The 144,179-nt window shown below is 49.4% G+C and overlaps 3 long non-coding RNA genes across 3 annotated transcripts; 1 reads left to right on the top strand and 2 right to left on the bottom strand.

The window, feature by feature from the left end:
- Positions 1 to 36,525: 36,525 nt before the first annotated feature.
- On the bottom strand, positions 36,526 to 40,854 carry LOC132244478 (uncharacterized). Its single transcript, XR_009455925.1, has 2 exons — positions 40,783 to 40,854; positions 36,526 to 40,167 (listed from the first exon to the last, which is right to left on the bottom strand). It is a non-coding gene; the product is annotated as an uncharacterized LOC132244478 (long non-coding RNA).
- Positions 38,600 to 52,795, top strand: LOC109280216 (uncharacterized). Its single transcript, XR_002086453.2, has 4 exons — positions 38,600 to 38,803; positions 39,067 to 39,168; positions 43,498 to 46,909; positions 48,034 to 52,795. It is a non-coding gene; the product is annotated as an uncharacterized LOC109280216 (long non-coding RNA).
- An 18,222-nt stretch (positions 52,796 to 71,017) lies between these two features.
- On the bottom strand, positions 71,018 to 137,752 carry LOC109280217 (uncharacterized). The gene is made up of 3 exons (XR_009455926.1): positions 136,689 to 137,752; positions 81,088 to 81,204; positions 71,018 to 73,079 (listed from the first exon to the last, which is right to left on the bottom strand). It is a non-coding gene; the product is annotated as an uncharacterized LOC109280217 (long non-coding RNA).
- Between the last annotated feature and the right edge of the window lie 6,427 nt (positions 137,753 to 144,179).

The raw sequence follows: 144,179 nt of genomic DNA, 5'->3' as shown, positions 1-144,179 counted from the left end.
AGGCATCTTTCTCTGGTGACTCTTGGATAATAGCTCTTGTACCTGGCACTATTTTGTATTTGGTCCAGGTTTGGTTCTGTATTTGAAAGGCCAGCTCCTTACACTATCCTTGTGTGATGTAAGTTAGCATATGATTGACTTGGATGGCTCTAATGAATTCAAGGGAACAAAAGTGACACATTGACTAGAGGTTTGGCTCTCCTGCATTGCTGGGGAGAACGGGAGAGTAGGGGCCATGGAAGCGCTGAAAGGTAAAGGGCGGGAGACAGAAGAGATGCAGAGGAGAGTAAATAAGATGGGAGAGAGAGAAAGAAAGAGAGAAGAAAGAATACAAACTTCTTTGATTTATAAAAGCTCCCTTATTTGATTAATTGTACTTTCTGTTTGATAAATGTTACTCACGAATATAAAATATGCAAAGCACTTAGCAAGTTCACACTGTTTAAAGAACTTAACTAACTAAATTAAAATTCCATGATATTAACCAAGCTGCTAAAGATCAGCTGCTTAATACAATGTTTGGGGAACCAACCCAAGCAAATGATTGTGACAGGAGCACTCTTGTAGAGTTAAAACAAGCTCCGCGTGTTTTTCCTGCAAATGATTTAGCCAAAAAAAGAGAGAAACCCTGCTCCAGAGGAAGCACATTTGATTCCCAATGCCCTGGGAAGAGCAATGGGGAAAGCAGCCCCTAGGTTTTTACATATGCCATAGGTCTAGTGGCGAGTGCAAGGAACTTGGTAGTAAAGAAATCTCTGCTGAGTGTTATTCAAAGCCCTGTCACTGATTGTGCTGTGTGACCCCGGACTGGATTTTCAAGAGTCCAATTGCATCCATTTGTCTAAACAGGAGCTGAAAGCACGCCCTGTTGGGTGATATTTTTTACCGGACCGACTGTGGAGCTGGGTGAGAGGCAAAGACAAGTTTCCAGGTACAAACTGCCCCTCCTCAGGTCCAGGAGGGAAACGGGAGTGGAGTGCTTCGGAAATGTCTGGGCCCAGCTGTGGGCACTGGGCCTGCCTGAACATTTTTGTGCTTCAGGGTCCCTACCAGAAATCTTGCTCTGCCACACAGCAGGGTGGGGAAGCTTAATTAGCGAAGGTCAGCCAAGCACCTGCAGAGCGCTGCGGCCCGGGGAACAGACCAAAGGGCTATGTTACACTGTTAGCGACATTACCTGCTTCTGAGCACATAAAAACCACCCCTTGCTTTCCAGTCCTTCAGCATTGCCTCACTGCAGGGCCTCATCCTAGGAGATGCTGGATGCTTCCCGCTCAGCACTTGGCAGGATTGGGCCCAGGGCAATTTCTTTCTTTCTTTTCCCTGTGAACCTCCTCCTGCCAGGAGGAACAAAACAGCAGATCAAGGAGTACCCAGGTGAGAAAGATCTCTCCTCCCCCAAGCCGCAGCAGACTGGCTCTGAGGATGGGGTGGGAGGGTGGAGCTGCTGCACCTGGATTTCAGCTCTTTGCTTCACTCAGACTTGCTCAACCTGTTTCATGCCTCTAGGGACAAATACCCAAGAGCGTCTGGAGGGCTGGAGCATGACTCTGCCTTTCCCAGCACAGGCATGCATGTGTGTGCACACACCAGACCAGGGCTTCTCTAGCAGGCTGCAGCTCTGTGTGCAGGGCTCACACGAATGAGGCGTGCGACTTGCCAGCCTGCCCCAACTGGCAAATACAAAAAGACAATGCTAGCCTGCATGTGGGTTTCGGCAGTGTGTCCCTGCCACAGCTTAGCTCTCAGAGTTGGTTGCATGTCTGGATGTGCACGTACACGCTCACATCATCTAACGTGTATTTTCCCCATGGCTTGGTATGTGCCTGCTGCCTGTGCTATCCCATTGTTTGGCGTGCTTGGAGAGTGCCTTGCTCAATGTGTTTTGCCTTTACTTCGGTCTGTGCACACATACACACGTGTGTCCAGCTTCTTTAATGAATTTGCTGGTTACCCTGACTCGCAGCTGTGCCCGGGAAGTGCAGCCCAGGTTAGAAGGGGAGGGGGCAAAGATTACTTTAAGCTACTTTTGTAGCCTGAGGCTTTGGAGACCTATGGAGACAGAGAAGCACAGAGAGGTTTTGATATACATTTCCAAATAGCCTTGCATTTGACGTTCTTTTGGTTTCAAAGCCACATTGCAGACCCATCAGGGTCCCATCTCAGAGGAACCTTGCCCTGCCTTGACTTGAGTGATATCAAACCCCCAATGTCTCCAGCTGGGCACCAAGGAGTTAAATCCTCTGAATTAGCGCTCACATTGGAAGGAGGTGGATGCATGGGGTGGTTCGCTGCACACTACTGCACACTACGCAGCAGGTCACTGGAGCTGCAAGGGGCAGGAAGAAAGGTGTCCTGGCCCCTGGCTGTTGGGCTGAAGGCAAGAGTAGATTTTGCCCCTTATAGACTGACTAAATCAGAGTTGCACAAGCTTTCATGAGCAGCGGTGGAGATGGGACCGTGGGAAGCAGAGCTTCTAAACAGAAAGCAGTGATTACAATGCAACGGGCTGGGAACCAGGAGGAAAAGGGAGGGCGCATTACTGGGAGAGGCAAGGTAGCCCCTTCACAGCAGCTGAGGAAGAGAGCTGCTGCTTACAAAAGCTTCTGCATCTCTGATTCAGTTAGTCTACAAGACAAATCTCCCTTGCCTTCTGCCTGACTCCAGACTCACGTGGCTCGCTACCTCCCCAGTGCTTAGCCACAGTCTCCCGTGACCAGCAGGCGAGCAGTTGCTTTGTGTTCTCCTCCTTTTCTTTAGGAGAATACAACCTGCCCCGTTCCCACTTGCCTGCAAGCCCCGAGCCACCCCGCTCCAGAAAGGGATCCCTGCATCCCCCTCCTCTCCTGGCTGGTCCCCCACACGTGGCTGGCAGGCCTGCAGTGTGTTTGTTAAGCTGTTTCCATGGCTCCCAGCAAGGGGTGGACGCACAACCCATTCCAGACTGGGCACAAAATCCAGCCTGGGATTTCTCTGCCACTGTCCCAGGTGAACAGGGTTTGCTGAAGGAGTCTGCAGTGCACGAATGTCAGACAGGTAGACGGCTCCTTCAGGATTGCATTTTAGAGGAGAAAGAAAGAGGAAAACCTGGCCTGGAATAAATCCTGAAAGCATCCCTGGGACCTCGCACTACTGCCTTCTTCCGTGCTGCAGAGAAAGTGCAGTCTGACCCAGGATGGGAAAGTAGGAAAGGCCATGGGGGTGGTTCAGATGAAGTCTGGATCCTTGAGAGGGCATAACTCCCCACTCCTCTGCTCAGTCGGAGGCTCGGCACCAGGCAGCGTGTTCCAGGTCTACGTGCCGTGCAAAGCAGTCCAGAGTTTACTTGAAACCACCGGTTTATGAAACCATACTGCAGCTCAGATTAACTGCTCCACACTAACACTCTCTCCCTGTTTCTCCCACTCTCCCTCACACTGTCTTATGCTCAGAGTTTTAGAGCTGGCTCCCAGGCCCCCGTGCACGGTGCAGGAATTGCTCTTCATCAAACTCTTTGGAGAGCAGCACCCCTGACTCACAGGGAGGTGATGGGCAGCCGGAGTCGGGTCTAGGATGACAGCAGTAGAAAAGGTGGCAAACTCTTTGAATGCACAGAGGCAAAAGGCTGCATTGGCAGAAGCCCCAGGAAGGCGCTGCTGCAGGCACGGGCCTCCCCAGGTGCTAAGCAGTCCCCGCTCTGGCCAGCCAGCCCAGGCTTTGAGCTGCATTCTGCCTCCATCCCGGCTCTTCTCCTCCCCCCTCCCAGATTCCTTCCTCCAGGGCCACCAAACAGCTCGGTCACTTGAAGTGCATGGGTGACAATCCAAGGAAAATGTGCAGAAAGAAGCAAGTCAGAGACATCCTCCCCCAAAAGACAGGACGGTAAAACAAATATGAGAAAGTGCCAGCCCGCCCTCTGCCTGCCCTGCCACCCCTTTGCCATCTCGGGCAGCTCTCCTTTGGGTGCCTGACTCCATCACTTGCATAACATCCGCCTGTTGGATTGGAGGCCCTTGGAGCAGAGACTTTTGGCCAGACTCGAGCCAGAAGCAGGCTGGCACTGACCCGTGCGAGTGCCGTGGCTCCCAGCCACCTCGCGTGAAAGGGAGGCTGTTTGGATCAGCATCCGGGATAATGCTCTCCTCCATCACCGCGAGACGAAGCGCTCCCAGTGCTTTGCCAGCATTCCCAGAGCCCCGTGGTAAGCGGGGTCCGAGCCTGGACACTCGCTGGAAGGGGTTAAACATGAAGTGCCTGGCACTACTCGGGCAGTGCCCAAGGCTCCTCTTGCACTCGGCGAGCTGTGGGTTTGCACTTGGGGGGGGGAGAGGAGAGACTCAACTTCCCTTGGACCTTAATTCAACACAGGCTTTGCAGGCGCTGCTATTCGCTCCATCTTAAAATGCTGCATGCCTCCATACCTCTATGTGATGCATAAATGAGGGCTCTGCAGTCCTCATGGACAGATACGGTGCCTCCAGCATCAACCCCCCTTAGCCCCCCCCATTAAAAGGCCTGCCAGCCACGCAGGAAAGAGTTAACCTGCGCCTTCTGTCTCCAGCCTGCTTGTTTACTGCTCAGCCTCCGTCATGTGATGCCGGGCTGCGCGGTGCAGGCAATCCAGTCCCCTATAAATATCTATGCCTTTTCCTGAGAGATCTCACAGCTGAGCCCCAGCGATATACCCTGGGCCTCTGAACTCTCTGGCGCCCGGCGTGTCCGTGTCCAGCATATCTCCCTGACACCCAGCAGCGGCGATGCTCTCAGGGGCTGGGGAAGGGGAAAGGGGTGGGAGGGGAGCCCTGTGGTCCCCCCGTTAGGTCATTAGTGGGATTTAAAGAGGTGTCTTCATTTGAGTTTAAATGGGAGGAAAGGAGCTGCTGTTTGTCTCTGCCAGAGGTTGGCTCTGGAGCCCCCGCTGGTGCCAGCCCCGTGGCCGAGTTGCCCAGGGTGGCTGGGGCAGTAGCGCCGACGGGCAAATGGCAGGCGACCCTCCTTGGTCTCCCTAGGCAAGCAGGAGGTGTGTGTGGGGGGGTGCTCCCCAATCCTGCCCCCCTGCGCCCCCAGGCAAGAGGCCAGGCTGCTCCCCGCAGCGACAGGACACAACGTTAGACAGCGCCTGGCAACTTGAACTGAGCTCCAGACAGGCCCTGGCTCTCTCCTAAGCCCTGACTGAGTCAGCGCAAGGAGCCTCCTTTTCTAGGTCAGGAGCAAAGCCTCCTTCCTTGCTCCAGTGTTTCATAATCCGCAGGCATCGCCCAGCCCTGTACGGGCTGCGAGCTTTGTCCTGCTCCGGGCGTGTGGCAGGCTGGTTCCTGCTCTATCCGCAAAGCAGGGGGAGGAGAGGGGTGCATCCCACTTTTCTGGGGGCCTCGGTACCCCTTGGGTCTTTCTTGCACAGGGAAAGAGACCCTGGAGGGTGGATTCACGGAGAGGTGAAGCCTAGGCACTTACGCCAGGGATGAGCCTGTGCTAATAGCAGGCCCCAGGCTTAGTCCTTCCCCTCCCTTCAGCACTGCTATTTACTCTCCAAGGCTGAGTCAGACTGCCGGAGAGCACCAGTGTGGGCAGATGCTGTGGGCTGGAGAGCCCTAGGGAGGGCAGAGCAATTAGGGCACAAGGTGGTAGCTCTGCAAGCTTCTCCTAACCCCGCTCTGTCTGTCCTTCCAGCCGGACACGGAGGGGCAGGGCTGGGGCAGGAGGGCCGCCGTCTCCCAGGCTGATTCCAGCTTTACCATCTCTTTTGAGGGGGCCAATGTGGAGGCCACATAGCACCTTCCACCCCAGGTGTGCAGTGATTCAATGGGAATGCAAGGGAGGGCACTCTTTTGGGCAGAGACCTGCCAAACCCCTTTCACGGTCTGCAGAGGCCACCGTCAGCCTTCGAGAGAGAGGTACTAGCCCAGGGATTGGAGCCGTGAGAAGGCCAGAGGGAGTGGAGCTGGGCAGCTGGAAGTGTGTGGTGTGCGGGCGAGGGTCTGGGTCAACGGGGTGAGCACAGAGGAGAGAGCTGTGTGTGCCATGCTGAGGAAGGACAGGTCCCTCATTTCCCCAGATGCAGATGCCAGCTCTCTTGCCTAGTAGGCATCCAACTGGGCAGAGCTGCCCTTTGCAGAATGCCCTCCGGTTACACACGCCTCCAAACGACAGCAGAATAACCCAGCCTTGCTGCTCCATGCCTCTTGCTATCCCCAGTCTTCTCCCTTTCCCTCCCCTGGCTCGTTTTCCCCATTCCTCTCCTCCCTTGCCTTCCCTTCCTGCTCCACATTTACCCCTCTTCATTTCTGCATTTCATCTTTCTGGTTCTCTTCCTTTTTCTCTTTCCAATCTTGCTGCCCCCTCCTCTCTTCCTGTGCTTGTTGTTCTTCCTTACTAGCCCCCTTCTCGCCTGGGAAATGATAATCGCATTAGCCCCTGCACAGCGAATAGGCTCCAGCGCAGAATCTGGCAGAGGTTAGTGGTGGTGCTGATGGTAAGAGATGCTTGCTTGCCATGGGCTGGCGTCCATGGGGAAGGGGGCAGTCATCCATGCTAGAGGTGGGTTTTATAAACAGAAATCTGGACTATGTTCTCACCAAAAATAGCTGCTCCAGGAAGGAAGGTGCTTGTGATAATTCACGCCCAAGGTCAGATAGGGGAACAAAGGAGATGAGTGTTTTTAGTTCCCTGACTCACCTCAAATGGCAAACTATGTTCTGACAAACCTACAGGGCCGGTTACTTCCTAGCCTCTCGGAAAGGGTCTCTGTGGCTATCGTTGGCACATCAAGGCAATGCGGGGGGGCAAGAAGCTACTTTCTAGCTGTTCTTACTGACATGGTCAAAGTGGTCACAAGATGCCAACTGAGCCAAAATCTGATTCAGGGTGAATGTGAGGAAACATCTCTCTCCTGAGCTTCAGATCCTAAGTCACCTCTGTTAACCTGAGCGCCGGCACCTGCAACTCCAGTTAGCTTCCCAGTCAAATTCAAGACTGCCATTTTTGCTTTGCAGCCCGTCCTTTCTGTCCGTGCTGGCTGCTGTGTCCCTGCACACCGCCTCTACTCCAGCGCTGCGATACCTCCCACTCTTCCAGCAGAACAGGCCAAATCCCATTGTCATTTATACCCATTTCAAAGCCTTGGTACCAATAAAGGTGGCACAGGTATAAATGATTAAGCCTAGTAAATGCATATAATGACTCCTTGTATACACTGCTAATTATACTGGGAATAAGCATGACTGAAACACTCACGAACAATTGCTATTTGTTTTACAGCAGCGCCAGAGACCCCGACCAAGATCAGAATCTCACTGTGTGAGGTGTTGTCCATCTTATGGGCCAGCGTTTGCAATCTAATTATGAATGCCTCTAAAACACCTCTTGGCTAGGCAGGGCAGTGGCAGAGGCAAGAAGAACAGGAGTCTAAACCATCGCCCTAACCGCACACAGTGCTGTACCACCTACGTTGTTTCTACATTTTCCTCACTCATGCCCTGAATGTTCACAGCTCCCTGGCTGATGAAACACTGGTAACCCCCAACTGGTGCTTTGTTCTCCAGTTGCCTCTGAAACATCCACTTCTGGGGACTGAACTTTCCTAGGCTGGGTCTGTGCTGGCAGGTGAATCTGTTTGGAAAAGTACAAGCCAAAAACAATCCAGCCGTACTTGAGAAAGAGGAGACTGAGAACAACAAAATGTTTCCTCTGTGATAAAGAAATGCCTTGTGCGTTTTGTTCATTTGGCTCTGCAGAAGAAAGAGCTGGAGCAGGGAGCTGCAATTACAAATATAATTCAAGGAGATGGTATGCAATTGTGCAAAGACGGGGAAAAGTGCATTGGGGCTGGGGTAGAGGGAAAGTGGTATGGCCAGCTCTGAGCTTCTGGGCCTGTGCGGGTAAACTTAAAATTCACTCAGGGTTTGATTATACTTGAATTTTCAGTCATGTTAACACCTATTCCCTAACACAGCTGTAAGTTCTCCTATAAATTGGACACAAACATTATCTTCTGCAACACACACAGGAGTAGATGTACTAGACGTAACGACCTTATTAATTAGCACCTGTTAAAATGGGCCAGCAAATGAAAAGACCTGATTCTCATTTACGACAAGGCCCTTCTACACCACTCCGGCAGCGTTGAGGGCCAGGTATGAGCAATTTAAACCCTCTTTACTCAGCCAGAGGGATGAAAAGGGGCCTTAGTGAAAACGAGAATCAGCTACCAGGTGAAACCTGCCCCGTTGCAGAAAGTCTAAGCAGAGGGATGCTTTGATCTCGTGCGGGCTCTATGCAGACGGCAGATTTCCCGCTGCACAAAGTTTTTGACTGGGATGATTTTTTGGATGACAATGGCTGAAAGAATTTTTAAAATCTCCTTTGTTTTCCATGGCTTCAACTGTTTCTTGGCTTTTCACTGGGCTGGGAGGTGTCAGTTTTACTTCCCGGTTCTTGTTGATTTAATTTCATACAGTGGAAGCGCACCCAGTGCAGGACTGGACTGTGCTGGCTGCTGGGAGGGAAATGGTTAACGTGTGTGTGTGTGTGTGTGTGTGTGTGTGTGTGTGTGTGTGTGTTGGGGGGGGTCTATGAATCATTTCTATTCATCTTTTGTTTCAAGTAACAACACATTTGAGTAACTATTACAGGGAGGTGTCTCCTTTCCACTCCACACCTCAAAGCTGGATCTACATTATACAGTAATATCTCTTCCTTTGAAGAGGAAACTGCTGCTCAGGGCACCATCTTGGTTATCATGCGCCTGGCTGTTATTGGAGATGGGAGGGAGATGAATGCATAGAAGGGGAGTAAAAGATATTGGAAATTACCGTACCTCAGCTGAGGCCTTTCCCCAGGGGGAGCCCTGTTGTTTTCATTTATTCTTTATGGGCCTGGCTCAAAACCCCTGGAAGTCAACCGGGAACTTCAATGCATTTTGGATCAGGCTCCAGCTCAGGGCAGGAGCAGGCCAAAGCATATCAGCAGCACTGCGGGAATCTCAGCCACCAGCACCATAAGGCAATGACTATTAAAGCACGAGTCCTTTGCCGCTAATCCCACGCCAACCTGAGAGTGCATACTACAGAGGCAAGCATCCTTTAGCTCCTGTTGTGATTTCTTGGGAATTTTGGTCTGTGACCTACACACTTAATGGTAAAGATGGACAGCACCCTACACACCATGGGTTTGCACCTGGAGCAGAGACGGGTCAGTTGTCAAGTCACCTTTACATCCTGTCTCCACCAAAGTTTTAAATGAACCGAAAACGGCATTTTCTTTCTACGCCTTTCCTATCAAGTCTTTAATTCCGGGCCCCCAAAAGATCCCTACGACATAAGGAAAGAAAGTCTTACAGATCTATAATCTAAATCTTATAGATTACACATATCTCTATAGGCTAAATTGGATCCCTCACTCCAGAGAGTGCAAAAGCCCCAATTGCAGTGAGATCTCCTCGAGGGCTGGCCACCCCTCTGACTGTTCATCTCGATGAACCCGACTTCTTGAAGACTCGGAGCCCAGCGCCCGAGAGGCAGCGAGGCAAGCATCGCTCCTTGGCTCCACTCGCAGGTTAGCTAAAATTGTGCTGACTTTGTTCTCCCAGCCTCTGCTGACAAGCCTGCTGCTTATTGTTAGGGGAGGGCACATGCCTCGCGGGCTGTTCTAAACCTTTCCCACTGCAGGCTGGACTCTTCTCTCTCGCTCACTGCTATCCATAATCTCGACAGCCTGCTTTTCCCTGTATTGATTAGCTACCTCGGACAGGAGCCCTGATCTGTAGGCACCACGCTGCAGAGAGGGAGAGGTAGCACTGCCTCTCTGGGTACAGCTGTGAGATATACAGCTGTCTTCATAGAAGCAACTGAGGCCGGGAGGGACGTAGGATTTATTGCAACACGCCTTCCATTTGGGAGATCTCCTCTAAAGCAGAAGCAAGAGCTGCACTGCTCACCTAGAAACCAGCGCTGTCTGCGGAGCTGGCTAAGTAGGTAGGCAGAGATGCTAAAAACAGGAAGGGTTCGTCTGCGCCCCTTCTGTGGCTTCGCTCTTCAGCGTGTCCTGCCCACCGCTCCCACTCCTCATGCCCCGATCCCAGAAACGAGGCAGGAAAGCTGTGCAGAGGGTGCCTGCTGCCGCGTTTGAAATCGCATGCTGCAGCAGCATCCTCAGAGCATCTTTACTGCCTCCTTCCCAGCGTGTGTAGCAGAGAATAGGTGGGCAGGGCACGCTTGAGAGGGCCATGGAAGCACCGTGGGCTCCCAGCTCCCGCTGCACTCGGTGAGCGCTGGTGACCGAGCACGGGCTTTGAGGGTTCAAGTTGGAAACTTTTGTCCACGTGGCTCTTCTGCCTCATCTCCCACAGGAAAATCTCAAAGCACTTCACACATGCATCACCGAGGCTTCCCTGTCTCCAGGATTTGGGCAAGTTCGCAGAGGGTTGAACTGAGCCACTGCGAGGTTAGACGAACTGATCCAAGGTCATGCTACAAACTAAGGGTTGGGCCTAGAAGTGACTCCAGGGGCTCCAGCTCCAAAGACATCTGCTCTTCTGAACCATCCCCTACAATGGAGCTTCACATTCTTGGGTCCCCAGCTCCTATAGGGACCCTTTGGACCCTTTTTTCTGAACAACCCTGGACCCGGTGTACACCCAAAGCTCAAAGATCTTTGGAAAAACTGGCCTCAGCATTGCATGTGGGACTCCTTTGAGGATTTGGCCAGCAGAGTCTGATCCAAAGCAAACTCACTGTAATCAGCTGCGAGGTTCCTACGGACTCTTCCAGACTTGGTGTTGGGACTGGAACAGAAGAACAAAAGTCAGATCTATTAAGCCAGTTCCTTTCTGCCTTCCAGATCCAACGGACTTCTTCCAAAGAAACTCTAAAAGGGGCCTGTGCTCAGTGGCCCAGAAAGCCCCTTCTAGTCCTAGGCTCCTGTTTTGTTTGTTGAAATGTTGTGTGGCTTGACCACAAAACACCAAAAAAGCATCAACACCCCCCGGACACACCATGGGCTGAAAGAACATTCATTACAATGGCAAGGGGGTTATTGAACTAGTTCTTGAACCAGTTATTCAACTAGTTCTCAGCAGCTCCTCTTGCTCCTTAGATGTAAAATTCAGGGGCTGGTTCTGCTCTTCCCTCTTCCAGCTCTGTTGCACAATTTGGGGTGGAGAGAGGAAAGAAAGTGCACCCATTTCTCACCAGATTCATCACAAAATAGCTTGTGAATAGCCAAAGCCTTTTCACTAAATACCTATGAAAAATCTGATCTTATTAACACAGGAGTCGATTGCAAACCTCCCATTGACTTAAATGGTGCTGCATCAAGTCATAAAACACTTAGAACTGCTAAAAACACAACCATTTTGGTGCTGTGACAGAGCACAATCCTGTCTGTGTGCTTTTGAAGGCTGTGGATGCTGAGCAGGGACTGAGGGTGTTACAAAAAGGTGCAACTAGGAAGAAAGAGATGCGATTAAGAAAGGGAAAATTTAGGCTGAATATCAGCAAAAACCTCCTGCCTAAGAGAAACTGCAAAACTGCACAATTCCAAAGTGCTGGTGCTGCCGCTTTTACTTTTCTTTCTTTCTTTCTTTCTTTCTTTAGAAATAGGAAATTAAATGCCAAAACTTTCCTGAAGCTAAAGCTCAGGCCACACGGTTACAGTCAAGGAAGCAAGTCTTCGGGTTGCCAACTCTCATGACTGTCTCACACTTTCGATCCCCAGGGCCTGGAGTCCTGCTACTACTGGAAAAATCTCGGCTTTCTTATTTAAAGCTTCTATCCCTCAGGGCTATGGAGAAAAAACTGGCAATGTGAACCCTAAAGGATTAAAAAATAGGAGGCAAATCTGTAGTAGGGGCTGCCCTGATGGAAGCCCAATTCTTGCTACCCGAGGCCCAGTGGGAACCAAAGGGAAAAGGCAGCAGAGTGGTGGCAGAGGGCATCAGCGCTGGTGGCTCATATCGATGTCCCAAGAGGTGCAAGGATCCAAAGGGATCCCTGGGCTCTTTTGCTGGTGACTGTTTGGAAGTCAGCAACCACATACCTGAAGGAAGAACAAACAGGAAGCTGAGAAACTCAGTAACTCTCCAGCCCTCTCCCCTGCATGCAACACTCACACTCTGTGGCTGGACTGGACTCTGCTTTTGCTCCTGTTTACTCAGTGCTGACAATAGCTAGGTGCTGGGCAAGACAAAAAATAAAGGCAGCCCCAGGAAACTGAATTTCTCCCCACTCCTCCAACCACCACGGTTAGGGTGAAAGCAGCAAAACAACTGTGCTTTTTTAAAAGTCGCCCCACCTGGCCAGAAGCCTCGGGCAGCGTGTGAGGGGCTGCGCGTGCACCCTCTGAAATCAGGAAGCACTGACTCAGGTTTGTAACGCTGGCTGCCAGCCAGCTTGCAACGGGCCACTGAGCATCCACTGCCCCAGCAGAGTGGCTGTGTGAGCGCCTGCCACCGTATGCAAGGCCTGCTGGAAACCTGGGCGAGACCCTGAATGCAGAACTGCGATGGAACCTGCGGTGAGGATGCAATTGCCGATGCATCTCGACTCCTTTGAGTCAGGAGTGAATTTTAATGCTTTTTAGCTCCTTAGAGAAATTATCCAGTTCTACATAAAACCAGGGAGGAAGGGGGAGGGAAAAGTAGCACAACATTTTCATTCTGCAAATTAACACTAAAAATGGTCGCCTGGAAACCTCCCCAGAAACGGCTGGTTCATTATTGCAGCTGATATTTCCAACCCTAATTTTAAAAACTAAAACACGTTAAGTCGATGCCCAGTTGTGAATTAAGCCAGAAGGGGCTCGATGTTGCAAACATCCCTCATACCGACATTTACTCATGTGAGTAGCCCCACTGAATGCTTGACACCGGGAGGGGTCTACTCACATGAGTAGATGTTACTCAAAATGAACATGGGCTGTAGGATCTGACCTTAGATTGACAATAGTTCTGCTGGGGATGAGCTATCTCTATTATGAGAATGGCAGCTCGGAGACTGTGACTTTGCTTTTGGTATCTTATGTGCATAGCGCCAGCTCTGAGAGTTTGGAGGTCATGGCTCAGGCCCCAACTTAGTTTAACAATCATGAGATTTTAAAACCTGTTAAATGTTGGGTTCCTTCCATTTGCTCTTGGATTTATGAGCCGCTTGCAGTTTGCTGTGCCAAGTTTGCCCTAAAAGCAGGAGGTCTAGGAATGCTCTCCTCTGTTGCTCAATGGATTCTCAAGCAACCATGAGACCCCAGTAGCTGGCACTTAAAGAAAAAACAAATATGACGGGACTCGAGCCACTATCACCAGAGCTGGCAGCACTGGGAGAGTCACCCACTTGGGGGATCCCAGTACACAGCAGAAAGCCTGACTCTGCACCTCGTGCTAAAACCCCCAGCTCTGACAGACTCGTGCTCTGTGTGGACTGGGCACAAAGGGGGATGTTACATGCACTTCCCTGTGGGTTGCAGCTGCACATTGAGCTTCACCCTATCTTGCCAGCAGCTCCATCGCCGCCCCTGCCCCCCCCAGGGCCAGCTATCAGAACATGACCTTGACTGAGAGCCTGGCTTTTGCTATTTCCAGTTGCTGAGAGATGCACTGCACAACAACCCTCCCAGATTCAAAGAGGAAGAGGTAACACAAGGCAAAATTTGGCCTTCCAGGTTGAATTAACCCCTTCAGTGCTGGGAGCGTTCTGCCTCCCCAGGGCTACCAGTGGAGCTGATCACTGAGGAAGTTCAGACAGAGGCAACAAGAAGTTAACAGAAGCATCTGCCTTTGTTTTGCAGGGTTGCTGCGTCCTGCTCTGAGCTCAGCGCTTCCTGAGCCAGCTCGGGGTCTGTGTGGGGTGGAAGGAAGGAAGGGGCCCTTTCTCAGCACTGATTGGGTTACGCGGCCCAGATGGCGCTTACGGCACAGGGGCTGTGATGCACTGGCGTGGGCTGGTCCAGCTGACCTGTCCAATGTAACATCGGAGCAGCTGAGACAACACGAATGGGGGGCTGCTTTGGTTCAGTAATCCCTTGCTCAGGAAAGCTCTAGCTTTGATCCCTGCCTGTCTCTACTTGCTCCTAGCAAAAATAGACCTGGGGCAGGGTGAGGGGGAGGCATTCAACCTACCCCACCCTCCACTACTGAACTCCATGGGAGTGCATGAGTTACTAAGGCCTGTTCTGCAAAGCACTTAAGCGTATGCTTAACTTTAAGCCCATGTTTAGGCACTTCAGCACATGATCCGTGCTTGGCTGAATGGAGCCCTAGGAGCAGATTCTGACCCAGGGAGGAGGAGCAGAGATGCCAAAGGAGGGCTCCTGCTCTGTCTTAAAGGGACTTATCTTGCTCGTGCACTGGGAGTCAAGCCTCCCCACTGAGCGAGAGAGGTGGAGGCCGGGAGGTGGCATCCGGTGTGGGGAGGGAGCGAGGGCAGTCACAAGGCAGAGACCGGCAGGATGAGACTAGAAGTTTACTGCGCGCATTCAAAAAACACTGGCACCTCCGGAGCTTCGTTCGGCTTCCCATGGACCACCTCCTCCTCCCTGCCTTCCTCTCTGCCTCCATCCCTCCCTAGCTCACTCTTCCCGTGTCTTGCTTTCCTCTTCTTCTTTTTTTTTATCTCCAACTCTCTTCTCTCCCTCCCTCCCTCCCTCTCTCCTCCATGCGATGCTGCCAAGTCCGCAGGTTTCCTGCTGTGACCTTGAGCTGATTTCTGGAGCTGGTTGTGGGTTTCTTAAAGGAGCCGCATGGGCAGCTATGTCTGGGGCCATCTCTCTTCTGCTGCCATCAGCACCCAAAAGACACCCAGCCTGCTTGGTCCAGACCCTGTGTGGGGTGGGCTGGGGCTGGGCGAGGTGGCACACAGCTCCAGGAGCAAATGGGAGAGCGTGGGAGCAGCTGGTTCACAGTGCTCTCAGCCAATGCCAGTGCTTGCTTGCTTACTCTAAGCAGGGTCCCTGATTGCCAGCATTGCTGGTGGGTTGTTCTGATGGGGGGCTGCTATTTTTCTGGCTTGGCTACAGAGCTGGGATGCAGGGCGGGGGGTAGCTATTTCTTACCACTATGTCAGGCATAGCTGTTGGGTCCTTACTCCAGTATCTAAGTTGTGCAAATTTTAAAAGGTTTGCCCTTTGACCTAAAAGCAGGAATGGGGGGAGGCATCGGATCTGCTTGCTGCTGCACCAGTGATCAGCAGATTAAAGGAGCAGCTTTTGCTCAAGATGAGTAAGAGCAGCTTCTCAAGGGGAGCTCTGCGCCGAGATTACAGACAGGGCATGGCTCAGAGTTTACAAACGGGTCCTTATCTATCAAGTCTGTCTCCCAGGGCAGTCCCTTCCAGCCAGTGGCCTCACCCAAAAGCCAGGCTCCTCCCGGAGCTGCACACCAGCGCTGAAATCTCCCGCTCTGTCCTGCTCCCTTCCCCTTGCACCTGAGCCCTGTCTCCTCCACCCACATCCCTTTCCAGATAAATACCCAGCCAAAGCTCCCCGCCCAAAGCATTCAGATTCCTGAGACGCCTTGCATTCACATTATTTGAGGCAGAAACATGTGCTTAAGCCTTAACTGCCTCTTACAGCCAACTAAAATGAAAGGCAGCAGTTAGCACTACCCACCGTTCAACCAGGCTTAACCCAGCCTGTAGCAGCGCTCATCATCCTTTAACACCCCCAGCAGAAACTCCCCAGCACACACTGGAACATGCACGCTTACAGAAATACCCACACATACAAGCACACGCACACGTGAACACACACACACACACATGGAAAACCCCTGACAAGCATTTGCAGAGCCCGGTATGCAGTCACACAGACTCGCCAACCGTAAGACATTTACACTTGTACAAACCACCCCCTCGCACAGCAGTGTTGGGGAGGCGGGGAGGTGGTGCTCTTTTCTATACATCACTAGCAAATCAATGCCTCAGCATGGCCAGGAGGCTCTGCCCCGCCGAGGGTGCCATCATTCAGAGATGTTGAACACTTGTCGTCATTAAATCTGACGACGCTGCCTAGTTAGCCCCTGTGCTCTGGCCAAATTCCAGTTTGGACAACTCCAATCTGCCTAGTTCAATCCCGCCTGCAGTTTCAACTGGATGCACCTTCTGTTCTCAGCTGAAGTACAGTTTGGCCATGTGCTTTTAACCAGCTGCTCTGTCCAAACCAAGAAGCAGCCGAGAACGTTTACAGAGTGCCTCGTGCTGACAAGAGGGTGGGCATGGAGTTCGTTTTTATCATCATCATACACAGGCGCACGGTCCCTGGATTCACACATGAAAGCTAGTATTCAAGACCTTCCAGACGTAGCCATTGCAACATTAATCCAGCAACCTGTGCCGCTGGATGTGAAGAGGTGGAATCCTTTTTTTTCTGGGGACAAAATCGTGTAAGGACCCCCGGAGTAAGAACTCATTTGTGGACCTACTGCTGATTCTGGTGAGCAGTCGCTTGTGCGCAATCCCATCGACCCTCCGCCTGTGCGCGTCACCACTTCCTGCTGCAAAGGATTCCTAACTGGTTCAATGACATTCTTTGTAAGTAGACACAGACAAGATCAAATAAGTCTGTGGTTATGGTACCTAACCCCAACTTCTCTCCCAAGGTGTTGCGAGTGCCAGACAAACTATTTGCCATGCAAGAATTGTCAAATGCGGCCCCCTTTTCTGCTGGTGGGGGCGCATCCCACAACCTTCCTGCAAGCACAAGATTCCCCTGTTTTTGTTCGTGACTTGTTTTCACCCAGTGACATGTTTTGTGCACATCCCGTGAATATCCCCTGTAACCCAAATCTCAAGCTGCCATCAAAAGTCAAGGAACAGTACCTACAGTCACAGCAGGGAGCTACTGGCGAGACGAGCTAAGGAGCAGAGAGAAAATATTTAAGACATGAAATCACTTTTGTTTCTTGAACACTTCTGTCTGACGTGTCTCAAATGTTCCAGGAAAATTCTACCATGATATAAAATTATGCAGGGGGAATTTGTTTCATCTTTGCAAGCATAAAGCCCGACTCAAACCTGGGCTCATCACGGAGAATCGCAAGTTTCCCAGTGATCCTGTGCAGCAGAAAACACTCTCTGGACTGACCAGGAAAAAAGATCCCTGCTTGCGTGAGCTTTACAATGGCCTTATGCTGCATCCCACAAAAGAGAGGCCTGCCTTCATGGAGTGGGGCTGTTAAGGGCTTTTTGTCACAGAGATCTGAAGCAGTAACTTGGACCAACCAAATGGCCTGAGATTCCAGCTTTGCTTAGGTGACCCAAGACGTATTAAAAGCTCCGCTGGATTCAAGGGCCACAATCATTAAGTACCTTCAGGGTAAGTAATAAAATTGAAATTATACAGGTGTCCGTTGCAGCTCTGAAGTGAAGGGGAGGCTGAATTAATATGGGAGCTCATGGGAACCCAGTGAAAGAGGATCTTAAATTAGGGACAAAGTTTACAATCAGCCGGAGAACACGGGCTGCTGCGTTGTGCAGTGAGCAATGTCAAACCAAGAATTACAGTACCCAGGCCATGGGGAAATGGCAGCCTTAGTAGAGATTCAAAGCTTTCCTAGTTTTTAAGCTAAGGTCTCTGCCTGATGTTCTGGAGATGGTCTAAATACAAATCCCATGTCTAAATTATAATGACCAAATTATAGATCTGATTGAAAGCCCATTGAAGTTAATGGAAAGACTCCTATTGACTTCAGTGAGCTTTGGATGAGGCCCAAAATTATGAAGCAAGATACATCACTACTTCCATTCTTTGATCTCTATGTTGTCTAATCAAATGCTGTAAAATGCTGAGTTTCCTTGGCATCTACTGAAGTCAATGAGAGTGAAGGATGCTCACCACTTTGCAAGATGGAGTTTTTAGACTATACCTCTCATTAGCAAGGGCCCTGCCTTCTTATGAGTGTATAAATGCACATAGGTAGTGCTAGATGAATGATAAAGAGAATGTGGGTTCAGGAAAGGATTATCAAAAGGAATCACTGAGCTGGTTCAACAAGCATAAGGAACCATTAGCAAGTGGAAGTAAAGATCTTGCTATACCAGGATTGCAGCTACCAATTTGAAACAGGAGCAAGCTAGAGGAGCCCAAGCTGTGTGCACTGTGCAGGTCACATCAGCTCTAGGAAACAGATTTTCAAGCCTGTTCTGAGCTGATTTTCACATATCACCATGGGGGCTGCATTTCAACCTGCTTCTAGCAGCTTCCCTGAGAACATGTATGGCCAGACACAATCTCAGCACCCAACATGCTGAGCTCCTTGGAGATCTGGGCTTGTCTGGGGGTGCTGAGCAGTTTGGAAATCTAGTAGAAGGAGTCTGCTAGGGACACACATTGCAAAAGCAGACAGAGGAGAAATTGCAGCCCAGGAGAGGAAGATTTGGGGGACTGACTGCATAAAAAGGGAATAGTCCTTTTCCCAAGTACTAGAAGTTCAAGCAAAAGGATCTTAACTCTGATATAAGGCCAAACACCAAGCTGAAAGCTCGAAGTGACCCGTGACAGATGTCATGGACCAGTGGCATAAACCAAGCCAAAGCCCTCTCCGATAGTCCAGAAGCAACCAGCAAAGGGCTTACAGGGGGAGCATGGTCAGTGGTGCAAATGTAGCACAACCAGCAAAGCAGCCCCATCAGCACGCTCCAAGAAACAATTGTATTAATGGTAGCAAAGCCACAGCTTCCCAGAGTCTTCCCAGGTCTCACTTCCCAGCTGGGAAAGAAAAAAAGACCCTTTTGCTCCAAAAGAAACAGGCCTCCACTACTGCAGTGTTAGCTGAAAGCAAACCACTATTGGCACTTAGCAGCATGGGGCTTATAGCACAAAAGGGGCAGAAAGGAAGGACGTATCATTGCTAGAGAGGGGACAAAGATACCAAATTTGGATCCACATTTCAAATTCTCCAAAGTGTGCAAGGGTCCAGACTTGAGGTTTTGGTTCGGCATATAATGGTACAGGTGACTCATCTTTACATTCAGATCCAGATACTAGTTTGGATTCAGGACTCAGCCAAAGGCTGGGGGGAGACAGGGGTGGATCTAGAGCGGTTGTTCAGCTTCATCGCTCATTATTAAAACTATTCAGCAGTGGAGAAACAGACCCCAAGGAGTCAAGAAGGTAGGAGGAGGCAATGGTTCAGACAGGAGTAGAACCCAGGAGTCCTGACTCCCAACTCATACAAAAGGAAAGACATCCCTAAAGGAAGCACCAAAAGACACAAGCCCCAATTCACAAAGGTATTTAGGCTCCTAACTCACCACTGACATTGATGGTAGGGTAGGTGCCTACATGGGAGTTAGGCACATACACCTCTTTGTGAATCCAGACCACAGTGCCCAGACTGACCAGCATCGGCACTGCTGAGCACGGACTTGGGGACCCTTCTTCCTTCCGCTGCCCCAAGGTGTGGGACACAGCGAACCCAGAGCTGCAGCAAGAACAACTTTCCGAAACAGCAAACACGGGAGGAGGGGGGCGGAGGAGGAGAGGAAAGAAAAGGAGAAAAATGAGTTTTCCTGCTGCCCCAGTGGCAGCGTCGATTGATCGGGTGCAGGTTAGTGTGGAGTGGTGGTGAAAGCCTCATTCCCAACTGCTAGCTTACAATTATTGGAAAAAAACCCGGGCTGCTGCTGCAGTGAAATTAGTTATTGATCTCTTGTCTGGGTGACGAGGCTCCACTCTCCCCTCTCCGCTGCTACCGCCACCGCTGCCACTGCAGAGCCTTGGAGCTGCTCAGAACCCCAAATCCCACCTGCTTCCCTTGCGCTTGCTGTTGTGAGTATGTGTGTGTGCACGCGTGGGTGTGGGGGGAGCTCCACGGGGCCTCTTCAGTGCAGAAATTCAGCTGGAGATTTCCAGTGGTATGAGATGCCTTGGAGAGATGGGGGAGGGAGTGGATGCAGCTTACAGGGCAGGGAGCCAGCGGAGAGCCTCCTCCCTCAGGCCATCTGAGCCCACCCTGCATACTGAAGCTGCTTCCTGGGAAGAGGCAAGGCCCCTCTCCGTGTGTGTCCAAGCAGAGAGGAGGAAGGGGGATGCTATGAGGAATAGGAGCTCCTATGATCATCTTGACCTGATCCTGAGGTCTGTGCTGGAGCAAGCCAGCACCCCAACACGAAACTGCTCGTCCCAACCTGCACGGGCAGGGCAGGGCCCATGCCCAAGGGCCTGATCCGACAAGGCACAAACTGCCCTTACCTTCTGCTGAAATCAGTAAGGAAGGAGGTGCTCAGCTTGTTGCAGGATTGGAGCCCAAAGGCAGCTCATGCCTAAGGTGCTCCAAGCCCTTTGTCCACCTCACATGTAGGTGTCTCTCAGGCTCTCTCCTCCCTTCCTTCTCTCCCTCGCTCAGGCTGGCATCCATTGGCCTCTACGCCGTTGGCTGGCTGGCATGTGCAGATGCTGAGTACATGCCAGCTGGCTACACACATGATTTCCCTTGCTTGCTTCCCCATTCACCTGCCCAGTGATCTCCAGAGCAGGCCAGGGACTTGCAGCTTGGCTGGTCAGTATGACCCTGACCTCGCTGCAAGAAAATCCCCCATTTGTCCCTTTGCAAAAATCTCAGCATGGGATTTCCCTCCTCCGCCTCCCCAGCTGTCTTGTCACCAGTAGGTCTCCAAACTGCTGTGGGATCTGATATGAGCAGGGCCTTTCCCGAGGCCCATTTCACCTCCGCTTGGGGAGCCTGGGGTATCTGCAGAGATAATGCAGCCACGAATCAAGCAATCTAAGGGCCTTTTGTTGTCCTGAAAAAGGGTCTTCACATCCCCGGGTGGGCTGCAGCAGGGGGATCTGTGGGAAAGGAGCTTTGTTCCTCTGTGCCTTGAAACATAAACATTCCTCAAGCCCACCAGGGTCAGCGGGGCTGGGGGAGCCCTCCCATAGGGAGCTCTTTTCCAGCAGCTTGTGGGGCAGCGAAGCCCAAGGACGAGCTCGGCTGATGCCAAAGGAGATGACGGCAAAAGAAAGAGGAAAGACTGTGGCCAAGCCAGTGAGAAAGGATTTTCCCATCCAAGGAGAAGTTTTCAGATGTTAAACATGTTCCCTGCCCTGAACCAGCACAAAGCTGAAATGTCAAACGACTGTGTGAACTTACAGAAGAGGGGGGAAAAAACCTGTTGGGATCAGCCTAAACCACTGGTTCTCAACTCCTCTGGCCCTGGAGGCCCAGCGAGTGGCATGGGGTCAGGCTGTGAGCTGGGACATCTGGAGCTCTGAGCCGGCGCACGGGGCTGTGTCTTCTGGCTCCCGGGGCTCCCCACAAGTCCAGAAATTTGGTGGTAGGACGAGTGGCAGCAGTGTTGGTTTACCGCAGCTCCAGGAATCAGCAATTAATGCTGCCACCACTGCCCCGCTGCCAAATTTCTGGACCCATGGGGAGTAGGATCCGATCCCGGGGCTGTCTCTTGGTCACCCCTGATCTAAATGGTTTCATTTAGCGAATGTCCAAATGTTGCCTTCGGAGTTTGACCTTTGAATGTTCTTTACTTAATTCCCCTGTACTAGAAATTAACTTAATGTCCAGACAGGCTATTTTGACAATTCTGAAACAGCTTGTTGCTGGAATGGTACTTCACCAGAGCTGACATTTTTTCAGCAAAAAGTCTGTTTGACTAATTAGTATTTTTGATGGGAAAAAGGGTTCATCAAAAAAAATCCCAGTCACTTCTAAAGGGAAGAGGGGAAGGGAGGGCTCCCTGCCTCTGTGCGCTGTGCGGCCTTCTCCCTCTCCTAATGAGGATCTCTCACTTGATTTGCTCCGGCAGGATTTCGAGTCCGCTGGATGTGGGGCATCACCATTTCCCACCCCTGCCAGAGGGTTTCCCTCTGGTTTCTGTAAAGGAAAACCACCTTCCCTTTCACCTTGGGAAAGGGAAAAGTCTGTGGGGAAGCCTGGGAGAAAGGATGAAAGAGCAGAGAGTGACCAATCAGAGGAGGGCACTTTAGAGGGATTTGCGTATCGCTACCCATCAGTCCCCTGGGTGGAAATGGCTAAGAGGCTTGGCAGGACAACCGTTTGGATTAAGTCAAGGTCTTGTGCTAAACTGCGAGGGCTCAAAGCCATCCACCTTGGTGTGGAGGTCGGGGGGGAGACAGGAAACACGGGCAAAAAGCGTTCCACGTCCTTTGCAGCATAGTATGCCCAAGGGAGATTTGCGTGGGGCTCATAACCTTTCGAAGGAAGGGCAGATTTGCACTTTACAGATTAACCCAAGTCAACAGCTAGCTAGCTGGATGGCATGAGTTTTCAGAAGCTGAAACTCCCCAGTATTAGGAGGCCCCTACTCCTCCATCAGCTGGTCCTGTGCCTTCCTCTCCAGCTCAGCCTTGCTAAATACTGTGGCACAAGACTTCCCCGCATTTCCCTCCTCACTTTGAGTGTTGGCCAGAACTTGGCCAGCATCTGGCCCCACTGAAATGCAAGGAATTTTATCCTCCAGGTAACAACTTCTGGACTGAACTCCTGCCCGACAGCCATAGACGGGTGTTGGAGAGTGCAGAGAAGCGGGGCCGGGGTCTGCCGACCTACCCCCCAGCAGTGCCACGGCACGTGGCACACTGCAGAGCAGAGGGACCCACCAAGCCGGAGCGTCACCATGCGATGAGCTTGGCCCCTCCTCAAGCCCTGTGCTGCTAGTCCTCAAGGACTGAGACATCACTGCCCTCCTCCGCTGTGTGCTGACTCCTGCTAGCTCCTCTCCCCCACAAGAAGAACTGGGAGAGATGCCTGGAGGATGAGAGTGGTGAACAGGAGAAAGACCTCCTTGCTCAGGCCTAAACTCCCCGTGCAATCCCTTAGGGTCTGGATTGAAGGCACAGGCTGTTCACACCCACTCTAGCTCCACACCAGCAACACCAGAGGGGCAGCGGGGCTTGGCCCAGCTCTTCCCCCTTGCCCATGTAGCAGATGAAGCCACCCAACTGGCGAGGCTGGCCCTCCGAAACGGGGCACGGAGACCCCCCGACCCTTCCCCCATTGGGCAGCACTCAGCAGGCAGGCAGATGGGTGCGGGCAGCTCTGTGACAGCCACCTGACTTGACGGGAGCCAAGAGGAGGCTATTCAGTTACAACCGCCTGGCTTTCCTCTGTCCAGGCTCCAACAAAAGGCTCCAGGAACAATGGGCGGCTGGGTAGCAGGGGGAGGTATCTCAGGAGGAGGGGGTGGGTGGGTATTTGTTTAGCCCATGGGAGGGGAGAGGAAACTGAATTTCAAAGTCTTTCACCCTTTGTTAACCCTTCCCAGCCCTCCCCCTCTCTCGCACAAGCATTTGCACTAACACAGACTCGCAGGGGGGTCCTGGCCGGGGAGAAACCGGCTTCGAGCACAGCTCGTGTTACAGAGCTGCCTTCCAAGAAGCTCAGATAAGCCTGTTCCTTCCAAGCTAAATTCACCCTGGTGGGACACCGAATTCCCCACTCCCACCCCCAGCCCTGCTGCTGGCCTCTGCCATGAGAGAGAAGGAAAAAAGGGAAAGAAACTAGTTCTAGCAGAGAAAGAGGTTTGGGAAGGGGGGTCTATAAACAGAGCGCCTGGTTCTGCTACCAGGCCTTGTCCACGTCCACTGTTCCTTTGACTTGTGAGGCCGGGACTGCATCCCAGCTCCAGGGGACCGGCTATGTTGAGAGAGTCCTTGGGAGTGCGTGTGCTGCTGTGCCTTCGTCTCCCCCGGGACAAGGGGTTGAGAACCGCACTATTTTTTTAACCTCTTGCTTGGATCCGTTTCCAAATCCAAGCATGGCCCTGAGCAGGGCTTCGAGAGGGAGGAGGCGTTACGGGTCAAAGCCGAGGGGTCCTGCTGGGCTGTGCACGTAGGACTACAGGTGCTGTTTCGAGCGGGAACCAGGCTTTGAATAGCAGGGATCACTGCCTGCACAGACTGAGGCTCGCAGGTAATAACCAGGATGAGACATGTCACATCACAGACCCTGAAGTCAGCTGGCCATACAGTGAAGCACTAGGCCTGGTTCTCCTTTATTATAAACCCCAGCGTAAGAAAGGCGTACGGCAGAATGACAGCACTCGACTCCACTTGGACGGGTATCAATTAATAACACCTTGTGTGGGACAATGATGAATCTTGTCCTCTGAATTCACATCACAGAACTCCTCGGTCCTGAAACCAGCTTGCTGCGTCACCCTGGGCATATCACTTAAATGTATCCATGCCTCAGTGTTCGCCCCCCCAAAAAAGCCTTTCTTATGGGCAGTGTTGTAAGCAGAGCCGTATAAATGCCGCAAAAAGCTTTCCACAAAACATTCCCAGATGCTGTGAATTTGAAGGGAACCTTGCAGGAGCAAACTTCCAACATGCTGCCACTGGTCTCATTGGAGACCAAGTTCTCCAATCACAGACATAGAAACACAACCTGTGATCCCCATGCCCAATAAAAAATAATGGAGCTTGAATTTTGACGACCAAACACTCACAACGATCTGCTCGGGAACAATCAGCTGATCCAGAAGGACCCCTAGCAGAGCTGGCTCCGACTCTGCTGGCAGGCCTGGAGCTGGAAGGAGCCTCCCTGCCATTGAGAGCCTACCAGGGATAGGCTGCAATGACTGCCTTGTTTAATACTCCCATTCCCGCTAAGGGGTAGATGCTGCTTTGTGCTGAACGGGCGCTCTGCAGAGATCAACCGGGAAGTGTGCGCGCACCAGCTCTGGGCACGTTCTCAACTGACCCCATCCTGCAGCTCTCCAGCCTTCCCTGTCTTGTCTAGCACCACAGAGCTGTGTGCAGTGAATATACACTGAGTACCGGGCAAGGCAGATGGAAAGGCCAATTGATGGCTTTGCAGGGGGCCTCAAATTTGTTTGAGCCAGCCCTGATGCAGTGAGTAATTCCGAATAGCGGATGCACTTGAGGAAATCGCCATCTGCTCATGGACAATTCGCAACCAGAGGAAGAGACAAAGTAGTTCTGTCTGTGTGGTACTTGGAGGGCTGCGTGGCAGTTTGTGCTGTGGTTTGACGGTGATTTGGACAGGGCAGGATGGTTTGCGATAGGCAAACCGCAGAGTTCGGAGCCGCGTTTCAGGGAAGCTCCCAGGAACTCAGCGCTTCCACAACACTGTCCAAAGCACTCGATATTGCAAAATTTGGCAGGAAAAATAAAATCTCACCATATCTGGCTCTTTCTTTCTCTCTCTCTGTCTCTCACGTGAGATTTCTGGTGCCTCCTGCTTCCAGCCAAGCTAGAAAACAAACCATGCAATGCACAATTTTAGTGCTGTGAGAGTTGGGAAGAACCAGACATGAAAAATAAATGCAGAAATGTAATAAAAAACAAAAGCCCAACATTTCATATGTGGGCCATAATTCCAGGTTTAGGCATCCTAAGGGTGAGGAGTGATTTCCAGAGACACTGAGGATCCATATCTCCAACTGACCCTGAAGTGCTCAGTGCTTCTGAAAAGGAAGTCCCTGGTTTCAACATGCAAGGGCCTTTCTAGTAAGGGGAATGTGTACTGGTGCAACAAGTAGCTACATCTGTGCTAACAATGTGCTGAGTCTGTGCTCATACAAAATAACACCTGCATTAGTACAACTCCATCTTATGCCAGTGCAACGCTCCTATTTAAGGAGGATTTTGATTCAGGGTAGCTCTGTTGGTGCAGACACCCCCAGCATGGGCATGGCCTCTTTTCTGGCAGCTCTGGGTGAAAACAGTTACCTGCTTTCTTTATAAAGTAAGGCAGATTTTTGGAGCCTCGGAAATAGCACAGGTCCAGAAACAGGAATCCTTGGAGAATCCAACCTATGGACTCTACAGTCACTTTTCCATTCCTAAACCATGAAGTGGCCAAAGGCAACTTCAAACTCATCTAATGGAAGTCAGTCACCTAGACCTGGACTCAGGCCAAGACATGGAACAGAAACCACTGTAGTGTCACTGCTAGATGACCTCCATCTGCCGCTGATAAAGACATCCACACTCATTGCCTTGAACCTTGCTGCCCTGCATGCCTCTCTCTGTCTGCCAGGACCTTAATCCAAGCTGCATTATCCTCCACCATATACACTGATGCAAGACAGGGTATACAGCAGCGGTTCTCATTCTCAACCTATTTGCCAGAGTGGGCCACACTTGCAGCTCGCAATGCGTTATGTGGGCTGCACCCACACAACTTACTTCTTGTGTATCCATTTACAAAAATGTTTTAACAGGATGTCACATGGGCTGTAGTGGTGTGCTGACCGGGCTGCATGTGGCCCGTGGGCCATGGGTTGAGAACCACCGGTCTAGACTAACCCACTGAAAAGGTTTGAGTTCTTGGAACGTCACAACCAAAATTGCGATGGGAAACGGTATCTCCGCTAGCTGTGCCCTATCTTGAGGAGTCCCGCAAGGATCAATTCTCCCTTAAGCCCCATTCATTATCTGCACGCAGCCAGGAACTGAACTAATCAGATGTGGACTCATGCACCAGCAGTACAGGGTCGCGGCTCTAGCTGTCCTTCACCTCACACCACCATACCACTACTATTACGATGGTCGAGTGCCTGGAAGAGCTCTGTTCATGGATAGAGAACAGTTGATTGAATCTGACCCTGTGCAGGACAGCAGTGATGCTGGAGTGCAGAGGAAAACACTTTGAAGAGTCTGCAGCAGGTGCAGTGTCTGTGTTGAAAGTACAGGCTGAGAAGTGCAACTGGAGTCCTCCCTGGCACTGAGCTCGCACAGAGCAGCCCCCACGATTACCACTTTCTACCATGTTCAGTTGTCTAGGAGACTGCTCCATCCCCGCAAACGATAACGTGGTCTCAGTTACTCACACCTCCATTAACTCTTGGCTGAGCCGCAGCAATGTGATACACCTGGGTACAAACGAGCCTTCCAGCACATCGGAGACATTGACTGCTACACAACACTGCGGTGCCTCTTCTCAGCGACACAGGTGACTGAATACATCAGACCTGCCCTCCGCTCTCTACGCCACCTTCCCGTAGAAAGTCGAACCAAAATCAAGGTGTTGGTCTTTATCTTCAAGGGGCTCCAGAGCCTGGGCCCAAAATATCTAAAAGATCTACTAAGGTCCTGGGGTTAAGACTGTGGCTGACAGCTTTGCTCCTCCAGGCTAATGAAACTCTACTGTCGAGCTCCTCTGGGTGGGATGCACAGTATTTTGAGGGGTCTTCGATCCCATCGAAGCTGGAACATGCCATCGCAAACTAGACCACCTCCCTCCCATGAGGGATAGGTGTATCGTTTTGACCCTCCCTTCTCTAAAATAAACGTATAGCAGTGTGTGTATGTGTAATTTTTTTTAAGCAAGACACTCCATCGCATTCACTTCCCTATAGGGAGAGGAGGACAAAACAAACGAGCCCAAAGATGTTATGCACAATGACTAATGCACTACTGTGTGGGTTGGCAACCTTTGGCCACCTCAAGTCTCTGCTTGCAACCCAGCTCCTTCAGTGGGCCCCCTTCCTCCAGCAATCAGCAGAAGCAGAGAAAGGAAGCATAAGAGAAAGGCAGGTGCTAAGACCCCAGGGGATGCTACCCCTGCTGCAGCAGAGAATAAACTGAACAGGGCAGACAAGAGGGCCCCAGGGACACTTCCTCCGCCGCTGTGACTAGAGCACACTGTGGATTCCCGGAGCTGCTGTGGGTGGGATCCAGTCTCTTCACTGGCCAGATGCAGCCCATGGGCCATAAGTTGCCAACCCCCTGCACTAATGAAAGGTGTTCGGACTGTACAGTGATGGATACAGTACAAGAACCTGTACAGAATAGAATAGAATAGATGCAGCAAACATTTGGGTCAAAGCGATCCCAGGTACAAGCCTACGGAAGTCCATGGTGCTCCATCACCGTGATGGACACATTTCTTGATCTGCCTAGTTTACTCCAAAGCTCCTGCAATTGTTAACCTCTTAGCAAACAGGGTGGAATTAGGCAGGGTGGATCACTTCACCAACCTGCACTCTGTGTGGCCATTGCTGAGTGTGTCTGCACGAGATGCTAACTGTGCAGTAGCGTGCTGGGCAAAAACCATGCTAAGACGCTACTGCGCAGTAGTATTAGGCTAGTGCACAGTAAGCATCACTAAATAGCTGCGTGCCAGTGCTACTGCACGATAGCAGGAGCTACTGTGCATTGATTTAGTACTTGGTTAACCAAGTACTACATTTCACGTGCAGTAACTACAGTGCATTACTGAACATGTAGACGGTCTCTAGGAGAGAAAAGAGGCCTAGATGTTGGGGCTCCATGTCTCCAAAACATAGCGACCCTCAGCAGCTATAACAACCCCTGTGCCATAGTGATAGGTCCTTGCTTGTAGATGATGTTGTGGTGCCGCAGCACCCATCTCTGGGGGTCTCGAGTCGGAGACATGATTTTGTAGCCCAACGTGTTGGGTGCGGAGGCTGCAGCCTGCAGCAGGCCATTGTATGCCAATGTGCTGTTGCTTCCTACTGCAGAATCCTCATGGCGTGGAACTGCAATGCCCTGTGAGCCCATATGAAATCCCATGGTGCTGTGGGGGCCCAAGCCTGTATAAACCCCACGCCGTGGTTCTCTGCTGCAGTGAACATCCCCACACAGGCTGACGCCATGCACTATAGCAGTGGGGGGCAACCATTTAGACAGGCATGCAACAAATTAGCTCCACAACCTCCCCAAGTGCCACTCTGATCCCGTTCCCCGGCCCAATCTGCTGCTCTGCTTTCTGCTCCCAGCCCTGTGCTCCCAGCCTGATCTGCTGCTCCGCTTTCTGCTTCCTCCCCTGCACTCCCTGCCTACTCTGCTGCTCTGCTTCCTGCCTTATCTGCCGCTGTGCTCCCCGTCTCCTCTCTGGTTTGCCTTGTGCTACACACAGAGACACCCTGTGCTTCTTGTGACACCAGTGCCATGAGGGCGGGCACCCCTGTTCTATTGCATCCCTTGTACTCCAACACCACGTTTGCTCAATGCACGGCATTGCTGCACCGCCTGCCCCCCGCATTGCTGCAATACCACGTAGACGGGGAGCCAGGCACTGCCGTGGCCCAGCATTGACCACCCAACGGAGCAAAGCCCCGTTGCTACCCGCTGGCCCCATTGAGCTGCGGTGGCAGCTCCAGCGTGTGCACTAGGGGATGCAAAAACCAGAAGGCTCCGAAAGCAGAGAGTTGTGGGAAGACGCCCGAGGAGCAAACCCAACGAAACAGGGGGAGGCGAGAGGCCGGGAAAGCGGTGGGAAGAGAGCGGCAAAGACGAGCTGGAGACAAGGGAGCGGGAAGAAGAAATGGAAGCAGAAGAAAGCGAGGCAGAGACAGCGAGGGAGAGGGAGAGGGAGCGCGAGCAGAAATCTGTTGCCCAGGATGTGTGCTTTGCTGTCAGCCGGCTCTGATTAACGGGCTGCCTTCCAGCTCCAAACCGGCTGCGTTCCTGGCAAAAAACAGGGCCCCACGGCTTCCTGACGTGGGCGGGGCCTGCTGAAAGGTTACATTTGCACAATGTGCCTCTGGAAAGCCGTGCCAGGGGTTGCGGGCGGGGGAGAGCAAGCAAGCGCAAGAGAAGGCAGCTCCATTCTGCTGTGCCTGTGTAATGGAAAAAACCCTCTGGGGGACGTGCAGGAAAATATCAAGTTACACTCCACCAGTACAATGCCCGCGCCCAGCAGCCGGCTCTGCGGGGACAGCTAGCGGCTGCCCAGCCAGGGGCCTGGGGGGCTGCCAGCAGGGGGCAAGGCCAAGGGCAGAACGGGGCGAGGGCAGGGAGAAGAAAGACGGGGCAGAAACTGGGAGCCGAGGCGGGTGGGATGGAGGGGAGGAGAGAAACGACACGAGACGGAGAGGTGCCCGCGCAGCCTTGACTCTGCCCTGCGATGACAGCAGCAAGGAGGGGGCGCGTGGGCCCTGCCTGCCCGGGTACACCCCTTCTGGATGTGCAGATACCACGCTGCACGAATCGTGGTCGTATGGCTACCGCAGGGTGGGCAGAGTTAAGGTTGCTTGGAGGCTTGGCATGGTCGGGTTTCCTTACAGCATAACTTGGCCTGCGGTTAGTGTGTTTGGTTTGGGGGAAAGGGCAGGAGCCCACTTTGCTTTCTATCCTAAAGTCCCTGCTATATCCTTCCAGCCTCACCCCCAGGTGCCTGTAATTTGGGGAATGAAGATGCTGGATAGGGGTCTCTATGCTTCCACTGGCACCAGCATTGCCAGCAGAGGACCCCATGCCAGCCAAGTCCAGGGACTCGTAATAGGTACTATCGGCACTGCTTCTCTTAGAGCTGCAGTCACTTTTTCCATCGTTTCTCCTCTGCAGAAATCCTGCAGGATTCGGCGGTTATGGCTCAACTTGCTGCCGAAGCAAGTTTGAACAGCGTGCTCTTTCCGAGACAATCCTGAGGCCTGCAGAGGACATCTCCCTCCCTGGGGACTGGCTTTCACATCGGCCCCTTCCTCCTGCTTGGAGGAGCTTGCAGCGCACTCCATGGAGACATTGCAAATCTCTTTTGAAGCTTTGAAATCTCCCTCGCAGCTGGGCAAAGTGCATGGGTTTTCGATCGATTCCCACCTATATGATGGGGAGGGGCAGAGGGACATATGTTTTGCAATCCACTTCAGGTTCCCCCTGGCTGAGACTTGGCACAGAGTTAGGAGGAGTTTGTGGATGGGATTTTCATCAATGAGCCTCTAGGAATTAGGTGTCCCAGTGAATTCCAACATGATTTAGACACTAAACTCCCACAGGTTCTCTTGAAAATCCCACCCGCAAAATCCTCTCCCCTCCAAACAGCCCGCAGTGACTTACTGCTAAACAGAAAGGGGCATGCCCTGTTCTTTTTTTCCATGGTGTAAATCCAGAGTGGTTCCACCAAAGTCCTGATTGCCAGCATAGAAACCAAGAGCACTGTTCAGCCCATAACGAATCTGCAAAAGCAGCATCTGGCCCATCAAGCCCTAACATCCCAGATGCTCCTCCTGCTAACCGTGTTCAGTCATCTCCTCACATAGAGCATCTCCCTAGTGGCAGCATTCAAGGGAGCCCACGCATTATTGCCACCCACGATTTGAAGCCAATACTGCTGGTGTTCATGTACCATTGAGAAGCTGGTGATCTCGAGCCAGGCATCAACCCACTCCCTTCTCTTGCTGGTGCAAATTCCTGAAACTGTAAATACGTGCACCTGCGTTTTGGCCCTCGCAATGCACAGCAGGTGCAAAAAAATGCAGGCGCCATAATTTGCAGGTGCAAAATGGTGTGCACAAAAGAACAGCTGGGCAAATCTGCTCTCGAGTTCCCAGAGATGGGGAAGGACATAAAGTGAATTCTCAGGAAGGGCTGGAGTGCAGAGGATGCCAGGGGACACCCTCTGCATTACAATGGAAGCAGCTTTGATGCAAGGTATCACCTAGAGGGTCTTTGCATTCAAAAGCAAAAGACTCTCAGAGCATCTTCCCACTCACATACAGCCCAATCCCGCCAGGTGCTGAGCGCAGCCTTTGTGCTGCTGAGCCCTCAGACCCCATTTTCTCCTTAAAGGTCATCAGTACTATTCAGAATTACGTCTTGACCCCTCTGGCCCTTCCCCACATACAGAGATCCTGCACGACTAGGCTGTCTGCTTACAAGAGCAAGGTGCCTAATTCAAATGCTGCAGCTCCGCTATCGCGTTTATGACGCTGCAGTGCACAAACCTTGCCAGTTGTGTGGCAGCGATGGGGAGCAGAAGAGATGGACCGGAGAGCCTCAGGGCACAGGATCAATATTCTTCTTTTCCATGGGCCAGACTCTGAGGTCTTTGGTCTAAATCTACTCTCTTTATTCAGTCTTTGATTCCAGCAGGTCCCTGTCTGAGCACTGACTGGTCAGAAATGAAGGAAGAACCTCAAGTTGTGGCCCAAAGATCTTGCTGGAAATGTTTGAACTCATGGCTCTACATACTTCCTTCTTGCCCCCGAGCCACCAAACATCTGCACTTTCATTTTACCATGTACCACTTCCCTTAGTCATAAAAACCATATGCAATGGCTAGTTGTGGCCACCAGCCTTACCCAGCACGCAGTTCTTCAGGACTACAGATCAACCTTCACAGAAAAACTGATAACCCCTCTTGATTTCTTTGGTTGCTCATATCCCCGTATTCCTTAAAATTTGCTGCTTCTCCATGGACATAAAGTGACACCACGTTTGGTGGGGGGTGGTCTAGTCCTGAGCAGTGGACTTAAAAGTCAAGTCATGAGTTCTCTGCCCAGCCCTCCTTCTGTCTCATTGTAAGATACATCCTTCTCTCTGAACAAGTTATCCCAAAGTGGGATAACACCACCTAATCCTTAGGTAAATTGCAAAAGTTAATTAGTAGCTGTTTTTTTTCATGTTGAGATCCTCAGATGAAAGACAGTGTTGGAAGTTTCCAAGTATTGCAATATATAAGTTATGGTGCAAAACTGACAGCAAACTGTTGTTCCACGCATCGTGTATTATTTTTTATTGCAAATGTACATAGAGTAGATCCATGGCACAATTGTTAAAAAAAAAAGAAAAAGAAAAAGAGAAGCCCTGGATAGTACTGAACGATTAGGAAGTGACACTGTGCAATATTTCCAGCTAATCGGCCCTTCCTTTCCTTTCCTTTGGACACCTTTGTGGATGAAACAGGAAGTCCTTTCCTTCGTGTCTCCGCACTGCGGGCCTAGTTACAATGCTGCCACCTCTTCCAAGGTCTTGGGCTCCCTGTGCAGCTTTTGTTCTTGTAACTTCAAGAAAGTCACAGGATAAAGTACCGCTATCTTTTTGTTCCCCCTAGATGTGATGAAATTGCATGGGCTACACCTAGCACGAGGCACTACTTACCAGTAATGTAAACAGGAGATGCTCTCAGGCTGGGCAATAAAGTTATTGTCACCATTGGCTTGCATGGCAGGGAGCTGTTTGCTTTTTCCTTTGTCTCCTTTCCCACTGTTTTCAGACTTTGCTTTCCTGCTTGACCTCACTCCTTTTCTGATCTTGGTAATTGCTGGGTGAAGGTTTCAAAGGGAATTAGGTTCCTGGCTCACACTGAACCATGGGTGACTGGTACCACCTGAGTCTGGGCACAACCAGGGGGGTCCCCCAGTGGCCAGCCAGTGATGGAAGTGCCGGCGGTGGAGCTAATTTGGGGGTGGGACAACACACTAGTGCTCTACTAGCTGGAGCACTCACTGTCAAGGGGGGCACATGCCCCCCCCATGCCTCCCCTACGCATCACCTCTGCACTGAACACCCATGAGGGTCGGGCACTTCCTTCTCTTACATATACATCTTCTCAAGTAGTTCTTCTTCAAGTAGTTACCCAAGGCTGTGCAACCTTTCTTGATGTTAGTGAGCACTTCATGACACAGCATGTCGACTCAAATAACTAGGATTCTTTTGCAAGAAGCACAAGCAAGTTACAAAGCTGTTGGGTAACTAGTCCTTAACTAACTCCTGGTAACTTTTGGGGGAAGTTTCCCGAGTAAAGGTGGAGCAAACACTGGGTGACTCCAAGATTGGGCTCACTGGTTTTCAACAGAAGGTCCGTCCGTGAAGGGCCTCATAAACTGTCAGCATTTCAGGGGTGCTCGTAGAGACCAGCTTCCTTCCACGTTTTCTAGCACCACACGTCCTAACCGCACCCAGCTATACCCATCTGCTAAATATGATACCACGTGCTCTAAATGCTGAATCTTGTCACCGCCTTTTGTCTCTTCTTTAACAAACAATACAACCGCAGCTGCTTTTCCTGTGATCTCACCAAAACTGGTCCATTCATCGCATCGGAGGTAGGCTCTCACCTCGGAAAGCTTATGCCTTTCTGAATGAGCTAGCCTGTGAGGTGCCATCCTGCCATGCCTTCTGCTCAGGTTTAAGATAACGCTCTGAGTCACTGATTATGACTAGGGGAGTGGGTGTTTAACCATCCCCCTTCAGGTAAACTCATGGCCCAAGTCAGTGGTTTTCAACCTGTGGTCCACAGACCTCTGGCGGTCCACAGACTGTCTAGGGGGTCCGCGAAAGATGACTCTGATCAATCAAAAGTATCTGAATACCCGCACTTACAATTCAAAGGGGTCTAAACCTCCACTGGAGATTTTTTAGGGGCTCACAAATGAAAAATGGTTGAAAAGCACTGGTCTAAGTTACTTGTTCTGGACTGTCAAGCTAGAGTCAAGCCTCCTTTGGCTTCTCACACATTTATTTGTTTCCATCTGTGGCATCCAAGCCAGGTTGCTTCTGTGACCAGACTCTGGAACAGACTCCTGGCCGGGGTGGTGCAGGCACCTACCCTGGAGATCTTCCAAAGGAGACTGGACACACACCTTGCTGGGGTTAGTTGACCCCAGCGGTCTTTCCTGCCCAGAGCAGGGGGGCTGGACCGCATGATCTCACGAGGTCCCATCCAGCCCTGAACTTGTGTGAATCTGTGGATTGCCCCCAGAGCTTCCAGATCCTTCCTCGTTTCCCTTGCAAAGCTCTGGGCTCTGCCCACTTCTGACATTTTTCCTTTGTTGACCAGAGGACTCATCAGATGCATTAAAAGCTGCAGAACAAATATTTTTTTTAATGACGGATGGAAATATATATGTACCTATGGCGAGCAATCAGGGACTGGAACTGAAAACACCTGGCTTCTATTTCTAGGTGCTGATCTGCGTTGTGACCTTTCTTCCTTCCCTTCCCTTCCCTGTGCCAGTCCCCTCCCCTTAGCGACACCGATCAGCCCCCTTGTCCCAGGCACCCTCTTCTGCCATGTGTTTGTGCAGCACCTAGCACAATGGGGTCCCCATTTCAGCAAGTGCTAGAGGCCGCACTTATGGTAATCAGCAGGCTGACACCAAGTTTGAATGTGCCCCCTTGTCTACTTCTTTTAAAAGCAGGTCCCCGATAATAATGTTTTTAGCAAAGTGACTTGAATGAGGTTGAATGGTGAGTCAAAGGCAGGGCTAGGTGGGGTCCTGGCACCACCACTGCTGCTGTAGAGAGTCCTGTCTTACACCTACCCAACACAACCCGCTGCAAAAGGGGGATTCGGGGGAAGAAAGATGAGCCGTGTGGCTGTTCCTTCATCAAGCCTGCAGCCCTGTTCCCCAGCCAGACAATCCATCTGGCAGGCCCCATTTGTAGGTAGGGTCTCTCTTCACTCTCTTGTGAATGGAGAAAGAAAAGGGAAAGGAAGCGGTGTACTTGGCAACCAACAGAGCAAAGTCTCTCCCAGCTGCAGAGTGCACGCTGGGCTCTCGCTCCATAATTCTCATTTATATTCCAGCAAAAAGGCAGAGCCTCAGGGGCCTGGCCTTCCTAACCCCAGGGACAGGATGGCTCTGAGCGAACACCTGGTCCCCTCTGGAACCAAGTCCTGCCAATGCGCTCAGCACGCCCTTAGCAGGCTGATGATCACACCGGCTGACAGGGGCTGCAGAGAGGGGGAAAGGCATAAAAGCAGCAGATCTGCATCCCTAGGACTTCAATCACCCCCCTCCTCAGTCAGCAAATACCAAAATCCAGTTAGAGGCTGTACCTCCATGGAGAATTTGCATCTGTTAAAAAATGGATGAGTGAGAAGATGGCAATCGAAGCCACTTTCAAGGAGAGGAGTCTGTAAAGGAAGCACCACAAGTCGCAGTCCCAGCCCTCTGCCTCACCCACCAGAAACCCCAGATCCACTGAGGCTGCACTCAGGGGCCCATTCACAACCAGTAGCTGAGCTGTCTGGGGCTGCTGGGGAGCTGGAGACAGCAGGTCCTGTTTGCAAAGAGTGCGCAAAGTGCTGAGTACAGCCCACTGCAGTCCCGGCACTCGGCTGGTAAAGAAAAAGCAGCTCACATCTCATACCCCAGAGGGTTTTTCCATTGACACTGGGCTGCTTGGATGCATCTTTTTTTAAGTCTTCCTTAAACCATACCAACAGGATGAAGTTGCAGAAGGGCGATGGGGATATAAAAGAAACTGATTACAGCTGACTTTACCTAGATCTTCCTAGATTTTCTAAGGAAGCACAACAAAACCCCAATCTAAACCTAGCATGGCAGCAAGTTAAGCTCAGTCACCAGAAAGAATCTCCAGTCTCCAGGACTGGATTATTTAAAAGACTTTACTGTAAAAGGTATAGTCAGATCTCCTGTCCCTGTTGTCTTCGCACTTTCCCACCTGAGGATCTCAAAACAGGTTACAGAGATAAGCCGTGGCAGCCCTTGTGAAGCAGCAAAGGGAAGCAATCAACTCTGGAGTGGGACACGGGGACTCCCAGACAGCTGCATACAGCAGCACCATACAATGAACAATGCAGAAATTAAAGAAGAACCCTGTCTCCAGTTGAACATACGGGGGGGGGGGGATTTAGACATCAAGGTCAACCCTCAGAAAAGAAAGCCATGGGATCTGAATGGTGCTGAGTGGTAGGATCCTCCTTTCATGTTGCTTGTGGTGGAAGCACACTATACCGCACTAATGGGTAAGTCATGAGTCATGACCTACTTCATGTGGTCAGACTTAGCACAAATGATCAGTTAGTATTCCTGAATTAACACCATAACTCCACTCACTGCCAAGAGTAGTAGGCTGTTATCCTCAAAGTGCCCTAACCACCAGAGGAGGATAGGTCACACAATATATGAGCATGTCCCCTTTATTTCCAGCCTTTGATTCGACTCTGCGGCTGCCAAAGTGAAGAATTTCTACCATCTCATGGAACCTGCCTTTTATTACATGTTTCAATCAATCTCTGGACTTTCTTGACCCTGGAGCTCCTCCTGTATGCAACAATCCTGAGCCTGAATATTCATTCAACAAGATCAGACTGTTCTTGAGAACGAATTGTGCAAAGAACCTGGGTGCAAAGCATACTGGGCAACGAGACAGAAATTCCCAAGTACTCAGTTATTGTAGCACAGCCCTAACAACCTGGTGTCTACCTGGGAGACCCGGTTGGACTCCGTGTAGCTTGCGAAGGTGCAATACCTGATGATTTCACTCGCAAGACCCTCCCAATGAATAACAAACTAGTGTCTTGCTTGAGGAATGCTGACAGCAGGATGAGCACGTGTCCCAGAATTATGTTCTGTTTTATATAGACTCTTGTCCCACCCCCATCACAGTATTTCAAGTGCCTTTCAGAAGTGCATTCAGTGAGAATGATGGAGACTACATCAACGCATCCCAGGCATCCCCTGTCCTCTGCCACCCACTTCAGCCATTGACTGATGGACTCGGCATTTAAGATCGGTGATGACAATGTGAGAGTCAAACTGTAACTTCAAAGGTTACAACAAAAGCAAAGATTGGCTCTCTGGAAATGGCTGATAGTCGCAAGAAAAATGCATGCGAGAGGCTGCTCGCTGCTCCTACAGTCACAGCGAAATATTAGCAGCTATGTTCTCAAAAGCAAAGGCCTCCCTTGTGCTTGCAAAATTTGCACACACATCCATCACACCCACCCCCTGCAGCTGCATGTGGAAACAGGCTTTTCTGTGCACAAATTGGGAAACTGCACATGCAAATGAGACTGTAGGTGCAGAGTTACCCAATTTATGCACAAAGCGAGGCATTTGCAGGCACAACAGGAACCTGCGTTTGAAAATGTAGCTGGGAGGGCAGAATTTCATGTGGATAAGCACCCAGTCAGGGCCAGACTTTCTAAACAGCTCAGCTTCTAGCAGGGCCTTCTGTGACCCCCCTGCCCCCTTGGAAAGCTTTTCAAAAGCATTCCAGCCCCATGTGCCAAGCTTGCCTGGAAGTCAGCTCACCTACAGCCCTGGGTATTTGCAGGCATAAGCAGTACATTGGTTTAAGGGATGTTTTTGTCATGTCTGGTGCCACTGGGGTTGTCAGCCTTCCTATTGGGTTCAAGTCAAGGACTGCTCTTTTACTCCATACGTAGGCTTTCATGCAGCTGCCTCTGATACAAGGCTCTTGGCTACTCTTTCTCAATACAAGATCTCTTGCTGTATCAAAAATGCTGGTATACAGGGGTCCCCAGATTGTCTGTGGATTACTTGCTTGTGGACAGCCTGGTTGCATGGCGTTGGCTTTCTTCCTTGTTTCCAGTTGCTGAATTGTATTACAGATGGTTAAAAATACATCGCCTACTTTCCTAATATGACTTTTCCATGTAAGCAAGTGGTCTAGCTCATACAATGGTCTGGTGAATTGAAGGCAGGTGTCCAGGAGGTAATCGCTCAATTAAAATGTGATTCCATGTTTGAGGCACCCTGGTGCCACGCACCACTCAAATCCTTGGTCCATGGAAACAAAGGAAGAAAGTGGCCAGGGATGCAGAAGACCTGGGCGCTGCCACTGACCAACTGAGTGAGTTTGGCCAAACTCACCCTTCTCTGTGCCTCGGTTTCCCCGTGTGTAAAATGGGGAGTGTTAAACTGACTTCCTTTGTAAAGCACTGCGTGATCTACCGATGCAAAGCATAATGTAAGAGCGAGGTATTATTAGACAGGCCTTTCACACAGGGATCAAAGTTATTATAAGTCCACAGTCAAGCTAGACAAAGATCTGCTAATTGTATTAAACTTAAAGGTGTAATTCCTTTGAGCTTAATTGAAACTGCCTGAGCAAACCGGGGTGGGCGACTTCTGGTTCTGTGGGTTCCACTGAAACTCCACCCACCAGCCTGCCCCAGCAGGGTATCCATTTACCAGCATGACTTCATCAGGGCAAATTTTAATTGGCTGCTCTTACCCCTGAGGGCACCCTTGCAAACCACTTGTGCAAGAGGCTGCCTTGGACAAATTAACCCTTCCTGGGCATCCTACTTGACACTGAGCCCTTGTGCAATGCTGGGAAATGTGGCTGGCTGGATGAACAGGAAATTGGGTTCCATCCAACTCCGCTTGCGGAGAAGGAAGTCCTTGGAGGGTGCATTGTGTATGGTGGCTGGGTAGGTTTTTTCCCAGTGGGTTCTGTTGCTGGCATGGGTGGGTGTAAGGTCAATGTTGTCACCGGCACATTACGGGCTTCTGTATTAATGCTTGCTTGGGGGTCTGCACCCCAGCTGTACAATGATCACGGTGGTCAGTAAGGGGTGGGTTTGGAGAAGGGAAGCCATGGTGTGGGGAGGGAGGGTGCTGGAGCATGAGCTGGTTGCTCCCCGGTCCGTCTGGGAAGGGCTCTCAAATTGTTCACGTTCTGTTTAACCAACAGCTCTGGCAAGAGGTAGATGCAGCAGCAGCCACGTGTGCTGGGAAGGGAGGCTGCAAACAGGCGCTCTAAGTGGCTTGGTGCTTCCTCTCTGCCGTCAGGAAGGTAAGACACCAGGGACTCTCTGCAGGTATCAGGAGCCCCCTGAACAATCATCCAAAGGAGATACATGTTCTTGCAAAAAATAGGCAGAAAGCTGCCCTGAATCCCAGATCCTGGCCCCCATAGATAGGTATCAAACAGACCCATGTTAGCCACCTCTGAACTGAGGAGATGGAAAAATAACTATGAAAACTTCAGGACAATGCTTATTTATCTCTTGGAGGCTGTGCCCACCATGGTGCAGACACCCACCTGTTATGTGATCCTTGCTTGGGAACCTGCAGGTCAGGGGATATTAAGTGCCAAGCAAGGTACTTCTGAAAAAAGATGGTTGGCCACTCCAGTTAGGCTACGAGTGGTGAACTCCTGCGGCGATGACATCCTCCCTAACAAATGGCCACAGCTAAACTGTGCATGCAGGTGCATTCACAGCAGTGCTTCTGTCAGATAATGTTTGCTTGGACCTGGGGCCTCCAGAATCATCCAACAGAGCCGGGGAGGTATTTTGAGGGTGCCGTACAAATCCTTGCAGCTGACCAGCTTGGTTCCCAGTTCCCAGCTGTGTTGGGCGCTTTGCCATCAGGCTGGCAGTCACTGGATGGCTCTGCTTCCTCCCCAGGCTGTATTTGGAGGCAACTGGGAACTGGAGCATCATAGAAATGCAGGGCTGGGAGGAGCCTCAAGAGATCATCTTGCCGCATCTTAAGGCAAAATCCAGTATACCTAGACCATCCATTGGCAGATGCCTGTCTAACCTGCTTTTAAAAATCTCTAGTAGAGGAGACTGCACCGCCTCTCCGGCTCGCCCAGTAGTCTGAAGGAGAAAACAGCCAGGCACCTGTGGAATATGCCTACGTGATGATCAGAGCGGCTCGGTCTTGTGGAGCTGAGGGTTGGCTTTGCTTGCTGCAGTTGATGGAGTCGGCAGGTTTTGGACAACCATGCCGAGGGATGGAGAATGCTTAGGCGCAGCTCAGGGGAAACGGGTAGCAGTGTTACCGGCTGCACAAACAGAACAAAAACCAAGCAAGTAAAGGAAGAGTTAAACCCCTTCCAAAAGGGAGAGCCAGACCCTCTGACTCTTGCCCTCCTACGGTTTCTCCACCCAGCTCTGGAAGGGAGCGAAGAGTGTGAAGCAAAGCGTGGAGGAAGGAGAGAGAGGAGGGCGTATGGCAGAGAGGCAGAGAGAGAACACATTTGAAATCCAGGGAGAAGCAGAGGGGTGAGGGAAGCGAGATGCTAACCCTGCTCGCCTCTCCTTCTGGAAGCGACAGAGAGAGGGGAGCAGAAAGAGAGACCAAGGAAACATGTGGGAGAGAGAAAGAAGGAGACCAACCAAGGGAGCATGTGTGAAAGTCACAGTGAGAGAAGGGGCCTCTTTGATTCCATGTGCCTCATACCAGACACTGTCTAGACTGCAGCAATTATTGTCAGCTCAGAACACCCAGGCATTGCCATTTCAGCTGAAAGGGAGCTTAACAAAGAGAGGGGGGAAAAAAAGAGAAAGGAAGAAAAAATACCCTGCCAGCAAAGAGCTAGTCTCCTTACAGGGCGAGGGTCTCTCTCAGTCGCCCTCCACCTCCCCCATCCCTGCAGGCAAATACCAGCACAACTTACCCTGTGGAGTGGGGAAGAAAAATACACAGGAGAGTCTGAATGCAAAAGAGTCTGCAGCCTGATTGAGGTGAGGGCTGGACTGGGCTGATAAGGAGCCTATTGCCTGCTTAAATATTAGAGTTGTTTTCCAGGAGTTTGGGGTAATGACCTGCTTGTCAGGTTCGTATTGTGCTGCTTTGCTATAATTCTCCCTTTTCAGCCCCAAAGTTGGGTGAACTAGTAGAGAAACCAGTTTGACCAGAGGAGATCCTGGGGGATAGGGGAGAAGACCTGCAGGGCTCGGAGAGGAAGGACCAGGAGAGCTGGGCTGGTCAGTGGAGCAGAAGAAGGGGAAGCTGCCAGAATTGTCCTCTCCTGGCATGAAGGGACAGGCCAGCTTCGTACTAATCCAGAGGGTCTGATCAAATTCAGTCCTCTCGTGTCCTGTGGTCACACAACACTCCTCTGCGCGCCCACCCTCTACCCTTGCCTACCCCAATCGCAGTCCTTTAGTCGAAACCCCAATTTAGGATTGACATTCTCAGTTCATTCGCTGTCCTTGTCGCTGTCGCAGTCACTTCCGCTGCTGCTGATCCTGTTGCAGTCCTCGCTGCCTCCAGGTCCAGCTGCATCTCTGTCCTCTTCGTTCTCTCTGTCCACTTCCCCTCCCGGGGGGTCTTTGAACAACCTGTGCCAGGTGTTGGTTTTATATTCTGGCCTGTGCATGCCCAGAGAGGCAAAGAATAGCACTGGGCACTGCAGAGCCTTTTATCTGAGGGCCTTTTAGCACGCTAGGGTGCCCTCCTCCCATTGAGCAGAGATGCAGAATGGGGAAGAGAACTTCCCGAGGCCACAGAGGGACTCAATGAGAAAGTCACAAATAGACACAAGTCTGGGATCCTGGGTTGCCCTGTCTCTTGCCCTGTAAATAGACAATGCAACAGCTGTGCCCCCAACCCCAACCCTGGATATGCAGTCACTCATTGTCACAGCAGGAACTAACCTTAAGCAAGGCCTAGTTTTTCAACAGAAAGCTAGCCAGACTTAAAACTTCGCTCTTCTGCCTGACCCAGAAGGTCTTTACCAACCTCTCTGAGGTCTGGATGGAAGAGGCCAATCATTCCCAGAGACAGAAAGGACTGAGGCAGTCTTAGGGAAACAGTAAGGAGAGGGCAGGGAAAGAGGAAAGAGAAGTCAGGCAAGAATGGCCAAAGGGAGTATGGATGAAAGGAAAGTGGAGAGATGAGCTAAAAAGGAAGAGAATGGAAGAAAACAAAAGAAGAAAAGAGTAGCAGATGATCCAACCTCTGCCCTCATTCTCCTCTCCCCACCACTCTTATTTGTCTCAGAAAAGTTGTCAGACCCTCCCTCTCTCGGGCCCTTCACCTATTCTCTTTGCTGTCTGCTGGTCTGTGATATAAAAGAACCCCAAAGGAAGAGGGATTTAAAGCCAAGAACAAGCTAAAGCCAGGAATTCGACTCCTCCACTAGAAGTATCTGCACCCCTACCAGCATGGGGGATCCTGCCGGCCTCCAACCCCGTCCCCAAACACAAGTGACCCAACTGGTCAGAAACATGAGTGTCACCACTTGCTCCATAAAACTGCTACTGGTAGCTTCAATAACTCTCAAGGGTCATCTAAGGACTGAAAAAGGACCTGCCTCCCTGAATATGGCACAGAAATGTTTGGTGGAAGATCAGACAGGCAGCCTGCAAGTTGAGGCAACCGTGCAATGGTTTTGAGAGAGGAACAGTCCTAGGAGATGGACCACTGTCTTTTATCTTGAAGCAGGGTTGTACGTCAAGAATTCAGGTCCCCAAGCTCCACGATGATCAGCAGGGCCATGAATCAGGGAGTGCTGAGGAAGTGAGTGGGAAGTAATAGTGTTGGGTTCCCTCTGGCCACAAGGTACCATCAATTCCTAAGTGCAGCTCCAAAGCTGACTACAAGGAAAAGAAGAGATGCGCTACAATTCAGAGGTGTCCTAGATATGCTCAGGTACAATCTCTAGTGGCAATGTTGCTGGATCTGTCCTTCCAGATGAATTGCCTAATTAGTGAAATAGAGGAAGTCAGGAACTGCAAGTTGGCTTTAAGATGCATCATGATATCTGGATGGGCTAGAGCTGGCAGGTAAGTGACCCTGTAAATGCCTACCCTGTAAGAAGGAACCTTATGTATACAGGCCTCACCCTGATTAATGAAGGGGAAGCCTGACCCAGGCTTTAGGGCACAAGACAGTTCATTATAGAGCATCTCAAACAGCTAAATCTTCCTATTTCTGATAGGCTCAGTCAAAACCACTTACTGATAACGGGGTGTTTTGGGACTCCTACGAAGACATATGAAACACTAAACACCTTGTGAAAGTAGCAGCAGATTAAAGAGATCTCCCAGCTTCAGAGCATATTTTCCCATCTTGAAAATCCTGGTTGCAAAGGCAGCCGGCTTCCTCCATTGAATGCTCAGATGGCCTTATCAGCTACTAGGCTGAATCATCAGAGCCCAGGCCTGAATGGCTTCAGGATAGGGCTGACATCTACAAAGACTTGGGGTTGGTTGGGAGCAAATGGCTGATTCTATTAGTTACAAAAGCACAGATAAGGTTTCATCAGGGAGGGCTTCTTCTGCAGGACAAGGGAGGCACAATGACAACATTACCCCAAGGGCTGGGCTCAGTGGGTATCTTGTCCTCCAGGTCATGAGGATTTTCTATCTTCCTTTCTTCCTTGGAGGTCCTGCATCTCCATGGGGCTCTAGCAAGAGATGGATTTTCCCCATGCCGACCCCTGAACCCACCTTTCGGAGACTTCTACATGCTGGCGGCCTGGCTGCCGTCTGATCGGTCATGCGGTAAAGCAGGAGATGGACACACTGGGGTGAGGGCTGACAGACCTCAGGCTCAATGCATGGTTTTGCTCTACAGGACCACAACTGCCTGGGCTCCAGCCCAGGATGCAGAGGGAAGTTCATGTGAATGGGCAGTACGGCCCCACAGCGACTGGTCCCTTCAGGTTTTGAAGGCTCCCGCATGCTTCCTCTTGCTCCTTCTCTCTCCTCGCTCATCATCTTCGTGACATTTTAAAGAGACATGCAACTCACATGGCACAATCTGGCGTAACCCATGTGTGCACGATACATGTGACGAGGGGGCTGAAACTGCCATTGAAAATCCCATATGGAACCTGGTTAGACCTAGCAGAACTTCTTTGTTTGACAAAAAGCAGTTTTTTCTCCAGAGTGGAGCGCTCACTTCCAACTATTTTTCCAGGTTTTGGCAAAAATAAAATAAATAAATTCCAAAATGAAGAAACTTTAGCAGATTTTTTTTTAATCTACGTTTTTCTTGGGAAAACAAGCTACTTCCTGAGCAAGCTTGGTCCTGGTTCATGTAAGGGTGGCTTAAGCAGAGCGACAACTCAGTGAAGAACATTTTCCCTCTTGACACCAGGACAAACTATTTCTTCAGAGCAAAGGAAATGCCCTGGTGAATCACCTCGGAAGTCCCACTTACTTCCACTTGATTTCTTTATGGGGACCAGTGGAGAGGAGATGCACAAAACCCCATGATGGATTGCTATGGGATTATCTGTCCATGGAAGACAGATAATTCCACAATCGGCTCCATAATCCCAGAGTTTATGTTTTAAGGCACAATGATTTATACTCCTTGCACCTTTTTACTCTAGTCAATGTAACCTCTTTCCCCATTGGAGATAGTACTGGATTCTGACCCAAATGGCCCCAACATAGCCTCCCACAGGTTATCCTTGCATTGCTCCCATTCTGGGCTGCTCTCCACCTACATGTGGGTCCCAGTCACTGATTTAGCAGGACACTTGGCTGAACTGAGATATACCAACCCACTTATGATGACAGGGACTATGGAAAATGCATGGATTTCTATGACCATCAGTCCTGGAGCACCTGAAACATGGCATTCCCCCTGCTGGCTTTATCTCTTTGCACATTTTCACTCAATCTTGGGAGTGCTTTGGCCAAATCTCTCTGTCTTGGGTGCTCTAGATATGTTGCAACTGAAACTGAGACCTAACTTTCCCCAGAATTACTCCAGAATTTGAGTATAAATTATTCTGACATCTCTTCTTGCACATCCAAGGACACAGTGGTCATGAAAACCATGGAAGACCACTGATTCAACCTTTAGCACAAACATAAATGACAGCTTTGGAGGCTTGCATGGACTTAGCTACTCATAGGACAGCTCAGCAGGACCAGAGAGAGGGAGCCAACTCCCAGCAGATTTCCCCACTGTTGGCAGCTCAAGCCCCCGTAAGTAGGTCAGGCCAGAACAGCAGCTGAGGGAAGCTTTGGGAATACGGATCTTTCCAAAGAAGAGAGAAATATTTTTAGGGGCCCAGGGTTTGTAACATGTGAATCTGATGTTACAGTTTGGACAATGTCACAGGTATTTGTGGTCCTAGACAAGGGCTCCAGTCTAGGTACTATGATGATACAAACAACAAATGCAACAAATACAAATTGTGGCTTTCAGCTTTACGAGCCTGGTGCAAAGCCTATTGAAGTCCATGGCATCTTTCCACTGGCTTCAATCAGTTCTCCATCAGACCCAGTGGAACCCAGGACTGCAATGTGAATCATCAGGACTGGCAAATGCATTTAATGGAGCTAGACCTAACGTAGTTGCCTTTCTGCTGTGGGCGGGTGGAAGGAAAGATCCCTCCGAAGATATACCTGGTAGTGCCTCCAACACTCTTCTTCCTGCTGTTCAGTACTAAGATGCTAAATTGTATAAAGAACAACAACCTCCTACTTCCACCAACATGTGAAACCTATTCTGCTGCAGCTTGGAAATGGCAGAATGAACTCCTCTTCCCTGAGGATATGCCCTGACTTCCAGGGTCTGTTTGAGAGGGAGCTAGTGGCATGCGACTCACAGCACATCACATGCCACATAACAGGAGTGCCCCACAAATAGAAGAGAGAGGGAAGATGCTTTGTTCCTGCCCAGTCTTTTTGTATTCGATGGCCCCCAACCACATTCCTGTTTCATTTCAGATGGTGGCAGCTCCCTGAGAAAGGCTTTCCCAACTACAGGGTACAAGTGGTAGCTGTCTTTGGGACTTAAAGCCATCATCTTTGGTGTATGTCTTGAGGGGAGGGGATGGGGGAGACATGTCCTGCTCTCCACCTTCTCTCTAAGGAAGGCTTGGAGGGAAGATATGTCCCGCTGGGTGTGATGGGGAGGAAGAACCCGTTGGAGAACATTTTGCTCCACTGGGGAATTCGGTATATCAGTCCGGTGTCTGAGCACAGTGATTCTCCCACTGCAGAAAGGGTCTCTGAATTTGGGCAGCAGCAACCCGAGCTACAGTGTGATTCAGTCTCTTCCCATCATCAGTGGTTCAAAAGGGAGGTGCTGCTGGCTAGAAGCACAGGGTAGGCAGCTCTGGCACATCTGCAGCAGAACTGCACCTACCATGGTCAGCTCTCGCCTTCCAAACTTGCCTCCTCTCTTTCTGCAAAGCCTCTCCACTGCCAACAACTGCTTTCCAGTCCCTCAGCTTGCTTTCTTTCCTTCCTCTCTTTCTTTCTCTCTCTCCACCCCCCCAGCCCCTTTCTCTCTCTTTCTTTCTCCCCTTCCTTTCTTCTTCCCGGGTTAAAAATAATCAAGTTTCTGGGAAGCAGCAACTCCTGCTGAGCCTCCCTCCCTACCCTTCAGAACCCCTGAGAATAGCTTTCTGCAGTTCTCAACTCCAGCCCCTCCTCTCTGCTCTCTCTGTTCCTCCCTCCCTACCCCCCTACTGTGATCTGACTAATATGCTTGGGCTCTGTTTGCCAGCTCAGCTGGAAAGGAATTTAACCATTTCACGGCTGAGAAGGAGGGAGAGCGGAGACCTCCCCAAGAGAGGGAGAGAGTGGAGTGGAATAACCTTCCCCCATCATCCCAGCACCCCTGATTCCCCAGGGTCAAAAAGTCTCTTCTGCCTTTTCCGGCACAGACTGTGGCTGCCTGGAGGGAAGGGAGCAGACAGCAGCTCTTCCCGCAGAGATCCAGCTCATGCTCCTGGGAGTCTCCTCTAATCCTAAGCCTCAGCTTCCCTCTCCAGTAACAAAGTTCCTGGCTTCCATGGGGTGCCCCCTACCTCTCTCTCAAACCTGGGGGTGAGTGAATTGACTATCCTAGTCTCCTGCATGCAGCAGGACATGTCCCCCCTGGGTGGTGCCTTCATTTTCTGCCTCCCAGCAGAGCAACACAAGCACCCAGGTGCCTCCCAGTACCATTAGGAGGGATGAGAGAGGCAGGCAGCTTGAGTTCAAATCACCTGGACTTGGCCCCAGAAGAGGGAGGTGGGGGTTTGCTCCAGTTCTGGGCATGAGTCACCATCGGAGGTCTGCACTCCCTGGGCTGCACCCTGACATGCTTTATTAAACCAAGCACTGGGTGATCAGGCTGGTGGGTCCCTCATAGGCTCCCTCCCCAGCAGAGAAGTCCTCAGCTTGAAAAGGGCTCAGAGAAACATGGCTAAAGCCTACTGCAGTGCAGTGCTGGCAGGAGCCAGCACAAGAATGCCTTCTGAGCTGCTGGAGAATTAGCAGTCTCCTCAAGTCTGGTGGGGAGGAAGCAATGAGCAAACATAAGGTTGTGCCTGGGTAAAATCACAAGGGGACAAGGCAGCAGAAGCTCCTGCCTCTCACCCCGAGGCCTCACCCCCAATTTTCTAGAAAATTAGATATGGGCCCCTCCTTCTTGCACCTCAAAAATCTTCCAGGATTTATTCTCACCGCACCCGTTGAGATAGACATATTATCCTCATTTTAAAGTCAAGCAACTGAGGTACAGTGGGGATTAAGTGATTTGACAGAGGTCATCCAAGAACTAGGCAGAGTCAGAACTGAATCCCCAGTCTGCACCCCAGCCCACTGCCTTATGCAATGGTCTCACGCAATCAAGGCCTTGGTGATGGTCTTACCAACATCAATGGCAGCTGCCTGAGCAAGGACTGCAGGCTCAGGTGGTTTATATATACAGCAGTCTCCACCCCAATACATAAAAGCCCTGACACCCAACCCGACATCTTGTGCCACACTCCATTTGCATTTCAGGATTTTGCAACCCAGCCTATGTGGTCTGATCACTGGAGTGCTCTCTCCTGGAGGCTATTCTTCACCTCCTGGGATGTTCCAAGTAGGGGGCTGCTGGAGTATGGAAGAGGGCAGAGGAACAGGGGAACATAAGACTAGACGGGGCCTCCCAGGTCACTGAATTGGGTCCCTTGTGTTTCCAGGCAACCACTAACCCAAGGAATCTCCCAAATCACCACTTCAAACCCCCGCTCCCGACAAGGAACAGTAGCCAGAACACCAAGAGGACTCGGCAGCATGCCTTAGGTAACAGCAGGGAAGACAATGGTGCTTCCAGTGCCCTGCCACTGCGATAGGGGAGTAGTTGGTTACCATATGCCCAGACGATTGTAGGGTGAGGACCAAGCCCCACACCACGGTGGAAGGCAAAACCCCCACAGTGCGTGCCACTCTCACATGCAAGGAAAATTCCTTCCTGATCCCAAATTTGGCAGTCATTGAGACCTGAGCAGGAGTGCAAGCCCCTCTAGCGAGGAACCTCTGGGTTTTCTAAGTCTTAACCCAAAGTCTTGTCAGAAGCATCAGTACACCCTGTTCAAAAACCTGCAGCTTCAGCTTCGGCCAACATCCTAATGCCCCTGAGAAAGGCAAAAAAAAGTCCTCTGGAAGCCCATAGCATTCATGAGGGGGCAAAATTGCCTTCCTGGCCCTAGCTGGGCTGGGCTGGGCTGGTAGCTATGTGAGATCACATGGAACATTGCTTTACATTCAACCTGAAGAACTCACTGCTGCAGGAAACCCTCAAATGGCTGTGGCCGGATAATATCACCACCGCCAATAACACTAGTAATTACGCGAGCTACAGGAATAAGAGAGAGAAGCAGAGATCACGCTCAACAGAGTGGCTGGCCGGGAATCTGAAACGTCTCTCCTTCAAGCCTCTCATCAAATGGCACTTCCACTCTGAAACATGGCATCATGAATTCACTGTTTGCTCTTTCTACAAGGCTCAGAAGTGACTAATCCTGGGATTTAAGAGTCAAGCTGCAGGCTTCCCCTCTGACATATTCTCACCAAGCATGAAAGTTCAGCAATCCAGATGAGGCCCTCTGTGACATCTGTGGCATGCCCATGGCCTGAAACAGGTTTGCAAAGGTGGAATTGGGCTGGAGTATAACTGAGTCATGAGATCACTCCCTCTTACACTTTATCTACCCTGGGAAAATAGCTGCAATGGGTGTCAGCAGTCGGAGCTGCGGAGCATGATGTGGGCTCTGGATAAATGCAAACCACTGATGCTTTGCCGCCCTTCTTTTGAAGTGTTGTGTCACTGGCGCTGCTAGACATGGGGTGCCAGATTGCAGAGACCAGCAAATGGACTGCAGGATGTTTTACGATGTAAATAGTATGTATTTGTCTTACCATAAAATCTAGAGGCCCGAGGCAGGCCAGGACCCAACTGTAATAAATGCTAAACAATCACAGAACTCCCTTCACAGAGAACACCACCCACCACCTTAAAAGCAAGACCATCCAAAAGGTAATCACTGCACTAGTAGCAGTGATGCACATGAAGACTCCTTGCTCGGTCCCTTTACTGTAATTCCAATTTCACCTTATCCCCTAAATAGTATCTCAGAGGGGTAAGACACTAGGCGGGTAAGGTGCTGGCTTGGGACCCAGAAGTTTTGCATGAGTTTTCAATGCGTGATCGTGAGCAAGTTGCACAAGTCCTGATCCGAAGGGAATGAAAACACCCCTCCTGTTCACCACCGGCGTTGCCTTCAGAACAGGCCTCAAGTCACCCTGCTCATGAACTGCTCATTTGTAAAATGTGGACAGTGGTGCTTCTCTCCCTCACTGATAGGTGTGAGCCACTCAGATACGAGGCGATGGGCGCCTGGTAATGTTGTTGGTTGCTGTTTAGGGCACCGCCCCTGTCCTCAGTCCTGTCTACAAGGCATCTCCCTTAAACTGCACCCCAAAAGAGAAGGGCCAAATATAGAGAGTCACAGGTGCACAGAAAAATTCTACTTAAAGCAAATGCCCTACTTGAAAACGTGCTCTGTGATCCCGAGCCTCATGGATCTCTCCCTGAGCTTATTCATCCACCCTTTGATCTCTAAGCAAAATGCTCAGCACCCAGGAAAAGCTGCCAGGCATCCCGGCGATGGATTGGGAAACAATGGGCAACGAGATGAGACATGACTGCAGGATGTGACTCAGGGGTGATGACGATGACCCAAAGTGGTGCCAGAGACGCCAACCCCGCTCTCGGCAATGACAGATATAGGGCGGGGGTGAGTGTGGGAAAGCTGCAGGCCTGGAGACTCATGGGATCCCAGCATTAATTCAGTGGCATTCATCCTGCAGGCAGATTCAGTGGGAAGGCTGTAGGAATGTGCACCAACGGGGCACAGATAGCAGCGGGTCTCCCCCTACCCCCCCTTCCTCCCTGCCAGGGAGACACCAGGGACTCTACCTCATTCAGGTGAATGACAATCAAGGTCAAATACATTTACTATCAACCAGATTTCACATGCTTCTCATACCTGAAGGGACTTTGCAAGGACAGCCAGGCACTTTACACTGAACATACCAGCGCCAGGAAGAGCTCACCAAACAGCCGCAGCCACAGACTGGGACTCTCAGACCTATCCTCAATTAGCAAGCCCGCGAATAGCTAGGAGCCGGGTTCCAGAACCTCAGCTGCCGTCGGCAGTTAGAGAGGCGAGCACCGTCCATGGGCCAGACCATGATACATACATGTATGTGGAAGTCAATGATGACATTTCAGCCAGATCACACTCAACACGCATCCTTGCCAAACCTCCAGTGAGCTTTAAATATCAGTGTTGCAAGGTAGATTCAGCTACAGTAAAATTTCATTTAAAAATTAGGAATGCACCAGTGTAATGTTGTCCCACCATCACAATTAAGCGAGCCTGTTGCCTCTCTCTGTCCAACTCAGGTTTTTGCATTGGTGCCCATCACCATGGGATTTAAGCATCTCCCAGGCTAACAGCAGGGCACTAATAAGCTTCCTGAAATCTACTCTAAAGGATGATTTTAAGAGTTGGTTGAAATATTTCATTCTAAGCAACCCTTTTCTTTCCTTAAAATTACTTTGGTCTAAAGTGAATGTTTTCATGGAGAAACTGGTATTTTCCCATATGTTTATGATTTCTCAACACCAAACACACACACACACACACGCTATATATATCTTTTTCCTACTCCATGACTGCTGTATCAGAAGTAAAAGGAAAAAAGGTGGGAAAGGGAACCAAGGGAAAGAGAGGGAGCAAAAAGATAGATCAAAAGCATTATTTTTTTCCACTGAAAGATCAGCAAAATGCTGTTTTCCAGAAAACACAGGGCATTTCTCAACCACCTCCACTGTTTTGCCCAGGTGCCCAATGGCCACATGCCACAGCCTCCCCCAGCATTACTGAGCCCTCTCTTCACCAGGGGCTCTACTCTTTCCCTCCTATCCCAACTCCACCATAGCAAGCGCCGACTTGTGTATAACTCATCCCTGCGGGTGGGGATGCAGGCACATCAGCACGCCACATTTCCTAGGTTTTACATAGCACAGTGAAGCCCACACAAAAGCTGCTTCTGAAAAATTACCAGATCAGCTGAAGGAATCTGCGCTCTGTGGAGAGACCCGAGCCGAGAATGAAACTCAGTGCCTGCCTATTAAATGGAGAGCGAGGTTAAGGGAACAAACTCCCGGTGACACGGAAAAGCAGAACACTTCAGATGAGGAACAGATCCTCAGCTGGTGGAAGCAGGTGCAGCTTCGCTGGCTTCAACAAGGTTCACCAATCTACACTGGCTTAAGACCAAACCTTTATGGACCCATATGACTGCAAACTTTGCAGCCAGTCCCTTGACAGACCAAAACTATGCCCCTTCATTACTCCTGCCAGGGCTGTGGGGCTCACGCAGGTTGGGGAAAGAGAGTGGGATTCTGTCCCAGGCGCAGAATCGTCTTCCTAGGTTCTGTTCGTTACGATGTCGGCAGGGCTGTCTTCGCAAGGCTGATGGGCACCCTCTGAAACCAGATGGGTTTGTAGGGCGTTCATTGCCCTGGAGAGGGCACAGCCATACCTCTACCCTCCTCAGGCATCATAATGACAACCTGTTCCACCCTTCCAGTAAGCATCACTGCTCAGCAAGGTGCCATACCGTGCAGCTGGCAGCATTCAGACGTAGGTCAGCTGAATGCTTCCCACCAGCATTGATCACGGGGTGCATGATCCCAGCAGGAACATCCACACACTCCCCAAGGATCAGTAACTATTGAACATGGCAGAGGGGCAGGGCCCCTGAATCAGAACTTCCTAGACCTTAAATGCTGGAGGTTGCAAGTGAGAAAGGAACAGTGGGGAAAAAACCTGGTCAGACCCAGTTCACTCTCCCTTTCAGCATCTGCTACCTGCAACAAGGGTACTGGGCAAGAAGGACCTATGGTCTGAGCCAGTAAATGGCAGTTCTTATGCTTTTCTGTTCGAAGAATCCATAAGCAGATGCCCACTTTATCCAGGAGAGATTCTCTGGTAGGTACTCAGATACCATGGATACTGGTGAGTGTAGAGTGAAAGGAAGGACCCAGAGGCAGAAAATGACAGACTAGAACTTCTTCCCAAGAGGCTTTGGTTCAGTCCCAGAACAAAATTTCCTTTCCGAGGGATCTTATCCAATGTTCATAGATTCATAGATGTTAGGGTCGGAAGGGACCTCAATAGATCATCGAGTCCGACCCCCTGCATAAGCAGGAAAGAGTGCTGGGTCTAAATGACCCCAGCTAGATACTCGTCTAACCTCCTCTTGAAGACCCCCAGGGTAGGGGAGAGCACCACCTCCCTTGGGAGCCCGTTCCAGACCTTGGCCACTCGAACTGTGAAGAAGTTCTTCCTTATGTCCCATCTAAATCTGCTCTCTGCTAGCTTGTGGCCATTGTTTCTTGTAACCCCCGGGGGCGCCTTGGTGAGTAAAGCCTCACCAATTCCCTTCTGTGCCCCCGTGATGAACTTATAGGCAGCCACAAGGTCGCCTCGCAACCTTCTCTTGCGGAGGCTGAAAAGGTCCAGTTTCTCTAGTCTCTCCTCGTAGGGCTTGGTCTGCAGGCCCTTGACCATATGAGTTGCCCTTCTCTGGACCCTCTCCAGGTTATCTGCATCCTTCTTGAAGTGCGGCGCCCAGAATTGCACGCAGTACTCCAACTGCGGTCTGACCAGCGCCCGATAGAGGGGAAGTATCACCTCCTTGGATCTATTCGTCATGCATCTGCTGATGCACAATAAAGTGCCATTGGCTTTTCTGATGGCTTCATCACACTGCCGACTCATGTTCATCTTGGAGTCCACTAGGACTCCAAGATCCCTTTCCACCTCTGTGCCACCCAGCAGGTCATTCCCTAGGCTGTAGGTATGCTGGACATTTTTCCTCCCTAGGTGCAGCACTTTGCATTTCTCCTTGTTGAACTGCATCCTGTTGTTTTCTGCCCACTTGTCCAACCTGTCCAGGTCTGCTTGTAGTTGTTCCCTGCCCTCTGGCATGTCCACTTCTCCCCATAGCTTTGTATCATCTGCAAACTTGGACAGAGTACATTTCACTCCCTCGTCCAAGTCACTGATGAAGACATTAAAGAGTATCGGTCCAAGGACCGAGCCCTGCGGGACCCCACTGCCCACACCCTTCCAGGTCGAGACCAACCCATCCACCACGACTCTCTGGGTGCGACCCTCTAGCCAATTCGCCACCCACCGGACTGTGTAGTCATCCAAGTCACAGCCTCTTAGCTTGTTCACCAGTATGGGGTGGGATACCGTATCGAAGGCCTTCCTGAAGTCTAAGTATACAACATCCACCCCTCCTCCTGTGTCCAGGCATTTCGTAACCTGGTCATAGAAAGAGACTAGATTGGTCAGGCACGATCTGCCCGCCACAAACCCGTGCTGGTTTCCCCTCAGCATAATTTGTCCTGCCGGGCTCTCGCAAATGTGAGCCTTGATGATTTTTTCAAAGACTTTGCCAAGGATGGAGGTGAGACTGACTGGTCTATAGTTGCCCGGGTCCTCCTTCCTCCCCTTCTTGAAAATGGGGACCACGTTAGCCCTTTTCCAGTCCTCCGGGACTTGGCTCGTGAGTCACGAGCGCTCGAATATTCCCGCCAGTGGCTCGGCAATGATGTCGGCCAGTGCCTTCAGCACCCTCGGATGGAGCTCATCCGGGCCTGCCGACTTAAAGGCATCCAGTTCTTCCAAATGACTCTGCACCACCTCAGGATCTACGTATGGAAGTCTGGTGCCTTGCTGCTGCCTCTCTACAACTCTGGTGAGAGACTCGTCGTGCCCCTCACTTAGGAACACAGAGCCAAAGAACTCGTTGAGGAGTTCAGCCTTGTCCCCCCTGTCCGTCACCAATTGTTTCTGCCCATTTAGCAGGGGTCCTATTCCTCCCTGGGCCTTCCTTTTACTCCCTATATATCTAAAAAACAATTTCTTGTTGTCTTTTACTTGGGTTGCCATCCTCAGCTCCATGGTAGCTTTGGCCCGTCTAACTGCCTCCCTACAAGCACGAGCATGTTGCACTCAAAATACCCCTTGTTCCAAAATACTCTGCTCCTTCCTCCTCGCTCTTCCACAGAGGCCATTACGATGGCAAAGCACTGGTCTGCCAAACCTCCCACATCTGCCAAGCTTGGCCTGCACGTTGGTCATTCTTTGCCAGCACCAGTGGGCTGGCTGCTGCCTCACAGACACCCGAGATCTGGAATATGGCAACAATGCAGAGAACACCATGAGGGGTGGGGTGCCCCAAGAGAGGTCTGTGGCTTTCCAAAGAAATGCCTGTAAGGCTCAGAGAGAACCAGTGACAAAGCCAGCAGCTTCCCCCTGCTATATGCGGGGGGCACTTAGCTGTGGTCAGGGCCCTTGCAAGGCCATGCCCACAAGATGCCACCTCCCCAAGCCCTTGTCTTGTGTTCTGCTCCCTTCTCTCTTTCCTGCCATTGCAGACTAGCGGCTGCTGTAGATCCTCCCTAGCTCCAATGGGAGTGGTGGCTCTGGGTCAACCAGCATCATACTACTTTGCATTGCTGCGGTGCCTTCCAGCTACGGATTTCAACTCGCTCCACGAGCATGAATTGAAGCAAGGTTCCCTGGGGCACGGGAGGGTTCTCCGTAGCAAGGGAAAGTGGAAGGTACATGGAGGTACAGGCAAATGCCCTTGTCTACAGAGCAAATCTGTGGTAGACCAGAACCAAGAGCTCCTGACTCCCGTCTCATGGCAGAACCCGAGGGAGCCAGGCCCTCCTCCATGCTGCCAGCTTCCCCTCCCTGTTCCCTGTCCCCTTCGAGTCAATGAAGAGAACTGTTCAGGGCCCCTGGATACAGAGAGGCATTGCCCCAGGGCTCTAAGATCCCTTTTTATTCAAATATTTGTTCTTCCCCTGAGCAAGTAGCGGAGGTGCCTAACACACCTTGTAAAGGCTCCCATGGAGACAGGGACCAAATCACAAGTTCTCAGGTGAGTTCCAGATATACTTTTCCATTTGTCGTTGTCGATCAGCAAGGCGGCATCGCTCAGGTCAGTTAGCTGCAGGCACAAGTTAGGAGGAGAGAAAGTGTCCAGCCTGCATAGGAAAGTGGGGTGCAAGATCTGGCAGGGAGGTAAGATAGGCCCATCACTGCAGCTCCCCTGGGACTGAGCAAACACAAGGCGGCTTTCTGCACTGCAAAACCTGAGGTATACAGTTTGCAGGACCTGGGTCTACATGGGTTATGGAGTCTGTGGGTCTCACAACATCAAGGTCACTGCAGCACAGTGGTAGAGCACCAGGGAGAACGGTCACTCTGCACGCTAACCACATCCTGGGCCTAGCTGTTTGTCTGATGAAACCTCTCCATGGCACGAGGCAAACAATCTCTACTCTCCTTCCTTGTCCCAGAACAAACCCCATCTCCCAGGGAGCCCAGCGTATCCTGTCTCCCTCCTGTTTCCCTCCCAGCTCCACAACTGGACCCCTGACCATGGAGGAACGGCTCTCTTGGGTGCAGGGGGTATTTAGCTTCCAGGCTCTGTTCGCTTCATACTTAAGAGCTTTCATAGAGCTCCTTTATACTTAGAGCTTTCATACTCACTGTGTTTCTTTCCAGAGGAGTAAATTCACTGCAAATGAAGTTTTTATGGGGTGGAAGAATCAACTCTATTCATGAATTCAGGCTAAATTCAGTTAACAGTTTCAGCCAAAAAAACGGAGGGAGGAGAGATTTTTAAAAATGCCACACCAATTTCATGTTACCATTTTCAAAAGGAATTTTTTGTTTGATAAATGCCAAAATGGTTTAATTTGACATTCTTAAAGCACCGCTTTCTGACATTTTGTTTCAAAATTGCATTGTTTGTTTAAAAATTGACCTATTTTTTCTTTTTAAAAAGGGGGAGAAGGTTTGACTAACTCAAAAGTGAAATAAAACACACCCTTTTTGAGTCAAAGGGTATGTTCCAGGTTGACCCAAAATTATTATTATTTTTTTGTTTTGCCAGAAAACTAAACCAAAACCAACAATAAAAGGTGTCTTAGCAAACCCTGAATTGATTTTTCACCAATTTTACATTGTCCTCCAGCTCTTACATGCTTCTGTTTTTGGACCCAAACCTGATGCACATCAACCACCTCCAATAAAAAGTAATTAATTCTTCCGGTTCATTGAACCCAGGTTTTCCTTACCTCAGTATTCTTCAGAGAGCCCAATCCTGACCTAGAAAGCCTAGCAACTAGAGGGGACTCAAGCCATTTTATTCCACCAGTCCTCAGTTATCTCTATCTTGCTACCTCTAACCGTGCACTTACGAAGCTCTCTCTGGGGGGTGAAAAGGGAGTTTCCTCTCCCTATCAGTTCAGTCCTGTCCTTCCCCACACTCATCGACCTTCGACCAGTAGGCAGGACTCCACTCCATGTTAGGAGGAAGAGAAGCCTTCCTTCCCCCCTAGATCATGGTGCTCTACAGTCTGCACTAGCGCTTGGAAAGGACAGAGCTGAGAATGCCAAACTCACAACATGAAAACAGAGACCATAATCAGATCTCTATCACCTCCATCACTGAAGAGCACTAGAGGTGGGGAGGGTTTTGTCTCAATGCTTAGGAAAGCCAAGTTGCCTAGACATGGGGATTGTGGGGACCTGTTAATGGGGCCAAGAGGGACCTTTCATGCCCCTTCCCCAACAAAAGTCCATCAACAGTGGGACCCTGCCTCAGGACCTCAGGCTGAGAGGTGAAACACTGGGAAACTAATGAACAAGTTGCAAAATCAACCCAGCACCGAGCCATGGTGCTCGATTGTGGTTTGTTATCTCCAGTTAGACTGAAGACGGTATAGCCGGGTTTCAGGAGAGCAGAAATATCAGCAATTAAAGATATGTCGTGTCAAAAAAACTCTAAACTGATTAAAGTTGAAGGCTCCGTTTTCTTCTTTTCATCAGAGAACGGAATCAAAACCTGCCTGGAAAGACACACTCCCCCCGTTCCCAGCGCTCCGAAGGCAGTGCCTGCATCCATCCTGCTGTGTCCCTGCATTTTAATTACCACCTTATTAATATTCATGAGGATAGGCACTCAAGGGGGATTGCAGTCTGTCATTCTCTCCTTTCTCTCCCTCTCCCTCTCTCTCGCCTGAATCTGGCTTTTTTTCCCCTCCTTCCAAACAGTTGGTATACTGCAGATTCTGTATGAGTCTGTGTGTGCAGATACAACTGAATGTGTTCTGTGCCTATGGATGTGGCTATGTATGTTTGCAAAGGGCGCATGTGTGTTTTGCACATCTCTTGCATCTGTGTTTGGTGTATGCGGGTGACAGCTACGTGTGTGAATGTGTCTACATAGTGGAGGAGCACAGATGGGTGGGGAGCACATGTTGCACGAACATGATGCATGCATCCAGCTTTGATTATGCTTGGAGAACCTTGCATGTGGGCAAAGGCGATTCAGATGCGTGTCTGTGTGATGTGTGCATGTGTGGGTCCATGCCTGAGTGTGTATGACAGCAAATGTGCAAGAAAATAAGTGTACTGATGTGTATGAGTTAGCATACAAGGAAGTGAGCATGGCAGGGGGGGGAGAGGGGTGAGTGCACCGATGTGTAACTCTGTGTAACAAGTATATATTCCCAGCCTCAGATAACACAGGATTCTGCACAAGTAAACAAGCCAAAGAGCAGCAACTCTGAATGGTCGTTAGCACTAACCAAAGTGTTGGTGCCAGTAAACCCAGGCTGGTCTGTGCTGCCTCGGCTTCTTCCATGTTTCATCTGTTCCTCCTGATAGGACTGCTGATCCCCCTGCACCCAGCCATGAAGAAGCTCTCACCTCCCTTGACTCTCCAAGCAGGGACTAATTTAGCAGAAGAGGCCAAACAATGCACACAAGCACCGAAGCGTGCTCCAAGCCACGGCTGCAGGCTGGCGTAACCAGCATGCCAACATGCCCTTGGTAAAGCCACTGTGTCACAGGGCCAATGATGCCAGCCGACAGGGGGTGATTACAGTTTAACGGGCCTGGATCTACCAGGGTTTCAGCCTCGTACACGGGTGGGAGGCTCTGAAATGCTGCCGGCTCCATGTGCCAAGCGTGCTGATCTGCTCTTTGCTCCCAGAGTCTGCTCTGCAGCAAGAGGAGCCAAGCACCTGCCCGCTGGTGTAGACCCATGGCGTGAGAATCTGTTTGCTCCCCAGGAGTGGAGTAATCACAGAGCATCTCCAGAAACTGGTGCTCTGTAGTCCCAAATGTCACGGTGATGCTGATGCCCCACAGAACCTGCCCTGCCCTGTTTCGCACCAGTGCCCCGGGTGTTGCCGTCTCACTAGACAAGGTACAATGCATCTGAGGGTGTGAGGTTGGTGGGAGCCCTAAGGGAAGTGACTGGGCAGCACTAGCAGAGGAAAACAGTGGCGGGGAACACTTGCCCCCGCACTTGGGTATTTTATGCCTGAATCTGCTGGGCACTGCCTCACCCAGCAGAGAGGGGTTGGGAGAAACAACAGACCCAAAGGCAGGGCCTGCGCTTTCATGCCACCCTCAGAGGGTCCCTGCCACTCCCTCTTCCCTTCCTCTCTCCATGCTTTTCCTCCGTGTATCCCTGGAGATCAAACCCAAGCCAAAGAGGTGGCAATGCTGCAGCAGACCTTTGGACTTCTCTGCGGCTGCAGCACCCTGTCCCCCGGAGGACAGAGTGGGGCAGTCTTCCTCAGCCCACGCAGGGTGCTGATGGGTAGTGGCACCTAACACCCACAGCAACAAGGTGCACTCGCGGTGCAGGGGTGTAAATGGCTGCAGAACGGGCAGAGCAAGGGAGAACCTGGCACTGCAGAAGTCACGAGCCTTCTCCTTACTGTGTCACCCACTGAGTCCCTGTGGCTTCGGTGCAGCCCTGAAGATACTGTGTTGGCAAGGCCCAGCCAGGCAGGACTGCCCCTCGCAGACAGACCACACAGTGCTTCCAGTGCCCAGAGCCGGGCAGGGAGAGAGAACGGTGGCCCCGCCACTGAAGGCAGCTCCTTGCTGTGTCCCACTTCCCTCCCCCTCCGGCCCCCACCAACCACCTGCGAGAGACCTGTCAAGAGAAGCTCCAACTCCAAGGTTCCCCAACGCCCCACTTGCTCAGCTCCACAAATATTTGAATTAAGGTCCCCCGGGGAGTCTCAGTCACAGAGTAACTGATTTCTCCTCCTTCATTATATCTCTGTGTAATTTACCGAGGGACGGTGGCGTGTGCCTCCGTTAGAGAGAATTCCCAGCAGGAGCCTCCGAGTGCTCACAAATCAGGCAAGGGGAAGGCATTAGAATATGAAAGGTGAGGCTGGCTGCAGGAAGAGAGGCCTCACCAAGATGCCGCTCGCTCTCCCCAGCTCTCCGGCAGCCCAGAATTACATTTTATTTCCACCCACTGGCTCCCGGGGACTGGGCTGTTTCACTCCCTCGCCTTTGCGTTTGCTTGAGTGGAGATGCCCTGCTCCCCTGACCAGGGGAACCAGCCTGGTAGACAGGAGCCCTGCCTCTGTCCCTGACTCATGTCGCTCTGGGCCAGCTGCTGAGAGCTTCAGTTTCCTCCTCTGCAAGCCTGGGATGAAAACCCATGGTTTTCCTTTGCACTGCACTTTAAACTCTAGAGAGGGAAAGCCTTAGGTTGGCCCTGCCCTACTAGTCTCGTTGAAGACATGGAAAATATAGTAGCTAGGGCACTGGGCTGGGCTAGGGAGATGCTAACTCTTCCAGTGACCTTGGGCAAGTCACTTCATCCCTCTCTCTTCCTCAGTTTCCCCACTCCAGTTATCTGCTTTGTGGCTGTGAAGGGATTCAAGTTACACGTGTGCCCAGGTACTTGGCCAGATCCAGCCCCTCAAAGTCTATTAACATTATGAATCCACATGTGATTTTACGTTGCTGCCACGCTGCCTCATACATGTAACGTTTGCTAGTGCGTTTTGGACAAAAACTGGAAGAAGTGTCACAGCAACAAGCTAAAATGGAGTGAAGTGACAAGAATGCAATTTCAGCACTGTGGGCAGGTGTACACTGAGGCTGCTCCGACGTGCTGCAATTACAACTCAAGTTGCTGGAGTGTGGTAATTGCCGCGCTCCAGCAGACTCCAGCGTCACGTGTATCCTCATCCCCCCACTGAAAATTGGCAGTGGGGGCACTTTAACTAGAGCTCGTTCAACAAGCTTTAGTTCAAGTAGCCCCGCTGCCATTTTCAGTGCGGGGACACTGATACACATGACACTGTGGGTGCTTTAGTTAGGGTGGCTCTTGGAGCCACTCTAAATAAAGCACCCTCTCCCCCACCGCCCGGAGCACATGTATAAATGCCCTATGTGCAATTCAGCTGTGAAACTCAGTGCAGCAGGATTCTTTTTAAAGCAAATAGTTTGGAGAGGACTTCTTAAATGATTATGGACCCAGAGGCATAAGAAGAGCAGCCACAGCTACACTTGCAAGGGTTAAACGACAAAATTTAGCTCCCATCCTCAAACTTCGAGGCATGAGCGGGTCACCAGCTGGGGTCAGGAAGACACTGTCCGCCCGTGGTGTAGTATTGCACAGTGCATTACAGCAGCTATCTATGCTAGAGCAGCATCTTCATGGCAGTACATAAGGCTATATACAAATGATCAAATTACAGCAAGGTAAAAGAGGGTTGGGAGACTTGCTGCACATCAGCTACTCCTTATAATTGTCCACGTGCCCACTTCTACCTGGAGGTACATGGGAGCAAGCTAGTGCAATTTAGCTTTCCCTTACCACAGGATAAGAGCATGCCCACCAGCAGTTACTGTGGATCAGGTTACATGCCATCAGGCCTCACCCCTCTTTTACTCTCTGTCATTTTTTTTTTCGTTTGGCTACACTAAGTGCTACAAAGTTTACATTTTAGAAATCACCCAGCACTGACCACTGCCAGAGACATGGCACTGGACTTGGTGACACCACTAAGCTGTCTGAGATGGATCAAGTCCTGCAGCTGGATACATGGAAGGCATGAAGGGCATTTTTTCACTAGGTGGAAACAGAGGTAGGTTTGGAATCATTTTTTGCTGAAAGCTGCAGCTTACAAGTAACTTGTATAAGTGGTTTCAAAAATTGGTCCGCTTCTGTGCCTTCTGGTTCCTCTGTGAGAGGTGAGGACCCCAAAGACTTTTAGGGGTTTGTGTATTTTAAACATGTCTTATTTTTTACCTTAGAAGTATCAGGAATGCCAAAATGTCACCGTTTCTGGTTTGCTGGAGCACAGCTTGGGGGTCTGTGAGGATGCGTATGGTCAGTTTGCACACCTCGATTTCTGGTCCTTAGCAAAGGTTACTTTATTCCAGCACATTCCTAGATCACTGGAGCTAAATAATTGGCTTCACCAAGATGAAAAAAATTAAGCAAGGATCAAAATTCCCTCCCCTTCTCCATTGACTCAGGATCATTCTCTTGGCTCTGGTGAGGTCATCTGACTGGTGAGACATAGCCCGCTGCCTTCTCAGGGACACCGGGACACAAAGGAGATCCCTTAGAGGAGCAGTATATGTGCATGAGAGAGTGTACATGGAAAGGCAACACACTGTAGAGCTGTTCCCTGCTTTGGCTGGAGTGAGGCTGTAAAGACACATGTCTTGTGCGGCTGGAGGGACTCCAGATATATATTTTCTTGTGCCACTGAAAATATTGGAAACCTGCATAAAGCAGCCCTCATGGATGGAGTCCACATGGTGCTTGCATTTCTGACACATGGACAGTCCCAGCCATGGCAACATGTGTAGAAACATCATCCCAAGTACCCACCTCCCTGCTGTGCCTTCACAGGGGGCTCAGCCCTGACCAGGTCTCTTCTTCCCTTTGATTTGGTCATATGTACATCCTATTAGGACACAGAACCGGCCAACATGTCCTGCCCTCTGTGTTAGGTTACCACCATCTTCTGGTCATCACTGTGAAAGAGCCTGCCTTGGCCAAAGCAATTTCCTACTCTGACTATGGATGGAAGAAGGCAAGTTGCACCGTGGTACTGGTTGGCGTCACATAGCTCCAACCACTAGAAACTACACCCAGGTGGGGTGACTAGCAGGAGCACTAACAGGTTAGCTCCTTTTGGGTCCCGCTCTGGCTACCTGGGGCTGCTCCCGCAGCTGGAGAAAGCTCCAGGCTACATTGGCTATGAGCAACCTGGCATCAAAGCACTGTAGGAGGCCTGGGAACGTGGGTGCAGTGGGGAGGAGGCAACACAGACCAAAAGGGAGCGGAGCCCCTTTGGTTCAGACCTGGGAGGCAGAGAGGATTCAGCAGCAGCCTGGAAGAGGAGGCGGCGGCAGCAGCGGAGAGGGACAGGAGCAGCAGCGCGTTCAGCAGAAAGGAATGTCCTGATGGGACGGGGAGGCTGAGCACCGGCCAGGAGCCCCCTCCAAGGCTGTTTAAAAGCCCTGGACCTCTCCAAGCCCTTTAATTGGAGCTTTAAAAAAACTTCCTTGTTCCTCAGTGCGGCGAGGTTTGCGTTTTATGCCCAAAATGACTCAATTCTGCCCCCCCCAACCCTCCCCCCCATATAAAAATCCCCTTTGAAACATTTTGCTAGAAGCTGGTTCCCTCCCCCACCCCCACCCCCCTGCCTGAAGCCCACCAGCCCCTTGTGTGTATTCTTGTTCTCCTGTAATAATCCACATCCCAGCTGCCTCTCTCTCCCTTCACCCTCCGCCTCCCTCTCTCTCCTCCCCCCCCTCCCTCCCCCTTTCCATAACTCAAAAGCTTGTCAGGCTGGTTCCAGACTGCTGGCGCCAGGCTTCACTCCAGGAAAAAAATAAAGCAAGAGAGAAAGGCATGCGAGGCAAAACAGCCCCTCCACATGAACACACATCAAACCAGCCCTTTATCTCCACGGAATGTTCCCTCTCTGCCTCTGCAACGCTCCCCCTCCCAGCCCGCTCCCCCCCAGACACACACGCATCCACAGAGCACTCCGCACAGCCAGCCAGCATCCCTCTAACCCTAATGCAGCACAGCCGGGCTGGAAACAAACACACAAGCGCGCGCACACACACACGCAAAAAAAAAAAAAAAAGAAAAAAAAGGGAAAGGCAGAGAAAAGCGAAGGAGCAAATACAAGATCTATTATTTATCAGCGTATCAATTATTTAAGGCTACGTCGCTGGGAAGGGGTGGGGAGAGAGGGCTCCGAGGCCTCCGAGTCACAGAGGAAGCTTTTATAAAGACAATTCGGGAAGCAGGCTCCTCCTCAGACCCCCTCCGGATCCACCCCAACTCTTTGCAATGGGAAGAAAGGGAAAACAGGCCTCTTGATTTCCCTCTGCCCCAGGGCTGTCCAACTTCTAAGAGCTGGGGGCCACATGCCATGCGAATTGCACCGGTGGGGGGCTGCATTACTGTGAGCCGCAAGCCCCTGCACCTGCATGGGGGCAGCCCCCCAAGCTGCTGCACCATGCCGCAGGCTGCCCCGGTGCCGTGGGCTGTGTCATCCCACTACCTGGGGCAGAAGCAGGAAGCCAAAGTAGATGGGAAGGAGCCTAGAGGCCCTGTCTGCAGCAACCAGAGACATAAGGGGGGCAGCAGCCAGGTAGGAGCCCACAGGCTGCAGATTAACCCCACATTGGCCACATGCGGCCCATTGGCCCCCAATTTGGACAGACCCGCTGTACCCTAATGGGCAAAACATCAGATCGAGTCCTCAGGGCATGTTCTCCTAGCAGACAGCACAGGCGTCTCCCTCGCCAAAGTGGGGTTGGTCACTGGGGCAAAGCCTACCGCCCTGCCATAGGTACAAATGGTTTGAAAGGCAACAGGAGCACCAGGGACAAGTTTCAGAGAGCCCAGGAGGGGTGTGCTGCGGAGCTCTGTTCTGCAGTACTCCAGCCCCGACACCCACGCGAGCACTGTGGGAGTTGGGCAGTATCCATACGAGAAGCATAGCCACCATGGAGGCCACGCCAGCCTCTGCTGGCTCTCTGCTTCCTAACAGGAGGATTCCCTCTAGTCTACTGTGTTGACTTGAGCTCAGCTCAGAAGAATGCATATGACAGAGCACCAGACAAGCCAGATAGTGGCACTTTGAGGTCTGGGAACTGCCAGTGCCAGAGGGAGAAGAGCTGCTCTGATGAAGAGCTCTGAGACTTAGGGTTGATGTCCTTAGCCATTTGTCCAGTGAGGCCCCTTGAGGTCACAGGGATGACATGGAGAGGTCATCACATCACGTAGCTGCATTGCAATACCATGGACATTATGCCCTATCTTTCTCCTCCTTTAATGTCCCCCATACAGAATTGGCCCCACTGACAATAAGAGAGTAGAAAAGGCAGGAGAGCTTTCCAGTAGAGTAAGTGCCAAAAAGTAGCTTGACTGGCAAGGAAAGAGGCAGGCAGGCACACTACGCCACAGCTGACCTTCAAAGGAGTGGAAGCAGAAAAAGCCCCAAGCAGCAGAATTCATGGGCTTCAAATCCCCCAAATCCAGGGACACTTGGATCTCAGGTTTATTCCAGCCTCATCTCTAGGGTAGATTCCCTGTATGGCTGCCCACGAGAAACTCTTGAGATAACCACTGGCAACATGTCTCTCTCCATGCCACCTGCCTCCCCTCTGCACAGGGAAAGAGTTGATTCCTACCAATGACAAGAGGATAGTTGTGTGAACACATGACGCTCCCCAACTCCCTCCAGTCCAAATGCTCTTCCTCAGACTCTACTCAGTAATTGTGTCTGTTCATCTCCCAACCCAGAGACTGCTGTAATGCTGTGGGTGGCAGCTCTTAGATGAGATGCCAATCTCAGCTCCTAACCACTAGTGGTATTTTAGATCACTTGATACTATGTGCAAAATAAAGATGCAAACCATGGCTCCTTGATAAACTTCCAACATCCTTTAGAAATTCATCCTTTGGTCAGGAGGCTGTTTCAAATGGCTTCAGGGAAGCCCTATCCAGTTGTTGTGCAGTCAGGTAGCTGCCCCCTGGATGTGACTGCATTTTGGTGGTGGATAACATGAGAGCTCATCCATAGAAAATGTGTGATGAGGGAGGCATGCGATAAAGGCTTTTTCGGTAGTGAGTCTGGGATGACTTTATTCTTCACAAGTAGTCTCACAACTGAGTAAGGCACTCATCACGTCTGAGACTATAAAATGCTTGAACCAGCACATACTTTATTGATGCATTATGTTGGCTTTTCTCCCTTTCCCCAGTTTGCTCGTATTTGAGTCAGGCCTGAAAAGCAACATTAATTTTTTTTTTTTACCCAAAGGTTATATGTATCACCAAATCAGAGACTTCAAAGGTCATCTAGAACAAGGGCTGGAGAGGAAGGATTGATAGAGAAGTTTCCACAAGGTGTATTGCAAACACAGGGGACCCTTCAGCAAGTCCCCCAGGCAAAGCATTCCCATTGAAGTCAATGGGAGTGGTTCTAGGTGGAAGGACAGCCCCATGGGAGCACTTGGAAAGGATTGAAATTTGGTTTACAATCTGTAAAACATCATGGAGTCCAGTTTTCCAGGGGAAAGGAGCTACTGCAAGCTCATCCTATATCCTAAAATCATTTTGTTTTATTGGTCCCACGACTCAGTCACAGTCTTTGGTACCAAGAGGGGTTTACTGGTTACCTGTCAATGATGATGTGATAAGACCCTGTCATTGGCTGAGGTCTAAATTAAGTCAGTACAGGAGAACTTGGATACTGCAGCGCATGATAAAGACATTTTAAAGTGCAAAGCCCTACATTTTCAAAAGTGGTCCCTGCCTCAGTATTTAAATGCTCAACTCATGGCACGTGGCAACTGATTATCAGCAGACCTGTGTATCCAGAGCTCCTCTTGCTTCAGCTGGCATTGTAGGTGTTCGGGCTTAATATGCCAACACTCACTTTTGTAAATTTGGGCCATAGGGATCTTGAGGTTTTGTTTTTAACTTATAAGGAAAACTATTGACCTTCGTATTAATAAGGTGACTTCCTATGGATCTTCTGTGGATTGAATAAGCTTTTAGAGAAGGCAAGGGTCATCTGCTTTTCTCAATTTGGGAAAGAGAAGCACAGAAAACACAAGGACATGCCCAAATCTGTGGGAAATTGGGAATGAAACCCAAGAACACTGAATCCTAGTGTTCTGCCCAAACCACTAGGGAAATTTCTGGCTCATCTTCCTCATGCATGGGTATGGATCATGACCCATAGGCATGCAATTCTACATGTATCTATATGGGTATGGGGTTCAGGTAAAGGCTTTGAGAATATTTTTAATAATATACTCCTATTATCATTATGTTCCTGGAGAAGACACTCCTGAAAGCGCTGAGTTCTGGATGGCAACATTTTGTGAGGTCTCAAGGCTCCTCATAGGAAAGATGATCTTGTCATTCTCAGATTGGGATTGAATTTTTTAAATTCCCTTTGCAGAGAGAGAGCGAGAGAGCGAGAGTCCTGTTCATCTCCTTCCACATGGAAAGCTCTTTCACTCTGACTGCTTAATGGCAGTTTGGAAAATGAGAAAATTGCACAAAGAAATTAAAATTTGTGAAACCGTTTCTGTTTCATTGGGTTCGAGAGACCTGAGTTTATTGTTAAAAATTTTAACTACTTTGAAAAGCAGTATTTCAATCAGATTTTTCACAGGTATATTTCCGAAGTCCTGCTCCACAGTTTCTGTTCATCCTCTCTCTCCCAACTACATTTTCTGATGCTATATTGGGGCAATTTTGGTACGCACACAGTTTCAGTAAAGATTTTGAAATTATATATATATATATATTTTAAATCTTGTTAATGATTTTGTGAAAAACAGAAAAATATCAATTATGTTGAGAATTTCTTCATGAGCAGCTTGAGTTGGTATGTTTTTAAAAGGCTCATTTTTAACTAAAAATAAAATTCTCCATGCAAAAAATTCCAGGCAGCTCCAAGCCTCTTTTCCGGGGGCACATATGAGAGTGCTTCAAGGAGCAGCAGTTCCTCTGGATTCAGCCATGCAGTCTCGCCGCAGGAAGCCTTGACATTGATCCTGGTGGTCCTTGCAATGTACAGCAGCAGGGTCCAGGTACGACATGCACTCCATGCTTTCTTTAAGCAAACCCGCGGCTCCGAGAAGATGGCTCTGTAATGCACTGCAGTTGTCAGCAGAAATGTCTGCTCTGCAGTGAGCCTGAGCTGATGCTTACCAGATCAGAGCAACTTCCTTATGGCATCCTTTTGGATCAGTGGGGAAAGCAGACAGCAGGAGAAGGCAGCCAGCTGACATGGCTCGGCCTCTTCCCGAAGAGGGATGGTTCCCAATCGCACTTTGGATTCCAAGGTTGCTACATTGCTCTCATCCTAATTCTACCTCAACTTCATCCGAGGCATTTTCTGCAATACCCTTGGCAGCTGACAACCACCTTTTGTCCTACTTAGGAAACCACATGGAAATCCGCTGTGGATCCTTCTTGTCCAGCAGATGAGGAAGGTGATAGAGGACTCAGCTAGCTCCCATGGACAGTCAGCACAGTGGATGTGCCCCGAGGGAGGTCTAGAAGTGACAAAGCACTATGGCCAGATCCATTCTTGATGGCTGGTGTAAGGGCCCCTGGCCCCTGCCCCCTTCCCGTCCTGTGCTCAGAGAGAGGGCAAGCAACCGAAGCTCCCGTGGAAAAGAGGAGGAAACGACTTTTGGGTTGAGAGAGAACAGTTCCCCTGCTGAGTTAATGAACTGAGTCATGGCATTCCCCAGCCTTCCCCCCATCCACATTGTGGGCCTCACTGGAGCCCAGGGCAGCTGCCAAACCTCCCCACCTGGTAGACTGACCACAGAGGGGGGCTTTGCGTTTGAGCTTATGTCGGCAGAAACTGGCATTAACTCTGGGCTGAACCCAGCCTCTTGTTGACGAGACTTCTGCGGTTAAGGGCTCGCTGAGCTTGTATGCGAGTGTAACAGCAGGAACCGAGCTCTGCTGCAAGCAGAGAAAGCTGGACCATGCAGGCACCAGCTCTGGTTCACCAACGCCCTCCAGCACAGTCTGTCCCATCTGTATCCTTTTCCTATTTCCCTTTCATCTCAGCAGTTGGATTCTCCACCCCTCTCCCGGCTCAGTGAGGTCACTTCCCGCTATTCTCTCATCTGTTTCCCTTTCTCTTGCCGTGCACTTCCTTTCTCCCTTTGATACTTCACCTCCACTGCGTCATTCCCCTAGTGCCATTTTGATGCTTGATATTTTTTTCTGTCTGTTTTTTCCTTACTATTGTTAGAGATTTGGGGTTGAATCCACCACTTGCATAAGCAGGTGCAGCGCTCCCAAAAGAGAGCGCTGTATCTGCCAGGTACCAACTTGAGGTGCTCCTACCAAGTTAATTAGAAAGCCTCCCCCTGACACACACAACTATAGTATGGTTTGGGTCTTTGAGATGCAGTTTAATCCCACACAAATAGTGTCTTCAACCTCAAAGCTCTGGACTTCACAACAGAAATTATTCTACCCATCACAAAAGTGCTTCTACCTCTTGGCTGGAACAGAGTAGCTCTGAGTGCCCAAAAGAGTACTGCACAGCCCTGCAGAGGCCAAAAAGGGAGGCAACAAGTATTCTGTTCCTTTGCTTGATTCTTGCCTGAATGATTTCTCACACATTTAAAACTCACAAGCCCCTTATAACTGGTTGACTTGGATAATGTTCGGAATTAACCAAAGCGTACCTGACAGATGAATTCACGCTGCGACCCAGTAACGTGTCTTTAAACCACACAAAACCAAGAGTGGGAAAAATCATAAGCTATAATGAGAAGCCAGGAAGAAGCAAACACTACACATAAAATGGAAAGATGACAGACAAAAATGGCCAAATCCTGAAGCAGCGCTACTTGAATACAAGCTCAGGAAATGGGCGGACGAGAACCTGGTGGTGTTCAACACCGAAAAATGCCAGGTTCTCCGACTTGGGAGGAAAAACCTGCAGCATGCTTATAGGCTAGACAGTGCTACGCTGGTTAGCACTACGGATGAGAGGGACTTGGTAGTCAAGATTGACCACAAGATGAACATGAGCCTTCAGTGTGATGCTGCAGCTAGTAAAATGAGCAAAACGCTGGCTTGCATCCATAGATGCTTCTCAAGCAAATCCCGGGACGTCATTCTACTGTTGTACTCAGCCTTGGTGCGGCCGCAGCTGGAGTACTGCGTCCAGTTTTGGGCTCCACAATTCAATAAGGATGTGGAGAAGCTTGAGAGAGTCCAGAGGAGAGCCACGTGCATGATCAGAGGTCTGAAAAACAGACCTTATGATGAGAGCTGGAGAGCTGTGGGACTCTTCAGCCTGGAAAAGCGCAGGCTCAGGGGTGATCTGGTGGCCACCTATAAGTTTATCAGGGGTGCTCACCAGGATCTGGGGGAACGTCTATTCACCAGAGCGCCCCAAGGGATGACAAGATCGAATGGTCACAAACTCCTCCATGACTGTTTCAGGCTGGACATAAGGAAGAACTTCTTTACTGCCCAAACCCCCAAGGTTTAGAATAGACTGCTGTCGAAGGTGGTTCAAGCGCCTACTTTGAACGCCTTCAAGACACTTTTGGATGCTTATCTTGTTGGGATCCTACAATCCCTACTGACTTCCTGCCCCTGGGCAGGGGGCTGGACTCAGTGATGCTCCGGGGTCCCTTCCAGCCTGAACGTCTATGAAATCTATGAAATACTTAGTTTTTACTCATTTAAAAAACTTCTATAGTTAGGAGTTAGTCCAGCATCTGCAACCCACACCTCCAAACCTAGCCCAAGCCCCTGAGACAGGGCCCAATTTTTTCCTGTTACTTTTGGGGGTTGCTAGCAGTGCAATGGGGCTACCCTGTCAGAACACATCACCACGAATGGTCTTCCTGCTCCAGTCTCAGAAGATGTTTTCTAACAGGGGAATCTGCCCCCGTCCACACCAACATGCTTCATCGGGAGAGAACGACAAATTTCATTCTTATTGTTAGAGAGTGCTTAGCATTCAAGATAACTAGGGGTGCACCAGCACAGATTCTTTGGGCCAATACCTATGGCTGATTTTTAGCAAACCATAAACACCCGATACCAATCCAATTCCGATACGCAGCTGGGCAGCGTAGAGACTGGCAACTGTAGCTGTGCATGCACAGGGCATTTATCGGCCACATTATCAGCCAAAAAAAGCCAACTCCCGATACTGTCATGTTTCCTTATATAGGTGCTGATCCGATACGGGACCAATATATTGGTGAACCTCTAAAGATAACTGGTAAGATTTGAAATGTTTTCCAGTTCTCTGTTAGCAGAAAGTGGTGGTTAGCTGCATTAGTTTGGACTCAGGTAGAAGACAGGGCAGGGCAACACGTTAGAGACTAACTGCTTCCAAATTTCCATTGGCATAAAACCAAGACCCTTTAAAAAAATTTTTACAAAAAAGAGAAAGATATCTGTAGGCCAACAACAGGCCATCCCATAATAGCTGAGAGGTTAGAAAGCTCAAATCACTTGGGATGCGGGAGACTTCAAATCCTACATGTCCCACATTGCAGCTAAGTGTCCTGCCCACCTGACAATTGGCTTTTATGGTCTCCTTTTCTTTCTCTCTCCGATTCAGACCATTCTGGACCTGAGAAAACTTGCCTGACAAAAGATTAGACCTTTTGCTGTAAACATTTTGTTTTGGTCCAAACAATGGAAAACTGCTTTGTCAAAAAATTCCCAACCAATTGTAACTTCCAGACTCCAAACCCCAGTTTGGCACCTCGGCACAGAGTCATTCCAACTCTAAATGAGCGACGGATTCATTGTCCATGAGGGTAGAGCCACGTTCAGTCCTGATGGCAACCAGTTGCCCTGTCATGGCTTCCCAGAGAGAGTCCAGTGAAGTGTACAGTTTCTGTTGCAAAATGAATGTTGAAAGCCATGCTAATGGTTAAATTCAAAAGCAAGGATGAAACGTAACATGGGATTCACAGAACAAAAATGGAATTCAAGGTTGTCTTGGTCATCAAGTCCAATCCCCAGCTATCTCGGGCAATCCTGTTGTATAATTTCATTCATAAACTGATCAAGCGCCATCCGAAAAGCAGCTGGGGGTATTCTGTCCTGACTACTCACATTAGAAGTTTCTATCAGACCTTCACTGTTTTGATTGCAGAAACCTTCTTCTAATACCCTGCCTAAATCCATCACCAGTTAATACCCATTTGATTGTAAGGCACCATTCTCCTTTAGCTAGCACAGCCCTTCTCCAACACTTGCATTCACCCCTTATGGCATGTATAGAAATCCTCTCCTTTCTCTATCTTTATTTTGCCAAGCTCTTTTCATTTCCTCTTTGTTCCCCTGATCATGCCACTAGCTCTTCTCTGCACCTCTTCCCGTCTGAATTCATCTTTCCTGAACATGGATGGCCATACTTGCTCACAGTATTCTAGATGAGGTCTCATCAATAGCTTATCCAACCGTGTTAAATCTTCCCCATTCCTACTGGAAATACCTCAGCCTAATACTTCCTTGGATTGCATTTGCTTTTCCATGGTTGTATGATATCGGAGATTCACAATCATCCTGCAGTCAAGTAATACAATCAGGTCTTTCTCCTCCTCTGCCACTACCTACTGGTGACCACCCAGGTCATACCACAAAAGCGTATTGGCACAGACACATCACCCAAACTCTTACATATGCCTTTGTCAATCTTTATTGGATGTGGTTTGCAGACAAAACTGTCCCCATCTGTACCACTGCCAACCTATTGTTTCTTTTCAGAAAACTGGGGCCACCCAGGAGAGATGTATTGCAGGTCCCATTTCTGATGCCTTAATTCATAAGAGAATGGGGTTCAGCCAATCTATTCTTCTTTGCTTTATGTTGATAACTGTGTTCGAGTGCAGGGTTCATATGCTTGCGCACGAGGTTCTCAGCAAACATAAGTGTTCAGAAAGGCTCCAGGGACTTCAGCAGCACAGTTTACAGCAGAAGGAGATAAAGAAGGCTGGCAGGGCTTCCTAGCTCGCCACTGGAGAAGACAGCTAAGTGTGTTAAGCTGTAAGTTTAAAATATTAGATTTCTTAGAGGGAACAGGTTTGGGTTTTGGCCAAGCTGACACATTCCTTTGTGCCCTGGCATTAATGATGTTGCAGTCTACTGGAGGGACAGGTGTAGTTCATCTTCAGCCTTACAATCAGAACTGCCTGCTGTACATGGACAATAAGGATCCCAAGGCACTTTTCATGAGGGTCAGGGCTTGTCCCAGTGTCCTTGGTCAAAACTTCCAATCTCTCCCTTTGCTAGGGTAGGGATGATCCAACCTCAGGCAGGGGGCTGGACTAGATGACCTCTGAAGGTCCCTTCCAGCCCTACTTCTCTATGACTGTATGATTCCTGTATAATATGATGCACTTTGATCCAAAGGTAGCTGCATTTCATTAGAGCCTTTGTATCTGCATAGTTTATAAATCATTTTGGGACCCTCCTGAATGAAGGAGAGGTGTAGCTATCTCACCAAAAGGACAGGGCATTCTGTTTTCTGTGAACTGCACCTTCCCCCAGAAAGCTTTCTGCTTGCCTGTTGCAGGGGGTAGCGGGAGATGGTCACCATTTTGCGCTTTACGTTTCAGATGCAGACTTACACAGTGAGTCACTATGCTTTCTTTTCTCTCTCTCTTGGAGACCTTATATGCTTTCTTTGTCATTTTCTATAGCCGAAAACATTAGTCACCTAATCTGAAACTCTGTTTCAGTGACTCTAAAGGAAAACACAACAATAATACAAATAAATAACAAGAATAGAGATGGCAACTCTAAGTATTCATAAATCATGAATCAAATCACAAAAATCACCAAATTAGCTTTAAAATCATGAGACTTAAAAAAAAAAAAAAAAAAGAAGAAGAAGAAGAATCAATGTTGGGCTCTTTTCATTTCCGTATTGTCCTGTGAGTCTTTAGGCAATGCTCAAGTCACAGTTTAAAGCTTTTGTCTACAGCTGTGAGAGCTAGAATTTTTTTTAAACAAAACCTGTGGTTCTCACATAGTCACACAACTCCCAGAACTAAAGGTTTAAGAAAGGCATGAAGTATCGTGAGATGTACAATATAAATCAGAAGTGTTGACAGCACTGTAACACTGTCATGATAATCAGCATGAGAATAACTTTAATAGAAGCGCAGTAATGAAAATAATTTTCAAGAGCACTGGAAATTGCCTTCTCACTTAGTAGAAACGTTACGCTAGAGAAATGTGCTCCTGCTTCTCTTCTGGTGGAAGGGCATTTATTGGATGCCCTACTGGCAGACATTGGGACATCTGCACTAAGTCACTCAATCACATTGCTTCATATAGTACCAGGTAAGCCTTTTCCTAGGCCTGGAAATGTAGGCCTGCTGCTTCCCAGAGGAGTATTCAGATGTCTATCTACAGCAGCAACTCATGGGAGTTCCTGTGAAACCTAACCAGAGCTACCTTTCCATCCCCAGCCTATACGGGCTGAGATCACTGCCAGTGCTTTGTAGCCGGGTTTAACCGTCTCCCCAGCAGTACTCATGGCTACTCCCAATTTCCGACAACACTGTGCTCTTTGCTGGCATCTGCCCTAAAACAGTCGCAAAGTACTTTGCAAACATTAACTAGTTCACCTTGCAATGCTACTCCAGGGCCAGGATCCCTAGATCATAGATGGGGAAACTAAAATACTACAGGACTTAAGTGACTTGCCTAAGAGCATGTCTGCAGCAGCGCTGTGATCAAGATGCCAAGACCCAACAGAGGGACCCCGCAAACCATGAGATTATAGTTGTTCTCTACTTAGGTATCGTAGTATATTATTTTATCACAGGAGGGCTTACAAGCACCAAGAGACTGGCTTCCCATTGGACTTGGTGCTGTCTAGGTACAGGGCGAGAGGTAGTCCTCTGCACTGGAGCTCTGTGCTCCTGACAGCAGATGGGAATTCAACACCAGGGTTTCTTCCCTGCCACACCTTTTTCCCCTTTCCCTTTACAGCGTTCACAGCTTCTTATAATTCAGGATTTGGGACTGCATCCTTCAGCCCACTGTAGGGCTGTTTCTACTGAGGTGGGATTCTGCAAGGTATTTGGCACTTTACCGAATGATCCTTTGCCCTACATGGCCTCTATGATACTGGTCCATATCTGCACCGGACGAGCAATACCCCACAGCCAAAGTGGTCTCCTGTCCCCTAGTCTGATGCTGCCTGAAAACATCAGGGGGCCCTCAGACATTTGTGACAGCATGTCTGAAGGCAGCAATTTAACCTGCAGGGAGTGATGGCACAGAGGGTTAGGACTGTCTATCTCCCAGGGGGAAGGTCTTCATGTGCAGCAATCCTTGAGGGATTGCAAGAGAGAGAGAGAGAAAGAGTAAACTAAAGGGTCTGGAAGTGGAGCAAGGTCCCTGCCAGCCCTGCCCAGCTGGCACAGGCTACTTTTAAGTGTATTAACAAACCTTGCAGTCTTTCCAGGAAGAAACCCTACAATAGCTGTGATAAATTGCACTGCATTCAGCATAACCCCACAGCAGCAGTACAAATCTGATCCACAGCTCTGTCAAGCCAGTGGCAGACCCTCCCCCCCCCCATCCACTTCAGTTTTGCAAGGGCTAGGGCTGGCAAGAGAGGAGTCATTTCATTTGGGACCTGATTTGCAGAGATGTGGAGCACCCGCCACGAGCACCCGCCATCCCACCTTCAGTCAGAGGAAACTGGGCACACTGCACCTCCCCTGCAATATAGCTGCATCTCTGTCTGCTTAGCCCAAGTCATGACTTTGGGAGGCTATTCAAGGGGCCCTTGGGCAGCACAGGTTGGGTTAATAAGGCAGGGAGAGAGACTCACAGAATATATCTGCATCCAGCAGCCTCAGCACAGAAACAACCCCATCTCCATTGCAACCATACCCCATCCCTTCTCTATCTATGTCAGCCACCAATGCAAAGCAGCCACTTTTGGGCAGAAGTAAGGCAGCAATCAACCAAGAAAAAAAATACTCATCCCCAGCTGAAACGGCTGAAGGCAGGATGAAAATCAGACTGGGGTCCCCAAGCGATGGAAATTAGCCAGGACACCCAATTACGCCCGCAAGAGCTGGGGACCCACCATTCACCTTTGACATGAAAGTTGCTGCAAGAGGACGAGGAACCCTGCCCCGCTTCTCTGAAACGTGGTAGGAGTTCCCCAGCTCGGCAATAGCAAAATGAATCTGACCCCTTGAAGCAGAGGCCCAGCAGTGCCTGGGGAAATGAGGAGTGGGCTGGATGAGGAAGGAGTCCCAGCCTCCATCTGTTTCCGCTGATCTGCCAGGGGAAGAGATCCCCTCCTGGACAAGCTCTGGTCACACAGCAGCTTGCACACATCCAGGAGTGGGACCGGGGAGGACACGGCACCCACCAGCAAGGGCTGGGAAGACGAAGCTGGCAGAGCCAAAGGGAGTGGGAGAGGAGCCGGGCCCCCACAGCTCCTTTAGAAGCAGAGTGGAGCAAGGAGGATGGGGGTGACGATGATGATGATGATTTAAAAATTAAACCGAACGGAAGGGCTTCCTTCCAAAGCTGCGGCCCCGAGGAGTGTCCCTGTGCGTGGCGTGGAGCAGGGGGCTTCGCGCTGCCTTGCTCGTCAGCTCTTGAAAGCAAATACAAAGGTTTCAGCTCCCCAGCACTCGCTAATGGTCGACCTCTCTGTTGTCCTCAATGCATGCCTGTCCCAGTTACAGCAGCTGGTTGCTACAGCAACTGAGCTCTGACTAATCATTTGCGCAATGACCTTTTTTCCCCCCAGAGAGAGGGAGGGAGGGAGATGAAGAGAGAGAGCGGGAGGGAGGGAGGCGAGCGAGGCAAAGCAAGTGGAGGTTACAAATAAAAGCAACTACAGAGAACGTGTTTTTTTGGGGGCTGCAGAATTGGGAGGGAGGGTGCAGCAGAAGACCAAGAGGAAACCAAGCCCTGGAGGTTTCCAGAGCCATTAAAAAGGAGGCAGCCTGCAATCAGTGAGCCAGAGCTCGCCCCCCTTCCCAAAGCCACCAGCCGCTCTGCCCGTTAATGATAAAAGGGTGGGGGGATGATGCTATTTGCCACTGGGCAAGAAGTCTCACTGGGACCATTTCCTTTCCAGAGGGGCGGTGTGGAGCTGGGGGCTTAATCAGCACAGCAACGGCCCCCCAAGCACGCCCTCCAAGCAGCAGCGATTTAAAGCCAGCGGGAGCCAGAATCCGAATTTGGCCTTCGCTCCCTGCAGGCTGCAACCATGGATGGCCCCGGCCCTCCTTCCTTGGCATCAACGCCGTTACCCCAGGCAGCAGCCTGCCCCTAACTCCACTGACTCGATGGGATTTAGGGCAGGGGGAAGTCCGTCCATCCACCCATGGACTTCCACAAAGCCGTACCAGGAAAGAGCATGGCCATAACTCTACCGGCTCATTGGAGTTACAACAGCTTGGCGGTGGCTCCACTGACTTCCATGGAGTTAGCACAGGGAGGATCTGGCCTTTCTGCCTCTGGCTTCAGCAAAGCTACATTAAAAGGAGAATATGCCCATACATCTATTGACTCAATGGAGCGACACCATTGAGCCCAATGGAGTTACCAGGATGAGTAGAGCCCTGTTGACTTCAACTGCATTACGCCCACTTCAGATCTGGCTCCTTCCCTGTAACCGAAAGAATAATGCAAAATATTCCCTGTGCATGCTCTTTCCAATTTCCTAATGAGCTCACTGTGGCTTCAAACTTCAAAGGAATATTTTACTGAAACAGCTGTTAGCAGGTAGGCGATATCAAGGTTGCCTGAGCCAGTTCACGTGGGAAGTGAGAGGGGACTGTGCTCCCCTTCCTCATGGTAGCCAGCACGTACTCAGGAAAGCAGGCTCACTGAAGTCAAGGGGCCTGCCGCTGGATGAGTGCTCTCTAACACGAGGAAGTGTTGCACAATCAAGCCTTGAATCTTTCATTATAGAGCACAAGAATTAATGACGAAGTGCTTGGGTGTTCATCCAATCAGAACAGTCCTCTATGACCTTTCTGACCAATCACAAATAATCAAACGAGCTCCCATAGCCAATAGTAGACATCTGCTCGTGACCAATCCAAAGAGCTGCAAAGATCAGTAAAAGAACGTGCTGAACCATTTTGAAAAGTGAAAAAGTTTGAAGAAATGTCAGTGAGTTTGTGGATATGCCACACAGAAAAAAAGGGGATATAATTTTTAGGGATTACATTATTTATAGTGAGTTATGCTCTTGGCAGACGACAAGATGACGAGAAAATGCAAGGAAAAAAAGGGGGGGAAAGGCTAGAATAAATGCAAATGAGACAGTGAGAATAAGTGAAAGAAAGAGCTGACTGTGAGAAGAATGAGCTTATCCTGATTGGTACTGCATGCCTGCTCTCACATGTAGCTCCCAGCATCTTTCAGCACCAGGACCAACCATAACTGTTTGTCCTGAAAGGCAGCCAGTGCTTTGCAAACTTTACAAATGTAAAGCAGAGCAAAAAGAAAAGCAGGCACCTCCAGGGTGGAGGGCAGCAGTGACAGACAGCATTAGCCTTGTGGGTCTGCTACACAAAAGCCTGATCCAAAGCCTGCTGAAGTCAATGGAAACGCTTCCACTGACTTCAGTGGGTTCTGGATGCAATCCCAAATGACTGCCACTGAGAAGTGTGGGTATGGCATCTCTGCTCCTAGCTACATTAGGTAACATGCTCAAGCACTGTTGTGCACAGCTGTGTTTCTGTTGGCCGATCAGACCACACAGAGCTGGTTGTCTTTGACATCCTGTACCCACTGTAGGCTCAAAGTCAAGGGCTCAGAAAATACTCCCAAAGACCTACTCTGGCATTCTGCAATGGAAGAGTATGGAGAGGCAGAGACAAAATCTGGTTCTCCTTTCTCTTGCCCTAGAGCTGTCAAATGGAAGGGCCCAGTGCAATGGTAGTGATACGGCATGATACAGAAGGGGTGGACTGTGACAGTTTCCTTGCAACTCTGTGGTATTGGATCAAATGCAAAAATCCTGTTTCGGAAGGACTGCACCAATGCAATGGGAGAACAGAGCTGCCTTGTGCTTTCAACAACTGTAATAATACAGGGGGAGAAGGTGAATGGCACAGTGACAGCACAGGGGCCCATAAGGATTATGAGTTTCAAGCCTAACAAATAAAACCAAAAACAGCCTTAAAGGGGGTAGTTGAAGAAGGACTTCCAGCTTGGAAAGCAAGCAGGAAAAAAATGCCAGACCCTGACCACAGCAAAGAAGATCTGATTAGGAATTGGACTTGGCTCACATGAACTCACTCCAAATTTTGGCCCGTAATATTGAGCATATGTGATTTAGAACTTAAAAGCATTGTGAAAATATTACTTTGCCATCCTGTGCTGGGCCTAGCACCATGGGGTTCCAGCTCAGGCCCAGGGTCCAAGAGGCACTGCTACAAGGCATAAATAAGAGGTTGGCTGGAAATGTGTTGCACCCACTAGAGATATAGTGTCCCAGACCCAGCATGGGAAATTTAGGGAGGGGGTCAAGTGGCACCCTTGGCCAACAGTTGGAGTTTCCTTGCTATGACCCTTCCTACTAGAGATGGTCCAAAATCATTCTAAGTGCTCAGATAATCCCACGATAAGCACACAGGGTGCTAGGTCCATGCGCCTCCACGTTCAGACCTAGATAGGACATTGCAGCTGGTCCTCTTCTCTAAGACAGACTGAGCAAAATCCTGAATACCAGCACCCTCAAAGCTCTGGGTTCCAATTCTGGATTTGACCTTCATGGTTCAGGCCAGTTCTCTGTTTCCCACTTGCTGAAATAATTAGGTGGGAATGAGATGAGTAGATGGACATTCACCAACTAGTTGCTGCTACCTGAAAGTGTGAGGCAGAATTGCAAGTGCTCAGGTTCCTGGTTTAGGCAGCTAATAAGGGCTTCGAAACAGCTCAGCGCTCAAAGCATTTTCACATGTGCTTTGGGATGCAGAACCAGGTGCTTTAATTAGCGAGCCACACTAATTAAAAGCACCAGCATGTCACATGTATCAATCAGCATCCCTGCACTGAAAAAAATGGTGGTGGGGCGCTTTGAACTAAAGCTCATCGAGCGTGTTTTATTTCAAAGAGCCCCACTGCCATTTTTTCAGCACGGGGACACATGGGGATGCTGACACACATGACACGGAGGGCTGCCAGAGCACGGCAATTTCCATGTTCCAGCAGACTTGCTCCAACACGCGGGATTTCCAGCACATCTGTAGGAGCCCGCAATGCCCAGTACCCAGCACCCATTGTAATGGGCAGGGCCTTATGTTTAAAGCAGCTCAGCACTCAGCTGATGAACTCACCTTTTGATGGACGGATTAAAATTTCCAGCCTTAGATCTGATCCAAAGCCCAAGTCAAGTCACTAGGAATCTTTCCCAGGGCTTTGCATCAGGGCCTTAAAGGTGCTTTTGTTGATCGAAGATTTAACCTTCAAATTGTTAAAAGCCTTTGCCATCTATTTTGGGTTTAATCTTTCTGCAGCTCACGGAGCTCTAGCAAGGACATTTTTTCCAGCATGTGCTTATGTGTGAATGCTGCAAGTGAGCCGCCCCACAGTCAGCATTTCAACATAACCTGGCTCTGTGCAAAAGAGGAACTTGGATTCCACAGGCCCCCTCCGCCTCACCCTGATCCGAGGAGGGCTCCGCTCTGTTCTTGCTCAACCCGACGCTGGGAATGAGGAAGTGGAGGAGACAGGGCGGGGGAGGAGGGGAGGAACGGTCAAGCTGGAGACAAACAGCCTCTGAGCCATACTGGTTGGAAGTTCCTCTACAGCAAGAGGGCATGGGAGCAAAGAGATTGCTCTGTCTCCATGGAGGAAAACACCGTTTCAACTGGAGATGAATGGTTGGAAAATGAGATCCCCACCTCTGATTTATCCCCCTAAACGTGCCCCTGCTGCTGGTGTGCATGTTACCCCACACCCAAAGTTTGCTTTGGACTTTGGCAGTATTTGAAAGCCAAAGCCCAGATCTGCACAGTCACGGTGATGGTTCTTGAGCTAAGCATACCTTACAAAAGCCTTTGCAGTACTGATGACTCAGACGTAGCTTTTGCAACCCGAGCCCAGTAACAACCAGTAACAGCACAGGAATAACTTTCCCACATCACTTCTACCTTGCACAGCATCAGTAGAGTGCAATGGATATAGGGAGGTTAATGGGCAGAGTTTTGCTGAGGTCAGCTTCAGCCAGAGCTGGCCCTTCACCCGGCTTAGTCAGATTCGATTCCCCAAAGAAGTTGGCATTTTGCTAACTCACCTCCAGACTCTTAAATACTGTCAGCTGGAACAACACAACCAATAACATGAACCTCAAGATGAAGACCAAGACTGGGTGCAAAACTTTCCAAACCCCTGGGTATCCCTGATCCTTGCCCTCTCTCTCCTTATATGGCTTTGTTCATATTCATTTACCCTGTCTCACTGACACAGCATTGTTTACAGGTCAGATCTTCAGCTTGTATAAAACCAAGTCAATGGAGCTAAGCCAAGAAGATAGCAACTGATGATCTGTCTTATCATTTGTGCTGCAAAGCACTTAGCATTCAGAAATAAGAAAGAAAATTGATATCATTGCTGCCTGCTTGATTGTAGTGGGTCCCACCATGGGGCCTGGCTCCATATTTCTAACCAGAGGCATCAAAGCACGAGACAGTATTAATTACTTTAAGGCATCTTCTGATATGCTGTGCCATATGATAATACCCAGTTACCTCCATTCATCCCCTAGAAATAGCAGATTGTGGTCCTTCTTCTTGTCCCATCTTTCTTAGGGGAAGTTCACTCTCTGTATTCCTGAATATGGGCAGGTTTCTCTTCTTCACCTTACCCTAGGGGGAGAACCCAAAAATGAAGCGATGCTATCACTGACATTACATATACAGATATGAACTGCTCCGAGCAGAAACCAACCCCCAACAGTTGATGTAATCCTTCATGGTTACATCTAATTAACTCTTACACATAATTAGCCTAGTAAATTAGGAAAATATTATTAGTCCTATTTTACAGTTAGGAAAAACACAGCAGAAAGATTAAGGAGCTTGCCTGAGGCCACAGAATCAAATGGACATTCAGTTCAGGGGCCACAGTTCAGAAGTGATGAAGAAGTTGGACCCATTTACATCAACCTACACTTCCTTACCACTAGCTAGTCACCTTACACTGCAACAAATAGTCTACTTAGACAATAACCTTTATAACTAGTAAAATCCACTCTGCTGATAGCCACTGGTGTCATTAAACTGGTGCAAAACACCACCTGGAAGACTGTTTCATTCTAAGTCACTTATTTCAGTTTAGGCTTTGGTTTTACTTGTTCCTAACCAACGTTGGTTAAAGAAATATATAACATTGTTTAAACTGAAATAAATGGGTTGTCACAAAAGGTTTTTTTTCCTACCAGTTTAATTAAATCGGCTTAATATCGTGCTTGAAACCAAACCAGCGAAAGGCGCATGTAGACAATCCCTATAGAAGGCTATGTTGCTGTTACTCAAGCAAGCAGCAGGAAGAAGATGAAACAAAGTTACTCTCCCCATAACATTTATTTTAGTCTACCTTTTCTAATGGGGTCTAAGTCTGCAGGTGAGGCCAAAATGGCTTCCATTAACAAAAATGTTTCTGCTTTTAAGTAAGTTTATAATGATGGGTGGAAGCCTGTCACCACTGAAGTCAAGGGCAAAACTCCCATCTGGTTCAATGGGGGCTGGATTTTACCTGGTGAGTTTAGGCCTATCATTAAGGTTTCGCTGAACCCATTCTCAATGGAAGAATTTTGCTGACACCTGTAAAAACATTTATCTTCCTTTAAACTCTCCCTTGAAGCACTGAATCCAAAGGGCAGCGGCACAGGGTTGGCTTACCAGGAGACCTGGGTAAGGAAATGACCTGAAAACAATGAAACGAGGCAATATAGTAACCCACGAGTTCCAAACTCTGTGCAAGAGAGGAAAATAAACTGCGCTAATGGTGGCAAACACATTTTTCCCCTTGTTATTGTTCCTCATGAACAGGAACTCACGTGAAGAAGGTTTTAAACCTCTCTGGGCCAAGTACAACTTCAGCACAAAAAGTGGCGCCATGCCCCTGAAGCCAACAGGTTTCCTTCCATCGGGGTTGAATTCCATCTGCGGGGTTTTGCATTTAAAGTAACTCGGTGACGAGCAGGACTGCAACTCAGTCAAGAATTCAGGCTGCCCGGATTTTTGTGCGGCAGGCAGGTTGTTTACGGTTTTGATTTGGAAAGTAAACCGGAAAAATATAGCTCTGGAGAACGAACCCTCCTAAAAAACCTGATCCTCCAACCAAGAAAGCATCATTCATTCTGAATGGCAACTGGGGACTCTGTTTTCCAAGGGGGAGAAGACAGGGCCTTTGAACAACAGTGGCTGGGTTGTAAGGGGTGTTTGGCTGCTGGAAATGTGCTGTACAAGAGCAGCGAATATGTAGGCGGAAGGAGCAAGAGGCTGCAGTTGCACCTGCCTGCACTCTGTTTGTCCTGAGGATAAAGAATTGGCTCAAGTTACTTGAGTATGTTCAAACTCTCCTCGCCCTGCCCCTCCCTGAGCACCGAATCGAGCAGGAACGTGGAGGGAAGCGAGCTCTTCTTAGCAACGGCAGAGCAGACAGAGCTGCAGATTTAATAAATAAATACTATTCTACTCAGAGAATAGGAAATAAAGGGCATGCTTTTTGGCTCCTCCTCCCATCCCAGAAACCTGCGTGCTATATAAATATATGCAAATAAGACACTGAAGGGGGTCGGAGAGACGAGAGAAATATAAAATAACGTGTTTTTAAACTTGAAATAAGGATCTAGAGTGTGTTTGTGGGAGGCAAGTCGGAATGTCTATGCAAAATTTGCAGGGAAGTACGAGAGACCTGTAATAGCAACCAGGGAGCATATAATGCAGAATGCCACAGGTCACCTCATGGAGCTGACTTCAGCAGAGCTATGCTGGTGCCCCCCTGCTGAGGATGTGGCCTTGTGTCTCCATTCCCCCATCTCTCAGATCACCCCATTTCAACAGCTGTTCTTTAAGCTACATGAAAATTATTCATCCAGTGTTAAAGGAAAATACAGACTCTCTGCTGCCTTGCTGGGGTTTGTGATTTGTAGAGACACAAAAACATGTGCAAAAAAGTATGGTGAAAGATATTGGCAGCAGGTGAAAGATGGAAAGGATACTAGATAATGAGCACAAACAAGGCAACATGCAAATGAAGCACAGCCCAAATCAGAGCCGTGATCCCAGATCCCCTGTGTGTAAAGAGTAACACACGACGCCACATGTAGAAGGGTATCGAAACCTAACTCGTGCGTTCCAGGCTGTTGACCCAATCAAATATTTCCTTGTTTTGCAAATTTTCTTTCTAAACAGCCTTGCTGCAATACGAGAAGTGAGATTTTGAGTTGTTGCTGGTTTCAGTGTGAAGACAACATGAATCTAAATGAGGATCTTTTGTCTTGATATTCAAAATCTGAACTTTTTTGCTCTGAACACAATGGTTTCATGTGAAAAACTCTAACTCAAAAACAATTCCAATTTTAACCAGACACCTTTATGAAACTGTGGAAGGTTGTCACAAAAAATAAATCAGAACATTAAAGGAACATTTGGAAACATTTTAATTCACTGTAATTTTGCACAGCTCTAGTCCAAGGGGCACAACTCATAACCCAAGATGGCTGAAGGTCTTAGACACAGTACACACACACACATATCAGTGCTTTCTTTCATATTTGCCTATAGTAGCCCTGAAGAAAATGCTTAAGGGGCAAAGTCACTCCCCACTGGAGTCGGTAGCTAATCTTCCACTGACTTCCACAGCACTGGTTAGTTAACTCCCTTTCATCTAGTCGGAGATTTCAAAATCCAGTGCAGAATATTGAAAAGGGTATGGGGAGTGGGGGTGTTGGGGGGAGGGACAGGCATTTAGAGGGCCAAAAGTGAGACAATGAGGCTAGTTACTGTTCTGAAAACGGTGCCATGAGACAAAAGGCAAAGCTCCCTGCTCCCAGGTACTTCCAGATTACCTTCAGACCGCTCATAAAAATAAACCAAAAATAGGCCTTGACCAACGGGAAGAGAAAGCCACTGGGAGGCTAGAGACCCAGCAGGCTTCGCTCCGTTTTCCCAACCCTTTAGTCAAGCTACTCCCAATCTGAGCCGGAAACGAATTAGGTCCAGTTGTTGTTTATGTTCTTTCCTTCCAGTTGCAGATGATTTTCCATTTCCCGCTTGGAAGAAGGCACATGAAGAAACAGAGATGGATATTTCTATATGGCACTTGCAGGACTGTCCTTGGTTTCTGATTTACTGTCATTGAGTACATTGGGAGTTATTCCAGAGTGTATAGGAACAAGCTATCCTGTAGGGTGACTTGCACCAAGTCCAGCCATATGAATGACCCAGTTTAAAGCATAAATTCCCATTACCCTTCCAGAACAGATGCAAGATGCTTGTTTGACAAACATATTGTTTGCATGCCAAACCCTCGTGCTGAGTGGGAGAGAGGACCAGAGTGCATGTATTTACCTTACCCCAAGCACAGAAAGACCTGAGAGCTCAATTACATAAAAAAGACAACACACTAATATATCTAATTTAGATCGAGTGACATGTCATTTTGCACATGGATCTGTGGAATATGCTCATGCAGGAGATTACTGAGGCAGCTAGCCTGTTAAGATTCAAAAAAGGTAGCCAACATGGATGACACTAAGAGGAGGTTTCTAGCTAGGATAATGTTTAGAGTTAGTGGATCCCCAGCTTCCAAGTGGCAGCTGATCACCAGGTGGGAGTCAGGAAGAAGTTTCCCCTTCCTTGGCACAGGTCTGTACTGCGTTCTATGCCATTCCCTGATACTGGTCATTGGTCACGGTCAGGGGCAAGATGATCCATCCACTAGGCTAGAAGGACCATTGCTCTGGTTTTGGTCCCACATTGCTGATGTCCAAGTGTAATGACTGATTTGTTAGCCAGCACATTGGGACTGAACAAGGAATCTCCAGACTTAAAACTTTGAGTCTCTACAGCTTGAGCTAAAGAGCCAGGCTCTATAGGCAAGGTCTGGAACAGATTCAAGTCCTTTACCAATTGTGCCAGAATGGATCAGTGGGTTGTATTTGCAATTCAGACTGCAGGAGAACCTTTTGAAATAACTTCTTGTTTGAGCAATACAATTGTTGTACAACCAAGGCAGCACTTTCATGGGATTGCCCTCCATGCTTCTAGGTGAGTGTCCCCACAGTCCAAATGAAAGACTGTAAGCGTGACAGCAACCAGCAAGCCAAGGAAGGAAAGATGCACAAAAGTCAGTGAAGCTCTCTCTGGAAAGAGGATGGAATGAACCCAATGGCAAGTAAAAGACTTGTTTCCCTCAAAGAAGACCTGAAAGATAGGCGGTTCAGTAGTCACTCAGAGCCCAGCAGCCTAATGGAGGTCTGCTCCATGCAATTTCTAACTCATCCAAGTGTATAACCCAACCTTGGCACAACACAACTGGTTCCAACCCCGGTGTGCCAGGCCTCCGACAGGCCCCCATATCGTCCTCCCCATCAAATAAAACAATAGCGATTAACAAACACTAACGTAATACAAAACATCTAACACTGCTACCTGGACCTAGCTAGTAATGACCAATTACTCTGCGAGGTGCTCACTGTACGTGGACCTGCAGATCTCCCCAGAGATATCAGCATCACTGTTATCTGTCAACAGCAGGTTCAATTAATTCTGGCTGGACCATGTCCTGGGGCTCAGCTGTCTCAGCCTCATATGGTTGTTGCCTGTCTGAGATCTTCTCAAGCAAAACAGCCAACTCAGTGCCCTTATTTCCCTCCCTTCCAGGTCCTGGAGAAGGTGTCATTGCTCCTTCCACGGTCTGCATCTGTCTGGGGTGACATCCCGATACCACTGCAGAGCTACCTCTCTTGACACTGCCGCTGTTTGTAGCCACCGTTTCCCATCATAGATATGCACAGTGTCATTTTCATATAGAGGTGGCAGCCTCCACAACTCCAAATCATATCGAGGGGTTTCTTTTGCCTCATCTTTTTCTATAGACAGACGGACAGATGGATGGATGCATGCAATCCTCAGCAACTCTGACCTCAGTTTCTAGCTGGGCAGGCACTCTTGTTATTTGCTGAACAAGATGCTGGCAAGTGACAAACCTGGTGTCATTCTGTGATTTAATAGTGTTAAGTCTATGCCCTTTAGTTGGCACTTTTTTATTATTCCAAACTGTTTTCCACCAACCTGTTGAACTGAGGACTAACAGTGAAACCTCTGTTGTTCCGCAAACTTTTTCAACTCCTGTCCACTGTCCTCTATCTGGTATATCTCATGTAGGGAAAAAAGAGTTGATAGGCATGATCCCTGATCAGAGGTAATTTTTTCTAGTAAGGCTATCTCAGAGAAGTCAGAAAAATAGCTTAGATCAAGCATACAGGGTTTTTTTTTCCAGGCAGTATTAACAAATTTCTACTTTGATCTGGGGTGCCAGTTTTTCCTCAGTCACTAACATGGACTCTTTTGCCAGATTTGGGCTGTTCTTTTGGCACGTGTGACAAGCTTTAACAGCCTTCTCTACATCACTGGTCATTCAAGGCTTGTATAAGACATCCTTGGCCCTTCTCTTGGATTTTACTGTAACTAAATGAACTTCATGTGTCCTTTTTCTATAGCATCTTAGGAATTGCTGGGAGCCAAGGAGTCTGACCAAGGGCTGCCTCCGAGTTTTAACTGACCAGCACTGTCATGTGGCTCCAGCCAACACAGCAACTGGCCCCAACTGGCTCTTGCAAGAGTTTCTTAAGGGTACTTTTCCTCCACAAAATGGAAGCCCCATCGGGCAGTTATGACTGGGAGCTCTGCTTCTCGAGGTTGCATCTGCAGCAACGACTTCCAAGCTGTGGCCCAACGGAGGGGCACTCGCCTATGGTTGGAAACACCAGCCATAAGCTACTGCTAGCTCCCACGTCTGAAAATCCAGTGCAAGCAAAGAGTAATCAAAGCACAATCAAAGCTGCCAACCTGACTCCCAAGCCACCCAACAGAGCCCTGGAAGGGCTCCATTCCTGAAGCTTATCTAAGAAAACTAAAGGAAGAGTCCCTGTCTGCTGGCATAATTATTCCCATTGGAAAGGAGACTCTCTGAGCCCAGCTCCCAAACAAACATGCCGAATGCCACTCCCTGTTAGACACCGTTCGCCTTTCACCTGCTCTCCCCGCACATACGCACACATGGGCTCAGCACATCTTGGCCATCTACTTCTTGAGCACTCCTGCATTGCTTCTCAAAGAGCATGGGCCAGACATGCTCCTACAGCAGTATCTCACCAGAGACCCTTAATGGATGAGGTCAAAGAGGCCCTGCCCCCCTTCCTGGTACGAAGGGGACTGAGAGATTTCCTTCTCAGCCGTCCGAGCTTGCTGGGTGTTGAGTTCTGTTTGCTTAAGATGCTTTGGGGAGCCGAGGGGGCTGGCTGAGTTGAGTTTCTCTGTTAGGGAGGGAAAAAATAAGAATAGGTGTTTTTGCCTTTCAGATCAGGGGTGGGAGGCCCTATCCTAGAGGAGGGCAGCCGGATGCCTGACTACTGGGGAGTGATAGCACTGGGTCGGGAAGAAGTGCAAAAGGAAACGGTACCCCTGACATATCCACCCTTGAAACAGTGCTGTCTGCCAGTGCCTAGCATCCCCCCAACTAACAGAGCTGAGGCTGGGACCCTTCCCCGAGGCCTTCTTCCACAACCTCTGCCCCATTTTAAGAGCTATTTATTCCTCCTCCCCCAAGCAAACTACTTGATAAAGCTCGCCACAGATTGTAACGTGTAAAGAACATTTTCTGCCATGCGTGTTTATAGAAATGTGTGCAGCCCCTGCTATCCCAATTAGCTCACCGGAACGGCACCCCTACGCTGCACCCCCACGAAGAATAAGTGGTAAGGGGCTGTAGGGGCTAGGAAATTATCCTCCTTTCTTTCAAAGGCTGAAACCGGCCCTGAGAGCCCTTGGAAATAAATGGTGCAGACAGACTAGCTGGGATTTCAAATTCTGTGATTAAGGGCTGAGGCGATTTTTTTTTCTTCCCTGGGCTGATAGAGCACGCAGGGGATGAGGACAGCTTTTTGCGTGGCTGCCAGCAACTCTGATATGCGCCTCTGCCGTCACCAAGCCGAGAGATTATTCTCTGGATCTCCCAGGCTGTTTATCAGGAACGCTCACTGCTGCAGCCGCTAAACCAGTTTAAATACCAAAATTAAAAAAAAAAAAAAAAATCACTTCCCTAACCTCAGAAGCAGGCAGACAGAGAGAGAGAGAGAGAGAGAGTGTGCAATTCAGTCAGCAGGAAGAGGAGGTAAGAGATGCCCGGGAGGCAAACAGGATTCATAACAAAACAGCAATGGACACCTGAATAACCCTGGTTACGAGCTCCAGAACCTAGCTCCAGAACCAGCTTCCACCTCGGGCTGCAACTCTCTGAGGCTGTTGATCTGCAGCCTATCAAGGGAGGGTTGGATAGGCTCCAAAAGCTCACGTGAAGGGGTCAGAGGCAAAGGACTCTTCGCTTGGAACCTGGTAGCCTCCAACACTGCAAATGGGCGCGTTCCTCTGAAGCCCGTAGACGAAGCTAATGTCTCCCACTGATTTTACCTTGGTCCAGTCGGACAGCGAGTGACGCAACATAGGTGTGGTGTTAGTACACCAAGAACCCGCGAGCCATCTGTTCTAGCCAGATGTGTATTTTGCTGACAGCCTCGTTGATTGTTGCGTCATAGCCATTTGCTAGCTTTATCACCAAACTGTTCAACAGCGAGGGTTGGCAAAAGGCTGCAAAGCAGACGATGGCAGCAGTTTCAAGGGACTACAGGATTTTAACAGGGCCACTCTCTCCCTTGCTGGTTTGGAAAGGACATCTGTGATTGTGCAGCCTGATGCAACAGGCTCATACCATATGTTATGGACAGGTCATTGATTTGGGGGGGGGGGGGGGGGAATCCCATGAACCCTGCTGCACTCAGAGAAGAAGCCCCCAAGTGTAGAGTCTCCTGCCAAAAAATGAGAGCCCTTGACAAGGAGTGGGGAGGCAAGAGCAGGGGTAACAAGCCGGCATCCACTGACTGTTGCAGGAGGAAGCCATTGGGGCTAACCACCAGAAATTTAGGTGCTAAGGTGCCTGGTGCTAAGCACCAGGAGCTTCAAGTGCTAAGAACCTCTGAAAACCAGGACTTTAGTTTCTAGAGAAAGTGACTGATTGTTGGCAGAGTCATCGAACAGGCAGAGCTGTCTTGTGGGACCCTGCCACTGACTGGCCAAAGACCCAGAGACTCAAATTCCCTTCTTCTCCTATTACTCAGTGGCTAGTCCCAGAGGAGCAAGAGCAGTAGGTCTCTAGTTACAGGGTGGGATCCTGCTCCCAGCTGCACCAGTGTAAACCAGGAGTAACTCCTTTGATGGCAGTCTAATGGAACAGAAGAATTGACCCTTGCCTTGAAAAGCATTCCCCGTCCGGGAGCTCTCCTTGAACTGGAGGCTCAGCAGCAGCTGTTTGGGGCCGCTGGTATCCAAGCACTGCTATATCCAGCAAACAGGGTCACATCCTGGTCTCTTTGAAGTCAGTGGCTTCTGTGTTCACTGCAGAATGTACATAATGGGGGACAGGAACTAGCCGTAGGGCGCTTGTACACCCATTAACATGTACACGCAATGAAAATGTCTGGCATCACAGTGTACACGTGCAAGACTTTTGGGGGTATTAAATGACTTTGCATTGTTGCAAACTAAACTATATTTGGATGTAGTCAGTTGCAAAGAAGCAGGAGCAACAGGGGTTTTCATACAGTCATTCTCTGTTGCTAATGTCATGAGCTTTCAAAGGTCCCTGCGCTGGGATTTTCAAAAGGAGTGTAGGAAGAGATGGTCACCCATTAGGCTCCCTCTAAAAATTCCAGCCTTGGTGCATATGAAACCAAGACCATGGTAGAAAGTTCTCCAGCTTTGCAAAGGCTGGCATTAGCTCATTCACACTGGAACCCTTCTTGGATTGGGGATGTCTTGCATTTTACCTCCAGCATCTGGATGCCCCTCCATTTCACAGTGTACTGGGGATGCTGCTCCTGAGCTCAGCATCAGTGCTGTCCCCCAGCAAAACACCCCCACCCAGAGCAGGAAGTTGCCATCAGGAAACCCCATGATACCTCAGAAGGATCAGAGTTGTACGGTGCTGGGTGAGGCAGTCCTGTTGAGAGCACTTGCCAAACCAAGGATGCAGGCAAGGTGCTAGTTAATACACAACCAATCCTAAACCAATGTATCCTGTTTTTCCCTGGGTAAGGAAAAGACTGCATTCTCTTCAGGCCAGCCCTGATGTCAGATATGCCTGCATTATAAAATAAGCTTCTCCATTTTTCCACTAGTTACTGTGCAGTCTGGAGTGGGGAGACGGGAAGGGGGAGGGAAGGACATCTGCACATTTGCCATGGCAGCAAATATCTAGTTCCCTGAGACCAGTGACATGGATAGCTCTGGACCACTTAGCTGAAGACACTCAAAGACTGAGGCTTTCAAGGGCAATCAAGGGCCTCTTCTTCCGCTTACACAGAGGCAACCAGAGTACTTTACCAACACTGGCCACATCTATGAGTGGTAGACTGCACAGTAACCAGCATTACTTCACAGTACCGTCCCCACACAGTTTTCTTCCAATGCTACTGCACAGTACCAATGAGCTACTGCAGTAGCTCGTTACTACTGCACAGAAGCATTGCACCACAGTTAGTGCCTGGCAATGCTGCTACGCAGTAGCGTCTCATGTAGATGCACCCACTAAGTATGGACCAAACCTACAGACAACTTAGCAGATGCGAACAGTGGATGTAATGTTTTTTTCCAGGATCAGTTAGTGATACTGAGATGTCAGTGGAGGGTTATGCTGACATCAGAGAAGCACCTTTGTTGTACTGGTGTTCACCAAAAAGCACTTGGCGAACAGCTGCCATGACCGTCAGGGCGGAATGGATTTTCAGTGGGGAACAGATCCATTTGCACACAGCAAAATGCATGCATGCTTATGTGGCTGTCTGCCCGTGTGTCACCCACACGGTCAGTGACACGCAGATGAGTGTTTAGACATCTAAATACCCAAGAAAATGCTCGGTCATGGTAACTGCTGTGCTCATGGTACAAAATCTGGCTCATAACTGCATGCATTTTTGCAGATGGCAACAGAAGCGGTCTTAAAATGGTGCTTCATCAGCTTGTGAATGAGATTAAATCATGTGATTACCTGTAATTGGGGGGGACAGGTCTCAGTGACTGGTCTCAGTGACCCAGGAGGTCTCTTCCAGTCCTATGTTGCTATGCCCAGACAGTTTAAATCAGATCAGTTTTACTGAAGTCACCGGAGTTCAGTCAATGACCTCAGGTGAGGTGTCCCCGACTCCTGAAACTTCAAGCCACAGTGCTCAAGGAGCTGGCCCTTGCTATCTAGATAGCTTTCCTTCCAGTCTGTTCCAAAAAGCAGCTGTTTCTAAAGGGGATGTGAAGCGTGCATGATACTACTAACCTTTTCTTAAGCCAGGCTGCCTGATTCGGGCTGTAAACATGACATCTGTCTTTCTGGAACTGGAATAAATTAGTCCCTTACTGACACTAAAGGTGTGCGTTATCTGTGACGATCCTGTTGCATTATGCACAGTTCCCTTTCTTGATTTCAAGCCAGACAACATTATCTAATAGAGCTGCCCCAGCTCTTCTCGACTCCAAAGGCACTACAGTCATCAATACTGAGATAGAGCAGATGGATAAGGGCACTGGCTGGAGGGACAGAGCCAGATCCTCCGAACCTTCCTGAGCTCCCCTCCGCCCCCCCCATGCTAACACAATACTGGCTACTGATGCCCTTCCTGGGGTTTTCCAGCAGGCAGGAAATGTACCATCCACTAGCATGAAAGGTTAAGACCACTTTCCAATTAGAGAGGCAGAAGCCATGACAATGAAGCTCTTCTGAAGGGATATTAATCAGGACATCTTCCTCTTACGGAAATGCAAATCAGCAGAAAGGAAACTCGAGTGATTACAACATCATCAGATGGAGCTGGGATTTCGATCCATGCTCTCTCTGGGGCAGCCAAAAGGAACAAAACTCCACTGACCTCATCAGTGGCTTGGCACTGTGCAATGGCAGAGGACAGGTCATCCCGACCTCCTGCAGCACAACTGTGGAGCAGCGTGTGTGTCTCTGAGGGTAGAATACGGGCCTTGGTATTGTGCCAAATCTTGGTCAACAGCCCCTAATTTGAAGTAGCAGACTACAGATTCTCTCTACAGGAACTATAACTACAGGGCTTACCAAGGGAACATTTAGCACCAAATTTTCAGGCCTGTTTTAGCAGAGAATCCAAGTTTGTGTCTGCTGAAACAGGCCAGAGCTTGAAGATCTGGCCTTTAATACAAGCCAATCTTTCCCCTGCCGCCCCCCGCCCACAACCCTCCAAAGATGTAGCAGGGCTGATATGACCCCCACTGCTGCTGTATTGATTCCCGCCCATCTATAATGCTGTCTGTAATGCTTTCCATGCTTCTGTTATCAGCGCTCTGGGGAGCCGAACAGTGGAAGGATCCAGCCAGCCTCAGAGCACTGGAGGCAGCATATGGAAGAGTTGAATAAAGGCAGAAAGTATGGGGGAAGGGTTGGAAAAAAAAATGGGGCCGAGTACATGGAAGAAGATTCATAGAGCAGGGGAGGATAACAGCCAGGGCAGAAGAGATGGGGAAGCCTAAGACAGAAAAAGGACAGAGGGAAGGGTGGAAGGAAGAGACCAGAAGTAAGAGCTTGGGCACAATAGGATGGAAATCACAAGGGAAAGGAGGAAGAAGAGAGCCGGTAGCAGTGGAGGAAGAAGGAAAGGAAGGGAAGAGGATTCAGTAGATCCTCACGGGAAGAAGACCCAGAGCAAGGGAGGGAGAGGGATGGCGAAGAAGGATCAAAGGACAAGGCTGCTGTCAGGATGAGGGGAACTGAACTGAGGAATTTTCCAAGAGCCAGGGGCTCTGAAATCCTGGTGGCCCTGCACTCCCCTTCTGCTGGCCAACCCCAGGCAGCCCGGGCAGAGCAGAGAGCTGGTCGTTTATGACACAGCAGCTGGGAGCGAGTCCTGAGCCATCAGAGTAATCTCCCTGGTGGGAAAAGCAGCCAGCCTAGCCTGGAATCCCAGCTGCCCCCTCTCTGGCCTTGGCTTTCCGTTTCCTGAACGAAGCACTCTTTGCAGATTGCAGCAGAGCAGCCGCAGGGTACGGCTGGGCCTGTGGCAATGGCAAAGTCCCTCTCTCCACACTGGCTATTATAGGGGATGGTGGGGGGAGCTCTTGGAGCCGGGGAGGTTGTGTTCTGGTGGAGGAGAGCGAACCCGAGGTCCTTCCCATGCACCCCGTGTTGCTCCAAAGCAGGGTGGCTGGGCATAGCACCTCCTTTCTGTTGGGGACGGAAACATTGTGCCGAGTCCAGAAACAGCTCTTCTCTTCACTGCAGGAGGCATTAGATCCAGCTGAGCCACTTCAACGCAGCATGCATGTAAATCAGCCGGACAGGCAGAGAGGAGAAAAACAAGGGGGATGAGATAAGAGACGAGAGAGAGGCAAGGGGAGGAGGAGGAAAGAGATGAGGGGAGGGAAAGAGAGGAGCAGGTGCAGAAAGTGGGAAAGAGAAAAAGAGAGGGTGAGGGGAGAGGGAGGAAAACAGAAGGGGGAAAGGAGAAGAGGAGAGAAGGGAAGCCAGCAAGACAGCAGAGAGGGAGGGTGTGGGGGGAGAATTTATTCTGCTGGAAACAGCTCCTGTCCAGGATGCACTTCCTCATGGCTACTGGCAGGAGTGACAGGGCAGGGCAGCAGCACAGAGGGGAGACGCGTATTGCCCCCGGTGTCCAGATGCTCCCAGAGTGGATCCTGCTGGTGCTCTGTGGGGAGGATTTACCCTCCATCTCTCCCTCACTCATACACTTCATCCCCTGCTGCCCCCATTCTGCAAGTCCAAACCTTTGGCCATTTCTTCTCCCCCCAAGCACTGGTCCCCTGCTGCTGTGTCCCCCCCCATGCTCCTCCCCATGTCTGCGCTATCCTGCTTGCAGTGCTAGTAGCTGCCCAGCTATAAACACCCTGCCTGGGCTTTGAGACTGCAGTTGCAAACCCCTGCTGTGTTAGAATTGTTTAATGCAGGTTTGGGCTCCAGTCTCAGATACCCCTGCCTTGTCTCAGCATTACTGCAGGTATACATGTGCTGTAACAAGTGTGCACCTTGGACACACACCTTCACTTCAAACCTAATTCCCATCAGCATTAGTGGGTGCTGTGGTCTCCAGGTATCAATTCCCACCCAAGTAACTGAGAGGAGAAGAGAGGTTGCCATGCTGTAGGATGTTGCATGTATTCATCATTACTACCTCTCTGTTAATGCCAGTCATCTGTCTCTCTCCTGTGAGTCTGACCCGTCACCACTGATCCAAATCCACTAGTTTGGGCTGGACACAGTTTTTTTTCCCCCCTTTACAACTCATCTCCTGCCTAGTATCCAGTAGTTGTGTTCGTTTGTGATGGAGTTTGCTCAGCTCTCACCTGCACAGGGAGGATAAGGCTGGGTTTGGGTTTGGAGGGCAGCTTCAAGTGCTGCAGGAAGTGGTGAGATCCTTCAATCAGTGCTGAACCAATATCCAGCACAGTGGTAGGGTACTCTAGGCTGCTGGAGGACCCAGTTTTGAGGTGGGCCTTAAAACCCAGATCCTGACCAGAATAATAAATACTGCATGGCAATTTATGTGCGACTCAGGGAGCTTGGTAGACTTAGCCAAATGCCCATACAGGGAAATTGCATTCAGCCTCCCTGACATCTCTTAGCTCTTCCAAGCCAGAGATGGGATTGTTAGGTACTTACATTCTCACTATCCTAAAACAGCTTCCCAGAAGTAGTTGCCTTTCCTGAAGGAAGTGATGCACGTGTACCTCTCACCGGATACAAAATGATGTTGTGAACCGTAGTACTGAGATCTCTAATGGAAAGAGACAATAGCTCGGCAAAGTGTTGCTGCTGTTACTCAAATTCCTCATCTTAGACACTTGCATCTGCACAAGAATTCTGCCCTGTTCTCTGAGCCTGATGTGATGAGACATAATGCACTAACATTGTGACACCATCCAGTGCTAAGCAACCTGTGATGATGTAAACAGCATACATTATAATCTTGACATCACTGCGTGTTACTCAGATAATAGATGTCATTACATAGCCAAGGATCTATGCAATTGGGGCCTGATTCAAATCCCCTTGAAGACCGATGACATCACCACTCGTCACACAATATAGCCCTGACTTCAGTGTGAGTTATGTAAGGACTGAGGATGCCATGGGGACTACACAGTGCAATGTTGGTATCCAAAGGCACAGCCCATTTATGGTCAAATTCACAGAAGGACTAAGTCCCTACAAATACCACTAAAGTCCAGAGGAGCTTTGGCTATTCAGCACCTTTCAAAATGTATTCGGTAACAACAACATCATGATGTAATACAAAAAGCAAAACTGACATCACCAGTACAGCGCGCCATTATTCTGATGTCACTGCACGGAGCGCTGTACTGGATCTTCAAGACATCCTAGTAGATCCATAGGAGCCAGGATTGCCACCTCAGGTTTGTCCCCAGGGGCACAGAGAGTACACTTCACAGAGAGGGATGTCCCTGACACACACAGGCAGACAGGCAGAGTCCATGCACGTAGTAATACCAATTAAACCAAACTATATCGCAAAGGGGCCTGGCAGAGCTGCATTTATCAGCCTGCCTGGAAGGGGCTCGTGCAAGCTGTCCCCCTGGCTGACGGATTAGACAGCAGACAATTAGGTTTCAGACACACACACATGCACACGCACACATACACACAAATCCTTTTCTCCATCCATCTGCAAGGCCAAGCTGGCTGAGCACAGCTGTGCTGCTGTCCGGTGCTTCTGAAGCCGCGTGCAGCTGAATAAGAAAGAGCCCCCGCACCTCGTCTTTCAGTGGTCGCTCACAAAATGAGCGAGAGGTCCCCAAAGAGATGACACAATTGCAAGGGAACCGATTAACCCCTCGCCAGCTGGTTTCTCTCGCTTCCCCCTTCTCTGTACTAAGCAACTAGCAGCAACCAGGTCAGAGCAGAACTCCCGTTTCTGTGGCTTAAAAAAAAAAAAAAAAACCCACAAAAAAGCAAAACCAATGGCTAACCTAACTAAATCATCACAGAGCAACAACAACTCCACACATTTTTCTGCTCCAATCTCACAGGGTTTTAGGTTGCTAAAATTCTTTCAGATGCAATTTCATTTTGCTATTTAGAATCCCTGTTCTTCAAGCAGGTGTTTCAACCTACTGGCCACTTCTGGAGATCCTTGCTCAATCTTTACTCAGGTAATAATCCCACTGAAGCCAGCCCCACTGGGCTTTGGAGCCAGTGAGATTTGGCCCATTCTGGTCCTTGAGACCAGAGTGATGAAACTAATCAGTACGAATCACCGACTGTGCTCAAGGTAGCCAATGCAAGGGGCTACTGGAGGCATTACAGGTTTCCCTCACTTTATGCTGTACATGCATTCCTGGAAAACAGTGCATAATGCAAATTCACATAAAGGGAACCCACTTTACAATGTAACAAATGGGGATACAGTCCAAGACCTCAACTGTACTGACCCCCAGGCCCATTTCTACTACTTGTACAAGACAATTTTGGTACTTACCAACACACAAGCACAGGGTGGTGGTGAATGTTACTGTAATGGGGATGGCAACTACAGAAACACATGTCGCAGACAATGAGCGAGGAGCACAGGTCCACACAGGAGACTATATTTTGGTGTGCATCACTCCCACGATGCACCGCACAAAGCAGCTGACTGCAGGCTTCCACCACACCGATCGCATAGGAGTGAATTTACCTCGCATATAACAAATTTTTGGTATAAAAAGGGTCATCGCATAAGAGTGAATTTGCACGTACAGAACCCGCATAAAGTGAGGGAAACCTGTAATTCAGCACAAGGAAAATTAGCTTAAACAATAGACAGATGGCATATGATTGGGACAAGCCAGAGTGCCTTCTTTACAGAAAAAGCTAAGCCTATGCACTCTGATAGCAGGTCATTAAGTAATAACAATGACTAAAGGAGAATCTGTAGATATTATTTATTCAGATTTCCATAAAGTAGTGATTCTCACCCAGGGCGCCATGGGCCCTTGCGATCCTTTCAAGGGTGCAGTGAGGATGCCACATAATGTTAGAACTCTAAAGCTGTGCAAACTATTCACAAGATAAATCCAGGGATTTCAAAGAGGAATACAGAGAGTCAAAAACATTTTGACCTGTTGTTGTCTTTCTGAGTTCTTTGCCGCAGCAGAATTGCCCTATTATTTTTCTGTTGTCAACAAAACAGGTGAAAACCAAGAGCATTTTCGGCGGGGCTGCCTCAAGACTAGAGAGGTTGAAAACATCTGCCATAAAGGCTTTAATGAAGTTTCTCAAAGGAAACTGAGCAGCATTCACTAATAAGGAAAGTACTGTTATGGATTAGAAAACAGAGTTGGAATAAATGGTTAATTCAGTGTTAGAAGGAGGTTTAAAGTAGAGAATGCAAAGGATGTGTACTACTGTTCTTCAATATCAATACTGAAGATCTGGGAAAGGGGGTGCACAATGAGGTAACAGATAAAGTTAGTAAGGGCAGTCAGGAGTAGAAAAAGCCAAGAGAAACCCTAACCAAACTGCATGACTGGGCAACATAATGGCCAATGGAAGTCAAAAGCAGGCAAGTGCATGGGGATGTGTGCTTGCAAGGAACAGTGAGAAGAAGTCCTATGCATTTACAGGGCTCTGGATGCCTGTTGTGACTCAGAAGCTCAGGAAACAGAGGTCTCAAAGGGAAATCTAGGCTGCTGGGGAAGCGCCTTAAGGGTACATCTGCAGTGCATCCTGTGGTGCAGTGTGGAGAAACCCAAGTTCATTCTAGGTGGCTGGCTCAGGGACTGAGAGTCAGCGCACCATGGCACCATGGAGTCCCATGTCGACTAACCTACTTTGCTCATTTGGAGCTAGCTCAGGTTTCTCTACGCTGCACGACAGCATGCAGTGTGGACAAATCCAAACAACCAAACTCTCTGGGAGAGGGTAGGAAATGTTTGGAGACTCTGAAGGACCCTGGGAAACCCTAGGAGCCTCTGAAGGTGCTTTGTAATTCTGTGGGTATTCAAGCCTTTACAGCATAACCCTCCTACAGCAGTCTCCAAGGTTGCTCATTCCTGTCTTTCTCACTCTGTATAGGCAGAGAGAGAAAAAAGCAACACAGTCCCATGGTAACTCGACCTCAGGTCTGCTCTCCCACAGAGCAGGGGTCCTAGAGTAACCAACCATGTTCTGTCTTTAATCATTTACACTTGTGAAGGGAGATAAGCTGAATACACCACCAAAAAGGACTGTGTAATGGCATGACCTGGTCCCCTATGCTCACAACCCTTGATTTCCCTGTGTCTTTTCAATGCACCTTTCAACCATCCGCTGGAGGGGAGAAGGGCCAAAGAGAAACACCAGCATCTGTTCATAGCTGGCCTTAAACACAGTATGACAAGCTGGATTTACCTAAAATGCTATGTTTGATTAGCCTCTTAGTGTCACACAAAATCCCTTCTTAAAATGGTGACCCTGTATTTGTTTGTTTGTTTTTAAGAAACCAAAGTAAAAATTTCTCAAATCTTATGTCACGTGATTAAGGACAGCCCTTTCTACAGGGCAAGAAAATTAGCCAGCTGTGTGATATATTTCAAATACAGAAGCCTAGATGAAAATAATCAGTGAGGTCATTTAGCCAATCCTTCAGGTCAATGCAAGATGCATCTGGTAGTATATTTTCTATACAACTTTATACTAATAGATATAAACTCTCAAGCTGCAAGATATAAGCCAGCCACTAACCCTGGAAGAAACTCCCCCATGGGCAGATGATTGTATAATTGTCTACTGCAGACGTAATCCTTTTGCTGAAGCTTTCAGTGTTAACCCCTGTCACTTGTGAGATAGTGGGCCACTAGGCCACTGGTCTAGTCCAGTATGGCAATTCCTAGAGGAACATAGGATTGGAAGGGACCTCCTTGGTCATTAAGTCCTGTTCTGTCCAGTCCCTTGATATCACAGGCACGAGCTGATTAAGCTCCATTTGAAAACTAGATAGATTTGTTGCTTCCATTATGACTCTTGAGAGGCTGCTCCACAACCTTACTGCTCCAATGGTTAGAAACCTTCTTCCAATTTCCAGCCTAAATTTATTCATGGCCAATCTTTACCCATTTGTTCTTGTGCCAACATTGTCCTTCAGCTTAAGTAACTCTTCCCCTTCCCTCATGTTCTATGTCCTATGTTCTAATTGTTTTGCACAGTCTAGTTTCAAATGTCTCAGGGAATCAAGGTGTTTACCACTTGTCCTAGGAGACTCTTCCATAAGTTAATACATCAATCCATCCATCCATCCAACCACCCACTCATCAGTATTTATCAAGCACCTATAAATTTCCTACTGTGGCACTAAGCATGGTGTCAGAAAGAAACTTCTCATCACCACACTACACTTTTGTTTTCTTATATCATCCAATTACCCATAGTTATATCTCTTAGACCACTCTAAATAATTACAACTCTTATCAGGTGTCTACAACTTTCAGATATTTGTCCGTCTTCAGCATAGTGGATGCTTAGCCAGGCTACCCTTAATATTTAACCAGGATCATGCTTTTTTCATCTGCAGAATGCTTCCAGACAGTCAGAGATTAGTCCTGACACCTCTGGGCAGTAAGCAAATGTGATCTATAATGCCCACATTACAGATCAGGAAGCTGAGGCACAGCGCATGTCAGCAACTTACCTAAGGATTGAAATACTGCAGTTCCTGAATCCCAGTACTGTGCTCTGGAAACTGGGGTCCCCACCTCAGAGACTGCCCCCTCCCTTGGTAGAGACTCTATTCCAGAAGATGAGAATGGTAACAGCTAGGTGCCTAACCACACCATGGCCACAGAACGACAGGCAGTGACAGGAACACAGCCAAACTCAGTGCACTTACTATAGCAGCATCTGAGGGTATTTAAGAAGACTATACTCAAAGGCCATTGAAAAAGGGACTGTGCCAATTTCAACAGTGGTGACAATTCCCAAGACAGCAGTTGAAGTCGGTGCATGTCCGACAAAGAATGAAGCCGGGAAACAAAAATCCAGAGACAGAGTGCTCGCGTAGTGCCAATAGCAAATAACAACTTCCCTTTATGTAGCACCAACCTCCCAACTAAAACTGTCATACAAGCCACGCACCCACCATTGATATGGACCCACCGCCACTGTGGGACATGGCAGCTGTTTAGCAGTGCAAAGAAATGCTATGTAAAATATCAAAGGTGTATCCTGTATCTACTGGAAACCTCATGCAACTCCCTTCCTCTGGCAGGACAGTCTCCTGTACTGCTGCAGTGAGCTCGCGGCAATTCCCTTTCCAGCTGAAATGAAAGCAGCACAAGCACTGGTGGGCTGTTTCTGATTCCACATGTCCTTTGCTGCTTCCCCAAGAGGCCCTCCGGAGGGTGAAGGGAAAGAAGATACAATAATAGAACTGGTTGATACCATTTTGTCACAGCTCTGAGGTCATTTTTAATTGTACATGACCCAGTTCTTCCCCACCGAGGTACAGCTCTAGCATGGCAACGCTCAACTACCTTGATATCTACAGCTATACCCACCCTCAGTTACCCCTGCCTTTGTAGTAATGTGGTCCTCACCATGGTACCCATCTCCTAGGGAAGAGGACGATGTTTTCCCTTTAAAAGCGATCGGAGCTTGGGCATCCCAAACACTGCCCCGGGACAGCCCCAGAAATTAAGCCGTGTTTTTCACAGAGTGATTCACGAGGAGCTGCTAAGTCACATGGTGCTGGCTCGGCCTCTTTGCTTCCAGCTGTGTCTAAAGATATCCATGCTCTTCTTTGTAAGGATGAGCCTGGTTATCTGATCGAGCTGTTGGGGAAAAAAAGGGGGAGCAGCCATCCCGGCTGCTTCTACAAAGTGACACTGTTGTTCAGAAGGAAGCCACCTTCAAAATGCCATGCAGAACAAGGAAGGACAGGAAGGGAAGAGACCAGACACAGGTGCCTTTACATTGGATGGCTTCAGTACCTCTAGCAGCATTTGTTTTTATGCAAAACGAAGGAGCAAAGAGGTACACGCTCCCTCCCTTCCTGTCCAAGCTTGTCCCTCTATGAAGGTGTGGCTCCCAAATGGAAGTTCAAAAATACCAGCTCTGGAGAATGAGCCCAAAGTCCTCCAACCCCGTCATCCTTGCACACAACTCTTTGCCCAGGGGCTAGAATAAGGACACTTTTTTTCTGTTTAGGGCAGCAGGGGTGTCTACAAAGATACCTCCTTCCTCAGCTCCTCTGCTAAACTGCAACACAGCCTGGCACCCCCATCTCACTCTTCAATGGTACCAAGGGCAATTCTGACTTCTGTGGTGCTTATTAAGGACCCTTTGACCCACTGCTGCTCTGACGCAGGACTACTGCAACTGCTGTTGCTAAAGGTCTAATAACATTGTCACTGCAGAGGGACCAGCAGGAGAGTTCTGCAGGGAGATGACAGAACTGAATTAAAGTAGCGAGTTTAAAGTGTAAACGTGTTACCACACACACAAGTACACAATCACGTGCACGCTCCCCATAACACAGGCACACACTACGCTCAGATGCAGAGGCACACATTTCCTGAGGCACTTGCATACTGCCACACATTGCCTGGCATGTACTGGCCTGCACGCAGCTCACATATGCAGGCAAAAGTGCATAAATGCACTCATACATGTGCTCCCCTCCCCACACATATTCACGTTCCCCCACCAACCTGCTGAGAGGCACTAACATATACAAGTACATATGTAATCCCTAAGCCCACATGTTCCTCACAGACACAAACACTTGCACCCAAACCCCAAAGGATATTTGCAAGCATGCACAGCCTTGTATATACACATATGGACAGACACGCTTCTGTGCACGTTCCATATGCAAACAGACACGTGTACAGACAGCCCTGTGCACTACACACTGGCATGTATATACACAAGCTTGTGTGCACGCACACCCAGGCTCACACTTATGCCCAATCTTGCTGTCTCCTGGTCCTGCGATAACTTACTGTAACCCTGGATGTGCCAAAATTATTTTCCATGTCTGAAAGGGCAAAGCCTGGGACTACCTGAGCTTTCTTATACCCAGCTGGCATAAATAGAAGCTAGCAAAGCCCACTAATTATTATCAGCCCCCCAGCAGAGACCAGATCATAGACTTGGTCCTGGTATCTGGCCACAAGCAGTAGGTGTAAGACTGTAGGTGAATCTGAATCAGGGCCATAAGGCTATAACATCCCTCTGAGACCTTGGTCTAGGAAGCTGAGAGGTGATGGTCAGAGCTGTGGTAAGGAACAGTGAAAATGGCAACAATAATGGAGATTTACTGCTTCAAGCCCTATTAACTGGGCCATCTGGATACCAAACATCAGCATGACTTGATGTTGTAAATGGGTGCAGAAGCAGAGGGGAGTCTGAGCAATGGTGCAAGCAGCCTTAGCTTGGGATAACCTCCTTGGGGAGATGGTGGAAATCCAAAGGGCTCCAACAGAGTGGGGAATGTGAAACACTAAGGACGTACACGTGCACGCGCGCATACAAGCAGGCTCTGCAAATGTCTGCCTACCCTCACATACACACATCCACCTAAATGCAGGCACATATCTGTATGCATCTGCAATCACACAGGCAGGTTCTTGCACACACACACACACTCACACCCAGGCACAGTGCTAGCAGCTGCTGCAAAGGCGAGAAAGAGGAATGGATAGGGGAGAGGTGAAGAGGGAAGAAAGAAAGAAAAAGAAAACAAAAATAGCTTCCCATCTGCAGCACTGCCAACCCTAAGCATCCAAAACTCATGAGTCAGGCCCCTGAACAGTTATGAAATTGGCTTAAAAATAATGAGATGTTTAAACATAGGCAACCCAAATGTATTATCACCAGGGCTTGGGTATTTTGAGTCCTGAGGGGTCATATTTTCATAATTTTCTCCTCACCTAGAAGCATTAGAAAGCTCCTGTTTTTTAATGGAAGCTGCGATTCTTGTGTAATCACCTGACTCTGGGATCTGGGGCTTCAAAACCAACTCCAAATATCCTGAGACTCGTGAAATCATGGAACTGCCAGCACCATGTCCTGGTGTCTGTAGAACAATCAGGAGCTGACACAGAAGCACTTGTCTCCTTAGCCCTTTTCCTTACACCTCAGGGACATCCTTGGGTGGTGCCAGGTCAGCTTCTTCCTTCCCATGTGCACAGGCACCATTTCTCTTCTCCCTAACCCTAAGTTTACACCAGTGGCACCCAACCTCTTTGCCCCAGGGGCTGGATGGCCAGTGCCAAGTCCATCTGTGGGCTAGAATGGGCAGGTGTGGTCAGGGCCCAATCTGGCATATTCAGGCAGGCAGGGCTTGGCCCCGATCCAGCTACACGACAACAGATGCAAGGGAAGTCCACCCCGGCCCCAATCTGACCATATGGAGGGTGGGGGCCACAATCTAACCACCCAGCAATGGCCCGTGCTGAGCCAAATAAAATGTGTGATGGGCTTGGTAATTTGGCAGTGGGGGAAGGGCAGCAGCAATAATTGCCACTGCTCCCCCCTCACCACATTTTCCAACCTGTGGGGAGTCCCGCAGGCCAGATGCCATGGCTCCATGAACCGATTTTGGCCCATGGGCTGAAGGTTGAGCCATTCAGATGTTTCTGCTTCAACTGCTAGCCCTTCTTTACAGTTATTTATACGAGACCATAGTTAGGCTGCTGGGGGAACAATGGGGGGAGGACGGGTTCTGGGTAATACACACCATTCGGCCATTAAAATAAAAACCAAGTAAATGTCACAAAAACCTCTTTCCTCCCAACATGGCGTGCCACCCTTCAGGGCTCAACAACAGATCAGATGGAGCCATAAGATGCACAAAGCGCTGGTGGGGCAGGAACAGAACCACTGCGGCACCAAGTATGCCACAAGTAGCCTTTTCTGCAATGATGAGGCCTCCTGGACCTGCTCTGAGCTGCTGACCCAGAGGTGAAAGACTCCATATCCCACTGGCAGCCCTTGAGCCATCAAGCCTCGCTGATTTATTTGCTTTGCTGCGACTCAACTCCTTGACTTTGAGGAATCCCTTCCTCTCAGATTTAAGAAGTTTACAGAGGACCCCAAGTCTTAGAGGAAAATAGGCAGTCGGGAACCAGACCAGACTGGCAGCAGGCTCTGCTCTCCCCACCCGCCAGCCCGCAGCAGGTGTGGGAGAGTTAACCACCCTCATTCTGCTTCAGCGTCAACATCCTGTTCCAGTTAAATGAGCTTTATGCAGAGTCTAAGCAGGGCTTGGAGGGTGCAGGAACCTTCCTCTCCATCCAGCAGCTTGGTGAGGAGCAGAGGCACCTCTCCGCCACGCCATGCACCCTCCTGTACAGGGGACTTAAACCTCCTCTAGTCCCACTACCAATCTCCTGTGTCTGGAACCTGTGCCGCCTGTCCGCTGGCTCCGGGAAGGACAACCCTGGTCGTACCCTCTCCCTGCGGAGACGCCTATACTCTTGCTAAGTCAGGGTCGACGTTTGCCAGCGCAAGGCTGGGCCCGCAGACAGATTTCTGGTGCAAGGTCCCCTGGCCGTGGCACCACTCTTAAGCAGTGCCTCGCGGTCCGGCTGAGACCCTAATTTGGACCGGTGCCGAGCACCCTCAACTCCAGCTGAACCAGAGAACAAGTTTGGGATGTTCGCACCTCGCAGACGCGGGCCCTGAGAGGAAATCTGGAAGGCAGAGATTGCTGAAGCAGAGCGGGGAAGGGAGGAGAGCGCAGCGGGGTCACCCCTCAGGGCTAAACCCCTTTGCGGCAAGGCTTGAATTTGGCCCTAGCTCCACCTCCTCTTGCAGCGGGATGGATCGGGCCACCTCGGGGCTCGGGCTCTGCCCGCACCATCCCGTCGCTGTTGTACAAGCGCTGCAAATGTTTTCTGCGAGGCCTTGGCTCGCTGCGCGGGGGTGGTAGCAATGGGAGGCCGAGCCCTGACCCCGGCACAGGCCAGGGACGAGGCCGCTCTCCTCTGCTCCAGCTTTCGCCGACTTCTTTTTGTGATTGCACAGAAGCATGGGGTGTACGATCCGCCGCCTCTTCTGCTGCTGCGGCGGCGCCTGCTCAAAGGCAAAGAGTTTTTAAAAATTGGGTAGGGGAGCCAGGGGCTGGGAGCTGCCCCCCCTGGTCCCTTGCGGATGCCTCTCTGCCATCCCCGCTACCTGCAAAAGGTGCGCTGGGCCTCGGGATTTAATGAGGAGCGGGCAGAGGAAGGGAGAGGGAGCAGGGCTGCCTTTCTTCGGGGTCTCTGTGGCAACGGGCTCCCGCGGGCGGGCGGGCGGGAGGGAGGGGGCCACGCTCCTCGCAGCTCGTGCAGGCCTCAGCAGAATGCGGTTCTATTTTCTGCTGTTTCCTGTTCCTCGCTGCCACGTCGCCATGGCAACCGTGTTAGCTCAAGGAGGTTTGCTTCCCGTCTTTGCGCTTCTCTCCTGCTTTATTTTATTTTATTTTTTTTTTCCATCCTCCTCGCTCGAGTTTCTGCTCTCGCTTTCTTGCTTTCCCTCCCGCTCGACTGTTCCCTTCCTTCCTTGGCTTGCTGATTTTCCCAGGCAGCGCCCCTTGCCTGCCTGCCCGCCCCCCCTCCCCACATCGCCCCCCGTTTTCTCAGAGCCCAGCAGATTTATGGGGGACGCTTATTCAAAAAACCTTGTAACCGTTTCCCTTTTTATGACACTGACAGGGGATCGTTATTTACTGTTATTGTTTCCAGCCTGGGCTCCTTCCAGCCAGCTCCAGCTGTCCCCAAGGGACTCACCTTTTCAGTTTTAAACTGGGAAGGCATAAGGAGAGGGAGGGGGAGGAAGAGCGCGAGACAGATAAAGGCAGAAGAGTTGCTTCCCCGGAATAAATTACCTGGTGGAAGGTGCTTGGCTGTTGGAAAACACAGAGCTTTGAAACTATCCATCCACGGAGCTAACAAGGGGTGACGGGGGGGTCTGGGTCCATCTAACTTGTCATATTACTCATTGGAAATATCCCCTCCTTGATGCCCCAAGACACCCCCAGAAGCACCAAGGACAGGTCTGCCCGCAGTGCGCAGAATAGGGGCAGAAGCCCCCCCCAGCAAGGCAGAGCCACTGCACCGAGACCGCTGGCCCTTTTCCACGCGGGTCGCCTTCCAGCCCTCGGGCGGCAACGATTCTCACTCGCAAATGGGACTGGCTCCGGAGGCAAGCTGTTCAGCGCCATGTTACCAACCTCCCGAGGCATCTAGCCAGCTGCGGGCCAGTGCTATTTTGGCTGGTGCGTGCCTGTGTGACATGGGCGTTGATGGTCTACAACCAGCTGCTCATCTCACAAAACCACCCCAGTGCTGAGTCTCAGGCCAAGAGCAGAACAGACCATGGACTCCTTTTAGGTCTTAGATATGGGCCTTCCTGCCCATGCTGGGGAAATCTGAGATCTCTCCTCCGAAGATAAGTCACGCTGCGGACATCAGACCAGGAAAGCTAGCATCGCTAGCACCTGCGTTGCATTCTTCTGTGGCTCTACAAAGCGGACGTCAGCTTCTGGGGGAACAAACTACTGTACTGAGCGTTGGTAAAGTGTCAGCTGGGGTCCTGTGTCCAGTTCTGGGCACTGTACAGGTTCCCCTTGCCAACCACAGTTTTGCCAACCATGGGTCTGAGTATCCACATTTAACATTTTATATACCATTTTGGCTGCCACGGTATACAGTTTTGAATAACCACAGTTTTCCATGGCTGTGCATCAACCCTCACCTGCCATTTTTCCCATAAGCCTTTTGTCTTGCCAACCACGGTTTTGCCAACCACGGGAACTTTCAGGAACCTAAGCCCAGCGGTTGGCGAGGGAAACCTGTACCTTAAAGTGGTTGACAAATTGAAGAAGTCAGAGGAGAGCAATGGGAATGAGGCATGGTTTAGAAACCATAATCTATGAGCGAGATGGGTGAAAGAACTGGGTTAGCTTTGTGCGTATAAGGGCAAAGGGACATCATATTGTCTTCTTGATATGTAAAGGGTTGTTATAAAGAAGACAGGTCTCCAGGTCTACTGGACAAAAAGAAAGCAGCCTAACTCGCTCCAGAAAAGAAGATTCAGGTTAGCTATTAGGAAAATCTTCTAACTATAAAGGTGGTGAAATGCTTGCACAGGCTCTCTCCTTCCTTGGAGGTTTTTAAAAACAGGCTAGACAAACCTCTACCAGGAATGATCCAAGTATGCCAGAGCTGCCAGATGAGCTTTTGAGGTCCTTACCAGCCCTACACTTCTCTGCTTCCATGATCCAGCAGCCCTGAAGTTCTCTTTAGAGAGAGAAGCTGAGCCAGAACCAGGGTTAACATGATTTATATACCTGGGGGAGCAGAGAGGGAAAGCTACGGAGGGACAACAGGAGAGTGGTGCCAGTGGAGAAGGAAGGTGAATGCCTGTCCCAGTGTGGGGTTAGATGTGCCTGGGGTAGTCTCCTCCCCAGACAGGACACATTTCCAAGTACAGCCAACAACCAGTGCAGTTGCCCTGTGTGCCTGGACATGCCTGGCACATACCCTGTGCTCCTGCTGACTCTAAGGGTTGCTTTACATCTGGTACAAAAAGAAAAGCAGCTCAGCCTGTCGGCAGTGAAGAACTGTAAGGAGTTTCTGCACAAGGAAGCTCTCGGAAAGGCTCCGTAGCCAACCTCAGAAAGGGCGGGAGCCCCTTCTTCATATTGGGAAGTAAATCCCCATCTCCTTTACATGGGAAGCATCAGATGCATGGCTTGGTTCTCACTTACTGGAGGACCCACACACAAAAGCATGATGTGTTCAGCTGGAATTTTCAAAAGTACCAAAGGGAGCAAGATACCTAATCCCACAGTATATCAGTGGCAATTAGGTGCCTAACTCCCAAAGCCCCCTCAAAACTCCTGCCTTAAAGATCAAGGGTGAAGTTCTGGCCCCATTGTGAGTCAGTGGGAGACTTGCAATTGCTGTGGAGGCCAGGATTTCACCCCAAGCTCATTCCTTTCTTCCCCAGTGTCATGCTGTCCCACACCCACTGCCAGTGCCTCTCTCCAGTCCACGTACCACCCGAGCACCACAGCACACTCAATCACTCTGCTCACTCCTGCCTGGGACAGAGGGGCTTGTGTGCCCTTCAAAAAGTTGTGGTTTGAAATCAGAGGCTGGGTTAATCTGATCCTGCTACACATTTCGCATCTGCAGCAGGAACAACCTTCAAGAAAGGCTGCTACGACATTTGGGGATTTTTAAAGCAGCCATCTGCAGCAGGGAGGAGAGAGAGGCAGGAAACAAAAGGAACCAGAATTCTTCCCACATTGTAGGAATTCCAGACCCTCAACATCCCCCTCCCCTGGCTCCAAGACCCAACTTGTTCCAGTTCAAATCTCGGACTCCGGCAGAAGACAGCAAGACCTGGAGGAGCCACGAAAGGCATACAAAATCCAGGACTGCTCGATACAACTCCCTCTCCCTTCCCTAACTCAGGGCTTCTCTGTAGTGTACACGGAATCATACCCAGATTTAACTTCAGGTGTGATTTCAAACTGCTTACAAATGCACGCACCTCCATTTAGCTTAAGTCAATGAGCAGCAGAATGAAGCTAAACTGAAACAAGACATTCAACCCAAAATACAAGCGTCTGCCCAAGAAGCCAGGCCAATTATCTAACTGGTACAATTGTGTGTGCAGACAAGGTCTCTTCTTCCCTGCTCTTGCAGTTATTCTCCCACCCTTTCTGCCTGCTCTTGCTTTCCTCTCTTCCTTTCTATTGTTTTCCCCGTCCCTTTCTCCTCCCTCTGCATTTCCACCTCTGAATGCTCTCTCTAGTCCTCTCCCTCTGTTCATCTCTTTTCCCCCTCACATCTCAGCCCCTCTCTCCCCTTGACACAGATGTACACATCAACTAAGGGAACTGGAAAGCTCTTGGAGGCCAACCTATTGCCTACACAAAGGCATCTGTTCCACAGAGATCCCAAGACAGCCCCAGCCAGGACTGCAACATTCACTACGGGCAAGGGCTGGAGGAAGAATTAGAGAAAGGAAGGGTCCACTAACAAGCAGGAACAGCTGCTGATTTTGGAGATGGAGGAGAGCAGGCACAAAGGACATGAGGGGAGCAAAGAGAAAGGAGAGAGAGAACTAAAATGAAAGAGGGAAAGAAAAAAGGGATCAGATAAAACCCCAGGTGAGTGTGCAGAAAGGAATCTCTAGTGATCTCAGCAGCGCGAGTAAATGAAGTTACAAAGGGAAATGGGGGGCGGAGAGGTCTCCTTTCATAGGCTTTGCTCCAGTGCAGGGAGTCATTCACAAGAGATGGTCGCAGGACCAGGGCTACTGTTCATCAGGCACTCAGTAAATGTAGAAGACAGTGTAGATTTGCACCTTACAGATGAGCCGAAGTAGGTATAGATACAGCGCAAGATGTGGGAAGCTGAAGCTCACCTCATCAGGTGCTGTGGAAGGTTCTTTGCAAATACCTATCTACTTTGGTTAGTCTATAAAGTACAAATCTACCCTGCCTTCTACTGGGTTTCAGATTAACATGGCAAACTACATCACTCTGTAAATGAACAACACTCCAGAGAAGAGCCACCCGTATGATCAGGGACTTGCAAGGCAAGCCATACAAGGAGAAGCTGAGGGACCTGGGCCTCTTCAGCCTACAGAAGAGAAGGCTGAGGGGGGACTTGGGAGCGGCTTACCGCTACATCAGGGGAGTACACCGGGGCACCCCTGGGGAAGACCAAGACCAGTAGATATGAACTCATGGAAGGCCACTTCAGGCTCAATTCCAGGAAAAACTCCTTCACTTTCAGGGTTGTTCACACTGTGGAATAAACTCTCGCCAGGGGTGGTGCAGTCGCTTACCCTGGAAATCTTCAAAAGGAGACTGGACAGTCACCTCGCGGGGGTCACTTGACCCCAGTTGTCTCTTTCTGCCTACTGGAGGGGGACCGGACCCGATGATCTACAGGGTCCCTTCCAGCCTCTAGCAATCTATGAAAACAACACAGATTTTTCTCCTGGGATTGCAGGTGTCCAGCCCTCTCCTAGGATTTGAGCCCATGGATTGCTAGCCCCATTTTGCCCCCAAACTCCTCCAGCGTATGTTAACCTCCAGAAGAGGGAAGGGCTAGTAACCAAGCCATTAAAGTAGGGCTTAGCAAACATGACTTCGTCTCACCTCTGCTACAGACTTCCTGGGTAACCTTAGCTAAGTCTCTTGAAACCAGGTATTTAAAGACAGGAACCTAGTGGGATTTTTAAAAAAGTAGCTTTGAAAAAAGGCACTAGGTGCCTTCAGAAACCTGAATGCTGTTGACCATTAACAGCTTCTTTATCTGTAAAACTTGGATAACAACACTTAATTTTTCCCTGACTGTCTTACCTATTTAGACTCTCAACTCTCTGGAACAAGAGCTGCATTTTTCAGCCCCTATCAGAATGCAGCCCTGATCACCTGTAAGATCGTGGCTAAGGTTGTGAGAGGCTTGCACAGGGAGGGTCATTTACACACAAGAACACAGGGTGGAACTCTCCCAGTGAAAGGATTAAAGCTGCCAGATATGCAACTCCCTTGAAGGGTCATTAAGAGCACTGGCTGGGCTGTTATCCCTTCTTGCACCTCCTTGGTGCAACACAGCAGCTGCACAGAAGGGGTGTAGACATGTTGACTCACCTGTCCAGACCCTTGAGTGGAATACACAGAGGAAGAACAAAGGACACAGCGTGCCTTTGGGCAGCTGGATGTGCTTGAGTCCTGCACTAGCCAGAGAGAGACACAGCATTTTGTGGGGACGTGATAGTTGCCTGCGTGCAGGCTGTTACCAGCTCTGTCAAAGGAAAGTGGATGCCTGCACGTAATGGCAATACACAAACTGCACACAAAAAATCTCTGCACCCCATTCCTCGCCCCCAGTTTCTGCTCCATACGGGGAACTGACCTGCAAAACTGACCCACTGTGCAAAGGGGCACAGATGCCAGGATGTGGCCTCCAGATCTTTCCAGTGTTTCCTATCTCAGGTCTGGCCACGAATATTATGAAATTAGCCTGCTGTATGTGATATTCTGGTGCTTCCAGCTAGAAACAGAAACTGCACAGGAGAATGAAACAACAGGGGCGAAAGTTACTGGGAGACTTGCAGGAGATTCAGGCTCCACTTTCTGAGTCTGAGTCTCCACTCACTCATCTCTGGGCCAACAAAAGGAAGGACAGACTCAGGGCTGAGTTTCCTGCTAGCTCTTTGGCTTTAATACCCAGCTAATCTGATCGCAGCACTGAAGCACTGCAGCCCCTGGTATCCCGCAAGATCTGTAGCTGCAGCCTGTTAGTTCCCTGGCAGCACTGACGGCAGTAGCTCGGACAAAGGCTTGGAAGCTGCCACACTCTGAACCTGCTGTGCTTGTAAATGATGTGTCTCCAGAAGGAAATGCTGTGTGAAGACAAGCCATTATTTAAAGGAACCCGCTATCGGAGGCGCTTGCGTGGCCCCCAGCACTGTGGTGTCCCAGAGCAGCTGCCTGCTTGTGCACAAGCCCACATTTGCATGCACAACAGGGAGGAGGGCTCACACTTGCGCCGGCCGTGTGGGGGCTGCGCCTGCCAACAGCTGTACCTACAAATAACAGGGGTGCCTTTTCAAGGACTCTTGGAAAATCTGGGGCCAAATTCAGCCCTGCAGTAAACAGGCACAAGTCCAGCCCTCCACACTTCCCCATCAACGATTTGACTGTAAGGGGGCAAAGCTTTTTGCCTGCAGTTGTTGCAAAGACCCCAGTGTTCACTGAAATCTAATTAATACTGAATTCCCGGCACTTCTCCTTAGAATAAACTGTCCCCACTTGCTTACAGGTCTTGGCAGAATAGATGGGGAATTGGGGACGGTAATGGATCCCAGACTACTTTGTCTAGGAACTAAGGCATCAGACCGGGACTGAGGAGAGCTGCAGTCCTTCCTGCCTCTGCCACTAGACTCTCTCCATGACCTTAAGCAAGACACAACCTCTGGGTGCCTCCACTCCCTATCTGTATAACGGAGATGATAATGCTTCCCTCATATTTGGGGCACAGACCTTTTTGCTCTGTGTATACAGTGCCTGATTTCCATTGGGACCTCCAGGTACTGCTGCGCTATCCGTAGGCTGCAGACAGCAGAAAAGTGCTGAACCATCACGTTCTGCCTAAGCAGATATATTTCTCAACAGTTTCTTGTCAGCTCTCCCCAACGAAAAAATACCCCCAGAGTGGCCCAAACCATCCTCCCATCCATGCAGCTGATCTGGGCGTTTCAGGGAAAGAGGTGGTGTGTTTTGTCAAATGGCTGCCTCCTACTTAAGCATGCATGGGTGTAAACTGAAACCCTCGGAAAACACAGCTGCTTAACCCCCTAACGCCTTTCATGGAGGCCTCTTCTCTTTGGCAGCACCCCTTTGCCTTGAGATTCACTATCTGTGTTTGGTCTAAGTGCGAAAAGCAGCTGTCAGTGCATTAAAGTTGAGGTGCACAAAGCAAGGTTAGATTCACCCACCCACACCCCTACCTCAGTTTCCAGGTTTCTTTCTTTCCATCTTGCTGCAAGAGGATAGATTTTTTTTCTTTATTTAAAAAGTAATGTAAATCTGTGACACTATCCCCCAGGTCGATTCCAGGGGAGTATTTCCTAAGGGCCTGTAGGACAGTTGAGCACCTCATGGAAGAGGATGCAAAAGCCTGGAGGATTACCACCAACTGGCTCCCATTACAATTACAGGAAGATTTTGATCACCATGGCCAGTGAGTGACCAAAGTGTGGGGGAAAAGGAGATAGCAGTGAAAATCTGCACAGCATTAATCCACGTCTATGCAGTCACTTACCAAGCACAGCAGTGGTGCCTTTGCTCACTCCACACAGCTCTGGGAGGGCTTCTTCCTAAACTGGAAGCAGAGTCACTATGTCCAGGCAGCGTCCCAGGTGGGCTGATTAGTATGGGGCCTGGCTAATTGACACTGAAACTCAGCTGCACTAATTAGTCTGCCTAGCACCGTGTGTGGATGTGGCTTCCCTGCTTCTAGTTTAGAAGGCAATGCACTCAGAGTGGTGTGGGCACACTGGAGGGCACTGCCACCAGAGACAGTGCTCTTCCCATATAGACATGCCGCCAGTCTACCAGGCAATAATGAGGTGCCAAAGGGAATGACGGAACCACCTAAATAACCAAGCATTTGGTTATTCACCTACGTGGTATGTACAGGCTCAGCCTCCAAATCAGAACCTCCCAAACCCTGAAAGCTGCGGTGGGAACGGAGCGGGTGATGGAAAATTCTGGATGTGCCCTGTTAACCTTCCTACTGAGCCATCTCCTCTTTCCTGTTGCATGAGACAGGACACTGGGACAGATGGACCCAGTAAGTCTGACCCAGTAAGACTCAGTTCTTATTTCCTTCTCTGCTGTCCACACACTTGACACCATGCAAGACTGAGTTCTTTGGGGCAGGCACCGTCTGTCTTTGATTAGATGACTGCACCGTACCCAGCCTCGTGGGATAACAATCTGCTGGCTCTATCATAAATAGTATTGTAGATGGGGGAAGAAAAAGCTCTTGAAAGGTATCAGCTAAAAAAATGAAAATAGCAATGAATCTGAACTTTGTACGGGCCTTTCTCCCGTAGATCTCTAAATGCCATTACATACAATACAGGTATATTCACAGACAGGTGAAGAACAAGCATCCTTTTCACAGGTATAATCTGCACCTGAAAAATACACCGTAGGAGCAAATCCAGGTACTTCATCCTCCTGCCCTGCACTTGTGCTGGGGCACTGCAAGGCACAGGGCTCAGAGCTGAACCTGTGAGCAAAAATAAAGATGCTGCATTCACAAGAGCAGCCAGTGCCCATAAAAGGGAACCTCATCCTGAAAACATGCCCTTGAAGCTCACAAGATCCCACAAGACTGATTAACTTCATTGGCAGGGAAAGGGAAAGTCTCTTCCCACCATAACCTCGTGAGTCAGTGCCAGGATCAGGGATCAGACATGGGAATACTGATTTTTAGTCCCTTATTCTAACCACTAAACATGCTTCCCATATCCATTAACTCCAGTATTAATCAAACGAAGCAATATGGTGTCCAAGATTAGACAGCAGACGATGCAACAGCTTAGAGCACTGCACTTCCTCTCTCAAAATGGCTCTCTCTGCCCCTGCTATTATCACTACATCATGTTCCTTCCCAGTTTGAGAGCAGACATGAGGTACATAGAAGAGTGTCGCTCCCACCATAAGATCACTGGTGTCCCTAACTCCACTGACGTCAGTCAGGTTATGCTAGGGGGAAGTGTGACTCGCAGCATGCAAAGATACCCCCCTCCTTACCCGTGCAGATCATATATACCCTCCTCCACAGATGGTACAACAAGCAATCAGAAGCAGGGAACAATTTCCTCCTGTTATCGAGTCGATTCTCCAGTTGATACAAAAGAGATTTGTATTGATGTGGACGCTTTGAGACTTTGGCACAAATTTCCACCAAGGTCCAACAGATCATGAGGCCATTCTTTATTGCTAATTAGAAAATATTCCATTGAAAAACACCTTTCAGTTCCCATTTCATTTATGTTTTGGGGTATGGGAGTGATAAAAGGAACTGAATACATTCAGAGAAAATATGACAAAAGCAGACGATGACATGCTAAACCCTATTGAGAGGTGAGAAAAGAACAGATTAAAAAGTAGGGAATTATTGAAATACAGTGAAACAATGAGTAATGACCTGAAACTCAAACTGGTTAGGGGTTAAAGAGGAAGGATGATCTTCTGGTTCAGACAGTGGGATAGAAGACACCATTTTCCATTCCTGGCTCTGCTACAAACTTCCTTTGTGACCTTAGGGAAGTCACAGGGGCGCCAGACTTTCAGACAGGTAGTGCTCCCACATACATGTCTGGACAAAGCTCAAACTAGCATGCTGGGTGCTGAGCTCATTTGGAAACCAGGACCTACTTATGTGCCTTATTTCCCAACCATCTGAAATCAGAGCAATAATATGAGTATTTTGAGCTGCTCAAATTTTCACAAGTTCTTCAGGGCTGGGACTGTAACTTGTTATGGATTTGTAAATGGCCAAACACAGTGGGTCCTGTAGATGTTACTACTGTAGTACAAATAAAGAAGAAGAAACAACAAAAAGCAACAGGATCAATTAGATAATGAATAATTTGCTACATAAAACACTAGGTGTCAGATCCTATTCTGCCTGTCGGATACATAAGTACCACATAATGCACAACATGGATGGGTGCTCTTCCACCTTGCTATTTCTTGTGAGTTGGTCTTGAGGCCCAGATTAAGGTGTCTTTCAAAAGCAGACACAGTACCAGCTTTTCAGTGACTCAAGCAGGCTGGAATAGGATTGCACTTAGATGCCGGCAAGGTGGGATAGGATATGGCCCCAGAGATGTTAAAGAAAATGCCTGAAATTCAAGAATACAGCAGTGAGGTGGACTTGGCCATTTCCTACCCTCATGTCCAGGGCTCTGCAAGACTGATTACAGAGAGGTGGAAGTGGCAACAAGTTGGCCATGCCAGGGGAAGAGGAGGACTGATGAAGTGGATTAGAGACCAGTGTGCAATAAATGTGACAAAAATAAGACCAGCTGCTGATGAACATGGGAAGACAAACCAAGCAGAGGTCCCTTGCAGGACCCCACTGGTCATATTCATCTTCGATGCATTTCCACCACCACCTTCCACGGTAAGCTCTTCACCTCCCTAGGGTCTAAGTGAGGCTGTGACAAGAGACCCAGAAAGGATAGTCCATTGGTTTTGAGCACTAGTTCTTGATTCAGGAAATGCAGGTTCAATTCCCTGCTCCACTGTGACTTACTCAATGTGCTTAGGCCCTCTTGCCTCAGTTTCCCATCTGCAAAATGGGGCTTGGAGCATATCCCTAGTTAAAAAAAAATGGTGCTGTGAGGATAAATACATTAAACAACCTACACCCCTTAAACATAGTGAAGTGCTCAGATTCTACAGTATTGGGAATCAGATATATACTCTGGATACATTCTTCCCCTCACATTTTTGGCAAAAAATCCCTTGTGATAGAGGTGGAGGTGACTTGGAGAATCCTATTAGAAACCTATTCTCATTCCCTCTGAGCCGGACTGATGCCGAGAATTGTTAGTAGAAGAACCAATCAGTCAGTGGTAAGCCCAAAACGAAGGAGAAATGAGTAGAACTGGGATATTCCCCCTGCTCTCCTTCACCTGGGATGACTAAGGGGTGCGGTTGCAAAGAAAACCTCAGTGACAGGAAGACAAGAGATCTGGACTCCCAAATGTTTGCAAAGGCAACAGCTGCCAGTGAGATGCCACCATGCTCCTCTATAAATGAACATCTGAGCTCCAAAAGCCTAACAGGTGCTGGAGAAGTAATGATTTCAGAAGAAAGGGAAGTGGATCTAAATGGGTGGTAGGTGCTGAGTAGGTAAAAACGAGGTCCTGACTAGCACAGGTAGGAGTTAATGAATGTACAACATCCAAAAAGTTCCTTGTGGCTGGGAATCTGCAAACAAACAGAGCTTGTAGACACCAGAGGTGCCTTGACGCTAACAGGTTTCAACGAGTAAAGGGAGCGTTCCTGGAGCAAGTGACAACAGCTGCTATGAAGAAGTCTAATGAAGGCCCCAAGGGAATCTGCTGCAGATCAAGTTCAGTCTTCCTGTTTATTGACAGAGATAATGGTGGCTTGGTAGGCTGGACTTGACTCTGGAGGAAAAGCTGGAGAAGTGTGAGCTGCTACTGCAGGCTCAGAGAAGTGAAGAAACAAATAGTAGAGACAAGGCATATTGAAACCCCACAAGAGAGAGGTGGGAACTGCAGAAAGCCTCTGAGGAATGTGGCTTGGGGAGGAGGGAGCTTGGGACCTGCATGAAAAGCAGAAAAGACGTGTAGTAGTGACCAGAGATGGAAACCGAATAGCACGTGGCAGAGTTTCAGCCCAGAGAAAAGGACCCGTGCTGCCAGAGTGACAGAGGCAAGACGGAGACAGAGGCACTTGCTGGCCGAATGGCGAAGAATCATCACAAAGCCAGGCCTGACTCCAGCAGAGAGGAAAGAGACTGCAAAGATGGCATTTATGGGATACAGCAACCTGTCGCTGCTGCACAAAGGGACACCATCGAGAAGTGAATTCAAGGCACTGAAGCCCCTAACAGCCTGCAATCCCAGGGCGGACTTCCAACACAGTGATTCTCAGCCAGGGTGCCATGGCATTTTGGGGTGCCTCCAAATCTTTTGAAGGGTGCTGTGAAGTGTGAGGAAATAAGTGAGGTGCAGATAAATTAAGCAAATAAATGCAGGTTCAAGCTTGTCCCCGCCTGGACAATCCCCTATCTCCACTGCCAGACCCTGTGCAAGGAAGTGATCACTGTAATATATACATTAGCTTTTGAAACGGAGTTCTACTCAGTTCATATGAGCTATGAAGAGGTGCCTTGAGCACAAGAAAGGTTGAGAACCCCTTCTCTAGTAGATACCTGAGGAGTCTGTTCTTACGCCAGGCCAACACTGGACTAGCATGTTATGCCAGTAACATCTTATGGCTTGCGTGAAGCTGTCTAGCCTTCATTCTCACGACAGGGATTCTGCTCCTGCTCTCCCTGGAGAGTGAGGATTGCAGCCAAAAAACAGGACACAATTCAGCAAGGGGATCAGCAGGAGGAGAGGAGAAACGAGTCATCCTGGTTATAGATTCCATGATGAGGATTCAAATAGCAGTGACCCTGATGGAGAGCAGGAAGCTCTGATGCCTCCCAAGTATCAGCGCCAAGGAGCACTCGTGAAAACTGTGGGCTAGCTTGAAGGAGATAGAGGAATCCCAAGGGTTGAAACCCTCCCAGGAGCAAAGGACACCTGGGAAGGAAGATGTGCTGCACTCAAGAATGGTCCTGAGGACCCAGAATAAGAACCAATGATGGAAAGGATGAAGGCAATCGGCTCAGAGAGACTCCTGATGATAAGCTCCAAGGAGATGGCTATCAGAGACCGAGCGATGGGCACTCAAGGAAGGCTAAAGGGGGCAAGGCTTGGATTCACTCCAGTTTTCTCTGGGATGTGGCATGCAGACCCAGACAGCCTCCACTTTTGAAACCCCTCCAGGTTCAGAAGCAGCAGGGCTTGAATGGGGCCCAGAGGGAAATTCCACTGAGTCAGTCTGTGCTTCCTGCACACACAAAAAGATGAAAGATGAAACTGCTGTGAAACAAGGAGCGTTACTGCACCAAGATGTGCATGCAGAAGCAAGGAGCTTGGGAAAGGAGCATGAAGCACTGGAGGCATTGCTGCAGAAGGAAATTATAAAGACTGTGATCGGGTGGGCGAAACAAGAACCTGCCAGGGTTCAGCAGGGAGGGCAGGGTGGGATGACATAGCAGCAGCTGATTTTTCTCAGCCCTTATGTCTATGATCCCCAAATCCGGGGGCTTTCAAGCAGTGCAGCCTTCTAGAAATCAGGACAACCATGCGTGTGCCATGCTCTTGGCAAGTCAGTGCCTTCATCCTGACAAGTTAAGTCACCATAACTTTTCAAACACCAAAGGAACAACAGGAAGAATCTCAAACCCAGGCCATGAAGGTCCCCAGACCAGAGCTCAGGTCCTGCTCCCAAACCTCTCCCTTCTGCGTGTGCAGCTGTTCAGCGGATACATTGGGAAGGAGGAGATCCAAACTTTAAAAAAGAGAGAGAGGAAGAGGGAAAGGCAGAGGGGGAGAGAGAGATTGAGAGAGAGAGACAGAAAGAAAGAGAGTCTGACTACAGCCCTAAGGGCTGTCACAACAGATAAAACCTCAGCCAGGCTTCGCAGTGTGAGCTCCTGCACGCTAATGCACAGCAGAGCTAAAAATACCGACGTGTGGAAAAGAAGAGGCTGCTGCTGCCGTGTTTTCGGCTGATTGCAGGCTTCAGCTTTCCAGAGAGTCTTAGTAATCCAGATCCATGGTGGAAAATGGACAGAAGCCCTGTGGACACAGGGCTGAGACACATGCAGACAACACCAACTGCAAAAGGTGACTGAGTTTCATTCAGGATCCAGTCTCATGGAAGGGGCTGGGATAGGTTTATACTGATCTGGACTGCATACTTTGCTCTATATGCAGAGAGGGATGATGTACAAGGAAAGAGGAGTTTCCAGTAGGGAAGACTGGAGGGTGACCTGAGACCAGGAAGAAAGGGATGAAGAAAACAGATGGGAAGGAGGAGGGAGGGGGAGAGAGAGCTGGTTTGGTTTGAAGCTCAGTGGATTAGGGCAGGGAAATTAATCCATCAGCTGGCACTGGTTTGAAGTGGCTTCCCTTCTACAGTGGTGTGAAAGGTAGATTGGTTTGCCGGATTCTACAGCCTCTGGTGAAAAGAGATGGTAACATAAGATGAAAAGGATGTGACAAGAGAAAGCTAAGAGGAGAACAAGAAATATGGCAGATCCTTAGTCTAGTTCCCATCTTACGGCAGCAGGAATCAAGAGAAACCCCAGTGCAGTGTGTGGCATTACATCCATGCAGGACAAGAATGAGGCTATGATCCTTCCAGAATTTGATTTGACAGTGTGTGTCTCTCTCCTCCTCCTACTGCACTCATCACTGTCACAGCAAAGGCACTGACTCAGGAAAGCACGTAAGCATGTGCACTGAGCTTCCATTTATATTCATGGAACTTAAGCCCATGCTTAAAGTTAAGCACATGCTTAGGTATTCTTCTGAACAGGACTGTTGTCCTGAACAACGGTTTAAGCAGTGAGAGAGTAGGTTAGATTGGTCTATGTATGTGTCTTATTCTTCCTATATTCTAGGGAGTTCTCTCCCTAATGCAATTGTTTTTAAAAAGGCACGTTTTCATGGGGTAGATCATACTCAGCACCGATCATCTCCAAAGCACAGATGAACATTAACTAATGAACAGTAGTTATCACAACCGCTGTAGGACAGGTCACCATCATCCCATGGTAGGAAGCAAGGCATAGAGAAGGAAAACAATGTGCCCAAAGTAACACTGTGCATTAGCAAAAGAGACCCAGCTAGAGCCTGTGAGTCAACAGACTCCATCTGGGCACACAGAAGGGCGCCTACAGAATCCAGGTCTAATTTTGAAGTCACTCTGAAAGTTGTGAGTTCACAAGTTCTCCTTCAACTCAAACCCAAGCCCCTAATACACAAAGGAGGGGCTGTTATGGAGAAAGGAAGCACAGAAAGAAAATAATGAGCAGAACCTGTTACCTGAATGTAGCATTGGATGTTGAATAAAGTTCAGATAATGGAGGTTTGGAGAAATCAATGTTCCTTACATTGCGAGTGACAAAAACTAGGAGGAAAGGCTGCTTCTGATACCTGGGAGTTTTGAACAACTAAGCATGGGATAAAACAAGACTCTCCTTGCAGCCGTTCACAGCCTCCGATGAATTGAGCTTGAGTTCATGAAGGCTTATGCTCTTTCTATACCTTATTTAGTGTACAAAGGGCATCTCTATCCTGCCTTTCTGCCTGACTTTAGACTAACATGGCTAACTACCTCTCTCTGAACTAAGAAGTCATGGGCTGGACTTGTCGACTACAGTCATGCTCACTATAAGGTGCCCACTTGTGCTAGCTCTGTGGGAAGAGGAGAAATGTCTCTTCTACCCTTAACACATGGCAGTCGCTTCCAACTGGCTAAAAAAGGATTTGCTTTTTTTTTCCATTAAATTGCTGCTGGGGGTGGCAGAATGGGTTAAGCTCTAAACAAGCTCCTACGCTCGGATAAGTTTTGCAGGCTTTAAGAACGGTTTGAGGGGTCCTCAGAACTTCTACCTGCTTGCTTGGTCAGTCCCTGGTTTGGGATGGTAGTAGACCTCCCAAAGGAGGAGGGCAGAGTAGGGGTGAGGAGATCAGTGGCACAGAACAAATTAAATTCGTCCTACAATGTATTAAGTGTCTGCAGTCTTAGAGGAACTTACTCCACAGCTATCAGTAGGCATGCTTGTACACTGCTACCAGCATCATAGACCTGTAGAAACACAGGGCTGGAAGGGACCACAGCGGGTTATCTGGTTTGAGCCCCTGCTCAAAGCAGAATCATCCCCAGACAAATGTTCGTCTAACCTGCACCGACAAACTTCCAGTGACAGAGATCCCACAACCCTTCTACAGCATCTGTTCCAGTGTTTAGCCACCCTCACAGGGAAGAACTTCTTCACAGTAGCTCACCTAAAGTGATCAATCTGTCAGGCCACACACACCCCAGAAAATAAAAGAGCTACAATTGGTTATTGCTGGAATCATTAAAAGTTGGAACTTAATGAAAAATAATCAGAGACTACATACTGATTGACTCACTACCTACACCAAAGGTCAGATGACTTTTAACAGTTCTCTCGTTGTTAATGAACTGTCATCGTTCATACTGCAAAGCCAAGTGCTAGCTTTAGCAGTGCTGACTTTGTGAATATAACTAAATCTACATTTTTTTTCCATTTTCATCACACCAGAGCAATATATTATATTATTTAGGCTTCTGGATAACAGCTATTATTCACATTAATTAATTAATGTTTCTACATGTCATTGAGGGGAAAAAAATCAAAGCACTACATAAGCCCTGAGTATGTTATTAATATTATTGTGGCATTAACATGACAGGACTACCATGAAAATAAAAATATTGTTTCAAAATAAATGCATCATTGATTCTTACAGGTTAACCTAAATGATCAACTGATTGTGAAAAATCAATTAGGGTCTCTTCTGACTGATCTCTCTACTTCAGCAGGCTCTGAATTGGCCACTTGTAGGTCAAAGGGGACAATATTGCTTGATCACTCAACTGACCAGCAAATAAAATTAGGAAAGTCATTTATTTAAACCATATGAAACCAGTTTAAATCCGTCATTCATTAGGGTAAATACTTCACTACCTCTGAACTCACCCCTGATGCACTTTCTTTACTTCTCTCTTCAAAGACATGTAGTATTTCAAGGGTTCTTCTGCTACTGTATTCAAGTCTACTTTCATCAAATGTACATGTATGCAGTGTATAAGAATTACACACAACCATTAAATCATTATCTATGATAATGGATAATGAGTTTCATGGTATTTGACATTTTCCTTAAAACCCCAGGTCTTGGAGTCATGTGATTATAGGAGACCCTCTGCTTCCATTTTTTTTTTTAAAGTATATATGTTTCTGGCCCTCATGCTTAGATGGAAAAAAACCTCATAAATATGACTTGAGTGCCCCCTAAAAGGCTCATAAACCAGAAGGAAAATACAAGTTGCCAATAAGTCTCATGTTTTAAAAAATATCTCCTGATTTCTAAAACAGTCTAATGGTTTAAGGAGAGGACTTGACTCATTTTTGATTCATTAGGGTTGGCAATACTGAAAGTACCTCACTTCTTAGCCATAATGTATACATATATTTGGTGGGGACAGTTTCCCAAGGATTTAACACCCACAGCTGGGACCACATTTTCCACGGTGCTTGACTTTCCATGTTCTTTTGAAAATTTGCTACTTATTCAGAGGCCTGAAAGACAGCTGACCTCATCTGAAAACCTGCCCACCACTGCTGTGCTTAAACATCATGTTGGCTGAAATGATTAGATGGACATAGGTCCTCCCTGTTGGGAGTCATGGGTTATAAAGATAAAACGCATTGCACTGTATCTGCCAGCACCTCCTACAGGGCAGCTTTGTGCTCACACTCACAAGGGCACCAGAAGAAATGCTCAGGTTCAGCGCATGGGAGACAAATGATCTCATTCAAAGGCACCAGATCCAAACCCAGCACCACGATAGGGTTGGGGACCCACCTCCATCATCAGAAAGAAAATGTGATATTTAAAGTACTGGACAGCTTGCTTATGGAACAAGAAAACCAACACTTCCAAGGTCTGAATGCTGCCAGATCAGTGATCATCCTATGGCTGGCTGTTTTTAGGTCACTGTTTCAGCGGCGAGGGGCAGATAGATCTTCAGCAACTCTAAAGCGGCAGTCCCATTGTCTTCAGCTGAGCTGTCCCTAAATTACACCAGCTGAAGGTCTGGTCTGGATAGGGAAATGAATGAAGCCTGGGTGGGGACACACCCTGCTCCAACCCTCTTTAGGCAGCTGCAGGCTTGATTTTCTTGCCTCTTGCATCAGAAAAACTCAGTCAACTTCAGTGGAAGTAATCTCCAGTGGTGTAACGAAGATCAGAATCAGGCCTTCCTGTCTTGAGACACCACTTCAAAACATCCCCAAACCCAGCACCCAATCCTCTTTTACTGACATGAATGAAAAACTAGAGCGTCTTCAAGGAAGTCAATGGAGCTACAATCCTGTAAAAGCCTGCGCAAGATAGAGGAGATTAGGGCATCCTGCTTCTTCTTTATTAGACATCCCACCTCCACTAAGCCACTTACACTTGCTGGTCCCTGGCTCGGCTGCTAGAGCCAGGTTTCAGTGCAACTTCCTACGCCATCCTGCTGAGATTGTTAAACTGTGGCTGACCAGATTAAAAACTCTCCCGTTCCAAACTCTCCACCGAGCCACAAGACCAGACCCACGATGAAGCGAGTCGTGGTCTCCCCAGCTCCCGAACCAGACCAGGCCTTGCAGTCTTACAGCCGACTTGCATCGATTTCCTCCACTCTCTGCTCTTGGGCTTGGTTTAGATAACGGGGGATCAGCCCACATTGATATCCCCAGGGCTGGAGCGCTGCGGGATACCAATGGGGGACAGAAATCAGATGGGGCATGGTGGAGGAGGCAGCGTCGCAGCCCATACCTCCGACACTCCTGTAATGAATTTAGAAAGTCTCCTTCCAAGCTCATGCGAGCTCCGGCCTCTTGAAATTCTGCACACTAATAAAATTGTAACTAATTTACATCCGAGATGGGGAGTGAGTGGCAGCGGTTGCTATGGCGACCATCTCCCGAGCCCTGGCTCCTAGCTGCTGAGCGCAGCTGAGAGATCAAGAGATTCGAAGCAAGCTCCTCCAGCACAGGGAAATCTGTGGCCAATTCTCGCTACCTCCCTCCCACTCGCCCGCGCTCCCTTACCCTGTGCTTAGCCCTGGTTAGAGTAGAGCAGAGAGCTGCCCACTTATCAGGCAGCATGTTGGTCTACATGCTGTGCTCTACGGCATGGCAAATGCAACGCTTGCTAGAAGCAGGCTGCAAAGCAAAGGAGGGGGAAGATCCAGGTTGAAGGAACAAGCTTGCAGAGGAGTCCAGCACCAATCCTGCGGCTTGGGCTGTGGTTAGAGGCCACATCACCCAAATTTGGGCAACAAGCAGGAAGGAAACCTCCCCTGTGGCATGAGAGAGAGTGCAGGACTTGAGAGGAGCAAGAAGGGAGCAAAGGAAGCTCATTAGTATGGGGGAAGCTCACAAAACACATCCACTTTCACAGCCAGCTCCAGTCCAAGAGGGCTTGGGTTGGAGGCTCAGTGTGCCTATTCCATCACTCTAGGGGAGGCATGCTAGGGTGAGTAAGGGCTTTCCTTTCCAGGTCTTAACTCTCAGCTTTGCCCTCTCCATCAACGAAGCAGGGTGCACCAGGACAGCATAGTTCACTCATGACCTTAGCCCAAGTGCCAGTTCCTGGAGCCAGATAATTGCAGGACAATCTCTGCTTTCATGCCATAAAAAAAAAAAGAACTAAATCTCAAGCCCACGGGACTTTGGAGAGAATCTGGAAAACAGCAGAACTGAAAGACTGACTACAGAAGGCAGCGTTAGTTGTTTCAGATGTAACGGTCCTATGGATTTTAAGCCAATCTCCTGGCGATTCAACACCTGACCTGTGACTTCTGAATGCTTTGAATTGGAACAGGGCCCCATCCACCACCCCAACCAGACTGAGCCCTTGTATGAAATCTGGAGCCTTGCACTGTCATGAAGGTTTTATTGCCCCCACTTTATAACCCCTCAGCTCCCTGCACACAGGGCTCATGTCACCATGCCTATCTTCTAGCCACCAGGAATGAAATGAGCTTCCTTAGGAGAAGACCGGAGGGCACCTTCTTCACTCATGAAGATGCCCAGCCAGGGGAAGGAAAGAAATGTATTGGTAATATATCTGAACTGGGGCCCCCAACTTAGTAAACCATATAAGTGATGTGTTCTGAAACCCAAATATGTCCCCAGAGCATTTCCACTCACTGACTTTGCCCTGGGCTAGCATACCCATCAACCTCTCAAATAGCATAGCTCTGCTATATCCCAACAGTGCCTTGATAGATCCATTCATCTCAAGTCACAAAAGGCAATGTGTAAATACAACTAGTCCACGGACTCCCACAAAATGGGCCAGATCTTCATCTCATGTATACCACTGCAAATCCAGAGCAATTCAGCTCCAGTTCAAGTGATTCTAACAGAGTTGTGTCCTGAAGAGCAAAGTCTGGCCCTATGTCTAGACCAGGGGCGGGCAATTATTTTGGGCAGAGGGCCGCTTACTGAGCTTTGGCAAGCCATCGAGAGCCGCATGACAGGCAGTCAGGGGCAGATAAATATTAATTGTCTAATTTTTTTAGGGGCCTCGCCGGTGGGATAGAATGGCCTGGCGGGCTGCATCCGGCCCACAGACCGCATTTTGCCCACCCCCGTATGTACTGCATGCATCCTCAGCTAGGTGAATACATATCTAGCGGACCCTTTTCCCCCTGCAGGTATATTTTTCATGTTCTCCCCTTCTGTGCATGTATTTGGCATGTATATTTGGCCATGTATATGAATGCCACTCTAAGAGCATGTCCGCTTTTCCCCTTGCACGTGTGGCAATGCATGTAGGTTCAGTGCATCATCCCATGTGAACACACATCAGGGAGCTGTGCATGCGTGTCCTGGGTGTTGGAAGCTCCCTAGCCATCACCTTGTCCTCTCTGACAGACATTTTTTGCATGCTTTCAGGTCTATTTATTCCTCTCCCCAGCCCTCAGCTGCCTGCTTTGGCTGCCTTGTTATGAAAGTCACACAGGGAAAAACTGACTCAGACCTTCCAAGATAAGGAGACCACATCTACAGCCCAACTCCCCAGGAATGTAATCAAAATAGTGACCAGGACGCAGGGCAGGGGTGGGGGAAGGACAAGGACAGTTCTCTCTTGATTCCAACCCCCCGATAGATAGCTGATGTGACCAGAATCTGCTGGGGTCCCGTGGAGGATTTTCCCCGAGTCTGAGCCTAGGACGAGGGAGCATTGAGAACACAAAAACTTCTGGCTGTGGCAGGCCTCTCTTTGCACAGAGCAGGGATTTATAACCCTCCCTCACGGCCAGTACCTGGTGCTGAGCTCCTCCAACTCCTATTTAATTGAGCAACTTGCAGCAGCCTGGATTTTGCCCAATAGTTTTGGAAGCCCAGGGGAGGAGGAGAGCTGCATAGCTGACTGGACACGCAAAGAGGCAAGAGAGGAAACAGGAAAAGTCAGAGCGTCTCCACAGCGCAATGCAGTGCCTCGCAGAGAAGTCCTGCTTCTCAGCAGGAGCAATGAGTTTGGGTGGGACGCCACATGAATGCAGCTCGCCCGCTTTTGGTACCAGAACCCAGGAAGTCCCTGCAGCTGAAGCTGGCTTAAACAGCTGGCTTGCTTGGCTTCAGTGCATCCATTCAGCTTTTCTCTTCATCTTTCTTCTTTTTATTCATAAATTTTGCATGAATAAATACTACCACAAAAAAAAATACGGCAGGGCTGTGGAGAAAAATAAGACATATGCATAGACATGTTTTCTCCCGAGGAGTCCAGATCCCACATACACACACATACGCTTTCCAGACCAGTAAGACTGGCTGCCAGTTGTCAGGATTCAGATTAAATTTCCACTGTGGAAGAACAGGGGAAATTTATTTTAGGACAATGTTCATGCTTCCTTGCCCCTTTTCTAGCCAGCTAGAGGACCCCATTAGTGCCCATTCATCAAAACCTACCCAACACAGTTGATACACTGGGGAGATGGGGTCCTGGACTTCCAGTCCTATGTTCCTACAACCCACACCAAGCACATCAGACAAGTCTATCTGAGATACACCCTTCTACTTGTGTTCGTTAGGGTACAGAGGCTCATAGCACTGCTACACGCCTGCCTCTCTCTGTGAGCCTTTAAACACTGTCCATTCCCTTCAGCTCCAAGCATCTTATTGCTTGTCCAGCCTCTGAGCTTCTCTACAGGGGACAGTTAGCGAGCAGTAAGTGAGGGTGTGAATGTACAGTGTACAAGCTGCTCCACGTTCATATGGACACTCAGTGCACATAGCTTTCACCACTCCACCTCATATGGACACTCAGTGTGTAGTGGCTTACACCACTTGGAAAGCAGAGAAAGCAACCTCACACTTACAGCATGCTAAGATTGAGCCGAGGGGGAGTCACTGTAGAACAGCAGCTAGTGCCCTGCAAGTTCCCTCTCAAGCTTACTGGGTGCTAACTTCCCCTTTGCTTGTTAAACAGCCATATACAATGCTACAGCAGCTTTCCTCTCTCCTGAGAAGGGGAGTATCTACTACTCCCCTCACGGTCAAGATCTCAAGAGAGTTTCGAACAAACACGGACATGACTTAAAAGGGCTTTAAAGTCTGTTGGCTTGACTCCCCCGCAAAACATGGGGATGCCTCTATTTGACTGCTTTTGAGCTGTGCTTTAATGAGCGTTGATGACTACATGTAAACCAACACAGTGTAGACAGGGCAAAAATATTTATTCCGGGACACAAATGTTTGCAGACACCGGGCAAATCACAATTATTTTTATTCTGACTACACTAGAACGTACATATTAGCCAACACATGTTAAAATATGATTAAATATTCAAGAATAGAGTATGAGCATAGAGGTGTCCTGAGATGGGCATCTTGGCTTTGGAGCCTGGTTAGGAAGACCATGTAAGCAGCAGAAAAAGTTTGGTCAGTTTGGTAAACTAGAGAAAGACCAAGACCAAGGACAGAGACTACTGGAGATCCTAAGGTACCTTTCTTATGGATTGTCATGACCCCATCTGTTACTTCCACTTGCCATAGTTTCAAGCTTCTTTGAGCTACATTTTTCATGACCAGTGTGTGCAGAGTGGGATATAAAAGGTGAGCATTAGGCTACTACTTGTACCAGAGCTAAGAGTCCAGAGCTACTATAGATCCTCTTGCAATTAGAAAGCACTGCTTCTCCGAATGAAAAGCCTTCATGCTCCTGCTGCCCCCCACAACCAGCAAAGTGGGAGGATGGGATGGAGAGCTGGTCTTCCATAATCCCTTTTTCCCATGCGAACATCATTCTGGAGGGTCATTGGCAGAGCTTACCTTGGGAGGAAGAATGAATTTACATTCCTTCTAACAACAGGGATGCAGATCCTTCACAGAGGCAACAACAAGCACAATGAGAAAAAATGATGCTTCTTTTTAATCCCACTGAAATCAACGTTAGAGGCCAAATTTGGCCCTTGCTTTTCCACCACAACTTCAGACTAATAAGAATCAAAGCCTGGCCATTTCTCTTGAGGCCTCGTATACCAGATTCGCTGCTAGGTTCTATCAAAATGAGAGGAGCTTTTCTGACTTTCACCAGTGCTGGACTGGACACAGTGGGCCCAGTTTTCAAGTATGGAGGTGTAAGCAGTACATCAGGATCCCACTGCCAGCATTCATGCACTTAAAATGTGAGTTGATGCGATGTACTGCAGCCCTGAGAACCAAGTTGCAGGATCCGATCATATTTTTTAGACAACGGTGATTGAAACTTTCCTCCCTTAAGGGGAAGAAAAAGGCAGCTTGATCTTGCTCTAATGAAGTTGATAGCAGTTTTCCCATCAATTTCTATGGGAGCAGAATCAGGCCCAGACAGAGGGAAAGAAGGCAATGAGAGAAACCACAGGCAGCACTTCCCGGGTTGCCCCTGAGAGTGCTTACTTGTTGGGTACCAAGATTTGCTTGAGACGGTCAGGATGGATCAGGAGCCCTTGTGCCCATCTGTGCTCTGACACAGCTGCCTGGTCAGCCACAGACAGGAGCGAAGAAGCACCAGGCAAAACAATGGCTCCTCCAAGACCAAATCTCTCTGCTGAACGCTCGGAGCCCAGCGATGGCATTGCTCCCGTTTCCTGTCAGGCTCCCCAGTCTCTACTCTCGCATTAAGCAGGTGCACATGCAGTGGAGGCAGTCACCTGGGGGCTAGAAATCCACCGAGTATGGATCGGAGCCCTGCCCCGGAGACAGCATTTTTAAAGAACATAGGAGAGGAAAGGAGCACTGGAGAAGGTGAAAGAAAAAAACGGGGAGGGCAGGGGGAGATACCACCTGCTTATTGATCTGAGGATATGAAAGGGGTTTTTCTTCTGGTTCCTGAGCTGGAGACAGGAATCTATTGGATAAAAATCTTTGCTCTCCTGCTGCCCTGGTTTCAGCCTCTCCAGGCTGCTGTTTAATTAGATGAGCATTAGCAGGAAAGGCAGCTGTCTAGCATGGGAGGGGCCTTGCTTTCTGCAGCTGATATACACCCAATCCATTAGGGGTGTGCTGTTATTGAAAGACTCTGGTCAATGCCATATCAGCTGAACCATCCTTAGGTCTCCTCTTTGCTCCCAACACTCGCGCGCGCACACACACACACCTGTCAAATGGGCTGAACGATGCTGAAATAAGCCAAGAAGTGAAAGTGAGCAACCTCTAGTGAAAGAAGCCGACATGCACAGACAGCTCTCTCTGATTTACGTGCCGCGTGGAGCGGCACTGGCAACGGTCACCTCCCCCTGCAGCCTCCCCCTCCAGTATTCCTGGCTCCCCCCACTCCCAAGTTGCTGTGCATTCATTCCTCCAGCTGCAGCTCTTCTTTCAAACCAGAGGCAGAGAGAGAGAGAGAGAAAGGCAGGCTCCCAGCTCCCCAGTGGCAGCTCTGACTAGTCCCAACTTTGCCTGCACAGGAAATGCTATCACCCCCTGAACCCGGTCCTCGCGGAGTGCAAAGCTGCTCAGAGGATGAGACTGTACAGCAAATCTACGACCCCTTCTCCCCTTAATCACCTGCACCCATATGAAAAACCAACCACAAGACCAAGAATCTCCATCTTAGAGGTTTTTAAGACCAGGGTAGACAAATCCTTGGCTGGGATGAGATAGATGGGGATGGGGATGGTCCTTCTTTGAGCAGGGGTTTGGATTAGATGACCTCCTGAGATCCCTTCCTACCCTCGTGTTCTATGATTCTAGGAACGATGTCCTAATCTCATTCACCCTGGTGCAATTCTGCACCCAGTCCATTTGCACACAATTCATACCACTTTAGCTCGGTTCAGATTCTGGCCCCAAATAGCCCTCCCAGATTTTAACAAAACCATGCTATTTGCCTGGTTTACCATACGTGGCAACTGAATGTCAATATAACTGTGCATTTAGAATGCTTTTTGCTGTATGTATCCTATTAATGAAATATTAATACCAATTAGGGGAGGATTTTTTGGTTGTTATTTTCTAATCTATTTTTTCCCAAAGTAATGTTTCCTGGTTCTGCAGATGGACGGTCTATAACATGGGAAGGCACATGTGCCAGTGTGGCACGCAAAGGTATTTTGCTTGGTACATGCGCCTTGGGGTGGACATTGGGGAAGTCACGGGGGGGCCCAATCCTTGCTGTGGCAGTTCAGCCTCAGCCCTTTCCCTTCCATCTGCAAGAAGCCAGGCTGGGGCTCCGTGCTTGCAGCCTCCCTGCTGCCCACTGCAAGCAGCCCAGGCTCTGTGGCAGGCAGCAGAGGCCTGCCCAGAGCCTGGGCCGGCTGTAGCAGGCAGCCAGGAGGCTGCAAGTGGGTGCGCTGGGATCCATGGAGCCATGGTCCAACTTCTTGGTGGCAGTGGGTGCACGCACACCTCTGGGTGGATGGCAGGGAAGGGGCTGGGGCTGCACTGCCAAAACATAGTTTAGGCCCTTCACAGCTCCCCTGACGTCCACACCTTCATGCCAACATCTTACAAATTGAGGTTGCGGTTGTTTTTGGCACTTAGTCCAAAAACGTTGCCAACCCCTGGTCTACAATTTGTTCCATGTCTTTGCAATGCCCTGCGGGGCCCCCCCCCCCGGCACTTTGATACTATAGAAATGGGCACGGAAGAACTTGTCGAGCCCCAGCCTCCCTTGAGGCCTGCTAGTGTTATCTTCATTTTACAGACATAGAAATGAAGGCACAGAAAGGCAAAATGGTTAGGCCAAGGTCACACCTGGAGTAACTGGCAAAGCTGCAGAGAGAGCACATGGCCTGTCTCCTAGCCTCCTAGTCGAGCCACCAGGCCCCAAGCAGAAATGTTAACTGGCTAAACCTTGCCAAGTGTTTTAGTTGTAGGGAGTAAAGAAAAGGGGGAAGATCCTCATCTGGTGTAAACTGAACCTCTCCTCAAGCATCAGTGGAGCTCCACTGATGTAAAGGAGATGAGCTGAATCGCTGTTGGCGCAAATCAGTGCAACTCCCTTACATCAGCACAACCCCACTGACTTTTAAGCCAAATGGTTCCTTTAGACAAAACATCCAGAGGACAGGGGGCAAGTTATTAGTATACGATGTAAAATATAAACATTTAAAGCAAAACCATGATGCAGCTGCATCAGCTGTTTTCATTGCATGACATTATCAGTAAAATAGATAAACTCAACTCAACCTGAACAACAGAGCCACAGCCAGCACCTTCATAATACACTGTCAGCACTTAGCTAAGTGGTATCAGCACATCTGTAAGTCGCACATATCTGACATGACCCCACAGAACAAAACAATGCCTGCTGCCTTTACGGCAGAAAGCAGAAGCAAAGTACCTGCTAACTGTCTGCCTTCTCTACCAGTCCAGACTGTTTGGTCGGAACTGGTAGGGAAGGATGAGAGAATTAGTTATCCTGCTTTCCTTTCCCTGTTGCCGCTTTGCTGTTGACATGGGCTTTAAGCGTCTTTCCGACCATGCTCACTTACCTGTCTGGCATGAAAATTGGTGAGTGTGGTTGCAGAGACATGAGCTCACGCACACCCTCAGCGCTCCCCTGGGTGAAGGTTCAAAGCACAATGCAACATGCTAACATGCACATTGAGTTGTATGCAGAGAGGACATGGAGGGGACTGTTGGGTCCATGTCAGCCATTGGACAATCTACATTGGTACAGCACACAGGTGCAGGAACCAGACAAAGAAGAAGGTGGAGTGGAACATTAGCTTACGAGGAGAGACTAGAGAACCTGGACCTCTTCAGCCTCCGCAAGAGAAGGTTGAGAGGCGACCTTGTGGCTGCCTATAAGTTCATCACGGGGGCACAGAAGGGAATTGGTGAGGTTTTATTCACCAAGGCGCCCCCGGGGGTTACAAGAAATAATGGCCACAAGCTAGCAGAGAGCAGATTTAGATTGGACATTAGGAAGAACTTCTTCACAGTTTGAGTGGCCAAAGTCTGGAACGGGCTCCCAAGGGAGGTGGTGCTCTCCCCTACCCTGGGGGTCTTCAAGAAGAGGTTGGATATGCATCTAGCTGGGGTCATCTAGACCCAGCACTCTTTCCTGCTTATGCAGGGGGTCGGACTCGATGATCTATTGAGGTCCCTTCCGACCCTAACATCTATGAATCTATGAATCTTTCTACTCCCTCCGGTTAGCTGTTGCTTCAGGCCCCCTGTGCAAGCAAGGTGGGGATACAAAAGTTTAAACCATGAGGTGTAGAATTATTGAACCATCAGCAAAAGGGACAGAGCCCTAGAAACAGCCTGGCACAGAGAATGGCACACACGTGTGCACACGTGGACTGACACAATGGCCCAACTGCACAGTGACCCATGCACAGACATGCACAATATACTTAACACACCTGCACTTTAATGGAAGAGCCACAACAATATGATGCGTGTACTGAAAACCACACGCACACACAAGGGCGTGCAAGCACCTACAGAACGGCGTGCACAAAGAGTTGCCCACGCAGCTGCATGCACTCACAAAGTACATGCAGATCGTGGCACCAGTCGGCAAGCACTCAGGGGACCACTTGAATGCCACACTCTGGCTCACAGAATGACTCAGAGGAGTCGCCATGACAAAGCTGACATTTGCAGGGGTATGAAAAACTCCCTCAGTTACTTCCTTTGCTGACACTTGGAGACTGAAGCAAGCAGTGGTACCCCCAGGGGAGCCTTGTGGGGAAAGGGATGGCAAATGCCAACTGATGAAGCAGTGCCTTCTGTACCATGATAAAATCCTACGCAAACACAGCATGCCCCACGTCATGCACCAAGGGCCAAAGGGAGCTGGGCACTCAACTTCCACTAAACGTGATCTCCCTGGGACCCCTTTACCTCGCAGCTTCAAAGCTAGACATACTTGTGAAACAACACGCACAATAAGCTACACACGGGTGCTGTGAATAAAGGTGCGCGCACACATGCGCACACAATCGCCCCCCTAATCTGAATGACATGAATAAGCACCAACACGAACACTCATAAGCACATGGGCAGCACACCAGAAAGCAGAGCTATGTTAACAGCCATAAATGTACCTCTGCACCAATACACCCACTGGCAGCTACAGACACATGCGCGCACACCCTCAGCGCACTTTCCTGCAAGCCTGAGCTCCCGCGCTCACAATCCCACACAGTAGCAATTCGCAACACAGATGAGTTGGGAGCAATACACACAGGACTGCCTGAGCCCAGCCCCCTAGCACTCGGCGGGATCTCTGCTCCCCACAGGTATTCTGAAAAGCCTTGTTCTTGGGAGTCTGGGGGTAATGAGATGCTGCGGGAGTGCCTGATTCAAACCCTGCCTGACCCCAGGCTGCAGAGTTCTACTGATCGATCACGAAGATGCTCTTTCATTTTCCTCAGGCGTTTCACTGACGGATGGAAAAATCAATGCCCCACAGAAGAGAGTAGGGGGGAGGTGGAGAGAGGAAGAAAGTGAGAGAAAGGGAATAAGGGAGAGAGAAAGAAGGAAGAGCAAGGAAACAGTAGGAGGAGAGAGATGAGAGTGGAAGGAGGGCTGAGAAGGGGCTGCACGAACGAGGAGGGGTTTGAGGTGTCCTTGGCTGTCTCCTTCAGCACCTGCTCTGCAACTGAGTCTCCAGTCTTCTCGCTGCCCGGGGAACTGAGTCCAGAACAAGGTGTCTCACCGGCGCGTAAGTCCTAACTAGAGCACGATCTGCTATCGATGCAGAGCTGCCATTCAGGCTGCAGTCTTCCTGTGGTGCCCAGAGATAACACACAGGACCCAGGATGGACCTCATTCAAACGCCAAAAGGTCATCTTGGGTGCATGATCATTTCAGTGGAGGTAAATCCCCCTCGGGCTCACAAGCGGGTCGCCAAGGCAGTTTCCCCAGTCCTTGGGCATGGATAGCTTGGGGACAGAATCCTCTTTCAGGCATATGGACAAATTGTGTGGTGGAAGCTTCCTCTCAAGGGCATGCGCTCCCCCCAGCGCAGTGTCAGGCATTGACTGCTGAGACCCCTCAGTTCTGCACTACCGCATCCTTGAGAGTCAGGCACTGACCTGAGGCATCTTTCCCACACATATATATGCAAGCCATCAATGTGTCCCATTGTATGGTACTGGGCTCTTCTTCTTCATCCCTCAAATGTCTTGATGTCCATCTTGCTGGAATCATTTGATCTCATCAGTCTTTCCTGTCCAAGTGCAGGGAGGCTGGACCCAATGATCTGTGAGGTCCCTTCCAGCCCCTAACAACTATGAAACTTGTCTTGGGGTCCCTGCTGCATCCTGGTATCTTCTTCTTCCAACTCCTTCTCTCTCATGTCCCTCTTCACTATATCTCTCCATCTCATCTTGTGTCTTCCTCTCCCCCTTCTCCCTGGTTGTGCCATTCTGGTATTCCCACGTATCCTTCTGGACACCTTTGAAAACGCCCATACCATGCCAGTCTTTTCTCTTGTACTTTCTTAGATGCCTCCACTACCTTCACTGATCCTCTGGTGTAAGTGCTCCTCACTTCTTTGACTGCACCCGCCCTTGGTGCAGTAAGATCCAGATCATGATGATTTGGCAGAGGTTTTTACAGCTGGATGCCGTTCCTGACACTAATCCCCCTCCTTTATCCAGGCTTCAGACTGGCATTGGATGGGTAGAATTATTCAACCACAGCAGATTTATGGTGCTGGGATATTCTTCCTAATCCATCTTGGGTCTGCCTGATAAAACACACCCTGACAGCCCCAGGATGAGCCTCTCCTGATCAGAGAATAAAGAGCATGCCTTACTCACTTGGACAAATGTTCATGAAAGATGGAGCTGAGACCCACACAACTCAACTTTGTTTCTAAGACACAAGGATTGCCAGAAAGATTTTCAGAGGGACAGTCAGAAGGTTCTACATTAATGTCTAGCTTTTAAGTTCCTGATTCTCTTCATGTTACAAACAATTAGGCCTGGACTGTTCATCTGACACAGGGAAGTTCAGCTCTGCCATAGGAACGGGGGCATTCCAGTTCCAGTCTCCTGGACGTGGACCAGGCATCCTGTTTGGTGTCACAGCTCGATTCAGACAGCTGGAGTTTTCACACATTTTGTTCCCTGAGTCGTATTAATAATTAACATTACAGTGATGAGACTGGCTCTTAATAGGTTTCCTTACCAGCGCTGCATTACAGTACCTGTTTTAGGAGCAAAGGTTCATCTGTTAACACTGGAAACCATAAACTCTGGGCTCCTGATCTGCAGTATCACTTTTGCTATGCCAGCACTGCCCCATCCTGCCCACATCTGCCAGCGTACTTCCCTTCAGCCCTGCTTTATCAATGCAGCAACCCTTGCTGTCCTCATAGGTGCCACACCGTTGGATCAATGCACTTCAGTTCTCACCATTCCCGACCTGGGGCTCTTGACTAGAGACGGCTAATCATGCCAAGTTTTGTGACAAGCTTGTGATGGCCACCACCACCTTCATTTCTCACGTTCACTTGACCCAAAGAAGGGCTCAGACAATACCCCAAAGATCAGGATGTTTATTAAAATAACATCACGGCTGGCACTATCGGTGCCTCAAAGAGACCAATGAGCCCTTAGCCTCCTCTTGGAGGAGAGAACAAGAAAAAAAATGATCAAAACGAAAACCATGGAGCTCACCAGACATATGCTCCAACTCTGCTGTAATGGTTTTGCTTCCCTTGTAGTTTCTTCCTCATCCCTGCTCTCCAAGTATGAAGCCAGATGCTATCACCTTTATTTCTGCAAAGTAGCTCTACTGGTTCTGTTGGGAAGTGAAGCAGAACTGGGCCTTCCACCTCTAAACTGTTCTTCGCAAGGACCTTGGTCCTTTTGCCTGCAAGCCAGATTACCCAGCCTCCTCCCACCCACAAAATACCATGTAGGTTATTCACCAACAAAAGAATTACCTAAACAGGATTAACTGGGTTTGGCCAAAGAGATTCTTATTCATTTTCAGGCTGAGCAAGCAAAGGAAAGGGCAAAGAGTGCAGCTGCAGAGACAAAATGTTGGTTAATGGCCAGATCCTGGGAAGTGCTAAGGATCCTGGAAATTAAGCATGATCAGAGGATTGGGTCCCAAGTGTGTCTGAAACATGCATCTCATGGATGCCCTTCCACCTACCTGACTACACTCTAGATTTCCTTCCTTCCAGCCAGCAGCAAAACCAAAGGCAACTTGAGACAGACCTCTGGTTGTTGAGCAGACAGATAGGAAAATCCATCCTATCCCACCTCAAGTGTCAGGTTGCCCATTGCACATCCACACCATGACTCCAGAGGCACCCGGGGCGTCCTGAAGCCAGAATACCCCTTTAAACATAGAGCTTAAGGAGATTCCTCTGATCAGAAGAGGATCTGACTTATTGCAGGTCAACAGGTAGCCTTATCTCTTTCCCCCACTGCCATCCGGAAGGTAAAATCAACATGTTCTGCCTTCCTTCACAGGCTCTCGTTCCTCCCCTCACCTCCATATGCGCCCCCAGCCATTCAAGCGTATTTAAACCATTCCTGTACAGTCCAAGTGTTCTTGACTACGCAAGATTGTCTGCTCCTCCGTCCTGTACTGAACCCCTTCGGTCTAGGTCTGGTCCTGTGAACCACTGCTGAGCAGGAATCTCACTGGCTTCAGGGGGAGTTTGGCTCCTTTCAGGATCACACCTCTAAGGTTCACGAGCCAATGCTCCAGAAGTGAAAGAAAGGTGATAATCCCATTAAACTGTGCATCTTTCCCCACCGTGCACTGCAGCCTCTGCATGGCACGCTAATCCCCCCACCCCAAGGGTGAGATGCCAAGCACTGGGCAGGCTAACCTAGGGCTGTGGGGATTGGCGTGCCATGCAGAGGCTGCAGTGCATGGTGGGGAGGGATACACAGCCTAATGGGAATGCCACTGCCATTCCTGTGGCTATGGAGCCTCCAGGGATGATAAAACAACTCTAAAGGCAGAGCGCGAGCAAGCTCTGGCTCCCTGACATCCAAGCAGGTTTATGAGAAGATTTTAGCAGCACCAGGAACAGTCCCTGGATTAGAGCTACAGGCTTCAAAAGGAGCTGATGAGAGAGAGAGCCGAGGGCTGGAGTCACTATGGCTTAAAAGGGAACACTGTATATTATAAATAGCTGCCTTACTGGCAGCACATCTGTTTCGGATGCAGGCTCTGGGAGGCTGTGCGTGTTCTGGTTTGGCTATTTTGGGTGAGAGATTTTAAAACTAATTCATTATTATTGTTAGCAGAAGAGCCAGAAATTAGATTGGGACCTTTTCTTTTGTTGTGCATAATTTAAAGTTTGGATGAATTGGAGACGACAGTGCAAATTTTGGTGGGAAAAAGCCCAGGATGCCCAGAGCAGTTGCCACTGCACCTCCCAGACCCTTGGCTTCTGAGCTCCAAATGTTGCTATTGAGTCTAGGAAAGAGATTATCAGTAATAATAGCAGCAGCGTTTGCACTGGCAGGGAACGTGGCTCAGCATCTGGCTATGGGACTGGGGAATCAGTACTCCAGGGCTCTGTCCCCAGCTCTGCTACCAGACCGCAATGTCATCTTGGGAAAAATCACTCAAAGCAAATGCTTTCAATTAACCGCCAGTTTGTGAAAAGGCAGTTTCGCCAAGCCCTCAGGATTGGTGTCACACTGCTGCAGCTGACATCAGCAAGAGCTTTCTCACTGACATCAAGAGAGGCAGAATAAGGCCAGCATTGACCCCTCCCCAAAATCCTGCAGGTGTTCTTTAAAAATCACAGTACCTTAGTACCAAAATCAGCGGCTGATTATGAAAACCATTACTCTTAATCTTCAGGTGCCTCCGTTTCCCTGCAGGGATGATACTGCACCCCCTTACCTGGGAGCCCCCAGCACTTTATGAGCTATGAGTCTGATCCTAGAAAGTGTGAGGCACACTCAACTCTCCAAACACTAAGTGCTGCTTCCAAGTGATCTCGGCAAGGGTAGGGACTGCTGTGACGTCCCAGAGTTGGGCACTAGAGAGCAAAACTGTGGAGCTGCATCCACGTGGGAGTCACAGATACTCAGCACCTTCCAGGGTCTGACCCAAAGCAAGCAAGAAATGAGGTGGCAGTCAGCACCACGCAGAACAGAGCCCGTGGGCTTGCCCTGATACTCTTGTGCCTCAGATAAATCTCTCATGGAGATGAGCTGGATCTTCAGCGGCACAAGGGCCGACACATGGTTTGGAGTCAGAAGTCCAGGCTCCATGACCATGAGGGGAACTCCCAAGGCAGCCGCGAAGCATGTCAGCCACCGGAGAGCAGACGTTAGAAACATGCACGAACAAGCTGTCCCTGTCCCCGTGACGAAAACCCTGGCTAGCTAACTGCAGGCTCAGTCCCTCCAGGAAAGCCGCACGCAGTTTGTGCGAGGACTCGAGCCTGCTGGAAGGCTCTCAGCCTGGGGTCAGCATCTGCTCTTCCACCCTTCCCCTTCATGAAGATGGCCGTAATACAAATGCTACGTGCACGCTCAAAATGACAGACCTTGCACTAGCGGTGCAAACCACATTTTGCAAGGCCAGAGCAAAAACTGGAAGTACGGGACCAAGCTAGCCATCACTGGTGTGCGGCCACCTCTGGAGAAGAGGACAGCGCCTGGAGAAGTACATTCAAGTCATACAACCTTGGCCCTTTGTCCTCTCCCATGATGCAGGGAGGTGAGCCCGGGAAGGGGTTGTTCTGCCCCACGGGTGGCAGGGAGAGCAGGGTGATGGGAGTCTCTTCTAGGCGCGTGGTCCATTGGGAGAGCACTGCTGGTTTTCGGCAGTGGAGGAGTGTGCGCCGAGGAGCAACAGAGCGTGGGGAAAGGAAAGGAAAGGAAAGGCAAGGCAAGAGCGTGTGCGTGGGGGAAGGAGCTTGCCTATGCGGGAAGGGGGAACAGAGCAAGAGGATGAGGAGGGAGAGGGGGGAAGAAACAGAAGGAGGGAAGAAAAAAGTTGGGTAGCAGCAGAACAGCCCTGGAGTGGAGAGACCGGCTCCCCAGCCCCAGCTCTCTCCTCACAGCCCAGTAACGGCTCATTAATCACTCAGCACAGCTACAGGAACCAAGAGCCTTCCAAGCCTCCACCAATCCCTGCGCCGTTACCACAGAAACAACCTTTACCCTTCAAAGGCTTCAAAGGGTTTCTTCTTCTTCTTCTTTTTTTTCTTTCTTTTTTTTTGTTTTGTTTTTTTGTTTCTGGATTTCTTTTTCTTTTTTTTCCAGTTGTTGTTATGTGTGTTTTTTCCCTCAGAACGGTTGGCACCAGGGCTCAGATCATGTGAAAAGAGAGAGGGAGAGAGACAGACAGACGGAGGAGAAGTATAATCAAGAGAACAAGTGGAATCACAACGGTTGCGAGGCTGACGGGCTTCTGAAAGGAAAAAGGGAATGAGAAGGGGGGGGCGAGAGGAAAAAAAAAGACAAGAGGAAGAAAAGGGGGCTGCAGAGCTAACTAGTGAAAATAAATATTTATATAGGGAGAGGTTTAAAACCCTCTTTTTTGCATCTCTGTAATGAATTATTCATCTGTGTATTCCTCCCCACCCTCCTTGCTCGTTAGGAAGCTACAAAGGGGCTCATGTGCCGGCGGTGGCAGTGGGTGGGTTGGGTCACTTGAACGACAGGTTGCTGCAAATCCTCTCCCTTGCCACGGCTTCCTGCAGAAAGGTCAAAGATTCTTGCGGGGGATATTAAAAAAAAGAGAGAGCTCAAACTCAGCTGCAGCCACAACTTCTTGCTGGGGTTGGAACAACCGATGGAAATGGCCGAAGGAGAGGTCAGGAGCAGCACGTGCTGGAGGGGAGCACCAACTGGGCACTCAATGGCCAACGATCTCATGATGCTGGGGGCAACACAGCTGTCACCACCCTTGAACCTCCGGTTAGGAAGGCAGACTCTGAGCATCCCACCCCCAAAATTTAGTTTGTGGAAACAGAACGACCTGCAGTGGGTCAGTTTATGTGGTTTGACTTCCCAGCAATGGGAGAAGTGGCAGACTGGGCAAGGGTTATACCAAACCTTTTCTGGATCCATCTAGGACATAGGTGGCCATGCACACGCTGCCTCCTGACATCTTCTTCAGCCCACCCAGAGCACATAGCAGTGTACATCCTTTTGCACCCACCCAGGACACATACATGTAGCAGAGGACAGAGATATGGGACCTATGCCTCCTCCTACACCCATTCAAAACATGCAGCTCTTCTTTCCCCCTGAACTCATACACTGGGCATATGAAGTAGAGCAGAGCCTGCCCTGGGCTCCTACCACCTCCTGCCCCCCTGCTAGTTCAGGACCAGAGCTGTCTCTAGGGTATGGTGAATTGGGGCAACTGTCCCAGACCCCACGCTTTAGGGGGTCCCACGGAGCCAGGCAGAGTGGCCACGGCTCCTCCCACAGGACCTGCCTGAAGCTGGCAGCTCAGCCCTGTGCTGTGGAAGAAGCACAGAGACACCCCCCTTCCTTTGCAGGGGTACCACAGCCCCACACACTGTTAAGGGGGCCCCACACATGCTGATTTGCTCCATGCCCCGCACCCCCATAGGGTCGGCTCAGTTCAGGACTATACTTCCCTCCTACCATTCATGCTTACAAGCATGCAAGCAAGGAACAGGTTACCTTTTGAAGGCCTTATGGAAAGGTTCAATTAAATTGGATCCCTGTTCTTTGCTAGACAGCCAGACCAGGTCAGGAAACTGATGGATACTAGTCAGGAAACTGATGGATACCAGTTTCAGTGGTGTAAATATAAGGAGAACTCCTGACCAGTCTGGAGTCCCTTGCAATTGTATCTTCAATTGACTTAGCATTGTCCTTGCATGTAACCACGCAGGCACACACTTCCGCACTTTGTGTAAGGACTGTAGAGGATTTCACTACCAAGTGCTCCAACATCTTCCAGGCTGGAACATCTTCATTCTCATGCTCCTGTACATAGCAGGACATGCTCTGGTCTGCTGCTGTCTCATGCATGCACACACACACCTTCACACATACTACATAACCCCATTCAAGGACTTCTGTTGCCATCTCTTCCTGCCTGTACCCGTGGTCATAAGAGAACTGAAAAAGGTTGTAAATGTTGTCTTCTGCAGCCATGTGCCCATGCACAAAGCAAGCGTGCCAGCACTCTGTGAGCATGGGGTTGCTAGGACCATTTCCTTGAATGCATCCCTGCATATCAGCCAGCAGAACAGCAGTAGAGAGGAGGAACAAGAAGGAACAAGATGGCAAGAATCCAGTCTGAAAATCATGTCAAGAACAGAGTAGAAAGCTCCTCATCTAGTAAAAGGCTTCTGATACCACCTTGGGAAATATGGGTCGCAAATATGGGTCCACAGCATAGGGAGAGATTGGCATAGAGAGCTTCTGGACCATGTATGGAAAGAGAAGCAGACTAGCAAATAGGTAAAGAGCCAATGAATAGATTAAGAGGCAGGAGAAGAGTGGGAAGAACTGTAGGAAGCAATGGAATGGCCTGGGGTGCAAGAAGAAATGCTGGAGACTCAGATCAATGGAGATGCAAAAACAAGATCAGGCTGACAAGGTTCAAAGCACAAAACCAAAATGAGCCCTGTGTTTTTATTCAAGATAATACACCAATGGGAGAAAGGCCATGTTGTGATTTAACTGTACATGGAAAAGAGGGACTAGCTGGCCTTGTTTTTACTGTTCTTATTATCATTATTACTTCTGGTTTGTTACATGCTGGCAATGTTCTCAGCTCTTTTCAGACCATGCTGGTATGTAGCACTGAGATACCATAGTGATGGCAATATTAGAAACACAACGACAGGATCAGATAGGCTTGCCATTCCTTTCTGTGTCTGCATGTGTCAAAAGTATTTATGAGACCAGCAAAACAATTTGATAATGAAGCAGGTAGTGGTGTAACACTGTGGGTACAGAGACAAGGAATGGAAAACAAAGGAGAGGCTACAGCAGGCATCTGCTACAGACCCCCAGGACTTGAGAAGAGAGAACAAAAAAAAATCCTGAACCAACTATCAAAGAGCTTACAAACACAGGATACTTGTACTCATGGGGCACTTTAACCACCCAGACATCTGTTGGGAGACATGTACATCAAAACCGAGTCAGAGCATTTCCTTAGTTATGAAGAGGACAATTTAAGGATCAAGGAAGTAGAAAGGCTTCATGAATCTATTTGCCGATAAAGAGAAACTGTTAAAAAACGACAGGAGTAGGGGAGCTTGGAGTCAGTATTCACAAGCTCCTTGAATTCGCTGTGGTAAGGATGCAGCAGCTCAAAGGTGTCTGATTTCTGGGAAATGAGTTTGGGAGGAACTAAAGAACGTAGTTAGCCCAGTGAAATGGAGTTGCAGCTGCCTACGCCAGCCCTGAATGTGGTCAGGGTGTGTGGCAAAGGCAAGGGACCTGACCAGATGCCATGTAGTAAATGAAGGCATGACAGACTCCAGTTCTTACAGCAAAAGAAAAGTGCAAAGCACACACAGTAGCGGGTGGGCTCCTGCACCAGGGGTGGCTCCAGCTTCAGAAGTTTGCAAATCTGCTCTAGCAAAGGCCCCTGCCCCACATCTGGATCTAACACTTGTTGGTGTGCAGTGCCCAGTTGCAGCCTGGCACAATCCCCACTGGGGACTGATGGTGACACGACCTCTGCTTTCCTACGCGATGTACCTGAAAATGCCCAAGACAGACTCGTGCCCCGAGAAGGAGGGAGATAAACACCGGCCTTGGTTTTCTGGTTCTGCCCGGCCACTGTGATAAGTAGCTAGACTCTCCCAAGAACCCGCACACATGGGGCAAAGGCCAGGCGCTGAACTCCTTGGAAATCTAATCCTAGGTGTTCGGTGTTTCCTTGCCCAGCCAAGGGTTGTGAACACCGGAAAATCTGCCCTTCATACTGGGCTTACACGTTCCTGCCTCACAAAGTGGTCATGAGGTTAAGCCAACAGCAGCTACAGAGGCAGGAGCCCCAACATACAGAAGAGGGCCGCACGACACCAATGATCTGTCAAAGTTACTGCTCTGCCCACCCCTCGCCAAGGGCAGCATTTCAGGGGTGCAGCCTCTAGATCGTGTCTTAACTGCTTCTCACTGACCGGGGCTACAGAAACACAAACTTTGTTATAAAGCTCTGGACACAAACACATC

The sequence above is a fragment of the Alligator mississippiensis genome, chromosome 12, assembly GCF_030867095.1.
Source record: "Alligator mississippiensis isolate rAllMis1 chromosome 12, rAllMis1, whole genome shotgun sequence".
Taxonomy (NCBI): Eukaryota; Metazoa; Chordata; order Crocodylia; family Alligatoridae; genus Alligator; species Alligator mississippiensis.
The sequence above is the reverse complement of the archived record's forward strand: the minus strand, read 5'-3'. Positions and strand labels throughout refer to the sequence as shown.